The 144,179-nt window shown below is 31.7% G+C and overlaps 7 protein-coding genes and 1 long non-coding RNA gene across 12 annotated transcripts in view; 4 read left to right on the top strand and 4 right to left on the bottom strand.

Moving 5' to 3' along the window:
* LOC132747428 (uncharacterized) overlaps window positions 1–3,184 on the bottom strand; it is a 3,193-nt gene extending 9 nt beyond the window's left edge. Inside the window, exons 1-4 of the long non-coding RNA XR_009628126.1 lie at window positions 3,061–3,184; window positions 2,194–2,272; window positions 522–657; window positions 1–25 (exon numbers count right to left, since the gene is read on the bottom strand). The exon at window positions 1–25 is cut by the window's left edge and continues 9 nt beyond it. This is a non-coding gene — a long non-coding RNA (uncharacterized LOC132747428). The remainder of the gene's footprint in view (window positions 26–521; window positions 658–2,193; window positions 2,273–3,060) is intronic.
* Window positions 3,185–6,939: 3,755 nt separating this feature from the next.
* LOC132747429 (uncharacterized) lies at window positions 6,940–10,325 on the top strand. The gene is made up of 2 exons (XM_060736812.1): window positions 6,940–7,597; window positions 7,718–10,325. The coding sequence occupies exons 1-2, from the start codon at window positions 6,940–6,942 to the stop codon at window positions 9,793–9,795; spliced, it is 2,736 nt and encodes a 911-aa protein (XP_060592795.1). The 3' UTR covers window positions 9,796–10,325.
* Window positions 10,326–57,086: 46,761 nt separating this feature from the next.
* LOC132747417 (PR domain zinc finger protein 8-like) lies at window positions 57,087–60,340 on the bottom strand. The gene is made up of 4 exons (XM_060736795.1): window positions 60,205–60,340; window positions 59,429–59,544; window positions 58,794–58,897; window positions 57,087–58,371 (listed from the first exon to the last, which is right to left on the bottom strand). Exons 1-4 carry the CDS (start codon window positions 60,337–60,339, stop codon window positions 57,296–57,298), a joined length of 1,431 nt encoding a protein of 476 aa, XP_060592778.1. The 5' UTR covers window position 60,340; the 3' UTR covers window positions 57,087–57,295.
* A 17,259-nt stretch (window positions 60,341–77,599) lies between these two features.
* Window positions 77,600–88,106, top strand: LOC132747427 (uncharacterized). Its single transcript, XM_060736811.1, has 5 exons — window positions 77,600–78,051; window positions 79,292–79,362; window positions 80,915–80,969; window positions 85,419–85,839; window positions 86,439–88,106. Exons 1-5 carry the CDS (start codon window positions 77,698–77,700, stop codon window positions 86,474–86,476), a joined length of 939 nt encoding a protein of 312 aa, XP_060592794.1. The 5' UTR covers window positions 77,600–77,697; the 3' UTR covers window positions 86,477–88,106.
* Window positions 88,107–94,915: 6,809 nt separating this feature from the next.
* Window positions 94,916–109,743, top strand: LOC132747426 (coiled-coil domain-containing protein 186-like). 4 transcript variants are annotated; one of them, XM_060736807.1, is made up of 2 exons: window positions 94,916–95,146; window positions 105,532–109,743. In XM_060736807.1, exon 2 carries the CDS (start codon window positions 105,628–105,630, stop codon window positions 109,198–109,200), a length of 3,573 nt encoding a protein of 1,190 aa, XP_060592790.1. In that variant the 5' UTR covers window positions 94,916–95,146; window positions 105,532–105,627; the 3' UTR covers window positions 109,201–109,743. The 4 variants fall into 4 exon arrangements, with proteins under 4 accessions (XP_060592790.1, XP_060592791.1, XP_060592792.1 ...); XM_060736808.1 differs by lacking the exon at window positions 94,916–95,146 and adding an exon at window positions 97,594–97,805; XM_060736809.1 differs by lacking the exon at window positions 94,916–95,146 and adding an exon at window positions 102,951–102,999.
* A 2,423-nt stretch (window positions 109,744–112,166) lies between these two features.
* On the bottom strand, window positions 112,167–115,763 carry LOC132747424 (uncharacterized). The gene is made up of 2 exons (XM_060736805.1): window positions 115,549–115,763; window positions 112,167–114,852 (listed from the first exon to the last, which is right to left on the bottom strand). Exon 2 carries the CDS (start codon window positions 114,787–114,789, stop codon window positions 112,294–112,296), a length of 2,496 nt encoding a protein of 831 aa, XP_060592788.1. The 5' UTR covers window positions 114,790–114,852; window positions 115,549–115,763; the 3' UTR covers window positions 112,167–112,293.
* Window positions 115,764–123,561: 7,798 nt separating this feature from the next.
* Window positions 123,562–127,783, bottom strand: LOC132747423 (uncharacterized). Of its 2 annotated transcripts, none has more exons than XM_060736803.1 (2): window positions 127,624–127,783; window positions 123,562–127,304 (listed from the first exon to the last, which is right to left on the bottom strand). In XM_060736803.1, exon 2 carries the CDS (start codon window positions 126,690–126,692, stop codon window positions 124,734–124,736), a length of 1,959 nt encoding a protein of 652 aa, XP_060592786.1. In that variant the 5' UTR covers window positions 126,693–127,304; window positions 127,624–127,783; the 3' UTR covers window positions 123,562–124,733. The 2 variants fall into 2 exon arrangements, with proteins under 2 accessions (XP_060592786.1, XP_060592787.1); XM_060736804.1 differs by lacking the exon at window positions 127,624–127,783 and adding an exon at window positions 127,490–127,621.
* Window positions 127,784–129,325: 1,542 nt separating this feature from the next.
* Window positions 129,326–143,350, top strand: LOC132747422 (target of rapamycin complex subunit lst8-like). The gene is made up of 9 exons (XM_060736802.1): window positions 129,326–129,537; window positions 136,161–136,212; window positions 136,678–136,840; window positions 137,127–137,202; window positions 137,800–137,874; window positions 138,276–138,353; window positions 139,062–139,186; window positions 139,681–139,823; window positions 140,724–143,350. Exons 1-9 carry the CDS (start codon window positions 129,403–129,405, stop codon window positions 140,840–140,842), a joined length of 966 nt encoding a protein of 321 aa, XP_060592785.1. The 5' UTR covers window positions 129,326–129,402; the 3' UTR covers window positions 140,843–143,350.
* Window positions 143,351–144,179: the final 829 nt, after the last annotated feature.

Here is a 144,179-nt window from a genome sequence, read left to right as displayed (position 1 = left end):
CGTTCATGGCCTGTGCAGGGACAAACTGGAAGATAAAGATTTTATAAATTATGTAGTACAAAATGATATTGTATTTCTATATGAAACTTGGGCAAAAAAAGAAAGTGACTTGGAAATATCTGGTTTTAAATGTATTAACTTCTATAGAAAATTTCAAAATCGAAATGCCAAGCGATGTAGTGGTGGTGTTGTAATATATATAAAGAATGAATTAGTAAATGGTGTAAAAATTATTAAGTCACTACACGATACTGTTATATGGCTGAAACTTGACAAAACTTTCTTTGATTATGATGAAGATATTTATCTGGCAGGAGCTTATATTTGGGTTGAAAACTCGCCAGCCTATAATGTAATTAACTGTGACTTTTTTAATGAGTTGCAAACAGACATTACGCACTATCAGGAAATCGGGAAAGTACTGTTGTGCGGCGACTTGAATGCCAGGATAGGAAATAATAGGCATGATTATATTATTTATGATAACTATATTGACTATATTGATAATAATGATTATATACCTGATTTCCCCTTACCGAGGGCCTCTATGGATAAGAATACAAATGCACATGGTCTCAAACTCCTTGACCTTTGTAAATCCACGTCAATGAGAGTCGCTAACGGTCGTCTGCATTGTGATCAGTCTGGGTCATTCACCTATGCAAATATAGCAGGGTCAAGTGTCATTGATTACTTACTAGTGCATGAAAATGATTTCAATATTGTAAATAATTTCAAGGTAGAAAAATTTAATAAATGGTCGGATCACGCACCTCTATCATTTGATATATGTGGTAGTTTCATAAATAAAAGTAATGAAAATGAGCAAAGCACTGGTCGTACCAGATATTTTTGGAATGATTTGTTGAAAGATGCATTCAGAATAAATTTGATTTCTAAATAACCAGAATTGAATGATGTGGTATTAAACATTGATGCTTCTAGTAAAGAGTCTGTAAACGATGGGGTCAATTTGTTTACAAATATAATTAGAAATGTTGCTGACCCTCTATTCTCCAGGGAGACAAAAAATAGAGTTGAGTATGCATACGAAAATAAGAATAGGTTATGCAAGAAATCAGACTGGTTTGATGAGGACTGCTTCGCAGCTAAATCAACCTATCTATCAGCTTTGTCACAATTTAATAGCTATAAAACTGTAGAAAACAGAATAAATATGTGTAATTCCAAATCATTATATAAAACTCTGGTTAGGAAGAAAAAGCGAAAGTATGAGTTTAGCAAAATGAAGCAAATAGAAAACTTAAGACATAAAAAACCTAGAGACTTTTGGAAATTATTTGGTAACAAAAAATCAAAGAATGGTAATATTAAATTAGAAGACTTTTTTGAATATTTTTCAAAGCTAAACGATGATTTAGCCGGAACAACAGTACCTGAAGCAGAAAATTTTTGTGCCAATGATTTTTGTGATCCAAATGATGTTATATTTGAAGAGCTTGATAAGCCATTCACAATAGATGAAATCAAGACTGTAATTAAATCTTTGAAAAGAAATAAAGCATCAGGAATTGATTGTCTTCTCAATGAATACTTTATAGAGTCATTTGACATACTAAATGGGCACTTAACAGACCTTTTTAACGCAATTTTGTGTTCAGGTTATTTTCCAGAACAATGGTCTAAGGGTATAATTGTACCTTTACATAAGAAAAATGATATAAATGATGTAAATAACTACAGGGGCATCACGCTTGTTAGTTGTTTAGCTAAGATTTTCACTGGACTGCTTAATAATAGAATAAAAAGATGGGGTGAATGTAATAATGTTTTTAGTGATAACCAGTTTGGCTTTAGATCAGGCAGATCTACAGTAGATGCAATCTTTGTATTAAATGCTGTTGTGCAAAAAATTTTGAATGAGAAAGGCCGGTTATATTGTGCATTTATCGACTTGCAAAAGGCTTTTGATAGTGTTTATTTAAACGGTTTATGGCTTAAGCTATTTAAGCTTGGAATTAATGGCAAAATGTTGAATATTATTAGAAGTATGTATAATACAGTTAAATCATGTGTCCAATGTTGCAACTCTTATTCTGAGTTTTTTGAATGTGCAGTTGGTTTAAAACAGGGAGAAGTTATGTCCCCTTTATTATTTTCATTATTTATAGAAGACTTAGAGTTATTTTTGCAAGAAGATTACACTTGTGGCCTTACGATAGATGACATTACCTTCATTTTGATGCTTTTTGCTGATGATATGGTTATATTAGGTAGAACACCTTCAGAACTTCAAAAACACTTTGATATGCTGAAAATATATTGTGATAAATGGGGATTATCAGTAAACACTAGCAAAACTAAAGTAATGGTTTTTAGAAAACGTGGGAATACAAAGCAAAATGAAACATGGACCTATGCTGGCAATAGCTTAGAAGTTGTAAATGATTTCAATTACCTTGGTACAGTGTTTAATTATACTGGAAACTTTGCATCTAATCAAGAATACATAGCTGGGAAAGGACTCAAAGCCCTTAATATCTTAATGACTAAAATTAAAGCTTATAAAATAAGCCCACAGACTGTTGTGTCAACTCTTTGATGCTTTTGTAGGTTCAATTCTAAATTATGCTTGTGAAATCTGGGGTTTTTCTAAATTAAAAGAAATTGAACGAATACATTTAAAGTTCTGTAAACAACTACTTAATGTTAAAACTTCAACAAGTAACATGGCCATATATGGTGAATTAGGTAGATATCCTCTTTACATAAACAGATATACAAGAATGATAAAGTTTTGGTGTAAAATATTGACATCTGATAATATTATTATAAATACTCTGTATAAAGAATTATGTAAATCAGTAGATACTACAAATGTTAGGAACTGGGCAACAAATATTAGGTCCTTACTAAATGACTTTGGTTTTTCATATGTGTGGAATAATCATAATGCTGTGAATATGAATACTTTCCCAGACATTTTTAGGCAGAAAGTATATGATGTCTTTGCACAGACATGGTTCAATTCTGTAAATAATTCAGAAAAAACGTTATTTATATAAAAACTTTAAAACATGTATTGATTTTGAAATTTACCTGAATGTGTTGCCTAGCACACTTCGGAATTCACTGTCCAGATTAAGGTTATCATCCCACAAGCTACGCATAGAAACTGGTAGATATGCACAGAACCGAATAGAACGAAATCAGCGTTATTGTACTATCTGTAACGAAAGAGATATAGAGGATGAATACCATTTTGTTATCAAATGTAAAGCCTACATGCCTTTAAGACAGATGTATATAAAACCTTATTTCTATAGAAATCCTAGCGTGTATAAATTCAATGAGTTATTACAGTCAAAAAAGGTTGGTGTAATAAAAAAATTAGGTAAATTTGTTTATGAAGCGTTTAAGCTTAGAGAAACATTAAATTGACATGAAATATTTGTGAAATGTAAATGTATGATACCTGTTTTAAAAATAATTCAACATGCACAGGCCTGCATTGCTTTTGTATGTTTTTTTTTTTTCTACAGTACGGTAAAATTGTAATAATAGATAATTTATTAATGTTATAATACAGTAAACTAAATTTATGTCTAGATTTGGTATCTGTTCATGGTATTGTAAGATTTATGTTTTTTTGTTTTTTTTTCCTCTCTGTTTTTTCACTTATAAAAATGTATGATATATATGTTTTAGAATTATGTACAAAGATGTATATCATAGAGATGTATTATAAGTTATTTCATGCAGCGACATTGCTAACAAAACATAGTCACAACCTATGGGCTTTTTACATAACCTTGGAACAGTGTTTACATCATGTATATATAATGACGTCAGCGCTCGGTTAGCAATGGCGCCGCCTATGTGTCACAATGCAAACAAGACTTTTTCACCCTGATAATTTTCCATTTAATTGTATTAAAGTGCCTCTTATTTCATTTGCATCTTGTAAATTATTCATTGATCTACCGATATGTGCATTATCTTTTCAAAGAAATGCGGGTAAAAGTATTTTTGCTCCATTTTTTTTTACCCGATTGTCATTTTCACACCGTTTATTTACAGTTAGAAACGAGGCTGACCTTGACAGGTGCTCATAAAAACATTAATTTTAACTCCTTTTGAAGAGCTTCTTGTGAAAAACGTCATCAGTTCTTGTTATGACATGAATGGCGGGAAAAATGTCGCAAAAAAAATCGTAAGAACTGGTTTCATTTTGTTGTCGCCCGCAGCTGAATATTGCCAATGTTTGGTGATCATTATAGCAGTAAATATTATAGCGCGTGTCCCGGCGTATATTTTGCTTAATTATTTCATGTTTATAGAACAATATTCAATCAAAACCATCAAAATGGGTATTACCGCTAGTTGCCGCCAGCCGTTCAAATGGGGGCGGTGCTAAATTTCTATCGCCATTTTCCTCAAACTTCAGCTAGCCGGTGTCCGGGTAAAATTATCCACGTCGATTTACCCCACTTGATCTGTTTTCGGATAAATTCGAAACCGGACACTGGGCTCTCTTGTATGGTATTAATAATTAAAATAGTATATTAATTATTTGCATAACGATGAAACATGGTGTTGTGAACAATGATACTGTTATCAAATGATTAATTGAAACTGTTGAATGATAAACAGATTGTCTGAGAATGATTGAATCCTGAAGATGTCAATTAAATAACAAAATAAATTTATTTCATTGTACAACTTGTACAAAATTTATTTTGTAGTATCACTATTAAAGAAGAAGCTGAATTTAACAATACCACTGCCAACAACAACAACAGTAGTAGTGATCAGTCAGGCGTGGCAGTTGAGGCAGTTGACGTAGAAAAGAAAGATTGCGAAAAGAAATACAGATGTTCATGCAGAGGACCAGCGTTTCATGATTGGTGTCCAACCAGCCAGTGTTATATAGTGGTAAGTTGTAATTTATTTTGCAAAGTGCATCAATTGATGCTTTTGAAAATATTCAATTCATTGACACTGACAGCCAGTAGCATACACATATTTTTTTGCCATTGTGAATAATTTGATCCATTTGTAGGCTTCGGGAAAGAGCGCAAGATTTCACCATACCGACAAACAAAAGTCATTGTCAATGGAAAAATATGATATTGTTTTAACGAGAGCGAACAAAATTTTACAAGACATGACATGATGACTAAGATGTTTGAACACTAATGCAAATTATCAACGACATACAGTTAGATGTCATTTGAACTGGAACGGTATACATATATTTAATTTCAGACTCAATCAAGTTCGTCGAGTTCATCTTCAGAGGAGAATTCACAATCACAGGAGTTGAAGGAAGCCTTGGATTTGGAAGAGACTGAGTATGCCTCGGACATAGACCTGTTCGAGTCTCAGTCACACACAGACATAGTTGATGTATGTTAGCTTTAATATATTCTATTATTTTACTACTAGTTTTGATTTTTTTTAGTTTTTAAAGGGGGGAGGGGTATTTTGTCATAGAGAGAGAGTATCTGTTGTAGAACTAACTGAAGAATTGCCATCACATGTCTATGTCTGACATAATTCAAAGTTTAAAATGATCTATATAGGATCCCAGCACTTAAATTTGTGAAGCTTCTGCTTCTTTTAATTTTTAATAACTTTATTTTTAAATAGGTACTTCAGGTTTTTTATATTATATTATTTAGCACGGACCTTGTGGTGGCCGCTGCCCTGAGGCATTAGTGTTAAAGGCCGAAAATAACATTCTTAGAAGACAAATAGAAGAGCTGGAGCTCCAGTTAGAACAGTTACTTGATCAGGTAATTTTGAAGTACTTAATTTTGTTGCCTGATATTAAATATAGCTATCTTTATAACTTCCCTGTAGAAAGCTGCTTTTTAACCCTTAGCATGCATAGTCAGCTTTTTATTAGCTTTTCTGTTTTCGGAGAAAACTGGAAGTATTGTCATAAACTGCTTGTACAGTGTGTCCCGTTGTACCAAAACTTACCTAGGAAAATCCTATGTATTGTCACAGCCTGCTCGTCGTGCACCATGTGCCGTCTTCACAGCCGAGCATTGGCACCCACTACGCGGTGCTCTAATTGACCCTTAGCATGCATATAGTCAAGTGTAGTTATCTTCTAGCCCTATCTCAAAAGATTTTTTGATGTCCATATTAATGCACATGAATTTGTGCAATTGGCAAATTTGCAAATTGTATTTATATTTATCAGATTTATATATGATCTATATCATGTAGTATTCAAAGATTAAAAGCATTAAGTGCATTAAATATCTTTCATATGAGAATATGGGGCCAGAAGATGAATGTATATAACAGCATCACTAGTGATTTTTTTTCAATAACCTCACAGTAGTACTTTCTAACAATCCTCACTTTTTATATACATGTATATGGTAATAGTTATTAAAGTATCACTATGGCAAAATGGGCAAACTTACTATAAAATAACCTTACACTATCATTTATGAAAACAACACTCACAGCATTGTCAGTTAAAAGTGCCAATTACTTGTTCATTTATTAATTAGGAAACAATACAGATTTTTGTGAATATCCAGCATTGACAACTGTTTCGCGATGTGTTTGCTTGCCCATTTAGTCGTAGCGGTACTTGGGCCACCTGAAGTAGCTGCACTGGACATCAGATAATCATCATAAAATTCAAAGATAAAAATTTCAAACCATGAGTGCAAAGAAAAGTTGCATTATTCTGATATTATTTTTTAAATACTGGTAGCATACATCATGCAGATTAATAAACAAAGCACAGTACTTTATGCATTTTTAAAATAATTCATAAATTTAAAGTTAATTAAATAGTTCTGAAATGTATTGTGTTCCTGATCATGTGAAAAGTGAAGCTAGCCAGCAACTTTAGGGTGGCGGTCTTTAGAGTTCCTAGACCTGTAGCTTACTAACCTTTGTATATTCTTTAGCCTTCCTCATCACCCACTTTTAAAAGGCAACGCAGAGATGGCGACAAACAAGCAGCTAATAGATAAATGTAAATCATTGTCGTCAAAAGACATAGTTAGTTGGCTCAAGTCTGTTGACACATGTAATCTAAGTGTTAAATGTGCTGATAGTTCCTACAGAAGTATAATAAAAAGAACTGAAGTTAACTTCAGAAATCTGAAAAAATCTGAACATAAAAGTGAGGTTCATAGACGTGAATTAGAAAATTTTTTAAATGAAGATCTTAAATTCCCCAAACGTTCATCATTTGATAGAGTACAGAAGAAAGATCCAGTAGCATGTGACAACAGTTGTTCATACGCAAATGTGTCTTACAATTTAGCAAGCCAACTCCACCAAGCAAAAACTGAAAATGAACAACTAAAAAATGAATTAAGATTGTTGAGAAAGTGTAAAGTGTCAAAATCAACTGTAGAAAATATGAAATCTGAACTTAAAAACCAAAACCGACAAGTAAAAAGTTTAAAATTTAGATTAAACAACAAAAGCGCTGAACTAAAACGTGTTAGGTTAAGGCTTGCACGTAGCCAGAAAAAAAATGAGAAACTTAGTCAGACAGTTGTTGAGAAAGAAATGGAGAGCAATGAAATAAAGCAGGTCAATGAACAATTGAATGCTAGCTTTCAGGAGAATGAAGATGTAATCAGAGACTTACGTAATGATACAGACTATTTGCAAGAAATAATAAATAATAATGAATAAACATTGAATTTTTATGACAAAGACAAGGGTAAATATACTTATGAACTCAGAACCTGCATATATTCACTTTTAGCCTTAAATGTACCAGCTAGTATTATCAACCCAGTTATAAAGTGTGTTTTAAATTTGATTGATAAACAAGTAGACAAACTCCCTACACGTACTACAGTGTTGAATATGAATGTTGAACGTTTGATATTGTCACAAAAACAAATGAATGAAACTCTAATAGATCAACCCAACTTGACTCTGTATACAGATAAAACTACTAAATTTGGTACCAAGTATTCAGGGTATCATGTCTCGGACACAGATGGAAAAACATATGTATTAGGAATGCGTGAAATCGTCACAAAGTCAGCAGCAGACACTCTCTCAGCTTTTCAGCAGATCTTGGGGGATATTGAAGATCGGACAAAAGAAGCGAATCAAGCTGCAAAACGTGTTTTGGCCAACATAACAGCAACCATGAGTGATAGAGCTAGTACTGAAAAAAAGTTTAACAGTCTACTAGAGGAACTTCGTACGTCCATTCTTCCTGACTTGAATGAAAACTGGGATGAACTGTCACCGGCTGATCAGATTGCGGCAAGTAGTCTGCTGAATTTTTTCTGTGGTTTACATGGGTTAGTACACTTTGCTGACTGTGCAAATAAGAGTGCCGTCTCAGTGCAGAAAGGACTTCTTGAAGAGCAACTCATCTATGATAAGTCATTTCATAAACAAAATGAGTCTGGTGCCTCAAGACTTACAAGAACTGTTTGCAAAGCACTAGCACGTGGTGCTGATGAAAAAAATGGGAAATATAGTGAGTTTAACATTTATGTCAAAGACTTCCTTAAGGAAAATAACATGTGCTCATTGCCACTTACGCCTTTCAAGGGAAATAGGTTTAATATTCTCTTTGAGAGTTCAGCTGCAGTGTTCTTTCTACATGATAAAATCAAACTCTTCTTGGAGGACAATCAGTCGAACAATTTACTTAAGTCAGTTTTGTATGACTTGAATGTTGTAGAGTATCTAGCTGGCGTAAAGGCATTCGGACTCATCAGTAGGTTTGTGACAGGTCCACTTTGGTCTTTATTAGAAGATAGATCAGTGCATGTATTTGACATGAACGAACATTATGTTGAATTTGTTATCTTTTTATATGAAGCAGTTGATAATGTTGATGCATTCATGAAAGGTGAAACTGAGCTATTCAATGCTGTCCATAAAGATGCTATCTATGAGTCCCTCATTCAGGAATGGGAACATGACGATCATGTGGCTGTCTATCTAAACATAATGCTCCCAGCTATGGCAGAATGCGCGAAGAAAATGTATGCTGATCATCTACCAGGTGGAAAATGGGATGAAGTCACACCTGACATGAGACTTAAAGCAGCTTCAACGCAAAAGCACAACAAGTTCGCAGAGTCAGTGTTTGGTTACCTTGACAATTTGCTACGTAAGAAGCCTAATATAAGTGTTTTGGCCAGTGAAGCATACATTATGTTTACGGCTAATAAAACGGAACAGTGGATTGAAAGCAAGACAGAGGAAGAAAAACTAGTGCTTGTTAATGAAGCTATTAAGGAAAGTCAAACAGTAAAGGAAAACTTTACAAGACGAAAGGCTGAAATTCAACAAAAGCAAAAGGAAGGAATGGCAGAACGGGCAAGAATGGCTGCAGAGAAGGAAGCCCGTCGAGTTCAAAAATTGACAGATTACACAAGTGACATTATTAATTTTGGTCTATGGCAGTCTGAGGAAGAAGTGGACAGAGAACTTGGTGATATTAACAGCAAAACTGTGAAGATAAATGCCCTTAAGGCTCAGTTAAACTTCCGGAAAAACGTTCTTAAACAAAACCCCACCTCTGATGATATGAAAAATGTGTATCGATTCTCAAAAAATGAAAATCAAAGAAACCAAAAATTGAGTGTTGATGAACTGGCTGTGAATTTGAAAAAACTGGTTCAGCATGCTTTCACTATAGAGCCACAGAGGAATGATGAAGATGAACAGCGACGGGCATTGCTGGTTGGGAAGACTGTAAAACACAAGTTTATTGAAGATGGAGACGAAAAATGGTGGAAGGGTACAGTTATATCACAGGTATTCATAAATGATTGGATGTACTTTAGAAGCACACACAGTGACTGGTGACAACCATATCCAACTCTCAACACGTTTTTACTTTAAAAAATATAATAATAATCTGGTTAATTCCATCAGATGCATGTTTAACACCCTATTTCTTCCCCCCACACACTAATTATTTACTTTGGTAATGGTAATAGTTAACACTATATTAAAAAATTAGAGCAATTGCACCCATTTGCAGTGCTTAAAATTATGGTTAAATTTTTATTATTTTTTTTAACAAAAGTCTGGACAGACAGGTTGGATTACTTGCTATAATACTCAAACATTTAGAATTGACTTTATCAAAGGTACATCAAACCTGTGTATAAAGACCACTCAAGGCAATAGTCAGAAGCAGTCTATTTTGGTCATGATGTGTTTATTGATACAATTTAGTAGACACAAATAAAATTTGTCATTAAAATTGTGTTCGTTGTAGACAGGTGGTCTTTCTTCAAAGGTGGTCTTTAAGCACAGGTATTAACATATTTGACAAAGTGAAGTATTTATTACAGTATCAGTAATTTCTTTTTAATGTACTTATCTAATTTAGTGGCAAAATTCATGACATAACAATGAACTGTTTCAGGTCCCAGGATATCCTCAGTGGTATAATATCGTATATGAGGGGGACAGAGCAGTATACTCGTACCAACTCATGAAAGACTACGAACAGGGGGATCTGCAGCTTATTATTCATTGATTTTAAGGTGACTTAGGTTTCAATATTACTTTAGTTAAGTATCCTATCAAATTTTGCAGATTTAAGGCTATTTTATCGACGGGATTAATCACCGTTATGAATGGCCAGTTTTTGGCATCACGTGTTTTCGAATGAGTGATATTACAAAATGCCATAAAAATTTTATTAAAAGAGCAATTTTGATTAAATAAAAAGCATTAAACTGGATTTAAAGAGACCTTTCCAATGGTATATTACACTCTATACTTTTCTCAAAAGTAAAAAATGGCCTGACACTGTTAGTATATATAAACTTGTACATGTGTACTATACATCAGTTGAGAATTATCTAATATCATGTTATTACGGGCAAATGTCGCTGCATATATTTGTTTGGAACACCTGCTCTGTACATTTATGTAACATACTGTCATATTTTTAACTTACCTACTCAAATATATATCCAGTAATGCGGTCAAATATGTTGAAAAACATCTAAAATCTTTTTCCAGTCATGAAGCGTGGTCGCAAAAAGGCGTGACGGTTTATTATTTCCGGTCTCCATTTTTGGCATGGGGACGGTAATGATTGGTTGATATTAGTAAATAACAATGACGTCGATAAAGTTTATGAATGGGCAAATGAGTGTTTACTTTCGGTTTTCCTTATATGGTAATGTTTACTACGGAAATAGCTTACAGGTATTCTGACCCAATTACGGATATATTCACTGCAATTTTACACCTTCATGTATATATGTAATGGACCGAATGGACCACTCTCACTCGAATGCTTGAATTGACTTGTTCATTATTTAGCAGTTATGAACTTGATTATTTATATAATGATTTATGTACATTATGTTTGTGTATATGTATATGACGAGAAACTATGTAGTTTAAGTCAATAAAATGTTCTTCTTCTTCTTCTTCTTCTTCTATTCAGCACATTAGACATGATATCCGGTCACGGAGAAATTCCCCTTCACTCGAGGATCGCATCAACGGTATATAGTATTTCGTTTAGTTAAGCATATGTATGAAAGATAATTGACATTTCTTAATCTGTAATACATCATTTTGTTACTAAAGGCAATGATTTGGAAATGAAGTATAGCAACATAAATTGGCAAATGACCGAGAAAACAAAGCCAGGCGGAGCAGTTAATGTCATATGGTCGATGTATTTTCTCGATAGTTTTGACGTCTAGATAACTGTTCTAACTTTTGGGGATATTCTTTAAAGTTGTGAAGTAAAGTGAAATGAACCAAATAAGATATTTCTAAATAAAGTTTAAAGTCATCTAGTAATCATCTACACTATTGCAAAATATGTTATCAATTTCTTTACTTATTACATAATACCTTAAGCAAAACGAACAAACCTGTGTGTCTTTATGTTGGATAAATCATACCAAAATTGTTAGATACAGTGTGAATATATCATAACATGAACCCTAGTAACATTTATAACTGATAAAAGAGCAACTAAACAGATTGTTTTATACGGTCTATGTACATAATAAAGCATTTTCGGCAAAATCTACATTCTACTTTTTGAGTGAATAAAAAATAGTTAAGATTTTAGCTAATATCAAAATTTTATTGATTAAAAATATTATTATTTTGACATGACAACATTCATTAACATTAAACTGCCATGTACTAATCGATTTAGCAAATGAAATCAAATGCAATGGCTGTGCAAGAGTTAAATGAATTATTGCAAATTCCGGTAAATATTCCAGCTGTTAAAATGGCAATAACATTACAAAATATCGCAGACAAGGAACTCATACGGTTTCCATATTTAATTAATTTAACATTATTAAAAAGGTACTCAAGATGTGTGTTTTAATGTTTTGATCAGATGGCTGAAACAAAATAAAGTTCTCTTCTGTTTTGGTATACTTGACAATAAGTCGCTATATTATTCAACTTAAGAATAACGGTATAATTGTCTGCTAAACCTATTTCCAACACTTCTGTTTAAGGTAAGATAACTCGAAAACGACGTCTAAGACTATGCAAAGTTTAAATAAAATGTTGAGGTGTCATTCTGCTATTTGTTTATAAAAAATTCTTATTTTCTAACATTCGCCTTTAGACTTGAACGTTTAGTTTCTGCAAATTTAAATGTTATTACCCATTTAATATACAAATATTTTTTCTGTACAAACAAGAATATTTTCCGCATGTTTAAAACGATTCGTATGGTAAAAGGCATGAATGCATGTAATTAATTACAATTTTTATTAACAATAATTCAGACCGATTTTTTTATCAGACATTACCAGAAGAAGTCAAAATGTTCATGTTTCTAAATTCAAAATTTTCCCATTTTATGTACAACGTTAAATTTTGTTTTAACGGTGCTAGGGGCTTCACTTACTAATTCAGTTCACAAACAGGTTCAATCAAACTAAGCCTGCAACATTTTCAAATTTGCCGTTTTGGATGTTCTTTAAAGATTCCTTTTTTTCTGTACACTGTTTCAGTTTCAGTAAAGTTTCAGATTAATTTTTCAATTTTATGAATAAATAAATCTAATGATATTTTGTATATTCACATGCATTTTCTGCCTTTAATCCTTCGTACAGATCAAGATGACTCTAAATGAAGCTTACGTAATTAAATCAATATTCCCCAGACCTCACTAACCCTGTTGTCTTGTTTTAGTTCACTCAATGCAATGTCACGTTCAGAATAGATGATATATTTGCAAGCGAAATAGAAATCTTTCATTGCAGAGTTAACATATGCTGGGGTAATTGTCTTAAGTGGCATGACTCTATTGCCAAGATCAGACATTATATACTTCATGTTTACAACGTATTTTCAGAAGGAGTGGGAATCACTTAAGTGGTTGTTAATACGAGAGAAATGGAATTTAAATGTTTAAAACTAATTTTAATGATTGTATTTTTATAAACAGTAGTATGTAATTAGAAAACTAATGTTTTGAAACCAAGTGACAGACAAATTATTTTCTGAGCGTGAGGATATTCGACTTTAAATATTTATTTTCTGCAAAGAATTATTAGTGAAGATAAATTAAAGCACTGATATAGAAACAAGTCTCATATTATCATATATAAAAGTATAATTAGTGAATTTCTACACTAAGTGTTAGCATGGATTACATCAGTCACTTCTGATCATTTATTATAATATAATGAAGATTTATATCAAAATGTCATGTACTAATTAAATTACGCAGTCGTCATTCTGGTAAATTTTCAAGGCGTTACTGAGACATTATTGAATGATTGTGATATCTTAAGAACTTGAATATTGAGATGAAAACAGTTTTTCAAACAGTGCTGTCAATCCTTAGAGTTTGTAACTTTCCTTAGATTTGAATTTTAAGGATATACATTTTATTGCCTTAAGTTATTTCACAGGAACGATTATGCAATTTTATTTTCAAAGCAACATATGTGGTGACAAGTTCCTTTTCAGAACTATGACGGCTATCTTCGCTGATGTCAGTGATGAATGTCATAAAAAGTTATGCCTTACAGGAACAGAATCTGTCAAGTGTCGAGAAGTCTACCGTGGGAAGTGAATATGAAGTAATATGGATTATGATCGCATTAATTGCTGGATTTATAATACTGGGCATCGTTATTTACAAACGCTGTGTTTGCTTTTGCAGAGAATGATAAAAACTCATTTCAAACTTTATTTTCACTTTCATTTGCTTTCTGTTAATTTATGATGAAAGAATACTTAAATTTTATGTCATGTTATTTAACAACAATGTATATATTTTGACTAAACATGCAGACTTTTGAATACAAAGCGTTTTCTTTTGTTCCATTATTTCCATAAAGCGTGCGAGCAAATTTGTAAACAAATGAAATAATGACCTGTGGCTCTTTTTCATGTGGTAAAATCTACTCGTGTCATTTTGCAATCTTATGGTTGTTTAAAAGACGCATAAGAAAATGTAAACTGATGCCAATATAGTATATCTAGACATCATGACTCTGGGATTAAAGGTGGTGAATGTGAGTCTTGCACTTTTGAAATATTACAATAGTTTGACTGTTTACCTGTATAAAACTATGATTTTTGCGCGATGCACATATTTGCGTTGGATTTTCAACAAAGCACAGTTAATTGGGAGACTTTTACGAGTTCCAGTCCCTAATTAGCATGAACGTCACAATTGTAAACACCCGCTCGCAAGACAAATATCTCCTTAAGATTGGTATAACTAAAAAAGTTGAAAGAAGCGAAGCTTTTTTTAGCTTGTTACAAAATATTCCGAAATGAGTTCATGTTTGTTGTTGTTACTGTTGTTGTTGTTGTTGTTGTTGTTGTTGTTGTTGTTGTTATTTGGGGGGAGAGGGTGTTTATTCACTTCTTTATTATATTAGAATACCTTGAATATTTTCAGTAATTCAATCATCATATGAATAAGATATTATTCGACTGAAACATACCAGTGTTAAACAATTTTTATGTACGTATATATAACAAAGCACATACATCATCTAAATTTTCTTACTGAAATAATATATTTTCGCAAGCACTTTTCACGATTAGTATTCCGATCGTGCCATTGCAAAATTCCTGTGGATACACACTAGGCAGTATGAAAGCAGCTCCAAAGAAAATAATTCTAAGATTATAAAATAATCATAGAAACATCTTAATTGGAATAGAAGATGATAAGGTCGGATTTTAACGTCTATCTAAATGAATGAGATATAATGGGAGATAAAACGATCTCTGAAATTAAAGATAGATTGAACGATCTTTGATGTCAGAATACTTTAAGATAGTTGTTAAATATTAATATAGCATGCCAGAAGATGTATAACAAAGAATAGAGCACTTGTGGTTTTAAATATTTATCTTAAACTTTACCATAATATTAAGAAGAATATCATAAGCTATTATATTTTAATTAAAACCAATAATTACAAAATAACGATTGGCATCTGTTAATGTCTTATGTCTTTTAAAACGTACTAAAATCAAATGTTTCATAAAAATATAAGAACGTGCTTGTGTAAAGATTCTTTTTAAATTATAGCTTAACTTTTATTTACAATTAAGAAGACTTGCTGAAATTACAAAGATTATATATAACCATTATGGACTAACATTTATCCGAGCATTTAGTCTAGACATATTAATTATCTTAAAAAGCATTATTCGTGTTAATTCGTTTCTTTCATTATCTTTAATTACGAAGTTAAATGTCACATGTTGTTTATAAGGCCTCAAAATATAAAATATAATTATATGCTCTTGTGGCATTTTTTTTATATTTTTATTGTAGAAGCAAATAAATATAGGCGACACCTACACAACATATTTTTACAAACACCCATCATTAACTTGCATTTTACAATGTGTCCACTGTTCAACAAAAATGTAAACGTCTTTTTCATTATCACTGTCCAATGGCAGCAAATATTTACATTACCATTACTCAACTCTAATATCATCTTCGTCATTTTCTGATTTATTTACATATGTAAGAAATTAATAGGGGATACCGAGTTACCGAATGGAATAAACCTAATAAGTGAATGAACAGATTCATTATTATTATTTTTACTTTGCTTAATTAAGTTTTTTTGTATTTTTATTTCTGTTCTTTCTTTTGCTGTATTTATTTCTATTTCTATGCTATATCTGCTCATATCTCTATGATTTTACTCTCCTTTTTCAATCAATTTCTGTCATCATTTCTATGTTATTTCTGTTCTTATGTTTATGCTATTTCTGGTTTTATTTCTATGCTATTTATGTTTTGGGGGGATATTTCGCAAGTTGAGGTGTATTATTAGAGTAGCCAATAGAAATGTGTTAAATAAAAACCATCATAAAATATTTCTTTATATGTTGTTTAAAAGAATATACATGGAGTTTAAAATTCATAAAACAGATTGTTTATTTAAGTGAAAAGTAAGTGGCATGTTTTCATTGAAACACCGATGATATTTCAGCCAATCTATTTATTTCCTACAACTGTACATGAATTGGCTCAATCAAACCCAGTTTACAACGTTTTCAATTTTTCTGTTTTGGGCGTTCTGTAGTGCTTCCGTTTCCTGTCCGTTTTACATTACCACCTCAAGGAGCGCATGTTTTACATTTCATTTCAATCTTGCGTAAAAAACATTGAGACGTGTTTTCTTCTATTTTGATGAAATTAGCTTCTTCTACGGGTTCCGTGACATCACAATTACATTCATTCATTTACAGGAACATTACCATCGTTTCCACGGAAGTTATATTCTAAAAATAACTCGAAACTTGTGATGTTATTGTGTCATTTATATTTTATTACTAAATCATGAGAATTTTGATGCAGTAGTCTTACTTTATCACATTTCGACTCACACGCAAACTGAATGGTAAATATTAACGAGACAAAACATACAAAAATAGTAACATTATTTTAAATTTGAATCATAAAAAAATAAAATAAAAATATACGCAGTGTTATAAGTGAGATTGTTTGATACTCGAATAAGACATTTGAAATAATCATTTGCGATATGCAACTCTTTTTAATGACTGAAAAATTAGAATATGACGAAAAGACCGTTTGACAATGTCCCTGTTTCAAAATTATTTGATAATATTGACAATATAATGATTAGGAAATTTAACATGTTATATAAAGCAGAAAGACCCGTTTGAAAAATTAAAGCATGGTTGAAACAATAATTTTCTTTACAAATTTTATCAAGAAAACTTTTACTAAATGTTGTTTTTCAGCAAAATGTGATAATTGCCATGTTTCAAAAAATAACGCATCACGATATTGATATTAGAAACACGTGTTTTATGAAAATAATTGCGTATTTTCCATTATTGAAAATGCCTCATCCGATAGCTTACTGGTACTGTGAGGGTAAAATATTTTTAACGACTACTGGATTTCAACTAGATATTAAAACCAGATTTCAATAATACATAATACAAGAGAGACTGTCTGTTTGTTACCGCAGAGATCATAGAGTCTCGAACATGTTTTCCTCATATGACACTAGTTCTGGAAAGTCGGAATCGAGAGAAGATTAGTTTAAACATATTTTATTTCTCAGAATATATACATGTTACAATTTACAATATACAATATACAGAGAGCAATTCAAATATTCTTAAAAAACAGGATTAGAATGAAAGACAACATGTCTTATGAAATTCTTCTCCTAAGTTAGTAATTGACATATAATAGGCGCTTAAATGATTACATATTTTATAATCTGAGACGAATATAATATAAAAATTAAAAAAATCACGAGTTTAAATTAGAAAAAAAGAAAACACAGAATTTGATATGTATTTAAATGCTTTAAGAAACATAGTATATGTTTCATTGAATATATTTAGAATAAACATATATTTAGAATGAATATATTAATGGATCGAATTAACATTTATATTAATATAAACATACAAAGTAGAATAGTATTTGAAATGAACACAGAAAGGTGAAAAGGTAGTGAAGAATGATAAAGATAAATAATGAGGTATAAAGTATAGGAATATAATGATTAAGTGTTTGGGTGTTAAATGGAATTTTTTGTCTCTTGGATGTAAGTGTGTACGTGTGAAAAAATTATGTCATTAGTTTGGTCAGAAAGGTCTGGGTTGCCTTAAAGTAGAACATTTAAATCAATGTCAACATCATTCAAATTTAGAAGTCACTTTTGTCGAGCTGTGTAAAATTGTGTAGATTCGAAGAAAAAATGAAAGTTATTTTCTATTTGGCCGCAAAGACATAAAGGCGATGCAGTTATGTTTTTCAAAAACAAATGGTAGTTTAGAGAACTACACTTTGTTCGAAGTCTTACGAAAGACCGGTGGGGACATTTCAACTTCATGAATTCCTGATTTCAGCTTCATGAATTCTCGATTTCAACTTCAAGAATTCACGATTTCAACTTCACAAATAAACGATTTCAACTTCACGAATTCACGATTTCAACTTCAATTCATGAAGTTGAAATCGTGAATTCGTGAAGTTGAAATCGTGAATTCGTGAAAGTGAAATCATGATTTTACAAAGTTAAATTCATGAAGTTGAAATCGTGAATTCATGATGTTGAAATCGTGAATTCGTGAAGTTGAAATCGTGAATTCATGAAGTTGAAATCGTGAATTCGTGAAGATGGAATCGTGAATTCACGAAGTTGAATTCGTTAAGTTGAAATCGTGAATTCATGAAGTTGAAATCGTGAATTCGTGAAGTTGAAATCGTGAATTCGTGAAGTTGAAGTCGTGAATTCATGAAGCTGAATCGTGAATTCGTGAATTCCGTATTTTGAAAACGGGAATGCACGAAGTTTAAATTGTGAATTCATGAAGATAAAATCGTGAATTCATGAAGTTGAAATGGCCCTACCGGTCTTTCGTAAAGTCTTGTATGAAGAATTTGAAGTTTTCTTTCACCAGAAAAGTAATAGTTAGGCGTGTGTCGTATATTTTAGTTTATTAAATAAGTTTCAAAATTTTATCGTAATCGATATTCAATAATTAAATTGAGTGCTATTCTATATCATTTTGATGACGTTAATCTCATATTTATTCTTATCAGTTTGGATGAAGCCATGAGGGTAAGTCAGGATTTTTTATCTTTATTTTCAAGTGTAATATTATCCAATAAAATATGCTTAATTTCTATTTTGTAGGTTTTTACAAACTTGATTATACGAAACTATTACAGTGATCTCATTTTGACATATCCAGATATTTACGCGCGGCAATTTGATTGTATCGCAATATCTTAAAACGTCTGTCCCAAAACCATTATACCCTCTGATTAATTATTCCAAAATATGCTCTCATATTAACAATGACAACCATTTCTCTTAATCCATCTAAACTTACTAAAAAAGATACGTAGTATCAATACAGTAAAACATATGAAAAGTCAATATCCTTTTAAATCTTGAAATACCTCAATGTTGGGATCTAAGTGGTGTTTTGTTTGTTTCCTTTTTTTTTCTTTGTGTGTTTTATTTTGTTGTTATGGTTGTTTTTGTTGGCAATGTTTAATATATCACATTAACACTGCAAAGGTTATGCAAAACGTTACTAAGGAAAGTGTGCCAAAGTAAAACCACCTATCTTCCGTACTGCTTTCTGGATGGGTTTCTCACATGAAAAAATCAAATATACAAAGGTGGTTTAAGCCGGTGCTAGAGGACGTGCACGGTGACTGGTACTTTCCAGTACCGTCCATGAACAGCCTCAATAAAACCGAGCCTGCAACATTTTACAATTTTGCCGTGTTGGGCTTTCTTTAAGGATTCTGTTGTTCTCTATTCTACAAAGGGGGTTGACAGGTGATAAGAATAAAGCAGCTTCAATCTCACAATAACAAGGTCTTATAGAAAGTTTTTGTAGTATAGATTGTACAATAAACGTTCAATTGTATTAGTGGCGGCATTACTCAATTGTTAACACGTCAGACTAGTAATCTAACGATTGTTGGCCGCGTGGGTTCAAGGACAAGTTGTTGTTTCCTTGAGCAAGAAAATTTACACTCATTTCTTAGTAAAGGTTTGTTCCAAGAGATTAAGATTAAAGCTTTCAAAACATTCGAACTAAAACAAATTCGTTTAAACTTTCATTTTATTTGATTCAACAGCCATTTACACGGCTTCTTTATTCTGAGTAATAGGTATCTGGTATTATGACTATCATCATCATCGTTGTTGATATTGTTGTTGTTCATAAATATAGCTTTTTTAGACTTTCATTCGCATTGTTCATATTCTTTAATTGTGAAGTTCGTGTATATCATAGAATACATAGTTAAATGGTAATTGATTATAAGATATTTGACACTTAAGTACCAATGGATTTTTATGAATTTAGTACCGGTGGTTCTTAATAAGTTAATACAATTGTAAACAATCTTGAAAATGTTTCCTAAATTTTCTAATTAAAAAAGTTCCTTCTGAGAATAAAACAATGCCCTGTAGATACTATAAAATTACTTCAATTAATAGAAAAGAAACTGGTTATTTCATGTCGATAAGTACCTTCCATATTATATGTACAAAAAGACAGATGCGCGATGTCATAGACATTAAATACACCCTGTTTGTATTCACGACCATGAAACGAGACATTCCAACTTATACCATATACCCATGCTACTAGGAAACTTAAACTCATTAAAAATGCATTGATTAATCTCGCGAAATATATATCTTCTAAAATATTATAAACCTTCAGTATGATACAGTTTTCTTCCGCACTATTCAACAGAAAGGGTAATGACAGAAAATTCTTAATGGCACGAAATATTAAATATATCAAAAAGCCACCATGTGTATTAAACATTGTATTTAAAAAAATGAGTCTTTTTTATTTGACATTTTTTTATTTTGGAGAGATGCATACAGTTTTTATTCAAACTTGGACAATATTTGGATTTAGATGCCTTAGTAACCGTCCGAAATGATAAATCTTCAGTAATACGAGTGCTAAGCGGTTGTGAATTGGTCATTGATTCAACCCAAATCAAGTCTGAAACTCAAATAACATTTTTACCAGTGCCATTCGAAAACGGTATGCGACCTTTACTCTTGTTCGCTTCAGTGGATGATTGACTATTTTGGCTTTTTAATCAAAACCAATGGCAAAACCACAGGTAAGTGTAATTGTTGAAGATGCTCAAATATAAGTTTCCACTTTTCAGCTTGCGCTGAATTCATTAACATATTCAAAAAATCATTTTAATGCGCTTATTTGATTCGGCACAACCAATTATTAAATTTAGATATGGTGGGCCATTTACACCACTAGCAGCTAACGTTGACATTCGAGTAAGGAAATAATAGAATTTTCATTTCAGAAACATTTATGAAAAAATTATAAAAATACAATCATAAGTTAAACGGGGAATCAAAGCCAGCTCTGTTGTGTTAAATTATTCAATTGATGTAAATCGCATAATTAAAGACTACATCTCGACAGTTGATTGTTTAATATTTGTATATTGTAATATTTGGATATATACGTCAACATACATTTGTTCCGTCACTTTGCATTTTTAATATGTTTCTTTTATATTAATACACAAATCATAACTAATTATAAAATCAACAAAAAAAACTTACTTTATGAGCACATCTGCGAATGCTTCTAAATTCAAAATTCACCATTTTCGTGTCTGAATGTTGAATTCTGCTTAAGCCGGTGGTAGGGTGCGTGGACGTTAACTTGCACATTGTAGTACCGTCCATGAACAGACTCAATCAAACCAAGCCTGCAACATTTTCAATTTTGCCGTGTTGGGCTTTCTGTAGGGATTCTGTTTTTCTCTATTTTTTAACAGGTGGTATTGCGTCAAGCATAACACTCCTTAATGGATTGTAAAAAATACCAAAGAGAAAAGACCAAATTAATAATACATTTTTACATCTATTTGTTATATTCAATGCATAATTTTCCTGCTTAAAAACTACTTTCTGAAGGTAGCTGTCTATCGTTTCCTGTCTGGAAGAGAAAGCCCGCTGGAAGATAACCTTGCATTGTCAATACGAACATGTTAATCAAAAAAGTGATTATACAATGTGCATGTTGAAATGTATTTCATAATATTTCGAAGCTTAAAATTATTCTTGCATATTAGTATAGAAAGGAAATATCTCTTCTTTGAGAGCTTTAAATATAATGATGAATAAACTTTTCTTTCAACAATAGGACCCGTGAATATAATTTTTTGCTTAGAAAATGTCTTAAATATCAAGAAACCTATTATATTATTTTAATACCATCAGTATTTAAAGGATACAACTCTCTTCTAATTATGTTTAAGATGTGCCTGCATGCAACTGTGCACAATGGACAAAGAGGATAAAGTTGACCTGAACTTCAGAGGCCAATAATACATTTTCTGCTCAGCTTGCTTCGCTACATCTTAAAAATGTGATCTGAAACAAAACCTGGACAGACTAGACATACTTTTTCAATCATAAATAAGACAAAATAGTTACATAGGTAATCAAATATTACACGATGAAAATGAAATAAGAGAAGGCTCACTGCCATTAAGGTGCAACAGAAATTGCAGAACATCGTACAAAAGTTCATGCTACCAAAGGTTCCTGTCCAAAAGCAATGTAGACTCTAAAATAGGCACACAAATTGAAAGATCAGCTAGATCTAGTACTAGATATAGTTCAATTGAGGTTGATCGGACGTCGCAATGTTTTATTTGTAGAGACAAAATATCCGTGATTGATCAACCTACCCATGCTCTGCCTTTTGCCCTGGCCTGTTTTTGTTTGGGGTCCTCCTGGGCTCCTTGCCACTGGCTCTTGTTGCTGGATCGTGTGGGGTTGCATTTCCTTGTTTATCATATTTTTTAATAGTCAGAGGCTAGATAAGAACTGGTTTATTGTGGAATCAGCTATAGGCACTATTGATAATAGTATTTACACTAAGGTTCTAAAACATAGCTGAAGCAATTGGCGAATTATGTCTTAATAAAAATACTGTCTAGAGTAATAGAGAAAAATAGAGAAAAAGGATGGCTCACAAAGTCTTATGGAAATAAGACGAACAAGATCTGAGGACAAACCTAACTAATTTAAATACATGGCAGCAGCATTAAAATTAAAACAGGAATTTAAATGCTCTTTAATGAAACAAAGGAAGGATGGTAAACTTTTGAACTCAGGAATAGATTCAATACAATTGCCAAAAAAAAGGGGAATAAATATCAACAACGCAAAGGCAACGTTCACAGGATCTCGTTTGCTATGGTAAAAATTCTGTTGATGCAGCCATAAGGAGATATGATGAATTAGAGCATAGAAATATAGAAGATGAAACTGACAAACCCCCCCCCCCCACCCGGTCGCCCTTGTCCCTTTTATTCTCATATAGGGCCGTTTTAGTTTTTAAAATATATATTTCACACATTTTGATTTGGTACCTTCTGGGTGTCCAGCTGCGGTAGCTTTGAAACCGAAGATATATCAATCGCATCTGATTCTGATAATAAAAGTCTTGTTTTAACCATCAATTCCCAAAAAACACTTGACTCTCAGTTCGTTTGTAAAATGAGTTTGGTAGTCGGCATTTAGTTAAAGAAATGTCCAATCTTAGTCATAAAATTTATTACTCCGAACTTCGTATGTTCCTATCTTCGGCAGCTAAAAATATTATTCAAACTCAAAGCATTACTGTGTCTCATGGACCGTTGCCTAGATAATCAATGTCAGCCAATAGAAGCTTTGACACAGGTGTTTTTTTTTTCTGCGAGTTAACAGAGTTAACACATGTGGCTGAGAAGGTTTAACCGGCTAAGCTGTTCATTCAAAGTTATCCATAATTTTTTTTTTTTTTTTTTTTGAAATCTGATTAATAACATTTTTTTAGAGAAACTAGTTTCAAATGCAATTTTTCAAGAGTGCAATTTTTCAGACAATTGTACCAAACATTTATGTTTAAACAAAGTGTTTATTCAAGTAAAAGAATGTTTGACGATGAAACACGTTTTCAGAAGGCAGTTTGTACAACAAAAACGTAGCAAAAATGGTTACGTCATTCGATGCTAATTTATTAGACCAGTTTAATACAAGAAAAACACTACAAAGACTAATCAATGTTGCAACCTGCATCCAAGCTACAGAAGAAACGGAGAAAAGCATGTTAGATTACTTTGATTAATGTGCAAAACTCATGAACAAATTATTTCGGAGGATAAATTGTAAAACCCGATTGGACTGACCCAGATTCGAAAAGCTTCTATAGTCCAATGACAAGAAATAAGATCCTCATAAAGAAAAAGCCTAAGAAAAGAACTAAAACTTAACAGCGTTTAAAAACAATATCCATTGAAGTTACGTTTCAGCGACTACTAGCTGTCAACTTTTAAAACCAACGGGTATTTGCATATGAAAACACAACGGTTCCAACAAGTATGTTCTCTGAAGATGGGTCAATGCTCAAATGTAAAAGGTCCGATTTCATGAAGGTGCTTGGAAACCTGCTTCAAGACCAGACAACTGGTATTAGAAATGTAGACACGTTATTGTTATATGCAATGGTATATCTGTTTACCACTTATACAATATGTTAACTCAAGAGCAGCATAACATTATCTTATCAGATTCCTTTTTATCGGGATGTTATAAAACAAGTTCATTTTATGTAAAAGGAAAGAAAAGAAGGATTTAAATGCATACACATATCAAATTTTAAAAGACACGAGAGAAAAGTCTTTCTCGCATCATCGCAAAATCAGGATTGTGCATGCTTTGTTGCTGGTCTCTTCAACGGTAGCACTGAATGTACATCATAGAATGCCTTTCGATGTTCTAAGGCATTGAAGTCTGTATCTCCTTGATATTTGCCTCGTACTGAAAACAGTTTTGCTTTGCATTGTCTGCGATGTGTAGAAAGCTGTATATATGGCGAAATGCAACAATAGGCGTAGAGCATTTGCCACCGTCTTTGCAGTTTAGATACAAAAAAAAACTGAAGATGGAGTACAGGAACCTATTACCATGTCTCCGTCTGTTGCGGATCCAGAACTTCTAAATGATGTGGTTTGTTCCTGTAACATATGCTATGAATTGTTCTGCTCGTGTTTGAAAAATCAGAAAAATCTAAAAATTAGATAATCCCTTTAATGACTTATACATGTATACTATGTTTATGCTCAAATTTGAGTTTTATTGTTTGTCACTTGCTTATTAAAAGTTAAGATATTGTTTAATTGGGATAAAATTAATATTGTCAAAGTGTCAGCTCTGTTTACATGGTGTCGGATTCCTGGCACAATACGACATTGACCAAAGGGTTCCCGTCATGTCACAGTATAAAACGAGTACTACTAGTATGGCGAAATGAAATTTTCTTGTCGTTATGCTTTAATTTCAACAACTCGTCTACATAGCAATTTTTTGGGTTCTTTTTAAAGTATGCACTGCACAGCTGACCATTCCTGCGCAGCCTTTTTACGCGTGCGTAAAACCTCGCTTGTATCAATATATTTTAAATGAACCGGTATTTGTAGATACATGTACTGTTAAACAATTTTCTATGCAAAGCTTGATCATTCTCATGTATTCTTAACTTCAAAGAAGAATGTTCCCTTGACCGATTCACCACATTGATATTAGACACACGTGTGTCCTGAAAATATTTGCCGTATTTTCCAATTTTTCCAATTACGAGCATGTCTCATCTGAGACTTTTCATTTCTCTGCAGGCGTAATGAAATATCATTCCATATTTATAAATATCTTCCTTATTTTGTTAACATGGAGACAGATGCATACTATAATAGGCATTTATTTCACCTTCTCACCTCTTTCCATATTCATGAGATTATAGTAAGCGGCAGGCTATGTTAACAAATAGGACGTTATCTCATACAACTAATTACCTTCGCAATTTTTATCGCATTTGAAGATACTTTTGTATGATAACTTACATAGTTTTATTTATTTATTCATTTATTTATGTAAACAGAGTTCCCAGTTATGAGATTATGAAGTATTTATCATCTTAGTTTCCAAGGACGTTAATCGCTAAAACCTTTTCCGCAGTATACGACTTACATCGGCTTATGATACTTAATTCTTAATTTCATAATTTGAATGTTGAATTATGTTTAAGCCGATGCCAGAGAACGTGGATCAGGTAATATATAATCAATAATAATTAATCCATAATCTAGCTTGTAAACAGTTTTTGAAATCTCGGAGCCTCTATCATTTAAATATAACCTCTTCCCTACAACCACATGTTGGTATCAGATCGATTTATATATACAAATAATTATATTTCATTTTTCTGTGAAATAAACTTGTCTTGTATGTTAATGATGTATTTAACACAAACTGACAGCTTTTAGTTGATTTTGCTATTTATATATACAATTGTAATGTATTGCCTCATTAGTTTAATTTTGATTTGTAATTAATTTTACGAAGTATTTCAAAATATGCATTACCTAAACCTTTATCACGTTCATTGATTTGCTTGAAAGGGATTAGAGTGTATTCCTAATCGGTTCGAAACACCATCTTCTCTATTGCCTAAAATAGCTATTATTCATCTAACGTTGATTCAATTGAGTGGTATTGTTCGATTGCAGTTCGTGTAATTGAACAGGGCAAATCTAGACAAATGATCATAAATCTTCTCAAATAAATATGTGCAACGCTACAGTCCATACATAACTGCCAAGAAGCTCATTCTCTGGTCGAGATATATCACAATTAATGTCAAATATTAGTCTAAAATTAGATAAATTCCTAACGACAAAACGAGCTGTTGATGGTCGGGATCGTTCAATTAGTTATCCTAATAGAATTTCTCTTACGGGAACACTCAATTTACAAGAATCTCTATTACAGTGCCTGAAATAATGATAAAAAATGAATAAAGAAACTTTTATTATTTCAAGACAATTTATAGATATCCCGGACAAAGTCCGTCTTAGATATACAATTTATACGGTACCGATATTTGTTTTCTATTGTGCCTGAAGTAAACCTCTTGTCAGAAATAGCGAAACATATCTCACTTAAATGTTTATTAATTTATTAAAGTATCAACCAATGTGGACTATTAAGCTTGTGAATATGATGTGATATGTGCCAAAAGAAATAATATCACCATCTGAAAAGCCCGTTTCTGTTTAATATATAATTTATGAATAGCTGTTATACGACTTATAAAATCTGCCCCCGAATACGACACAAATCGACATTTCTTTTGCTTGTTCACTTTTTTTCCGTACTTGGGTCCCTTATATTCTAAAAGAACGCACGGGAAAGTTTACTTCATTCGTTAATATTCCTAACAAAAAGGCGCCAAAAGAAAAAGAGGAGTTTCGCAGAATAATGACAACAAATGAAAAACAAAAGTGACGTAATGTAATATGTTAGCATCTAAAGAAAATCTATTTAACATGTGAATGTACTTTGAGGATCTCTTTTTAGGAAAAACAATATACATATTTTGATATTTTACAAAAACAAACGACGTATAAACCAACAACTGGAGGAAGGCATTTTAACAATTTTTTGTAGAATAATTCATAAAATTATATGTTGTGTCTTTCATTCTAATCACCTGCCGTTATAAGAGGCGTGATCTAGATAATATATTTATCACGGCAGTCCGTGAATATAAAAAGACTGAGTTCCACCTAACACAGGCAGCATTTAATCTGAGAGCCTGACTATTCCGAAATTATATACTTAAAACAATTGGCGATGGATACATATGAATTGAAACATTACCATCTAAATAGATCATTATCGCTTTGATAGGTAGTAAGACAAATACAAAATGTATCTCCAATATTTAAATAGCGATTTCGATTCAATCGCCGGAACACGTCACTAACTAACTTTATTGTAAATTATTACAATAACGTCACTAACTAACTTTATTGTAAATTATTATGTAATGTTTAGTAAAATGTAAATATTTACGGTCCTGTTACATGTAATTGATGTAATAAATATCACTGTTACTGACAAAATCACTCCTTATTACTCTAAATACAAATAACTGCAGATTGGAAAACATACAGATTAGTGAAATGAAGCATCTGATACGCACTTAACGAACATATTTAGATTGAGGGCACAATAAGGCCAACCATATATATTTGATAATCGTAAAACTAGTATTTGGTGATTATTTATTATTCAAACATTAAATAAGTAGCTGATGGAATCAGTAATACAAATCTTAAAGAAGCTTCTCAAGAACTTTCTGTTCCCTTATATAACTTATATAACTACTCTCTCTAAAGTTCTTTGAAAGAAGCTAATGTAACTGTAATTTTCAAAAAAGTGATCCATCCTTACCTAGTAACTATCGTCCTATTTCACTTCTTAACACCATGGAGAAAGTATTTGGAAGACTTATATTCAAACATCTCTTTAACCATTTGCAGGAGAACAACTTTCTTACTTCAGTTCAATCAGGATTTATACCAGGCAATTCAACAGTCAACCAATTAGTGTATATTTATGATACTCTTTGCAAAACCCTTGATAACGGTCTAGAAGTACGAGTTTTTTTCTTTGACGTAAGAAAAACTTTCGAGGTTTGGCAAAAGGGTTTGCTTACTAAATTGAAACATGCTGAAAGGTATATACTTGGTTTCTCGAATATTTAAAATATAGACATCAATGTAATGTCCTTTCTAACTCTAAATCGTCTATTGGTTATCTTTCAGCTGGTTTTCCCAAAGGCTCAATTCTTGGTCCTCTTCACTTTCTCTCTGGAATAGTGTAAATTTATGAGAAAACAAAAATTTCGCCTAGATAGAAAATCACTTGAGACAATCTACACTTCTTTAATTCGTCCATTACTTGAATATGCTGATGTTATATGGGGAAATGCTACAAATTTTGAATAAGACGAACTTATCAAAATCCAAAACGAATGTGCTCGTATTGCTTCCGGATGTACAAGACTTGTTTCACTCGAAAATCTTTTGAATGAAAATAACTGGGAATCTCTCGAAAAAAGACGATATTTCATAGAATGATCTTTCTTTTTAAAATTAAAAACGGACTAGCTCCAGATTATCTTTTCTCAATTCTCCCAACAACAACTAATGATAGGTACAACCTAAGAAATATTGACAATATTCCGGAATTATATGCAAGAACTACACTTTATTTTACTCTTTTTTCCGACTGCAATAAGGAAATGAAATAATCTTCCACCCGATGTCCGTAACCTTCCAACTCTCACATCATCCAAGCAGAATTTTAAGAAAACCATACGGCACACGCCTAACTATTACTTTTCTGGTGAAAAAAAAACAACTTCAAATTCTTCATACAAGACTTCGAACAAAGTGTAGTTCTCTAAACTACCATTTGTTTTTGAAAAACATAACTGCATCGTCTTTATTCTGTATTTATCTATTTTATGTCTTTGCGGCCAAATAGAAAATAACTTTCATTTTTTCTTCGAATCTACACAATTTGACACAGCTCGAGAAAAGTGACTTCGAAATTTGAAATGTTGACGTTGATTTAAATGTTCTACTTTTAGGCAACCCAGACCTTTCTGACCAAACTAATGACATAATGTTTTCACACGTTCACAATTTTTTATTTAACAGCCTAACACTTAATCATTATATTCCTTTACTTTATAACTCATTAATTATCTTTCTCCTTCGTCACTACCTTTTCAACTTTCTGTGTTCTTTTCAAACTATTCTACTTGGTATGTCTATATTTACATAAATGTTTATTCGATCCAATAATATATTCATTCTAAATATATATTGATTCTAAATATACATTTCAAATTCTGTGTTTTCATTTTTTCTAATATAAACTCGTGATTTTTGGGTTTTTTATATTATATTCGTCTCGGATTATAAAATATGTAATCATTTAAGCACCTTTTATATGTCAATTACTCACTTAGGAGTAGAATTGCATAAGACATGTTGTCTTTCATTCTAATCCAGTTTTGTTTAAAAAATATTTTTAATTGCTCTCTGTATATGGTAAATTGTATCACGTATATATATTCTGAGAAATAAGATATGTTTAAACTAAATACGTAGTTATTAATGAAATATTCCTGAAAACTGTATGTCTTGGCCATATATTTTTTGTGTAAAAGGTCAAAGGTATTTGCAATGCCTATTTGCCAATAAATGAAATGAAATGATAATATTACTTCGTTTTTAAAATAAGAAATCGTCATTGATTGCTGGCGTTTTTGGGATAATAAACATTACGACTGACAGATTGCTGACAGAGGCGATGTAAACATTTAAATGGCTACTGGATTACTTTATGCTATTGATAGATTGACAAGGTTTGTCGAAACAAATGGCCTGATTCATGGAATTAAAACTGCTTTCCTTTTATAAAATAATATGTCCACTCTTGGTCATGTGGTAACAATGATTTTTCTCATAGAATATTTGAGAGAGAAAAAAACCCACAAAAGTTACATATCGCATTCATTGATTTCTCCTAATTTAGGCCTATTTGATAATTTACCACGGGCGCAACTTTTCCAAAAATTAGTCGACACTGAAAATTCCTTAAAAGTATTCACAATTTGCATAAAAGAGTGAATCTTGTATCCAGTTAAATAGCAATGTTTCTGCCATAATGTCGTGCATTTTTGGGGTCTAGCAAGAGAAAAAAAAGTGTCCCCACTTTAATTTGCCCTGTTTATAAATGACCTTTTTAGCTTATTTGATGTCAAAAAGCAACTCTGGAATTAAATTTGACTACACATCGGGTGATAACATAGAAACTCTAACGATCATAGCTCTTTTCTTCGCAGATGATGCCATTATTTTTGCGCGAAACCCTCAATATTTTCAGAAATGTTTAAATAATTTCTACCCATACTGTAAATAGTGGAAAGTCCAAGTAAATACAGACAAAACCAAAGTTATTGTTTTCGGTTCGAAAAAAACATGCGGTACTCGTAACTTGACATTCTACATACATAATCGTCTAATTGAGATAACAGAAAAATAGAAGTATTTTGGTGTTGTTTTAAGTCAGACTTGCAAATTAAACAAAGCTTGTGACCATGTCATAACACAGGCAAAAAGGTAATGCCCTTGTTATAAAATCGTATTTTTAAAATATACCCATACATTTTCTAGCGAAATATGGAGTATAGAAAATAACGATGACAGAGAAAAGGTTCATTTAGATTTTCATTTAGAAAAATTACAAATAGTAGGAAAAGTACCCTCACGTATATGTTTTATAGGAAACTGGGGCGTTTAACCCATTGCAAATTGATATTAGCACGATATTAAATATTTTTTACAAACAAATGATTCAGAGCGATCAGTCTTACAGATCTTACAGATGGCTTAATTTAGATTAAAACATGTTTTTGACGTCATCTTTTGTTGCTTCTGTACATAAATGTGCCTATTGTACTGGCAGATGACGAAGCTATCCAATATTTATCAAATAGGTTTCCAATATATTAATATTGGATACTTTTCTATCAATTATTTGAGAGGGAAAATGGACAGTTATAGAACATGTGTATATATCATTTCAAGTGGAAGAAATAATCGAACAATACATAACTCAACGACAATAATATGTTCTTTTTATTATCAAGATACAATAATTTGACTTATTTATAATATATACTGGAAAATAATCATTTTCTGAAAATATAATACACAAACTGAAACTTTGTTTGCCCTTAAACTTAAGATGAAGCGACATACTTCCAGATGTTAAATTGAGTTCTTGAAAATTACTATCTGGACTGAAATTTTCCGTCTTAGATTTTTTTGATTGGTCCGATTGTCCATGCAAGATACCGCTGACTTGCATCAACTGATCCTCACTTGTACGTTTATAACCGCGAACAGCATTTGAATGATGACCTTTTTTTCAGTAATAATCAGTTCGCCAATATCAGCTTTATAAAGTCGTGTTGCTGCTGTTGCTCTCAAAGAATGGTTGGTATAATGTCCATGGAAGGAAACTCGTTTGCACAGGTTACAAACTGTCTGTTGTAGCACGTGAACGCCAACGGGTGAATCGCAGTATCAACATATTGCCGTTGGCGCTTTAAGAGGTCGCAGGTATAAGGCATCTGTTTTACAATTTCTTGGACTGTAAGCAAACAAAACATACATTATGAATATATTACTAGAGGGAATGACATTTCTACTCGTTTCGACTAAATTACCCTAGTCATACAGTCAAAATACAGTGTAATTTCTGCAAAATTATCTACTAACAGACAGTCTTTAAAAGAAGTAGCATCATTAATTAATTACAATTCATGTAACTTGATAAAATGGTCATGAGAAAGGTAATTATGTATTTTAAAAAAATGCTGTTCCTTAGGAGGGTACGTTTTTGAGTTTTATCACAAAATGCTGGTAACTTATTTATAAATATTATAATTCTTTTTTTTTCTTTTCTTTTTTCATTTTTGTATTTCTTACGAAGTATTTTTTTGGATTTTTTTTTTCATTTTAGAACTTTATAAATTACAAAGTGACACTAAGTCCACTGCAAAAGCAAAGTGAGAAATTTGCATATATGTGAATTGGCAAAATAAAGACTACAATTAATTATAAGGTCCCTATTCAAATCCCCCACCCGCTACGCACAAGAAGATAATTTATATACATATTTTACATGTCCACATTCACATTATTTCATCGCGAAAATTAAGATAGATAAAACTCTTGTTATTTCATCTCATCCAGTGAGTAAAAGGCACAGTATGCCTCAGAAATCAATATATTCTTTTAATTCTTTAGAAATGACAGACATGTGTTTAATAGTAAATTTAGAGTTTAAACTATAATTATACAGATTGCGGCAAATGGCGGATGTCACTCCTTTTTAATAATGAAATAAAATATGACCAGTTCTAAAAGTAACAGATTGTGTTCAATTTATAATATATTTTTGAGGCCATATACTCGGATAATACTTAAAGATATTTAGATGTAGTAGAAACATATTTAAAAACCGTTACACGATCGAAAATATGCGCCGCAATCTGCGGTCCCGTTCTCGAGTTCCTATTTACTGAGGCATAATTGGCTTTAAGTCAGAATGCAATTATTTATACATGCTGAATAAAAAGCGTTTGAAAGACATATACAAAAAATAAGATAACTTACCGGAGAGAAATATATATTTTTCGTATACATTTGAATATTCACAGGGCATCTCTCGGGTTTGGCTATGTTTTCGTATGCTCGTGTGATTTTGGGCTATATCTTACGATGTTAAATCCCCCCTCTGTTTGTTTTGGATACACCCTCACGATATTCTAAATATCGGCGATTTTGTAAGTCCCGTTTGACTGTGATTTGTCCATTTTCACCAACTCTAAGTGCACGATGTTCCTGGCCTGCTCTTAAAGCAAAATACAAGCACAGCGCGTAAATTAACGTATCTTGAAGCATTTGTTGCGTTTCTGTTCCCAGATTCGTTTGTTCCACAGTTCATTCTCCTGATCTTCACTTATAATAGCAGCGCCTCTTTGTTGCATACCAAGCTCTTGTTTGGATAGCTGCTTCATTTTTGCATCAAGAATACGCCTTTATCCATCAAAAGCGGCATCATCTAGAAAGTTGATAAGTCTACCTTGCTGTCGAAGATCTTGTTGTCGCAATATAATCTCTAATGTGTTGGGCTTATATTCTTTTCCAGATATTGTCCTCACTTCTGCTATGAAGTACCCCAGTGTCTCGTTCAGCACTTCGCTACTCATATTTATGAGATTGTTGTTTGGCACAAAAGAGTCTGTGTTTTTATTTCTGTTCTTCTGCCATAAGTCAAGCATGTTAACTGCGCATTTTGATTTCTTTTCTGTCTTACTAGACAATCCAATTTTGACAAGGTTGTCTAAATCCCTTTGTTTCAGTGGCACTGAAAACCTTGATGGCTCATTTTGTTCGATGAGCTGAGTTGCTTTCAAAAGTTCCTCGTCCGAAATGTCTAAAAAAAATAGGTCGCTTTTCAAATCAAACGACGGCTGGGCTCTGTTCTTGCTTATTGTCAGCCGATTCTACCATGTCTAATACCTCACTTAAAATTAAATCCGATTCTATAGGGCTCAAACATCCGTTTTCTTTTGACTGTGTTATAAAATATTATCATCTGAATAGGACATTATTGCTGCTTATAACTTCTAATCGTTTTTCTTTCTTTCATTTTTTCTTTTTTAAATCCAGAACAACTTAATGATGTCAACTTTGTGTTACTTATGAATATTGTCACAACTATATATACAGTGTATTTCATGAAAGCATGATAAACATTTTTTTCTTACCTTTTTCATTTTCCCCCAAAAAGTAAAGGTTAACAATGGACGCATGATTTTTTACCCAACTTTTGCATGGAAATCATGTATTGATACAACTGTCCATTATTTAGACATTAGAAAACATGTTTTAAGTAAGAGAAACTCCTCAAACTGCCCATTATGTGAGAGAATAAACAAATCTCGCCGCTATGCGCCTCAATCTGTTCATTCTCTCACATAATGGACTGTTTTTGGAGTTTCTCGATAACATAAAATTGGTGTCACCTAATAATTTGTGAATCAAGAGGATATCACCATGAAAAACATTTACTTATTGGTAAAGCAAGTGATAGTAAATCAATTCATAACTGATTGGAATGTAACATTTCACGCCTCAAACAAAGGAAAACTATATAATGTGTATAAACAAGAACATAAGACAGAAGACTAAATAACAATATTACCGAGAAACTTGTACATACCGCTTCTGAAATTTCGGACATCTTATCACCGACTTCCAGTGAAATTCTAAGATACAACAACACTCCATACAACGAGCGTACAAGTGAAGAGTGCCGGACACTTGGAAATGAATTTCTCGCAATTATGTCCTGTAAACGTTTCACTGACGCACGGAAAAAAATATCCCAGAATTTTATTATAAACATCCGTATGTAATTAAGTATAATGAATTGTTAAATAGTACTGACTATGCTGCTTTGAAATTTTTAAGTATGTTTGTTTCATATATTTTTAAACACTCTTATCAAAATTAGATATCTCGCCAGATATACTTAATTTTGATTGGTCAACGCTACCGTCTAAATCCACACGTATATCTATGAAAACCCCTAGAGTGACATGATTACTACAAAATAAGCGTGCACAGCACATAAATAACCTAAAAGCGAGCAAATCGTGTCTTTATAAAATTATACATGTATATATAATTATTTGACATGTGACGTCACTTATCAATACTGTTTGGCTTTATTTCAATGTCTCAAAACTTTATACTATGGAACTGCTAGATAAAGTATTTTTACGCACTGGGAAATAGAATTGTTTATTCTCAATGGAACACATTTTAGTGCAGGCAAAAATGCTCAGTTTTCACACTGTCCCCTCATGAAGCTACTTAGTCAAACCATTAATACAATTAGATATGTTGTCCTTACCAACTGATGTTTTTGAATATAATTCTTTAATTTTCTAGTTAAATTGCTCAGATATTTTAGTTCTGTTTGTACAAAACATTTTACACTGCATTCAGATCTCAGTACATTTTCTAAAGAACAGATTGTTTGACATAAAAACTTACTGTGTCTAATATATTATATGATTAATGATGTGTTCAAATGATATTATGCTTTTTTTTTCATACATTTATAAATATTAATCAATTATTTATAAAAAATAATTGCCTACCGACTGAGTAGAGGTTCACTGACCGAAACACGATAAGTTCATTTAAAACACATACATCTTAAAGTATTCAATTTTTCAACATTAATAACCCTACAAGAAATTATTATGTTACTAGTATTGTTATGCAAGTTATGCTAACATTTCTATATGACGTTGCAAGGAAAACTAAGAACTAACATATGCAAGATAACCAGTTTTACTTCGGCCGAGTATCTTTTTTTTAAAATATTTCTTGTTTTAAATGCTGTTTTCACTGATTTTTTTTTTCAAACGAAATGAGTGTTTTATTGAAAAATGATATTTTTCTTTTGTTTAAAAACCTTAATTAAAATGGCATTTGCAATGAAAAAATATTCATGATCAGTATATTTGTACACAAAATGGGAATCTTTTTATTTAACTTCTCATAAAAATTAAACTGAATCCTTTAAAATATCACAAAAAATAAATACGGGATAAAAACTTATTTCATTAGGTTTATATTTTCCGGTTATCACCAAACATCTTGACAGGGAGTAATGTTGAAGTCAATATAAGAACTAGTTATCCCTTTGAGAACGATAAAGTTCATCTGCCATATAAATCTATCAATCATTTACAATTTGTAATTCTAAATATGTCATATTATCAAATAAACAGTTGGCCTTATTGTGCCCTCAATCTAAATATGTTCCTTCCCACCATATCAGATGCTTCAAATCACAAATCTGTATGTTTTTCTCGCGCTATTCCTGTACAAATATTTGTTTTTTGACTGACAAGGTTGTTAATATCAATATTTATGTTCTTCTATTAATAAACCTTCTAAAATATGATTGAACTTGGTAAATATTTACTTATTCATAAAAAGGATAAGAAATATTATAAGTATCGTGCAAAAAAATTGTACTTTTATTTCTTATTATTTATAATTTCTGTACGTTCTTTTTTACAAGGGATGATCCAGAATTACCCGTAATTTGTTTATAATTTTGATAAATTTCACATTTTTTTAATGAATTTAAACCTGCGCAAAAAATGATATTTAATCTATTTTATTGCAAAAAGTTATTCGTTTAATATCATCCAGATCCGTCGCAGGCCGCCTTAAATAACCATGGAAACACCACAGCAGCTCAGCTCAAAAACATGACATACGTTGAAATTTTATAACACACCAAAGTGCCTGATACAAAATCTTGTCTAAAATTTGCTCGTAGCTAATATACACAAAGAATGTAACATTTAAATTAAGTAACTTTATTCAACGATATAACAAAAATATTTTAAAAATGTAACATTCAAATTTAAAAAGTACAATAGAACAGTACGGACCTTTTACTTTAATTGTTTAAAAAGTGTGAATAAGGACATTTGGATAACAAGAAACAAGGACTGATTTCAAACAAACCACTGGTTCTATGTCTTGTATCAAAGGATGCTTCTATTGGACGTCAATTAATTAGAATGAAACAGAATCCCTAAAGAAAGCCCAACATAACAAAATTGAAAATGTTGCAGGCTCGGTTTAATTGGGCCTGTTCATGGACGGTACTGGAAAGTGCAAGTTACCGTCCACGCCCCCTAGCACCGGCTTAAGCAGAATTCAACATTTAACAAAAAAATGGTGAAATTTTGAATTTAGAAACATCCGCAGATGTGTTCATACGACGGTTATCATGGACCTTCAATGCGACACAGTAGTGCCATTCCATTAAAAGCGGCGTATGGTCCCCAAGTAAAAGAATGCTTTTGCCCTATACGAGAAAACAATGGGCGGAACTAAATAAAATGGAATTTTGAAAGGAGATCTGCGGTTATGAAGCCTGCATATCACAGATAAGTCGTCAAAAGACAAATTTAAAAAGCAGGCAACATATCCTAAGGGTGATTATACAGTATTCAAGTAGGAATGCTGGAACCACACAAGTTGAAAATGGCCAAATAGAAGAAACTAAAAGTACCACATAATATGTATACACAACAATAATGTCGTGCTGAACGATCAAAATATGTAATAAAGATATGTATGAATTTAAATTATGCATCATTCTTGCAAACTGAAACTACGTTATATTCAAAAAACATAAAACATCATTTATTGTTCATTATGTACACATTTGCTTTGATCGTCCGCTATTCTATTTATCATAAAATGTTCAGTTAAAATTGGTCAAAATATATTTATCTGTATCCGATGGTAGAAAGCAAACAAAAACTATGCATATATGTATGCTGTTTAAATTATTTAAAAAAATGAACTTTGATATACTTTAGTCAAAACAACAGAGTCAAGAACCAACTTGAATAGATAGAATACTGCTGAGTAATTGATTTTTAAAGATTCAGTATTGCTTAATATGGTTTAAGAACTTGAGCGTCTATGAAATTATGAAATTCATAACGCTTTGTTTTGTCAAGAACTTGAGCGTCTATGAAAACTTTTTAAAGCTAAAATTTTACAAAAACTGAAAGAATGTAAGATTGCGTAACACTAATAACTGAATCATTTATAAAATTTTGTTTTTTAATTTCATTTGATTTCTTTAAAAATGCTTGTGGCAATGTAACTTGATACTATGAATTTTAACAAAATAATTCCAAAATAAAGTTTTTCAATTAAATAGAACATAAGATGCAAAACAAATGTAACTTCTCTCTTTTCCTCGGTACGTGTACGTGGTTGAGAAGACACAGGGCATTGGCAGATGATTGAAGAACCAATGCTACGTATAAGACGGCAGGTTCGCATATTTTCTACAGCTCGGGGTTATATTTAAGGCGGCACGACTTAGCTTGCATTAAGTTAACTGCCGGTGTCCTGAACAAAGCCGAGGGGAGTGGCCCTACAAAGTAGGCTCTGAGTCGACGAGGATGGTGTGCTAGGGTGCGTGAGCCCCTAGCACGGTGAAGCGGCTTGAACTGCATTCCTTTTCTGGCGCAAACAGCCCTTTTCAGGGCTACCCTTTCATATTGTCTCAGGTTTACGTACATTTAGGTTCTCATTGACCGCCGTACAGTGACCTACTTTTGGCTCAAAATTCATATCTTTGGCTAATACTCCGTGGAAATTGCATGGAGGTAAATTAGCACCACTTTGTGCTTAAATTTAACTCTTTAAGGGCATGACTGGTGACATGTCTGGGGTCCGTACTCGACAGCGAAAGATGCATTTTTTTGCCTGAAAGGGCGGATGGACCCTCATTAAGCATAAACAAATGTATAATATATTTAGCTTATCTTATTAATTATAAAATGCTTTATTACCTGCATCATTGAACACAATTATTTTGAAACATTATTAGACCTAAAACTTGAAACTATAAATGCAGAAACAATTTTAAGCACTTTTTGTTCTCCTAAAACCGCGATATCTTCTCTCGTATCACACGCAATTGTTGAAAATAAAATCTGGCCTGGCAAATTTATATGTCTACCTGTAATAGCATAAAAAAAATTTATACTAAAGGAATCAAAGATATCAAATAAGTATGTAAATAAACGCAACGACGTAATTTTGCACTGTGTCTTTTTGGGTCATATATGCATTGAAAAAATATATATTTATTAAATTTTCATCATTTAATTCTCCAAAAACATAACAAAATATATGCACTTTCATTTTTATTAATACTTTGATGATAAAAATTCAGGCATGTCCGCATTTTTATTATATTTTTATTGATTTGTGCAAATACAGGTTATGATTTAAGACGTAGAAATAATGTTTTATTCAGTTAGGCATACGGTGTATATTGATCAAAATTGATATTTCCATAAATTCGGATTAATTATTTTTTTTACCCAGAAATTAAGCATTACAACAGATAATGGTTAGTTTCAAGAAAAACAAAACTAAACGCAGAAATTAGTATCTTAAGGAAAAAAGTTTCCTACAAAATTGGCTTTTCAATCGTTTTCAATTTAATCATTTGTTTTATTTGATAATGTTTGTTGCATGGGATTCATAACGCTTTGTTTTGTCAAATAGGTCTTGCTCTTTAGTCACAACCAAATTATTTATTTTTCTTTGTTTTGAGAACAATGATTAATAATCGGATATCTTTCCTTAGCGCAGGTCAACAAATTGACACCAGGTTGTCAAAAATATGTTTGATAATATCTCACAACGTCATATCTGTGTTTGAATATACTTCAGTATTATAGACATTGTAAACACGTCAGCCACTTTCTCCAAATCATATTCTGCGGCATTGTCTTAAAGTAATTTAATTGTGCGATATCTTAAGATACTTATTCTAGTTTTGATCAATCACACGTCAAAGAACTCACTTTATAAATTTAGTGGTTGTTTAAAAATGTTTCATTATGTACCAGACTTGTTTTATTTAGGATTGATTGAAAGTTTGTATAAGATGTTTGATTGATGAAGCTTGTAATACTGACCATTTAAACAGAGCCCCAAAACAAATCACGTTAAAAGGCACACTCGATATAATATTTCAATTCAAAAGTAATTCCTAATGATATTCACCAAATGCTATGAATAAGTTATTTCCTTCATTGTATTAAAATTGATATAGGGATTATATTATTTTATTTTTATAACATCGGCAATTTAAATCTTTCTATTAGAAATGCCCTTTCGCTACAATAGGTATATTGCAAGTGTACTGATAATTTGTCACTTTCATATATGGAACATTCACTTTCATATATGGAACATTCATATCTTTTTAAATATTTTGCTTATTATTTTTTTGACACACATGCTGAATAAAATAGATGTATCTCAGTTTAAGAAAAAAAATAAAAGAGCAAAACATCAACCAACATAATTACACGCTGCCCCCGACTACCCAGGCATCTTTACCCAAAGCCACACAACGCCAATAGAACAAAAGAGCTCACAAGGAACATTGAACACGAAAAGTTACAAACGGAGGAAGTAGAATACAGTGGTGAATTGTTTAAAAATGACAATAAGTCAAATCTTCTTTTGCTATTGGCATTGTAGATGCTGCATTTATTTTCATACATCGCTTTAATACATATATTGCAAATAATCAGAGTTAATGGTCACTAAAATGCCTAGTGCAACGGTTTTACTCTTTTTGCATTTATGAAAACTTAAAGTTAATTATTGAATTACAAGTAATTGTTTATACAATTATAGTCATTTTTCCTGTTTTGCACAAAAATATGCATTAAAAAAACTTCTTGATAGAGGTTTGGGAAATCGAATGTTAACATATGTGAAGTTTTTTTTCAATTTTTAAGAAAGTTTTCAAATTGCTCGTAGAATAACGAGTTTCTAATAGATATTTATGGTGCAAAAAGTTCATCAAAATGTATCGATATCATGGGTGAAGATTTTTTGATTTTGTTGTAGTGTTGTTGTTAAGTTTTTTAATTGTATTATTTGAGCTCTATCATTTATCAAGTATCAACGTATCTTCCTTACACCTAACTTTTGCACAAAATATATATCTTTAATAAACTTCAATACAGTTCAATCTTATTCATTTCTGAAACGCTTTGACAAAGCGAGAGATTTAGGCAATGGTGAATATTTGATTGATGTTTTGGAAATATGAACTATGACATTCTAGCAAACACAAAATTAGATCAGTGATTGCAGACATAATCTTTCGTTTAGTTAAGCATATGTATGAAAGATAATTGATGTTTCCATATTCTGTCATACATCATCTTGTTAGTTAGGCTAATGATTCGGAAATGACGTATTACAACGTTTATTGGTCAATTTTGAGGAAAAACAAAACTACAAGGAACGCGGTTTGTATCGTCTGATCAGTGTTTGTATTCGCATGAGACTATTTTCATTATTTCTATTGTATTGATAATATAATCTGTATAATGAAACTCATAACGCCTTTTTAAACCGTTAACTATATATAGATACTTACAAAGACCAGAAATAGGAATATGGCTTTATATGAACAAAAGCATTGTAATAGTTAAAATATTGTTATCAATGCTGTCGAGGGACATTTTAATATCAACATTTTAAAGCACTTTTTAATATCGAAATCAATTGCTTCTTTTACTAAATGTCACAAATTTTGATTTTTATAACGAACGAGGAAACAATTCATTCTAAACAACTGTTGAAACGTAACAACTTTAATAATCCCCACAACCGTTAACAATAACTTAACGAAAATGTGAACAGTTTATACATATACCAATTCAAACCATAATATTGTAAGTTAAACACTTAGAATTTTTTTATACCTTTTGAAGTTTTCTCCTTTATAAACTTTAAAAGTTCGTTACAACCTTTACAAAGCCTAATAAATTATCAGGAATGCTGTTAAATGCATTGTATTTAGACTAATTAGACCCTGGTCGACTGAAAAAAAGGAGATTTAAGCAATGAAAACAAATTTACATGTAAATTGCAGACTCGATTTGATTGTGTCTGTTTGTGAAGTAAAATGAATAAATGCAACATCCGTCACGACTCTTTAAGCGATATCCAACTTTTAACAAAAATGCGCTAGAATTAATGAGTCTAAAGAACCAGGAACACACAACATCGAAGTATAGATAGATAGATTTATTTCGGCAAAGGAAGCATATACATAGTTGACAATATAACATAGGATAAAATAATGAGCATTATTAAATACTATATCACATACGAGTAAAACTATGACATGCTCACCAAAACCAAGGATAACACAAAAAAGGGCAAAAAGCTCTTATTTTCATTGTGGTCCTTTGTATTGGCGGCATGACATAGAGAGGCAAACCTAAATATAATCATGTTTAAAAATACTAATAAATCATAAAAATGTATATCACAGTCAAATCTTGAGTTAATGATACTCTTGTTTACAGCTAGGATTTAAAACACATTACTAAAATTGTAATAAGATAAATAGCAGACAATTTAAAATCCTGAGCCGAAAAATATAAAAACATGTTTAAAAAAAAAAAATTAAATACTGTTCATAAGATGGCTTTTGATGGCAACCATAAAACTTTGTAACCTGTTGATTTCCGTTAACTTTACAGGTAAATTATTCCATAATTTAATACCAGAGAAAGCAAAGGATTTAGAACCCTGGCCTTTGACCTTAGGTAGACAATATCCACCCTTTTGACTAAGTCTTGTACTATAATTATGAATGGAATCTTGTGAAATAAAGTGTTCAGACATGTAATCCGGAGATAGGCCATTTTTTATCTTAAAAACATGACACAACATTATCTGTTCAACTCTTTTGTGGACCAGTAACCAGTTAAGGGACTTAAAGTGGGATGGGTCAATGTGGGCTCCGGAGTCCAAGTCAAGTACAAATCTCATTATTTTGTTTTGACAAGTTTGTAACATATATTTTAAAGACTGTGTCAAGCTATTTTACCAAGCAGAGCATGCGTAATCATAGTGACACTGAATAAGAGACATAACCAGAAGTTTCTTGGTATGCTGAATAAGAAACACTTTCTTGCGGTTAAGAAATTTTAACCGAGAGTTGGCCTTCTGAAGAACCGACTCGGCCATGGAGCAAAATGACAGATTTTGGTCTATAGTAATCCCAAGATACTTGATAGATGAAGTTGATTCAATGGATGTACCAGAACAGATTATATGCAGGTTAGATTGTGACTTAAGCTTTTGCCTGGACCCAAATAAAATTGACTCGGTTGCAATGACAACTTATTGTCCACTAACCATTGGCTGACCGATTCCATATCATCGGCCAACGCCTTTTCAACAACAGATAAACTTTTACCAGATTCGAGGATACCAGAATCATCAGCATATCAAAGCGATTTATTTTTGACCACAGCTGACATATCATTAACATAAATTAAAAAGAGAAGGGGTCCAAGGATTGAGCCCTGAGGAACACCACATGTTATTTGGAATTGGCAGAATAAGTACCAGAGACATCTACAAACTGCTGTCTATCTGATAAATATGATTTGAACCAATTTAGGACGTCAATTCTAAGACCTGATGCTTGCAGTTTCATTAAAAGAATGGAATGGTCGACTGTGTCAAACGCTTTCTGCAAATCCAGCAGAACCATACCAACAACATTACCTTTATCATTTTCATACCTGATAAAGTCTGTAAGGTGAATCAGACAAGTATCAGTAGAGAAGCCACTCCTGAAACCTGATTGAAATTTATACAGCAGATCTTTATCCTTAAAATAAGCTTCAACCTGGTCATAAACCACCTTTTCAAGGATTTTAGATACAACATTTAAAATGGACACAGGCCGGTAATTACCAACAGACAATTTGTCGTTCTTTTTATAGAGGGGAACAACTCTTGCAGATTTAAGATCATCAAGGACTTGACCTTTGATAAGGGATAAGTTTATGATATGAGCTAATGGACTAGCAATAACTGGAGATCCATCTCTGATTAAACGTGAAGGTATACCATCTAAGCCAGTAGCTTTTTTGACACCTAATGAAGTTAAGTATTTAAGAACTTTACTTTCAGAAACAATGGAAAAAGAAAAACTGTTTGCAAAAACACCCTTGTTTGCATAAAAAGTATTAACAAAATTCGTACCAAATTTATGCATACTTTCTGGCAACTTTTCAACAAGTTTACATGCAACTGTTGTATAAAATTTGTTAAATGATTCAGCAATAAGTTTCTTTTCAAAACACACATTATCATCAATATTTAAACAAATATTTGAACTGGTTGAAGATGAACCCTTCTTGGAAGGTAAACCAAGATTTTTAACAGTTTTCCATAAAGAGGTTGAGTCATTTTTGTTCTCATTCAGTGTATTAGTAAAATATTCCTTTTTTGCTTTGGCAACAAGATACTGAACTTTGTTCTTGAGAGTCTTAAATGAGTCATAATTATCACAGTTTCTATCACATTTATATTTATTAAAAGCTTTATCCCTTTCATTAATTACACTAAGAATATCTGAGTCAATCCATGGTTCTGTTCTCTGTTTAATTCTGGTCTGTTTCACAGGTGCTATATTGTCTATCACAGATAAAAATAACTGTTTAAATATATTCCAGGCATCATTTACATTATCACTTAGCAAAACAGTGATGTAAAGCAATTTCTTTGGTAAATGAATTGTTGATTTAATTGTCCATTAACATAAACGTAGTTAAAATCACTTTTTGTACATACTCAGTACCTTTCTAACAGACAATGCATTGTTTTTATTTACAGGAAATGACAGCTTCTCTATTTCTTAAAATGGCCAATAATTCAACTAACTTTGATCCCGTTATTGTCAATGTTAAACTGCAATGTCTGTAATTAAATAGAAACAATCTAAACAAATGATCTTGAATTCTCACAATAAATATGTGCAACGCTACAGTCCATACATAACTGCCAACAAGCTCATTCTCTGGTCGAGATATATCACAATTAATGTCAAATATTAGTCTAAAATTACATAAATTCCTAACGACAAAACGAGGTGTTGATGATAGGGATTGTTAAACTTGTTATTCTAATAGGATTTCTCTTACGGAAACATTTATCTCTTTTACAAAAAAAATGATATAATGATATAAAAAACATTTCGACTACGGTTAAAGATTATCCTGAATACTGTCGATGTAAAACAATGACTCTCTTTGATGCATTGTCTATTTTAGAAATAATTTCTAATTTTCTTTTACCTATTTCAGATAAACTATTCATTTTTGCACAGTTATATATATTGTATTATTTCACACTTTTTATTTTTTACTGTAACTAATAAGCTTCTAGCTCTTGCACCATGTGATCTGCCATAAATGTTGGATCCAATCTTATTAATAAAGCCACAGTTTCATTTTGCCAGTCCAGAACTTCCATATCAAATCACTTTAATCTCCATCTAGCCTCGTTTTCATTTTTCTGAGACCAAAAGTCCATATCAAATCACTATTGTACCCCGTCATTTTTATTTTCAGAGTCCATTAAAAATAACATCACATCCTTATTGTACTCCAAGTATCAAAATTATACGAATGTCAAGAAGTTAGTGGTGTGAATAAAGCCGTCATTATACATAATATTTGTACGCAGGTGCAAAACTTGTATTGGACAAGGCTCCTCCAATGAAAATTCAGTATTGCAACAATGTATAGTGACCTCATATTATCCTACCCATTTTTTAATTGGGTTAATTTCTTATTTCCATGCCTGAGTTTCTTATTTGGCTAATAAGGGTCATTCAAGCTTTTCCGGTGTCATTACATGATATGCAATAAGTCATTATTTCTAGCACCATAGTAATACAATAAAACGTCATTCATTTTCGATTTGGCGGTATATGCTCAATACATACTTAACTCTTTTAAACAAAAAAATAATGATGAAAAATAAAGCAAATTTTACAGCAAAGTATGTTCATGATTGCTAGATAACAATGTAAAAATAAATTGAAACAATACACATCCTTTATAGGATAAAACTCATTGACAGTTCTACAACGGCATTCATATGTACAGTTTATAATTGATAATATCACTTACTTTTGTAATAAATATCATTAAATATGATTAAATATATATCAAGTAGGCAACCTCTTTACATGTACAAGATCATTGTCCTTGTTAACTTAAAAATACAGAAAGAACTATTTTTTTTCAATTCGTATATGCATTGAGTTTTGATAGATATTTTTATCTGAATTATGAGAGTACATGTTTGAATATTTTACAGAAACGATCATTAAACATCATCTGGTGATTTTGATGCTACTTATAATGATAAGACGGTAATAGTGCTGGTGGTAAACGATTTCATCGACTTTGGTTCGATTGTCAATATTTACTGTCTCGCTACACGTAATTGATGTAACAAAGATCACTGATACTGACAAAAACCCTCCTTATCACTCTAAATACAAATAATTGCAGAGAAATGTTTTATTGGAAAACATACAGATTAGTGAAATGAAGCATCTGATACGCACTTAACGAACATATTTAGATTGAGGGCACAATAAGGCCAACCATATATTTGATAATATGACATATTTTAAATTACAAATAGTCCTTGATTGATGGCGTTTTAGGGATGATGAACATTACAACTGACAGACGGTTTACAAGAGTATGATGCATATTTGTACAGTCTCCTGACTTCAATCGTCTGAAAGAAATAGATAGAGTATATTCTGACTGAACTCTATAAGTATTTAGGGGAAAAAGAAGAACCAAATCAAAATGAATATAACTATTCTCCTTATTATATATGGTGAAACACAACAACTAATGACATTATTTGTACTGAACAACATGCAAAGTTAGCATAGGCAAAAGATCAGAAATTAAGGGACTTTTACTGTTTAACATGTTTGTTTTGTTCAAACTGGTGCCTCATATTAGTTTGATAGTTACTGTGAAAGAAACCAATTTTGAAAAGAATTATAATTAATCAATGGTAATTATCACCGATCTAAACTTATTAAGCGAAATATGATTTAAGCATTATTTAACGTAACACTCATATAACTTTGATATTTTAAAGCTGCATTACCCTAAATAGCCACCCGCTGATAAATAGAGAATAACATGCTTCTGTACTTTGATATATCATTTTTATCAGGCCATGCTGATAAATGCTGTATTGAGCGAGGCTTAACATGCTAGTCATTTATAACATATTAGAACTTTAAATGAATTTTACTGGGGTAAATTAATGAACTATAAAGAGTAATAATTAAAGTGTTGCTTGTGTGGTACATGTAATGCTTCAAGAAAATAAGAGGAAAAGACCAATATAAGAAACAGCTCTTATAATATCCAAAGACAGCATAATTTCTAAATTTACTATTTTATCCATGAAATGAACTTCATGTATCATAACATGCCTATTGTGTGTACTAATTCAAAGCATGTTAATAGTTTGGAACATTTTAGCTTTGCTTTCTTGAAATTAAGTATGAAATGTTCTTTTGGTGTATTCTTAGATCAAAACAAATTAACTTGGATCTCTTCTGCATTGCTTCAACAGGTCTTAATTTCAACAAAGAAATAAACATATTTTCATATTACAGGACGTATCATGGTAAAAAGTGAAACATTTACTGAATTTTTGTCAATATAATCTAGTACGCAAAATAAAAAAATCATTTGGTTTTGAAACAATTTAAAATGATAGTTTGTGAGTTCTAATTACAGTTTCCATTATGGCAGAATAAGGTATTAGAACAAAATCCTATAAACCCGGTGCATACATTTGAATACAGTATCTAAATTTTATATGTCTTTACGTTTCGCCGCCTCTCTCATATCTGAAGTTAGTTTAAACTGAATGAACCTATTATTCCTTTTCCTCGAAATTTCATTCAATTATTTGATGCAACATGATAGAAAAAAGACATCGTCAAACATTATTCTTCATTACCTATCACTATTATGTTATGTTAATATTGTTCCGATGTAGTCGTTTCAATTGAATTGGATAAAATCTAGACAAATGATCGGGAGATGGCACAAATCAATATGAAAAACAACACAGTCCATAAAGTTCTGCCAGCAACCTCATTTCCTGGTCGAGATATATCTCAATCAATGTCAAATATTAGCTTAAAATTGAATAACTGCTAGACAGAAAAACGAGAGGATGATGGGTTTATTTATAAATTAGTTACCCTAACTTTTATGTCTCCCTTTAACATTCTTATTCTTATGCACCTTCGTTTATACAAATAGTGTTACTGTAATATTGAAAAACAGAAATAACAACACATTGAAAAGAATATAACATTAAACATAATTCTTTTTTTATTTCCTTAGCTATATTAAAACTTATTGTTCATAAAATTATTGATCGTTTAATAAGAAAAGAAATAATATAAAAAGATAATGCTGATAAAGAACATCTACAGTATTAGTAACATGCGCACAATGTTTTCCTTGTATGAATATTCACTTTTATTTGCCACGGTCAAAGTATGATTCCTTATTCCAGATGAAATTATCTTAATTTTGAATTTCAATTTTTTATTATGTAACGCTATATTACTTTAAGAAGTCCATGAGTAAAGCACCTTTAAACATTGAAAATACGCAAGATTCGGTTGCGCGTATTCTTTTCTATATTTGCAAAAATATATGCTCTTTTTAGAGCACATCAAATGATTTGCATGGTATAAAACAAATGCTGTTATTCCATGAACAGATTCAGTCGACCTGAGCCTTCAACAACATTTTCATTGTTTGCTCCTTTAAGGTCTATGTGTATTCATTTTATCACAACACCAAAGGAATTAAATGTTAACAAGTTAGACTAATTATAAAATACAACATTACAGGTGACCTTATGTTAGTATTGTTCTGTCAGTGGTGCCTTTGTTTTCTGAACTGATGTATGATAATCTCAAAGGTCAACAAATTGACTCTTGGTTATCTTGATGTATGATAACATCTCACATTGTCCAATCTGTGTTTGAGTGTTAAAAACGGGAGAGAATTTCTTTTATTGTCATTCTTAGGCATTGTTTAAAGTAGTTTAATATTGCAATGTTTATTTTCATTTTTGATTAATTGTTTGTCAAAGAACACGCTTAATATCTAGATTATTAAAAGGTATAGTCTGTCTTAAAATTCTGTTGACTGTTTTCCACTTGAATATAAAACAAATAGTTGTTTAGAAACAATTATTATATCTTGCAGCAGGCACACACTTATTTTTAAACAAGAGTCGCTTTATAAAACAGCACGCAATAGACAACATATATTGATCAATATGTATCATAAGATGTTCTTCAAACTTCATTTTCATTTTGTTTTGTTGTTTTTGTATTTCAATTAATGAAACTTTTCACTACACTTCAACATTAGTATTCACATCCGCACCAAATAGTTCAAATACTCTTATCTTTCTGTCTTCTTGGTAAAGTGTTCAGATCAGAGATTTGTAATCATTTCACGAAATTATTTTTGCAGAATGATATTTTTTTCAAATTTCATAAAGTTTTTAGCTTATTTATTGTAACAAAACGAAACGTCATCATCTAATTCGAGTATAAATAAACCATATTTATGTTGCATCAATAAATTATAGCATTTCAGTATTCAGTCTTATGTTATTTAAAAGCTTTGTTTCATATATGAAGCAAAATCTACAAATTGAGAACAAACAAATGATTCTCCTTTTGTCACATCATCGCGGCAAATGTCAAGATGCTCACAACACAATAACAGATCAATCACTAGAGGCTCCAAAAAGATTTAAATGCGATTTTATCATTTAAAATCAGTTGAAAAGAGCACAAAGAGTGCACAATATGAATGCACTAACAAGTGTTTACAGTTCTTATCTAGTTTATAGCGCGACATCTTGTCTCATATCAGGCGCACATTTTAATTCTAAAAACTTCTTCTCAAATATGATGCACTTTTTTGCTGTGATCCGAGCAACTTGGATATTTTGTTCTGAGAATAAGAAAACCTTAAAAGATGAACATGCATGTTCAACCAGAAACATGTTAATACACACGTCTTCGCCAATCAAATTTATTAACCAGAGATATGAATGGATATTCTGCTCACCTGTATTCAGTAGAAATCAAACATTTACGTAATCCTTCCCATACTAGATACTCTTATACCAACAGTCAGTAACATTCATTAACCCGTTAACTACTGGCCCCGAACGTTTTCAGCCTTTGCCACTAGAACAAACAAGCCCAGCCTGTATAACTTTAACAATTTTAATATCTATATATTCCCAAATTTACGAGGGACGGTCAGAAAATATCCGGACTTTTCATGCTCTTCTCTTTCCACGTGCAGCTATATACACACATTATTTATTGGTGAAAACTACATTCATTCGCCAATAACGTGGTCAGTTTATTTTCAATGATAGTTGTGTATACACAGTATTTTGCCCTCTGATATATGATAGGTGTTTCGTCTATCATGGACTCTTTGTTAGAGGGACACGCTCTGTAATAAAGTTTCTGATTGTAGAAGGTGAAAAGCCCTGCCACATCTTTCAGAGGCTTAAAAAAAGATTTTCTGATAAATGTGTATCACGTTCAACCTTCTACAGCTGGGTTTCTCAGTTTCGTGAAGGCAGAACAAGTGTTTGTGACAGGCCTAGGACTGGGTGGCAAGCTGAGGCGGTGACCCAAACAATGGTAGCAAATGTTAAAGCTTTTGTCAACAAAAATCGTCGAGTAACTTTGGAGGAGGTAGCCAACAAGTTTAGCATCGGTAAGGCATCGGCACACAAGATTTTACACGAACACCTAGGCATGAGCAAGGTAAGTGCCAGGTGGGTGCCTAGACAGCTGTCCGCAGATCAAAAGGCAACCAGAGTAACCAATGCAAAAGAACATTTAAGTCGTTTTAATCGTGAAGGAGATAAGTTTTTGAACCGCATTATCACTGGAGATGAGATGTGGGTTCATTATTCCGAACCTGAGACAAAAGCTCAATCAAAGCAGTGGTAACGAGCTGGTTCCCCACCTCCTAAAAAGTTTAAGCTGTCTCCTTCGGCTGGCAAAGTCATGCTTGTTGCCTTTTGGGATTCACGAGGAATGATACTTACTCATTTCACGCCAAAAGGTCAAACTGTCACCGCCAAGTACTATTCTGAAGTAATTCTGAAAAATCTCAGAGAAAAGCTGAAGTAAATGCGTCCCAGGTTAGCACAGAAAAATGTCCTCCTTCTTCACGATACGCCCCCTCACATACCGCCGCAACTACAGTGGAGGTTATCAACTCTTACAAATGGCAATTGTTGTCTCACCCTCCTTATAGCCCAGACCTCGCCCCCTGTGACTTTTATTTGTTTCCAGAACTGAAAAAATTGCTTGCTAGAAAGAAACATTATACCAGGGCGGCTTTGATATCTGCTGTTACACAGTACCTAAAACATAGGTCTACGTCATGGTTCACAGCGGGAATACAAAAGCTCCCACGAAGATGGCAAAAGTGTACGGAATGCCGTTAGGGCCATCGCCTATGAATGTGTTGATCTAAAACGCGATAGTCGATAGAACGATGGTGAAAACGCGAAATCACGAAACTACGATGGTGAAAACGCGAAAGCACGATGATGAAAACGCGATAGTACGATGATGAAATCGCGACAGTACGATACTACGATGATGAAAACGCGATAATCTATCGTGTTTTCACCATCGTACTGTCGCGTTTTCACCATCGTAGTTTCGTGATTTCGCGTTTTCATCATCGTACTGTCGAGTATCGCGTTTCAGATTAAACCATTCATAGGCGATGGCCCTAACGGCATTCAGGAATGCCGTTAGGGCCATCGCCTATGAATGTGTTAATCTGAAACGCGATAGTCGATAGTACGATGGTGAAAACACGAAATCACGAAACTACGATGGTGAAAACGCGATAGTACGATGATGAAAACGCGATAGTACGATGATGAAATCACGACAGTACGATGGTGAAAACGCGATAGTACGATGATGAAAACACGACAGTACGATGGTGAAAACGCGATAGTACGATGGTGAAAACGCGATAGTACGATGGTGAAAACGCGATAGTACGATGATGAAAACACGACAGTACGATGATGAAAACGCGAAATCACGAAACTACGATGGTGAAAACGCGACAGTACGATGGTGAAAACACGATAGTTTATCGCGCTTTCATTATCGTAGTATCGTACTGTCGCGTTTTCATCATCGTACTTTCGCGTTTTCATCATCGTGCTTTCGCGTTTTCACCATCGTATTTTCGTGATTTCGCGTTTTCACCATCGTACTATCGACTATCGCGTTTCAGATCAACACATTCATAGGCAATGGCCCTAACGGCATTCCGTAAAAGTGCGAAGACGTAGGTGGAGAATATTTTATTTATTTTTTTAAATGTTGAATGTTTTTTCGAGAACGAGTCAAAAGTCCGGATATTTTCTGACTTCCCCTCGCGTATAATAGGCAGTCCAAATATTGAAGCTTGACAAGTCCATTAAAATCAGTTAAGGTATAATATAACTATCTTCCTCAAATAATAGTGTTCTCTCTAATTAAACAAAATGTAACTTGCCGATGTAATTTGTCAAAAATACCTTCAATTTATATGCTTGTAAATTTTAAAAGCGCATTTAAGATGTTTTGATTATGTTTAAATGTTGGCATGTATTAAATACCATCGTGGTTTATTAAAGTTGATAATATTAATTATTAACAATAGAATACGATTATGAAAGCGCCTGTATATTTCAAGAGAGTCTCATTTCTTTATTAAAAAATACAAAAAACACGCATATGTTAGCAAACTTGGCATATATACGTCTTTATTTCTAAAACGATGATCTATCAATATCAATCATAAATGTTGTAAAACCAATTTCAAATATGTCACGTATTCAAATCAAAATATGCCATATTGTGCCCTCAATCGAAATATGTTCATATTTCGATATATATATAAAAAAAATAGCTTCATGCTTCAATTAACACATGTATGTGTTACCCTATTGGAATCCCTTTTAAAAAAGCGTTATTTTGTTGTGTTTTTCTTCTTCTTGATAATCACTGTATTAATTTTGTGCCAAGTCAGTATGTTGAAAAAATAAACATGCACATGAATTTATAACAGAAACTACTAATATGTATTTCCAATGAAATTTGTAAGGAAAATGTGTATCATTTAATCGAAATTCCCAGCCAGATTGATTGTGTACTGTCTACCTCCAGAGAAGGCCTTTTATCCGTATAGATCACAATAGATTTGTAAAGACACAATATATTGGCTGTCAAAATTCGTCTATTTGTTTGATGACAGCGTATGTTCCGATACACTGCTTTAATCAAAATATTTCTAAATTGAATACCAAAGTACGATGGAGCGTATTAACTTTAATTTACAGAGTCGCTCATATCTGAAACGTGATTTGTGTTCTTTGATTTCTCTCTGACAGTTACTGATTGAACTAATGTTGTGGAACATGTCCTCTTCATTTATGGCTTAATTAGACGGCTTTTCGTGTCTTTAAATGAAGAGTGGCGGAAGAAATATGAGTTTGAGTAGCAATGTCAAAGTGAACAAATATAGACAGATTGTTGCGGTTTTTCGTTTTAGAGTTTTCGTCGGCGAATCCACAACAGACTGCTGGTGCTTGAATTATTAGAACAAACAGACTTTCTTAAAATGATAAATGTGGTAGTTAATGCAATCGATATGCATATTAAGCTATTATACTTTTTATATCACACAGTATGTTTTATTATTTTTTATACGAATGATATGAAAATAAGAATAATTGTACAATTTTAAATTTTCTGCTAAAGTTGTGCTCGTATAAGTGTGAAAGGGAGGTAAATGTTATTAAAGTATTTAGTTCATAAATGTAAATCTCTACGATGTTAAAGTGTTGGATGTTAAACTAACTAGTTACGGAGTAAAGTGTTTCCAAATGTATCATTTATAATATTTAATAAGTTGTATAATATTCATATATCCAAAGCATATTTTTTTATATTCATTAATTAAACACTTAAACTGCTACCTTTCTTGAATGAACTTCATTGCTTCAATTTTTGGAATTATTCATTATCATTTTTGGGGATATCAATTTGAAAATTTTTATCAAGTCAGTGAACGGTTTAGAGCCTGGTCAGACTGCAAGGGTGTGTAGGCTAGCATGACTATATACTGATGGCAAAGACACCTTAAGTGGGTTTATTTTGTTGTTGTTTTTTCGTCGTCGTTGTTGTTGTTGTTTGGGCGGTGTAACTTTTATTTTTTTACTTCTTTTTATTAATAGATCATAAAAGAAAATAATTCGTTCTTTAAATATTTTTAAAGTCGATGACATAATCATCTTAATACAGTATATCAATGAAACACCATGAATTATACACAATAATTAGCACAGACATTATACTAGTAACTTTCTTGATTTATTTTATTGTGATCATTGGTGAAGTGAGTTTAAATAAAAAGAATGGTATACTAACTGCTATCAAATAATTTATATTATATTTTAAATGCCTTTAAGCCTTTATCTTTCCAGGATTGAAGATTTACCACAAACAAGATGCTTTCCCTTATCTCTAGTATATATTCTATTTTTTCTCCAAATGATAAACACGGGTCCACAATAATGCGAATTATGATTCATTTTATATGCAAATTGGTAAACGGAATCAAACAAAATAAAACAATTAATCAATAAAGAACAAACGCTTAAAACAAAAAATTAGAAATAACTCACGGCTATATGAATTATTAAGATTTCTTAAGTTTAACCGAGCGTATGCATGAACATTTGAAAAATGAGAAACTAGCCACCCTGAAGAAAACCTCGCCTTTAATCAGAGGTATCCACTATGTTAGGGTCAAATTGTTTAATTAAGAAAACTAATGTGTTTCTTAGACGAGCTTTTGCACATATGCCGGGGACAATAAGGGTCAGACCTGTAAATCTTTTCCCGACACTTAAAGCGTGACGGGGGCATTGTTCTAGCGCGTAAAGCACGTGTATCAAATAATGAAAACTTTGATCGACAAGCGCTCAAGCCTAAAACATGTTTTTGGACCATCTGTTCATTTAGAGCTCAACACGACCATGAGACCACGAATTGAAGTTTTTGCCTTATTGAGAAATAATGGGACAGTAATTATGCTAAAACACACAACTAAAATACATTTTATTTTGATAACAATATGCTCATCGGCATTTTTGCTTGCTTGAGTGCAGTGTTTCTTTACTTCAAACACTAATTAGTGTTAAATATGACATTACGTCAGATATTATACTGTCAATTTAAGGTAATTATTCTTTAATAAATGGGAAAATATGTTCTGATAGAAGCTACATATTCCTTGGTTATTTGCATGGAAATATATGAAAAAATTCATGAAGATTAAATTATGTTTTTATCATTGAAATCTATATCTATGAATTTATTTATTTTATTGTATTTTAAAAATGCAAATGCGATGAAATAAGTATCATTTTATTTGAGAATGCCTCAGGAATAAAAGAACGAGTGGTCGCATTTTGTTTATATTGTTGTATACTTTTGGACATTTTGCATACTTTGCACAATCGTGTTTACTTTTGCACTATTTTGTATACTTTTGCACACTTTGTATGTTGTTGAAAGAAGTGTAAATATACACGCGAATATATTAGTCGTTAATACATCTTAAAATCATTAAAAATTAGAAACACATCTGTCTGTATGGTAATTCATATATTGTTTACCATTTAAATGAAATAAAATGAACAGCTTTTATGTTAAGAATTTTAGTTTTTATTTCTCTCCTACTACACACTCATATAATGAAAATAGTCTGACAAAAAGGAAAATATTCAGAAAGAAAACAAATTGAAAATGCACACTTGTCAAATAAGTAAATATCATTCACTACAGCTGCGCATTTCTATTATAGCAAATCATGTAACAAAAAATATATTAAAACCATAGTAACAATATTCCAATAGCAATTAATCAATGCTACATGTAATTTAGGTATTTCAATTAATAATTCTGTATCTTTACCGTATTTATCTTTACAAATGTTCTATCTTAACCGTGTTTATCTTTACTTTTCTTTTTTCTCTAAGTGTTTCAATTAACGTTTCTGAATCTTTACTGTATTTATCTTTACAAATGTTTCAATTGACAATTTCGTACCGTTACCATTTTATCTTTACAATTGTTTTAATACACAAATCTGTATGTTAACCATTCAATCTTTACAAATGTCTTTACAAATGTTTCAAGTAAAAATTCGATATTGTAACTGTGTTAAATTGATACTGTAAACAATTATGAGTATATCAATGTTATGTCGCAAATAAAAAATTGGACCTACAATGTTAAAATATTACTAGAAAAATACGGTTTAGCAGATGTACTTTGACACAGAGGTTGAAATTTGCTTTAAACAAACATGGCAAGCAGATAAACAACAATAATGTTTTAAACATTCTTTATATTCGTCTTAAAACTATCAAATCTAAATTTTAAAGGAGTAGTTCATGTGTATTTCACGTTTAAGAATTTCTTCACAAAATCATAGAATTTAAACAGGTCGATATTGTAGGAATTGAATAGAAAGACGGTAAAGATTAGTCCAATTATGTCAATGCTCTGAGATCGAAGATGAATATCATTTTATTCTTAAATGCAATGCTTAACAAAGTTTAAGAAGTCGATTGAATCAAACGTCATTTTTATATGTACAAATACATAGATACGTATGCCTAAGTCAAACAACAGATTAGTTCAAAATAATCTTAGCAAATTGATCTATTTAGCCGATAAAAAAGAAATGATATATTGAATTTATATCCTAGACTATAGACACTTTATTAATGAAATAGTAACTTCTATTCAATATCTTATTTTATACATGATATCAGAGCTGATTCTCTAGATTGTATCAATTTAAACATTTATTATTGTGTTATATTTGATATCAATCGTGAAAAAATATTTTCTATGAATTTAAATAGTTTCTATATATAAGTAGATACATGTAAAAGTATATTAAGTTAAATAAAATGGTCTTCTTCTTATTCTTTTTCTTTTTCTTTAATACAAACATAGAGGAATTTAAGGTAGCAAGATTTTTAAATGTTACTAAACTATTCCGTGTTAAGAGCTGGCTACTTTACAAACATCACAAATGACATTTTAAACACAATGAAACGCAAGTATTTCTTTACAAGTTTTATCAAAATTTGGCACAAAGTGAAATGTCATAATTATAGCTAGGTATGTGACGTCATATGACGTGTTAGATGATGACGTTCTTTAAAAGTTTCTTTGCAAACATTACATTGTAATTTGTCTTCCCTCTTTTTCTTTATTGGATCAAACTCTCGTTTATGGTGAGATCTCATATGATAAACGAGATCACTAGTCATCCTAAAAGTAGCATTACATTTTGCACACCAGTTTTGTGCCAGGGACAAAGGTTGTATTGGTCGCTGATTCATTGTAGGAGTTGCCGTCTGAAGAATTTTCTCTACCATTGGGTTGGCAGTTTGCATGAAAGGTAAGTGTGATTTTCTTAATTGTTCCATTAACATTTGTTTGCTAAACATATCTCCATTATGTAAGTCTCTGAGAGTCTCTCTATTCACGCTATTTATAGGTGTGACCATTTGTGGTTTATTAGCAACCGACACCTGTATCCGTTCTGAATACACACGTGGATCTAAATAAGACTGTGCTACTGATGAAACTGGTGCCATCCAGCCAGGACTCAACATTCCAATCCCAACAGGCAATCTGTTGGCCATTGAATGTGGTGGTATCATGCCTTTATTGTATAAATGCCTTGCAATCATTTCGTGTTCCTTCTGTAAGGTTATTTTCGTCTCATTTATTGTAAAAGGTTTATTCAAAAGCGACATTTCCTCATTAGGCGAACCATTTTCTCTAACAAAAGATTTTTCAACTTTCCGAAAAGCGCTGCCAATGTCTCTTGAGGAACTTTGTCTAATTGCACTACCTGATCCTGGAGAAGTATTTCTATCATTACTTGTTCCGGGCATTTGCTCATTGTTGTTTTCTTCCCTAGGTTCTACACATAGTTTCTTTCTTTGTGAGCTCACAAAGTCAGTTTCTAAACTTCTTTTTAATCCCTTGTGGTCGTCATGATTTGAATTTATTTCCATCTCAGATCCTGCTACAGACTTATTCCGGCTTATTGTTGGTGATAGCGAGGTGTTAGACTGACTTCCGGTGACCTTTGTGCACCGGAAACGTAAATGCGCCATAAGAGGAAATTTGTATCGGAACTTCTCATCACACTTGTCGCAGACGAGTTTTGTGTCATTTTCTGTAGAAAGAGGACAAAATATCATATAAATTAAACATTTTTTATTTGTTGCGAGAAATTTAAAAACAGCAACAACAGTTTGTTAAGTGATTGCGCGGGTGATTTCGCAACATATTATCATTATTTAGAGGTTGTCGATTTCTAGGAAATTTAAATCTGCCACTTTTCTATCTTATTTAATGATACATGTATTATGAATATGAGGAAAACAAGTTTTCTTATTTATCTTGTTAAAACATAATTTGTTTGTCATGTATTTTGAATAATATTAAAGATTTTTACAAATTGTTTTTTTATTTATGTTTATACATGTACCTTTTTTTAATGTCATAAAATGATATACCAAGTTAATAATTTTATAGATATTTATGTTGAATCTATACGTAATGTTTTATAAGGAACATGATAATAAAAATACAAACCCTCTCTTTGCACGATATGCGACAATGGAATATCTAGAATCTGGGCAAAGTCTTTGCTGTACCAAACCAAGAGCTCCTCTCCTGCTCGAATGATTCGGAGAGTTCTGAAATTATAACATTTTTAATGAAGGGTTTCAAAAGAGCAACAATACGTATTTGTATGTTTTAAAAAGCAAGAAAATGTGATTGCAAATGGTTTAAATTAGTTGACATTAGTTCATTACTAAATTATTGTATTTAATTCATGTTATTGTTTTAAACTAGATTTAACGCTTTTGGTTTATATAGGTATGTCTTCGTGAATAACACAAACATAGGGGAAGGTTAATTATTACATAGCTTAAACAAGTGATAAAATTACATATTGCTTATATAACATCAAATTAAAAAGCGTCAACAAGAAATATAATGTTGCAGTATTATTTTGTATGCTGAAATATTATATTATTATTATCATACACATCGAAGTAAATGTAACAATCTTTCAATGTTTATTTCTTAAAAAAGTGTATCTTTGTTAGAAACATTTCTTTTTAGGTGATTCCAATACGATATATTTCTAGTAGATCTTAGACAAAACTTTGATCAAATAAAGAATCATTTGATTTATGATAAATTATTATCGCTGGTATTACCTATAAAATATATTCCCGTCCTTCATATAGGCTTCCATATTCTGTTCATCAACTGTCCGTGCAGGGTGTACGTACGGCAGCCATGTATTCCCTAACACAGAATCATTTAAATTTATCTGAAATGCATGAAATATGTATATAATACACATGTATTTTGAATTTGTCTTTCACTTGACTTTATTCACTAAAACAACAAAATGAAAATGTACGAAACAATGATAATACACTCCTAGTTATATTCAATAAATATGTTTCTTTACCAAAAATAATAGTTCCTGGTATTTATAATAAGCCAATTTAAACTGTCTTTTCTCTTTCAAGCAAAAAATACTTGTACGTTACATTATGGCTTAAGACTAAGCTGCCTTACCATTATTAAATATATGATATTATTTCAATATTAAACTAGAAACTAGATTGATTTTTTCATGATGAATGTGATATTGTTATATGTGTCAGTTTAGATTCACTGTATGTACAAAAACAGAATAAAAAAGATACTCTTGCAATAATGTTGAATATATGCATTATATTTACATAAGTAAATAATCACTTTTTTAATACTTAAGATCTGAGTGATTGTTTTGGATGTTATATTATTTACTTTTTACGATTTTTCAACTCTATTGAAATGAAATAATGTATTTGGGAAATGAAATTATTGAACTTCTTATCTAAATGGTGTATTTAATCAATTTTCATTGCTTTGTATAAGATCTAAAGCAAAAATATTAATTCTTAATTTAAGCATAAGAAACGAATAAGATATTAAATACCTTTACACTTCCAGTATCATGCCTGTCGTCGGCTGTCAGGTATCCTATAAAATGAGATATTGGTATATGTCCGACGGCGGGGAACGGGCCGTAAATTCGACCATAATCTACGTCTGTCTCGGCAATCACCCCCATCTCATCCTGAAGTAAACAGGAAAAAAAAACACTTTTCATATGCACACTCAATACGTATTTCAAAAATATTAATACTATTTAGAACATATTACATTTTTTATCATATTTTTTGTATTCATTTGTTAATCAACTGAATAAAATGAAAGTTATTTTTTAAGTAATTCTTTTTTATGATGAGCTCGCGGAATTCGTAACAGAACAAGCTCTTGTAACATAAAAAGCAAGGCTACCAATTAAGCATGCATTGGTTAAAATCAGCAAAAGGACCGACCGCAGACACTCAAAACGGATCGCTTCCGCTTGCTTTGATATTAAAACACCAGTCCACTTAAAGTTGAATAGGGATAAGTTTCACTCCCCTTCTTTGAAAGAGCGGTGATGATGCCAATGGCTTAACAAGACTTTAAATGTTGGTTTTGACCATGAAACCAGAACAAATCCGAACAAAGCGTTAATGATGGGCTCACGTGACCCCTGCTGTCACATGATTAATGACCTGTAGATAATGATTGAAGATGCTTTAAGCATCTGCTGAAACGTGAACCTCCAATTAAAAACAACTTTACAATTACTAGTACTAGCCGTCCAGTTATAAAGCTAAATAGACATGTTCAACAAATATTATCGTTACTTTTTGTTATATCTTATTTCCTAATATTTTTGCAGCAAATAAACAATTTTAAATTGAAACAAAGTTTGGTTCCAATAAAAGTTAGAATGTTTTAAATTCACATTTACTATGATAAATAATGTATCACCAGGCATTAAGACTAAATTACAGTCACATTATGCTCACTTTTCGCTGTTAAGTTGATCTGAACTATAAATATTTCAAAATATTGGCTATTATAATAGTGATTGAAAAATAGTGAATGATAATGAAAAATGTTTATGATATATTGCAAAAACTACCTAAATCATCAAAAGACTTCTTTTTAAGATTTAACAATTACCGAAACATTCTGAATGATGATATTTTAAGAACTTTCCATTGGCCACATAGATTATTGATTTTTTTCTTAGTAAAGTATAAAAATGAACACAATTGCAAAATGTCAAGTTATTTCTATTTTACCTGTTCATTGACCACAGACACTTATATAGGCTTAATATCACTTTAAGTTGTAAATCATTTGATATTGTTTTTAATTTTACATTTGCCAACCACTTTTTAATAATTATGTAATTCATATAGCATAGCTACTTTAGCCAAAACGTATATTTTTTTATTGGGAAAACTTCACCTTCAGCCTTTGCCTAGCTTGTAACGAACATGTTTAGCCATTTCCACAAGTATAGACCTAGGCCAGCCTGCTCACCTGTGCCGACTGACCAGGCTCTATTTTGTTGGCTTGCTATATTTAAGTTTTCATCTACATATCCCCATAATAGATAATTCCAAAAAGTAAGTGGACACACTAACTACTACAACTACTATTACTAAACTAACAAGGTTAAAAGTTAAATGTATATCAACATTTTTTCTCATGTTTTCTCTTAATTATATTATCATTTCAACACAACGAATTTGTAATAGTTTAGAAATACTTAAAGTGTCCATCCCTTCTCCAACAGTCCCGAGGCCATGTGTTGATCAAACATTGAATAATCAGTATGGTCTTTAACTAAAGAAAATGAAAGTGTCGAGTTATATACCATTAAAGCATACGTATAATTAATTCGTCAACAATGTTCTTAAAGTATATAATTTACTGACCTTTCAACGATGTTATTTTCTCAAGAGAATGATAGTCAAAATAAACACAATCTTTCTTTAATGAATGGACGATAGGGATTCACACATCTAAATAAACTTTGATTTAATATCAAATGTAATGATTTACATAAAATGAATCGAAACATATTTGTATCCCACATGTAACAAATTAGGTCTATTCATCATAATCCCCTTAGGTGTAACACAAAATTACAGACCCGAACCGTAACTCGGGGGTTGGGTCATGACAGGTGTTATAGAAATTACAGGGCTAACATTGATACTGAACAAGTAACAAATGGATCAGTTACAAACCCCTTTTCGACGACAATATTGAAGAAAAATAATGAATAGATATAAGTTAAATATCCATCATCTAGTTTTAAAGAAAACAAAATGCTCAAATAATTATTGTTAAGAGCCCGATATCAAATTCTTTATATTTTCTGAAACACGTTTTTCTTGGGGTTTTTTTTTCATCTTTCAAAAAAAAATTAAAGTAAAAACGTATTATTCGTATAATAGTCTATATCAACATCATGCAAAAATTTTTTAAAAAGAAATATCATATAAAAACGATATAAATATTTCATTAAAATGTAATAAAATAAACCTCAATAAACAAATTGATATTTCCAAGGATATAGAACATACCAGCCAATTCATGAAAAGATGAAAGTGTTTCTCTGTTTTATTATAAGATAACAAAATGACTACAATTCGAATCTATTTTTATTTAATCACAATTATAATTACAATGGGTTTTTTTTAGAAAAGAATACATATATTTTCTACATATGTGGTAAATAATTAATTATTATACCATGATTCAACTTACCACTGTATTTAAAATCCTTTTTGTATCACAATTTTGGAAATCCTCTGAGGAATGTCTAAAATTTCAAGACGTTAATGTTTTAATCACAAAACAAATGAGAAATATGCGGGTATATTTTGTTTCTAAAGTTACAGAATTAAACGTTCAGGGAGTAAAACCAATATAATTAAAATATCAAAATTTGTTTCTTAAACAAATATAACATTACCCGCATAATCCCCCATTGAAACTAATATTTTCCGTCGGCTCGTTTTTATCTTTTAGGGAGATACAATCTAAGACCGTATTGTCTTTACCGTATACTGGTTTTAAGAGCATCTTGGATTTCTTCATCGGAAACTATTTCACCATAAGGAGGCATCCTTAACCAATCGTTTGTAATTTGTTGGCGATATGTTAACACGGATCGTCGTAGCTTCGTGCTTACTCCTCCCACTTGATTAAAAGAGCATTTAGTATTGGATGTGGGCAGATGAAAAGATACAGTAGCTTTTGATCCATCTATTACTAGGACAGCCGAGAATTTTGAGCTCGTACCATTTATGGTACCAATATATGCTGTCATATTTTTTTACTGAATTTTTGAGTTTGTGCTTATTCATTTTATTATAGTTTTAAGAAAATGAAATATTTTTTACGAAAAAAATATCTAAATTTCTTACACAAATCTTTGTAACGTTTTTCTTTTCCATAAAGAAAATAATTTTGCAACTCGGCATTATATATTTATTTCGAATAATTTTCTAATGAAATACAAATAAACCGCAAGTATTATATCATTTCTGTTTAGGAAAAAAAAATTAAGTTAAAAAGTGAAAAAAGGAACGTGTAGTAACATTTTTTTAATCCTTTTTGCAGTAAAAATCAAAAAAAGCAAATTATAACAATTGTCAAAATAGAATAAGGATCAGATTGTAATGGCGATACTAGAGTTTCGATGAATTTAGATCTTATATCAAACAAACAACTTTGCAAATTTGTACCATTAATTGCATCGTTTGTCATTGTTGATTTTTCTTTCATTTTTAACAACAGAATCTGTCAAAGTCGCAGCCCAGTTTAAGCTTCATTTCTTCTCAAAATTTAATCTTTTAAATCTCTTTAATAGGGATAACACTATTCTTGTTCAAATTTAAATCAAATTACCATGAACATTCAATTGAAATACCTTGTTTCCGAGATGATTTGAGTGTTCTTCATAACACGAACATTCTTACGAAGAGCCGAATTCGTTATTGCGGCTAAAGGACCAGAAACACTTTGAGCTCATCCGGGCATATGTGAAGCGCCAATACGAGGCTAATTTCTATTTTGTCTTCACATGTTTGAGAGACTGTTGGTGTTAAACTAGGGATCACGGAAGTGCCCTTTGGAGAAATTTACGTTTTCAGATCAATAAATGAAGCTTGTTAAGTTGTTTTTCGACCATCTGCCAATTCCAGTGTGAGACAGCATGGGGCAAGTTTCCGGCGGCATTTCAACACATCAATGCATTTCGTAAATGGATAGAAAAAAACCACAACCAATATGCTTCTGTTATCAGTTTTAATGTGTTATTATACTGAATTTAACCGGCAATATAAATGTTTGCAATTGTATATCTATACATATATTTCAATATGTTATACTAAGATTGTGTAAACCATTTTTTTGTCATTAACATATTACAAACAGTTAGACAAATGTTACCCAGATTGAGTACAAGTGTACATGTATATAGATAATAATTGAATTTGCTGTTGAAAATAGAAATCAAAAATAAATCATACATTTAATTACTATTAGTATTGACAGAAAATCTTTAGATATATGATGAAAAGCATATTAAGAAAAAAGAAAATTTGACGTGAATCTCAAAGTATTTTTTCTGTCGGTTGGTACTGCAACAATTACAACTTTGTCGTGTGGTACGACCTTTAATATTTCTTCTATCAACTACATGTATTACAATCGCATTCATTTACATTATGTCATTGCCTATTAGATGGATGTGTTCATTTTCATGTATTACATACCACGGTTACAAAACAGATGCGGTCGACCTCCCGATTCGATTACCTTTGAATTATAAATGGCCGTTTTTATTGTAATATTAATTACTATGGGCGATGTAATGAAACCATAGGACATTGTCCGATACCAGAATGTTGCGCTTAAACATTGCCATCAATAAATGATCTATTCCGGGAGATGGCGCTAATCGAGGCTTTATTAGAGGCTTTTATGAAGATGTATAGCAAATTTGTGTCAGACTGTGGCCTCTAGAACTTAAAAAGAAAAAGACACGTCTTCACATGAAAAAAGATCATACTCTTTAACAATGGTTCACATCAAATGTTTAAGGATATATGGCTGAGAAAATCTGTTACTTCGTGAACTTGGTTACATTTGTCACGGCTCTTCTCGTTTATAGAACGGTTAATTATAGTGAATAAAGCTTCATTTTTGTTTTATTCTACAAAATGTAGAAAGATAAAATATCATTTGAATCTGACTGAGCCATTTCTTGTATCATTGAAATACATTGTTTTTTGTGATACAAAAATATTATACAATAACGATGCAATAAGCACAAGCATCGCATGATCATTACAGAACTTATCTATATCCATAGGTGTTAAAAGAAAATAAATAGTTCTTCCATAAGGTAAACAGGAATTTAGGTCTGTCGCAAAGATTTTTAACGGTTCAAAATGACGGTTATCTCAGAAAGAACTCGCACGCACTCCTTTAAAAAATTTGAAACAATAACCATGAACCACTAGCATTTGTAACAGTTTCAAGTACTGAACATATGGACAGGCCCTGTATTAATCTCCCTCATTTTCATAATCAAATATGCTCATTTTGTTACAGACCCTATGGTATTAAGGGGCCGTTTAATCGCCTTTTGTCATCATACTGATAGCTAGAATATTTGAAATTGTTAATGAAAACTAAATTTAAAGCACCTTCTGTCGATCTAATTCGTCCTCATATCATATCGTATTTATTTTGATTGAACTGGCAGACTGAGGCCACTGTTGGTATAGAGAACTGGACAGTCACGGGGAGAAAAACAATAAGCCAAAATCTCCGTTAGAATGGTTTTAAATAATAAGCTTTGATACTTTAAACCTTAATTCATAATTATTAAGTTGCAAAATTTCCCACTTTGTTAAACAAATTCGCTCTCATTAAATAGTTAGTGAATTTTGACTATTTATTTGTTTATAACTATAGGGAAAAAAGCTGAAAATGTCTTTTGCCCAATTGTTTATATACATGTCAGCTCTGTTTGAAATTAAAGATGCGTGCAGATATAAAGCTTAAAAATATATCTCTCTTTTGATTTATGTGTTTTCGATCTCATTTTTTCAAAGGATGTAAATTTTATAATGATACCAACTTAACGCGATTGTGTTTGAATAAATTTGATTTTTCCTAGTAGATTATTCAGCAAAACATAATTTTAAAAAAAGTTGAAATAATGGAAAAAAGTTTCGGTAATATCTCGCATTATCTTGTATCTAAAAGTGCTTTATAATTACTGAAGTAAAATTGACTGCGGTTATCATTAATAAATGAAATAATCAAAACAGAAATTAATTTGTAAATAATTACATTATAACAACGCTGTACATCTGTCTGCAGTAAGAACAGATTGTTGCTAATTTTTAACCTGTCATGTGGCCTAGTTCGCGCCATTTCTGCACGTGACTTAATTGTTGTCATAACTGATAATTATACGGCATTTGCATTTTAATTACACATTAAGGGAAATATGTTAGGATATTGGGAAGTAATGAAAATGCCTTTTATATCAAATTAAGATATTACCAACGGTTTTCAGTTCCATTGATATAACAATACAACATGGTGCTGGTCGGCAATAAATAAACTGGAATTGTTATGTTAGCCGACAACGAATCAAAATTTAAATCTAGGAAAGTTTAAGTAGAACGAAATAGTGCCAGAACAGTGTACATGTAATCATTGAAGTTATTGGCTAAGGCAAATCGCATTGACCAATATATTCTATAATGTTCTTATATCTATTCATATCAAAGTCAGCTTATCTTGATTAAAACAAAAAAGCGAATGTACTGTCGTACAATTTGTAATTAGGCAGCTCTTTTTTATATTATTTTATAATCAATGCAACAAGTGAAAATAATACATTGTAAATATGTAATATATACTAATTATCAGCGTGTCATCTTAGATGAGAACAAGTGTTACGTGTGCTTGGTACAACTCTCATCATCAAATGTTTCTAAAGCTCCGAATATAACATTTATCCCGAAAATAGATTCAATAACGTCTTAACCAAATGTCTTATTCAAATCATGATGACCAATTTACTCAATGACGCTGACCATCACGCATGCCGCGGCTACTTTCATCCGAAAATAAACACCCCGTTAATGGCCAATTACTTAACAATAATACTTTAGTGGAAATGGGCGTGCACCAGTGTTCCTAAAATACCGTAGCGCCATAAAGGTGGTTATATTAATGTGATCAGATACGGTGCTTACAGGGTGGTGATTATTCTTTAATGACACAGTTAGTTATAAAACGAACATTTAACACATTGATGTTGGGACATAAAGAGTTGACATGTGATGCAATATTATTTGGTGATGTGTTACTCACCCGGTGGAATAAATGCTTACAAATGTTAGCACTTGAAACTGTCGAGACTTTCATCTCATCTGATCAACAAACATAATAACGTGCGTTTTTTTTAAATAAAACTTACTACTTTCTTGATAAATATATAAACCATATAAAAGACAAATTATTATTTAAAAAAGGAACAAACATAACATTTATATCTACTTATGTGCGAATTTATACAAAATGAAAATTGGTGTGTTTTATAACTTTTTAATATAATATACCGAAATTCCACAATTAAATGAATTCATTTGTAATTTACTATAACTAACGTCAAAGAGGTCAATTGGAAATTGAATTAATTATTCAATTTGTCCATTATAATAAAACAGAACAGGTTTTCGTAATACAGTATGTAAGAAGTTGATCGTCATCACGTATACATACATGTAGATCTACAACATATATTGAATACTGTCAGAATAAAAACATAAAAATTCAAAAGTTAACTATCACCAATCATTTAGATAATTCATGATTTTATTTCTGATATTTCCATGATTGATTCTTTAAAATGTTAATTTATTCACAGTATTTTTATACACGCCCGCTTAGTTCAGTGCAGAGTTTCGGATTTGTTGTCCAGGAGTCACTGGTTCAATCCTTGCGATGGCGAGGTGAATTTTACTCCGTTGCAATTGATCCTGAACATTTAATTAGAGGTCATTTCTATCTCACTGCTGATTCAAAAAAGTAGAAATTAGTAAATGCTGGTTAGTTATCGAGGAACGCCTGTAAGATCGACCAACCGCCGAGATTTGACCAAAAATGTTTAAATCGGCACATAAACAAACAAAGTATTATTATAGCATGTAGCGCTATTAAATAGTATAGTGTCTAAATAATCACGCTTTAGAATAAATGAAAATATACTCACAATACTTATATTGCAATATATTCATTGTAATATAGAAAATTTGATAATAGTATTTCGTTTCTAAAATACCGCTATAAACTTACATCATTTAGAAATATACCAAAACCTTGTATAGTAGCATTAGTTGAATACATCATATACAATAGCGGAATACAATAATTTAGTAACTTTCTAATTCTAAATGATCAAATAACATTCGGTCCCCAAGGAGATGATTAAACTCTGTCGTCCATCCACCGCGAGCTTTTTGACAGATTGTCCGTTCCTAACACGACCCATTGTCTCTCAGGCATGCACAAATACAAACAAACCAGCAGTATGTCAAATAAATAAATCAATCAATAGATCACAAATGACACTGAAAGCATTACAATTATGACGGGCCTATCATAATATCCACACAAATATGCAATTGAGAAAAAAGACTTTCCCGAGAGAAATTAATTAACCGAATAGAATAGGCATTCTCCGCCGAAAACAGACAAAATGGATGACTTTTCTTATGCGTATGGTTTTTGTGAAAACACATATTTCGCCGAATGTGGTCGTTGAGGGGAAGTGTTTCACGTTACAATAAAATGCTATCCGGCAAGCTGGCGCCGTACTGATACAAGAAATTGATAAGTATCTTAAATAATCACTAATCTGTCAAGAAAGATGAAATGAAAAATGCATGCGTAAGAAAATTGAAACAAAGTGAAATGCGGTTTTACAAAAACGAATTCAAGAAAGAGAAACTATAACGCCATGTTTTATCAGGATGACCCACAAAGCATTAGACAAATGATTCACTTGGTAATAAAATGAATTTATACAATTTATACAAAACAATGAAGTGATCTTTAACGAGCTTTTCAAAGTTTCAAATTGTTAGATAACATGTATCAATTTAAACCTTTTTAAACAGGAAGATATTGTTATGTGTTTTGGTAGAATCAGTGTAAGTATTTCTCTCTTTTCCAAAGATTATTAATTAATATAAGTTCTTCATTAAAGGTGTAAGAAACATCAGTCGATGAGACAAGATCAAACCATTATTTCTGGACGTCTCAAAACAAATGGTTAAAGCTAATTTTTATTCAAATAATTGTGATAAATCAATTTTCAAGTTTGTTTCTTACTTGACAAAACATCATTTCAAAATTTAAATAAGTCCGAGAAAATGTGCTTAATTATTTAAAGTATGTTGGACAATGGAGGCAAATAGAGCACGAAAATCTTTGAAAACCCCATTTTTAAATGTTTTTTAAACGCCATGCTTTATGATAGAGTTATGAATTATACATGTAAACTTCCTTTTTTATATTCAGAAAAACAGCACTTTTTAAAAGTAATGATTTTCCCAATTTAAAAATTTTTCGTTTTTTCCCCCAACAGTTTTTTGGGAATTTAAACCAATTTACTACGGCTGTTTTAATTTCGGGTTTAAAAGTTGGCGTGCGGAAAATTTCGGCAAAGCTTTATTTCCCCCCACGGAGACAGGGGGGGCACGCGAAAACATATTCTAAGAAATAACGAAACATATGGCTTTGAGAATAACACTTTAAAAAGGTTCGTCACAGAAAATTTCTTAAAAAAGAAATACTTTTTATGGATACTTTTTTCAGTTTAAACGTTATTGGCGGGGTTTTTTCAATTTTTATGACACGTGACTTTTATGATATTTTTTTGCTTGGTCAAAAACCCGTCTCCCTTTTCCCCGCTTTTTTTTTTTTCTACTTTGCCTAAATTAAGTTAGTTTTAGGGGAAATAAACTACCCGTAAAAGATTTAAAAAGGGCCACCATGATTTTTTGTTTCTAATCTTTTAAAAGCGGGCCTGCCCCCCAGCCGAGTTTCCCCAAAAAAAAATTTAAAAAAAAACTTTTGAACTTATAAAAGTTTTTTAAAAAATTTTTAAATTTTTATGTTTTTAAAACGACACTTTGCCCCAAAACAAAAAATAAAAAAACCCTTTTAAATATTTTCTTCTTTTAATTTTCTATCCCCTTCAACATATATGCCCCCCTTTTGGCTGGGGTCGCCTTTAATGATTAAGGCATAAGAATTGTCACCGTTTATCCCTGCGTGATTGTAAGAGGTGACTAACACTTGTAAATGGGATCGAAATTGAGTCTATGCATCTCTTAGCTCCAACAGGTGAGGTGGTATTGACCCCTTCTTTGTAACACCCGGGGTAAACGAAAGCATCATTCCTGTTGCAGTGCCATATAACCTATACTGTGTTGGTCCGCCGTAAATCCAAACAAACAAAGGGGATATGTTTTATTCTGCATGTTTGTACAGGCCATTTTTGCAGGTTGTAAATGTGAAGGCAAAGTTAAATAATTTCATTTTAACGTAATTTACTAATTAGAGTACTAAAAAATTACAACAAATTTGTAAGTGTCCTGCTTTAATGTATGGTTAATAGAAATGAAATCATTAAAACAGTTGCAGTATGCACAAGTATGTGTTATGATTTACAAAAGGTATTAAATGATACAAAAACAGCTTTATGACAATCAAACTATAATAAAAAGTCATTATGCATTATAAATGTATGGTTAAACCATTTTGCATATTAAACCGTTTAATATGCAAAAATATATGTTCTCCAATTTAACCACCGTTGTCTTGTTACTTAATCGAACACGGTGTTTTCTTAGCATATATATTAATATCCACAATTAAAGTATTTTCAGCGTAATTTGACATCACAGAAATTGATCTTTTTGGGGGAAAATGCAATATACATGTGTACTAAAAGGTAAAGCGAATGCCTCAAATGCTGTATAATTAATTATAAGACTGGTATTGATGATGAATATCATTCAATACATTCAAAACTTCAAAATAACATGTGTCATAATTTTCTCAAATTCATACACTCTGTTCCTTTGATTTGCATATAATTTTATATTAAATAATTCACACTTCAATTTTATATTCTTTCTTCAATAAATCTTCAGTTATTCTTATAAATACCAGAATCTTATATTTTGTTAATATCTAGGTCAGTTTGATTGAAATCTTTTCTTTTCTCTGTCAAATCTTCTGCAATCCTGAAATTGTCCAGATTCATTTAAAAGCAGACGGTACCGTGAATAGCGCCCGCGGGATGCATTAAGCCTCGTTCCCATCAGTTTACGGCAGACACTAACATCTTGAGTTGGTGTTAATTCTTTCTGTTGATCTACTGGAGTCATGTTAATTTCGACAACATAAAGATGCTCAGAAGTATTGTCGGTGTTAGCAAATTCATCAAAGCCAATAAAATGGCAAACATGATGATAGCAAGTTGGTAATTTGTCTGTTGTTTTTACGGGAAAAGTGACTGGTAAAGAACATTTTCCAGAGTTTGAAAACGAGATTATACTTTTATAAAATTATCTTCTCTCTCTTTGCCTTGCTTAATATCTAAAATCGTACTATTTTTCTACAAGATATATTGAACAAACATAAATTTCATAGAGCTATTGAAAAGATAAGTCTCTTCTGATGATTTTGCATTTTTGCATTTCACTTAATAACATTAAGTTTTCTTGTATTAGTTGGTTTACACTAGAACCATTATTGATATAATGAATATAAAAAAGAGTATACATTGACAAAAAGACTTAAAACATAAAACCATAACTTATATGAAATCATTATTAAAGATACAAATATATATCTACATCCATTTATCTAATTTTACCATGCACACACAAATTTTGAAATTTTACGACCGGATGGATTCTGTTAAAGTGATTAATTGACAAAAAACATCGAAATTTGTGTTTCAATGTATATTAGCATCTTTTTTACACCCCATTAACACCCTTTCCCAAAAAAAGAAATTAATTTTAAATTTTAAATTTTGGGGTTTTCGGAAACCCCTTTATCTTCCCCCTTTTGTGCCTACTTAAAATGACAAACAGTTTTTCATCCTTTAAAAGTAACAATCAAAAAAAATCGAAAAAATTTTAAAATTTTGGGAAACACCTTTCTCCCTACTCACCGGGGTTTTGAAACCCCTTTGGTATTGTTAGGCCCAGGTTTTGCCCTACAATGCAAATGTTAAACTAAAATCGTGTTTAAAGTCAAAATTATTTCGTTTGAAAACACTTCTACTAAATCATTTAAAATATGCCTGAACAAGATTGATCCTGAGATATTAGATTTTCATTTGTTGTCTCCTGTAACCCCTTAATAATTTAATGTAACGTAAATGGCACGTGAAAACACTGATAGCATTTTTCGCATAACACGGATTCTGTTTATCACACACATTGATTATTTTTGTTTCGGGTCTGGTCGAAATTTGTGCATTGAATTGATTTATAAAGTGAGTCATTTTTAAGTTTTCGAATTATTTTATAAAGAAGTAAGGAAGGTCGTAATTTTTTTTCTTTGCCAAGAGAATGTAATCATCTGGCAATATAAATGATAACATTCCTATGAAATAACCCATAGATCTAAATATTACCAAAATGACTCCTTTTACTTGTAACATTTTCAGGTTATTCTTATTTTCGAAATGGTTCCCCAGTTATGTACAAATGTGCAATGGTAGTTTTTAAAGTTTGTGTGTTTTTGCTCATATCAAAATTGATCCATGGCAAAATTATTGACTCTTGTAAAATATGGAAAATATGGTGAAGAGAATTATGTTATGTATCAAAATACAACAAGAGAACGCCCAACTGCACATTTCTTAGCTATCGACAATGACAGGGGGGCAGCAATAAAGACAATTAGAATATTGACATTGAATGTGCAATTTTATAATCAATTATGCTTCAATGTCGTTGAATTATCCCAGCACCAAATACCTTTATACATTCATGTATATTATAAATGACAAGAATAATGAACAGTTTTAAATAACTTAAATTTGTAAAGCAATGTCAAATGTCAAAAAGATATAATGTCTGTATCATTATTTTCCATGTTCATTTGAAATGGATTTGAATGCAACTTATTTCTATCTGGATTTTTTTCTGTGATGTTCTTCAAAGTAAATGCTAACAGCGATCTTGAAATATCTAAATCAACCAACACGAAAGAAAAAGAAAGAAAAAAAATGAAAGTTCCATTATTATGTAACGAATTAAATGTTTGTTCAAAAAGGCAGTGCTAATTTTAATTATAATTGTAACAAAATAGTTTTGAAAGGGACATCTCAGCTTCTATTTCATGTTCTCGGTCTTAAGCAATTCCTTTGGGCATCAAAACATGAGTTCGTGATACATCAGCGACAGGGAGGCTCAGTTTTGTCTCACTTATATAACGCTATTATTGCGTGCTATTCATGTCAACCATCCAACAAAATTGTAACAAGATGGTTCTTGGGACCACAATATGTCGCCTTCTTGGAAACTGTCTGCTTGCACGCAAAACATCGCCGTCAATTATTCATACAATTTCCACTTCAAAAATATTGTTAGACTTTAGTACGCGACGTTGTCACAGAAATGATGTTTAAATTGTGATGTAAGATGGTCTTGCGAGAATTACATTATAATTATTCAGCGGAAAAACAAAGACAATAAAATCACACGTTTTCGCGATATATCGTCTGCTCATATTTTCTTTTCATTTAGTCGCATTCGTTCGATTTGGAAATACACAATGGTAAAAGACTTCCGTATGTAAATCATTATTTACTGTTACCTCAACTTCACTGCAAAATCCCATCATTCTTCGTCCCCATGACAACCATTTTTGCAAATTATTCAATTTAACAATATTCTCGACGCAAACATTGTAACAGCGTGTGCTGTCTAAAGTAAATAGTCATAAATATCGTGAATTATTGCCGAAATCTTGTTTTATAGTTAATCACAGATGAAAACTGCCTCATATTCGCGGAGATATAAACGCCAATGGGCTCATAACTCGTGAAATCGGGAGATGTTTCGCGGTTGTATCTGTCACTGCCTATTGTTAGGAGTATAAAGTCCAGACGTCGAATAAAAAGGGGTTAAAATAGCAAACATTTCTCATCTTCTTTAATGTTCCTGTCTGTGAGTTTTGGACAATAAATATGAATAAACACAACCATGCAATCAGTCCCTTCTTCTTGAGAAGGATTGAAAAATCTATTTGCTAATTAAAATGAAAAGTCGTAAACAACCCTAAAGGGGATTTTTCCCCATTTGGATTGGCCCCGTTTTCCCAAACGCAGAAAAAGGTTTTTTTCCCAATGGGAATTTTGACAGCCCGGGAAAAAAAATGGGAAAATCCCTTTCCCTTTAATGTTGATAAGCGAGTTTTTTGAACTTTTTGTTTGTTTGGAAATTTCAAATTTAGGCCCGGGTTTTCCCGTTTTTGGGTTTATGCATAGTAAAATTGCGGAATTGCATAGCTGTCATTTTTGCTCTCTTTTCAAAGAGCTATTCCATCCAGATCAATCCGCATTGGTGGAGAAAAAATATGTACGGTCCAATTTCCAAAAAGGAAATCTAGTAAATCGAGTTTATCTAAAGTCATTTTTTTTCTTGAAAACTTTGATTAAAGATATTATTTGAAAGAAATATATAGCATAATATTCCCATAAAAGTAGATACTATTCTTCTAATCTACATTTGTATATAGTTTGGTAAATGGTTTTAATTTAAACAGTTAACTTTCTTAACATTGCACTTAAAATTATGTGAAGATTGTAACACAACTTCCATCTTCAAGTAACACGTCTCTAAGTTTATACGATTTTTTCCACACAAAAATTAAAAGTGTTTTAAATTGTTGCCAAATATTTACAAATCATAGGTAATCGGCGCGTTGATTGGTCACTACCCCCCGCACCCCCCTCCCCCCTCACCCCCACACCCAACTTACAGCCCTCCTACCTCTCAAAACCATGTAAAATACAGTATTTTTTCATTTGAAACATGTTTTTAATATTTGGTTTATGCTTTTAATTCAATAACCTTCATTTCCTACAAAAAATAAAAAATTGATACATATATATTTAGTAAAGGTATGCAACTCGCCGCTCAATTTTTCAGCACTCATCTTAATATGAACTCCATAACTTCAACATTTTTTCACCAATTTTCAATATTTTGGTACCAAATGGTAGGGGAATTGATTACTCTTAAAGGAATTAAAGTTGTCATTACAATCATTTCAAGTTATACAAGAAGATGTGTAATCTCGAAGTCACCATAAGTAGTAACTCGACAGTGATCTGACCGCTGGGTTTTCTTCAAAAATTACCCGACTAAACGGCAGTTTATTCGAAATGAATGCATATTTCATTGTATTGCGCATATAATATGATCAAATCATATTATTATTTGTAATAAATGTTCAATCAAAACAGCTTATAAAACTATAACAAACCTTTTTTCCGATATGCCAAATTCTCCAATCCAAAATGAAAGTACACATGTATAAACGGAAGCATTCGTATGGAGTATTTTCATTGGTCGTATGAAAACCTTAGACCAATGAAAATACTCCGTAAAAAAAATGAAGGGGAGAGCACTCTGTAGAACTCATTACTTGCATTATAATTTTTGGAATTTTTAACATATAGGAAAAAAGGTTTGTTATAGTTTTATAAGCTGTTTGATGAACAGTTATTACAAACTAATAATATGATTTGATCATATTTATATGCGCAATACAATGAAATATGCATTCATTTCGAATAAACTGCCGTTTAGTTCGGGTAATTTTGAAGAAAACCAGCGGTCAGATCACTGTCGAGTTACACTTATGGTGACTTCGAGATTAACATCTTCTTATAACTTGAAATGATTGTAATGACAACTTTAATTCCTTTAAGAGTAATCAATTCCCTACCATTTTGGTACCCAAAATATTGAAAATTGGTGAAAAAATGTTGAAAAGTTATGGAGTTCATATTAAGATGAGTGCTGAAATTGAGCGGCGAGTTGCATACCTTTACTAAATATATATGTATCAATTTTTTATTTTTTGTAGGAAATGAAGGTTATTGAATTAAAAGCATAAACCAAATATTAAAACATGTTTCAAATGAAATACTGTATTTTACATGGTTTTGAGAGGTAGGAGGGCTGTAGAGTGGGTGTGGGGGGGGAGGGGGGGTGCGGGGGGTAGTGACCAATCAACGCGCCGATTACCTATGATACAAATAAGGTAATCTATGATTGATCAATGCATTAATAATCTACATCAATTGCCGTGAATGTCTTAAAAAATGCTTACAAATACCGTATTTTTCGTAAGTAACGGGGTAGACATAAACTGATGAATACAGTTAATAAAATTATATAACCCGATGTATAATATCATATGTATTACTTGAATAATGAATTATGAATATTGATATATTTCTTAATGTTTTACACTTTTCTAAACTGTATCCACTCATTTGATAACGTGCGGTTTTAAATCATTATATAGGTGCTAGTGGGCGTTTTAGCGCGTGTAACCGTGTCCAGCGAAACAGTGTTCTGCTTTCTGTACCTTCAAAACTAAAAACCTACTGAAAGCATTCGAAAGATTTTTGTTTACGCTGGTTCACTGGTTTGTTCATTTCTACTTTTTACATCCATTCGAAAAAGGATTGTTGACACAGTTAAATGCTAATTAACCATGCATATTGCAGCGTGCTTTTTTTTATTATTTTATTTTACTTATTATTATTATTATTATTATTATTATTATTATTAGTATTATTATTATTATTATTATTATTATTATTATTATTATTATTAGTAGTAGTAGTAGTAGTATAGTAGTAGTATTATTATTTATTATTATTATTATTATTATTATTATTATTATTATTATTATTATTATTATTATTATTATTATTATTATTATTATTATTATTATTATTATTATTATTATTATTATCATCATTATCATTAACTGTCCATGAAGAATTTTAACTTTCTTTTTTATTTTGATTGCGTCACAGATTTTCAGGTTTTACAACCGAATGAATTTTCTGATCACTCGGGTATCTCGCTTAATATTCTAAGTAAACAGCCTGTCCAACCATTATACGACGATGAATCTAAAACAAAAAAAAATATTTATTTATTTATTTATTTAGCGCCCTCCAAAAAAATGGTAGGTCAATTGAATCAAAGGATATTCAATATATACGGTTATAGTACGGCCTTTGAATGTCCCAGGTACGGCGTTCTGACACACGGAGTTTAGACTCCGCACAGGTAAACTCAGGTAAATTACAGGTGCGCATGCGTTATGACTCAAAATACGGAAGTGGACACTCAAAATTGAAATTTGTCCACCATTTTTTCGTTAATTTTAGTTCCTTTAAATATGAGATGACAATATGAAGCCTAAAACTGGCAGACCGCGCAAAGAGCGCGAAATTGACAAGGATACAGTTGTCGCCTATCATGAGTTTCTTCAAGGACGTATACAGGGGGAACTAAACGGGGTTACGATCGGCCCCGGATATACGCTCAGTAGATTTGCATTTGGGTTTTTTGGTTTTGGTTTTATATGTATGATTGTGGGTATTCTTGTGATCACACTTCGCCATAGACATGTATACCTGGTGTCTTGGGATGACCAGTTCCTGGGTCCATTCTTTATCATCATGTTTTTACTTAGTTGTGCTGTAGCCACATTTTTGTTACTGATAGCCAAACGAAGGACCAATCAATACAGAAAAGACCTTGCTGTACGTATATGATTGTTCTCATATTTATATATTTACCTGTTCAAGCTGTTGTAGGAAAGGGTACCAAGGTAATACATACATGTAGTCTAAAGCCAGGCAAGCCGAAGCCTAGTCAAAATATATTGACGTGCCAAAGCTTGATTCTGACTCTGAGATATTTTCGTTCTGGGCAGGGTCTTTCAAATAGAATGGTCTTGAGACATACCAATTTTACGAAAAAAGCTGTCTCGGTGGGTTATCAACCGACCGTGATCTGGCATAGCACATCACCATTCAAAAATCAAATTTTAAGATAATGTTTTGTTAAATCAATCAAAAAATACTGAAAACTAACTCTGACTACATTATATTATCATTTTTTCTTTAAAAGTAACAATTTTATAGATTTGCAATGAAATTAAGCATTTTTCGTTCCCGGTGTCAAAGAAAAATCTACTGCTCATATTTGAAAATAGGTACATGCTTCATGAGCTTTTTTAAATTTATGCATTGTTCAATGACAAAATAAAAATTGATTTTACAGAGAATAGATGTTATTAAATGGTGTCATGTAAAAATATTATAATATTTCACGATGTTTTTTTGCAAATATTTGATTTTTACTTTGATGCATTTTCAAAATGGCGCCGTTTATCGGCAAATATTCTGGACAAGCAATCTATGTTTTTCAACAAATATGGCTTTAAAAACATTATTTTCTGAAATATTTATCCTTTTTTCACAAGTTTAAAGATTTTTAAATAACATCATGTCGTTAAAATTTTCATTTTTGTTCTTGTATTTAATATTCGCCCTTTTCTTGAACACTTACATAGTTTGCGTATAGCAAATTATATCGAGTTATACCGAGACAGGTTTAATTGCAGCGAGAAGGGTTTACAGAGCGTGTTTCCAGACCATTCTATTTGAAAGACCCTGTTCTGGGGCAGAATCTCGCTTTAAACTAACTTGGCTTAATGTTTGTTTTTTTATCCATAAATTCACCAGTGTCTTTGCTGTTTGGTGTTGACACTTGAAATTTCAGAATTTCACTGTTATCTTACTGTCTTTTATAATGACAATTTAAAATGTTATACTTCACTTATGTTCAATTGAAATGGCTTTATTATATTATAAGGTCTATATAGTAACATAGGTTTTTAGCATAGATATTTTGTCAAATAACCATTAAAATACTTGTTTACTTCAAAATTTATCTTTGTAAATTTTCTCATGATCATTGATGTACAAATAATTTCAGTTTCGACCAATCGGAGACTACGGTGTTGCTGTGGTCCACAAGAGCAAGCTCAATTATGATGATCAAAAGAAGTAAGTGAACAAAACAAGCAAAGGCGCAAGTACAGTTTTTTTTTTACTTTACTAAGAAATGATATCATGATCATTATTGATGTAAATAATAGGTATATCCATTTTGATTCTGGATCATTTCTCACCATAAATGATATTTTTCAAATGTAATGGTTAAAAATATGGAATTAGTAAATGATTAATGCTATTTTGTGAAAAAAATGGCCTACTGTTTAAGTATTTAATGATTGAAGAAGGAAAAATCATGTTATTCATGATGTCATATATCAGGTTATTCCATGGTTAACTGATCACAATTGAAACATATTAAATTGATTGTATTTTGAGCCAGTTCTAAAAAATATGATTAACATTGTCTTAATTATTTCTGATTTTATTCTTTGAAAACATTCAGTGATTTTTCTCACTTTATTGGGAAAAAGCATTAGCCTTTTGATTTTGGAAAGAATTTTCGCTAATATTGCTGTAGTGGGAAGTAAAAGCATTACAGGTGTAACTTTGGACTTTTGGGAAAACAGCATAATTTTAAAGAAAATTCCTATTGGGAAGAGGCCCTTTATAGGCCTCTGTTTATATAAGGTGTAAAATGACTGGCATTTAGTGAACATAGATTATAGATACATAGCAGAGAGGAAAATTGAATGATGTTCAATGGAACATTCCTGGTGACTGAAATACCGTATAAGTACTTTTTTTCTGCAGGAACTTTATTTCTGCGGTTCATAACGACACCACGATTTTAAAACCGCAGAAAATTAAGCCTTTCCCTATGTCTATGTTGGAATATATCAACTACCAGTATTGTATAATTACATTACCATGTACCGTTATCGGTTTTGTAGATAGGAAAAAATAAAATATTAGAAAAAAAGTTACTTTACTTGTTCTTTTTGTTTAAAAAAATATCATGTTTGTATGATTTTTCGCTCACCCGAAGTTTGTTTTTTTTTGTAAAATAAAACTATTATAGTTTGACGGGTGCAATAAACATACCGTTTTGTACTTGTACAATATCTTGTGTCTACGTGCGATTTTACCATTGTTTATTTTTCACACTTCATATTTATACACATGCAGTATAACATTAAATTGTTGTCATTGCACGTTGTTGATTTTTGTTTATAAACGTTTATATACCGATTCATGATGATTACGAAGAAACACATTAGATGTCGCCTGCATTTACCGGAAGTAAAATACATGTTACATCAACAAATCTTGAAATGTTCTCTGTTTGTATCGGTTAATTTTGTAAAAATATCTAAATTAAAACGCAGAAATAAAAAACATCAATGCGAGAATGATGACACTGCAGAAATAAGATACGCAGAAATTTAAAACAACTTATTTTAATAAAAGTCGCAGAATATTAAGCCCGCAGATATAAGTACTTATACGGTATTCTAATAAAGAATTTATACATTGATACATTGAGTCTGTTTGCTGTATGGTCATACATGTCAATGGTCAAAAGTTTACTCCAGGGTTTTTTAGAGAGTTTTCTTTGTCAGTAATGTCAACTCCTCTAACATCAAGATATTTATATTTGCAGGACAGAGTTAAAATCTGGAACTACACCACATAATGTCAGACATCCAGGCCGACCTGTAAGTATGAAAGAGTCAGTGATAAACTTAAGGCTTGCACAATATTTTAATATCTCTCTTCATCTGCTAATAACACAATTTAGCTAGAAGAAAATTAGAACATTGGCAGAGATAGTGATTTTTCTATGGCAGTAGTAGCACAGAAACCTGTAATCATCACGATAACGTCTTTACTATGTCTGTTTTGAATTTAAATGGTGAAATCTAATAACTTGAATTTTGTGTGAAGCAAACAAATTTACCAGAAACTGCATTTTTTGTTAAACTTGGTTAAAAGATGTTAAATGGCTTGATCCCACATTTTGAAATATTTGGAATATGTTTGATGATAAAGATGTTATAATACTACGATTTCTAGTATATATAATATCCATACAGTCTTTGCTGACCCTGGCTGTTGGAATGTATGACAATGGATAGTACTAAATTTAGAGCTGGACAAGACCGGCTAATTGACGATATATCAGATTTATTGTGCAAATCTTTGGTCTGTCTCCTCTTTAAATGCATGTTACTTACTCAATAAAGCTTGCATTATAGCAAAGAAATTTCTAAACAGATGTTCAAAAAAATCATTTTAACACAGACATTTTATACTGAAGTGAATTTTTAAATTAAAACACGTTTGAGTGTATTAAAGATTTAAGTGTGTTTCTAATACAGTGTTTGAATTAATTAAATTTTGATTTCCATGGTTACTAAATTTTAATCAAAAGAGACAGTTACTTAAAAGATAATTGTATTTTATCATATCTAAAAAAATTTATTATTATAATATTATATTACATTGTTACCAATACATTCACGTAATTGTCTTTATGTACCATATTCACAATAAAAATGCTTTAAATATTTCTTGTATTTGGTAAACCCTACTCAAATGCTAAGCGTAATTTTGCCTTTCCCTTATTGCATTTTCAATTTTTTGGTAGTTTGGTAGTTTTGCAGTGTAGGGTAGTAGGTCAGGTGTTTCTTATAGCAATAGTGGCAGGGGACTATGGTACACTATGTCTTAGTCTAAACTATCAGGGAGTCACACTATCTCTTAACTTTGAACAGAATCTTTTTGGAGTTTTTTTTTCAATGGTAAGGGTTTCAAAATTTAAAATTTGTTTCATGCAAGTCAAGTTCTAAAATCTATAAGTATAAATAAAATTGAAAAATCGGCCTGTAGTAAGTCTTATGTGTGACTCCCTCTATATAATGCATGTTTTATAGATAAATGCTTAGCTGCTGATGTCTTCATTTATAGGTACAACATGCATTAAGCTTGAATATCATTTTAGAAGAATCATTTACCTAATACATGAAAATAAATGTAAAAGAAAAATTATCGATTTATCCAATGCTTGAATCAAACTTGGGACATATTTGCCACACATAATTATAGAGTCAGGGTAATTGCAGGCTACCATTTTTACGTGATATGCCAGTGTCTTGTTTGAATCTTCAGAAATTGTAAAACAATTTTAAATTTCACAAGATAAAGGTATTTTATTTTAGGATGGGTATAATGTTCAATTAAAAACAAAAATTAATTAGAAAAATATTTCAAAGGCAGTGGTACTTGTTTCTTTAACAAATGTATTTATTTAGAAAATAGAGGAAATATTCAGTGGCATTGGGATAAAAAGGGAATTTATTCAAGAAGCAGATAATGCTCATGCTTTTAATTTAGAATGCTTTTATTTATAAATCTATATGCAGGAGTGGTGTCAGTTGGAGTCTCTTTTGATCTTTATTTCTGTTGGCCAAACCCAGTGGTTTGGTTTCTTGGTGTGGTTCTTTTTGGGGGTTTTCTTAGTTTTAACATTAACATACGGACATGTTTTTCAGAATCGTTCTGGTCTAAAGAAAATAAGGTTTTATGTTTTAATCAAAGCAAGCGCAATTTTGAAAAATGTTACCTCATTTCATGTAAGTTTCATTTGATAGTCTTCAGTCGATTAGTACCAGATTCATGAGTTTATAGTATCAGTATTGCTATGCATTTTTTTTGGATCATTCTTTCTGTACACATATAAACTGACACTATATGGAAAGGGTACTTTTGCATCTTATTAAATTACAACATTCAGTCTTGTTGAATTTTATTCACATGAAATAGGTGGAATGTTGAATTTGATATTTTCAAAAAGAGTTAAGTTTTATATTAAATTTGAATACTTGTTTTTGAACAGTAAAAATGGCATTGAACCTTATTTTGATTAAGTTCTGAAGCTCATTTTATCCTGACTTATATTCCAATCTAAACATTTCGCATGAATATGTTAGTAATCTTGTTATTTCTGTGTCATATATTCTCTAGTATTCTGCACTGTCAATAGCTTATCCCAGTCCCTGTTGTTTTCCTTTCATCTCATGTACACATCATTTACATTATAATATATCTATGTAATAACAGTACATAACCAAAGACAAAAAAATGTATGTTGTAATATCCTAGAACTATTTCAGACATCTCTTTACAAAATGATAATACTTAATTAAATATGCAATTAATATCCAGTTTCTGAATTGATAATTTACATATAATTATTGCAAGGCCTGTGTTGATATTTGCTTAGCAAAATTGTAGCTTTTGAGATGCAAATGAAATTTGTAAGTATATCTTTCAGAAAATCATGTAAGAGTGAAACTTTAATTTCATGTAAGACTGAAACTCTGATTTTATGGAAAAGTAAAACTCTGATTCTATAGAAAAGTGAAACTCTGATATTATGTAAGAGTGAAACTCTGATTTCATGTGTACCTGCTTAGCTCAATAGAGCGGGAATTTGATTTGTAATCCAGGGGATATTTGTTGCTCCCAGACAATAGATTTAGGTCATTGAGTCTGCTGACCATTGTGTGTAATTTTGTTGAATAAGTAGCTGATTTGTTGAGGAGAAATAGGTAATTACTGGTTAGTTATCCAGAAAGCTGGTTAGGTGGATTGAAAACTGAGATGTGACCAAATATTTGTTAAAAATTGGCCTTAAAAAATAACCATACAAACTGATTTCATGTTTTTCATCATTGTAGAAATGCTAGAGAATATCATGCAAGTTTGAGTACTCAGCCATAAGATTGATGACTATATCAACAACAGCAACAACAAATTAAATATTATATCTATACAATCATATAATATGTCTAAATCTTAGAAATTATTAGTTAAACAATCTTTGTTTTATTTAGCTTTCAGTATTTATGTTTTTGGTATCATTTGATATATGAATGTAAAAACATAAAATAAAAAAAATTGCTTATTCAGCATTCCACACAAACTGTTTTTAATTGATAGTATATTATAAGATTAAATTACTAACATTTTAAGACTTTACTTATGGTTGAGTAAAATACCCTAATTATGTTCTATGTTATGCTTGTTTTTACCTGTTGTAAAATTTGGTTGTATATATGCACCAATCAATTCTTTAACCACTTGGAATATGACAATTTCCCTTATTATGGTGTAGGCTTTACTATGTAGGACAATATGTTTTTGGCATGTATCATTTTTGTTGTTATGGCATGGCTTTCAAGTTTTGTGTTTTACTCACATATTTGTTTTAGATTTGCTCAATAATTGTTAATGCTTGTTTAATTAAGATGCATGTTAATGTTGAACCATCTTATTTTTTGGGAACCCTACTTCAGGTATTTTCTTTGGTTTATTTAATTTTGGTGAAGATGTAGATTATTAGATTTATTATTTGCCCATAAAGAGTATACAGAGTGTTGCAAGTAGTTAAACATAATAAACAAGATAGGCAAAAAGTAAGAAACGCACACTCTTAAGAGTGTCCAGTAGCCCACAAATAGTACTAATTATTTGTCATATTCATATGTCCTAGAAGTCTACATTGTCCTACAATGAAAGGGGTCCACTTATACTTTAACTCAATTTGAAGCAGAAGAAAATTATGCCTTAACTCTTCATACCATGTAAAAATGATGATAAAAATTCAGTACAAAAACAGTACATGAATTCTAAATAGTCCATTTGGCTGGCCATGAGACTTAAACACATAAGGCTTATTGCTTGCTTCCTGTACTCCCATGAGCACATGATTGACTTTAAAGTAGATGCTTTGTTGTATTTTATATTGTTACTTTAAGATGTAGTTTCCTACAGTAATTTGTGATATAAATAAAAATGCAAATTAAAAACCTGAAGTGGTTTCTGTAACATATTTTATTTGTTATAATACGTAACATGTTTAAGCATATAGTCATAACAAGTGGTTAAAGTTTTGAGAGTAGTGGTAGTGTAGAACTTTGTTTGCCTTACCAGGGAGAGAAGTCCAGGAGATTGAGTACAGGAAAGTTGAAATATTTGACCTTGACCCCCAGTACATCGTAACCATGGTTATCATACACAAACAAAGTAGTCCTGTATTCCCACCTCCAGACCTTCTATCCCTGAGTAAGATACTAATTGTTGAGTGTTTTTCATGTTTTCAGGGAGTAAATGACAAAGGTAACCGGGGTGATTATAGCAAGAATCGTGGCTATGATAACCGTGGTTACAATGACGACAATGGTCGTCGGACCTATGACGATGAAAAACGACGTGAACGTGACAGAGAAATGAGTAGGGACCAGAGGGATGGTCGTGGCCCAGGTGATAGACCCAGGGGTGATAGGCAAGGGGCGACCGGCCACCGAGAAGGGATGGAGATCGCCGTCCACCACCACCAAGGGAAGGAGAACGGGGCAGAAGACCTCCTGGTGATCCAAACCGTCCTAGACCTCCTCGAGGACCTGATGATGATCGTCGTAGGGCTGAGGCAAGAAGGAGGTATGAAGAAGATAAGAGAAGAAGATTTGAAGAAGACAGAAGGCGAGCTGAGCTCAGGAAACAGGCTGAAGCTGAAAGCTATGAGTATGATTTGGTTTCCTTTTTCTGTATGGTATTTTAACATAATGTTGAGATACTTTAGACTTCCTTGTCATTTGTGTATAGTGTAATCTTTTAGCAAATTAAAAAGAAATTCTGCAATGAAAATTATGTATTTGATATTCTTTTCATATTGGACATTATATAATTAACAACATCAGGTCATTTCAGTGTACAAGTCATTTTGTATAGTTAACAATATTACAAACTTGTTAAAGATAACTTGTTACATTAAGTACATGATACTTATATCAAAGGTAATGTAGATTTTATTTCTAAATATTTAAAAATTATTAGCCCTGTACATTTGTGTTATTATAACCACTATCCAGATTGTTCTATATTGTTTTATCAACATAAAAATAATTATTTACCACAGTATACATGTAAATGCTGCCATTATTTATGTAGATCTTTCTTTGTATGTCGTGTTGTCTGTCCATAGTCTGACAAATTATAGGAATATAGGGGCATCCATTTCCTGTAAGACTCATGTCTAGTATAGATAACATTGATGTACCATTTAGAAAACTTTGTTGAAATGGAATTCTATTTTGAAGACTTGATTTTATTAAAATTTCCAGTCGTATGGAGAGAACACCAAGTCAGGAGCGAGGTATAGATGTAGATGAGGGAACAAGAACATACCAGGTACAGACAACAGTCAAGTTGACACGGGAGACACAAGGAATGGATGAGTCCGACTTATAGATCTGTACTATATAAATATACATCATTGTGCTTCATACAATACCACAAAATACACATTCCTTTCATAGGACATTCCTGATGACAAACTTTGTAAATATGTAAACAGAATATCACATTATAGAAAAATCAAGGATATTTCCAGATAGAGACATCATCCATTTATAGGACATTATAGATTATACTTCCATGTGAACAGCATGTTATGTTTTAAGGAATAATTTCGGGAAAAGATTTTCGACTATAGAGTTTAGGAAAATAGTTTAAGTCTTGTATCACCTGATATGTAAGATGGTTTTAGTTTATATTGGAACTAAAATTCTTTAGGAATTTTAGGCTGAATAAAATTTATTAATAGATGGAAACAGTTGAATTAAAAGTAACAATGTCTTAAAATAAATACATGTAGTTGTTTGGGAAGTGATATCAATTGTAGAAGAAAATAATTTTTTTACAAACATTATTTACCTATTATTATATGTTTAAACAAAACTATATTCTGTGTTATACTTTTAAATTCTACATGTGTTCAATAAATTTGCAATGAAGTCTATTGGAAATAAATAAGTATAATCGTACTCTGGCTTAAAGTTATTATATAATTATGAAGAATGCATCAATTTTTTCCAATTAAATGTAAATTAAATAAGAATGCTAAAATTCTTTTTTATCTTGAAATCATAGCATTGTGATTATAATTACGGATACAGAATATTAACTTGTTCAATAATTTTATAAAAATGCTGATATTTGTTTTTAAATAGCATAATTTAATTTAATAATATTCTGTTATAGGTTTTTATAGGCTAAATACAAAAAAAGGAAATAGCTTAAACTACAGTTTGTAGAGTGGAAACTGGTTTTATATGGCATATTAGTTCTTTAATAGCCATCTTTTGTACATGTATATAATATGTCACATTTGTATTCAATAAGCAATCTGATTTTTGTATAATGTATTATATCCTTATAAATAGATCAATCATTTTTGTTTTATACTAAATTACATCATCATTTTGGTGAGACCAATTTCACATTGTATATAGATAAACCCATTATATTTTTATACAAATCATTTTTATATTAATCATTAATTGTATTGTCTTTTTATTATCACAATTATTTTTGACGCAGTAACATATTTTTTTATAACTTCATCATAGAGAGCATTACTGTTTATCAAAGAAAGGAAATTATAATTATAAATGAAACAATGAAAAGTTCATGAATGTGAAAAGAATTAAACTTTTTTTTTCAAGATCAATTGAATGATTAACAAAGAACTGAATTGTTCTAGAATTCATATCGTTGTGAAAAATGTTTATTTATAACATATTAAAGGGAGAAAACTGAAACTTTGATGTGAGTGTTTATCTTAAAAGAGTTATCAAACATTTTCTGTGTTAAAAATTATTTTGGACTATTAGTATTTCAAGATCTCTGAGTGAAAGAAAATGAACTGAATTTTTTTTTTAGAAAGCATATCAAGATAATACTGGTTATGAAAAATGTTTATATATAACATATTAAAGGGAGAAAACTGATATTTTGTTGTTAATGTTTATCTTACATAGTTATCCAACATTTTGCTGTGTTTGCACTAGCATTTGGGCTGTGTCAAAGAATTTCCAGGAAGTTTAAACCAGACATAGACATGGTGGAATATGTATATTTGATTGCACTAAAATTGCTGGAATAAAAATAGATACTCTGAACAATTTATAAGAATGAACATGTTATTGGAGGAATTATATATGTTGTATTTGAAAAGAAAGATGTCCTAAGACTTGAGTGTGCAAGTATGACCACGCAACCAGTGTAGACTAAGATCAGTCGTCATATCCCTGCTATCTTCTCATGGGCCAGCACTGTTCGCTATTCAGTCGGTACATGGTTTTAATTTTTACCGAAATATAATGAATGGCTTTATCCGGATTGAAAAAAATGAACAAGTCCATCTAAAGTGTTTGATGCTTAATTTTACTGTGACAATCTTGGACATTGGGTGTAATGGTGATTTGTCTCTCCCCCACTGATTCAGAAATCACTCAAATCACGTGGGATCAGTAGTCGGCCACTTGCGCGGAGAAATTGATAAACATTAGTTAGTCATCCAGGATATCCGGTTAGGTGAATCGACCACCGAGATATCACCAAAATAAATACAAGTTTGCTTCTTTAAAAAGAAGCATGCGAGAGGTCTTTTTGCTGCTGTGGAAGATTTGTTTAATTTGGAAATAAGACACAACGAATGGTTATAAATTACAATTATTTAACAAAATATAATTTATTATATAAATTGAATATATAGTAGTTTGATTACACTTCATATTTTAATGTTTTGAAAGATTATATGCTGGAGAAATGGATTTTTTTCCTTGACGCATTAGGGATACTTTTTATACAAAGGGAACTAAATTTAAAATAAATGATATGTATAATATTATTAAAAGTAGTATCAAAATAAAAGTTTCTTGTAAAATTCAATCAGCAAATTTTCGGTTTATGTTTTGATAAGTATATGAAACATTTCCTCTACGTTTTCCAAAACGGGCATAAAGTATGTTAATCAGATAATTTTAAGTCCAGGATTTACATAAAAATGGTTTATATCATTTGATTGGAATAAACAGAATATAAAGCTGCATGCATCCAACCACAATATTTTAAGAAAATTAAACGTGTGTCAAATTTGTGCCACTTGCGCAAAAAAATCCCCGTTGCGTTACTTAGTCATACCAGTTCAAAAGAACTTTGTACACGCGGTACACGGTTCACTCGGTCGTATAATAGTGCATGGTGTTAATGTAGCTATAATGTTCACTGTTACTATTTTATATTTTATCGTTACTGTTACTATTTATCGGAACAAGAAATAGTAAAACGCTATTAAGAAAACAATACTGTAATCGATTTATACAATTTAAAAGATTAAAACGGAATGAAACATCCACAACGTAAATAATATTTTCCGATTTTTCTTTGTACCGATCGATTCGTTCACTTCGATGTTCCGTAACGTACCGGAAAACGGTGTTTAGCTAGGTTTTCGAAAAGGTCAATTTTTCGTTTAAGTTAAGTCGTATTTTGAAACGGAGCATGCGCAAAACCAATTTTGTAGACTGCTCCTAATGGTTTTAAGCTGTAAATGACATTCATTTACTACAATCAGATACGCAAAAATGGATGCCGCCAGCAATCAGTCTGAACACTATGGATAGGTCTGATGACCTCTCCAATAAAAAGGGCAAAAACCAAACAAATCAGAATGATTGGAACTACATTAAAATGCTGTCTTGTTTTCGTGTAAGCTACTTTGACATATTCAGGCACTAGTATTCCTATAATGAACCTTAGATATATTAGGAATAAATTAGTTGAAGAAATTGGCATTGTGCTTCTTTAGAAGAAAGGTGGCTACAATCAGCTTCACAAAATCTGAACCACTCGTCCATTAACCCAACAAATTTGGTAGAAACGAGGGCATATTTTAACTAAATCAAACCATGATTTGCACGTGAAAGTACATGTATAATATACCGTTGAAATGATTATTGATTTTTCTAGCCAACAGTCTATTTTCGCACGATTTGCACGTGCAATAAAATTTTAGAAGGTCGTTTAAATACATGTTGTTTACTTGTTGTAAACATGGCTGAGTTGGAGGAGCAAAGAGCTTATTGCAAAATTTGTGAGTTATTGGGTAAATACGTACGCGTCAGAAATAAAAACGGATCTAGATTTAGCTTATGTCATATAGTACAATTGCCAGGTGTCAATATTGAAGGAAGGTAGAACTAATGTTAAGGATGATCCCCATCCCTGTGTAGCAAATTTCCGCTACCTCTGAAAAAGATAGCACTCTCAAAGCCGTAGTTGATGAAGATGCAAAATATACCGTAGAGGAGATAAGTGACATACTTGATGCGTCATATGTTTTTCCACCTTGAAAGAAAAGTTAAAGTTAATGAAAGTGTGAGCCTGTTGAATCCCGCATTTGCTAATTCTGACCAGAAAAGGGAGCGGATTGAAAAAGCATTGACCTTATTGACTAGGTTCAAAGATCGAGACCCTAGATGCCTGAGAGAAATTGTCAGAGGGGATGAAAGATGTCCTTATTTTTTAGCACGACAATAAACTCATTAACAAAATGTGGGTAGGTGAAAGCAGATACCGCCCAGTGGTTGCTCGACGTAACAGGAGCGTTAAAAGAGCTATGTACGCTCTATTTTTGACATTGATGGAATAGTGGCCCGTGTCGCTGTGCCTGAGAGGGATATTGTTACTGGAACATTTTGCCGTGACCGTGTTCCATGGTGTTCTAATTATTAAGGTTAATCACTACATAACCAAATGCCCTTGGTGCACAGAATCAAATTACTCCAAGGTATGACTTGTTTATAAAAATGCGCTGCAGTTGCCACTAATTAAACTATGCCCCTCGTATCATCTTTGTATAAGTTTTAATAGTACACTGATTAGGTCTTTTAACAAACTAGGGTACCATGGGCGTAATTAAGAAAAGCTGACTTATATTTTCACTTTTACATACCAGATTTGTACCAAAAGTTCTAAAGTCTGACACATTGTTTCGTTTCAAAGATCAGTGAATCAATTCTAGCATATTTTCAAATAAATCATTTATTTTCATTACAACCGTTCTTTGTTAACTGGGCTTATAAGCTTTTAGATGATATAAATGAAACTTTTGTGAAGGGATTGTAAAGTTTAATAGTAAGACTGTTCCTTTTGGGGCCTATTGGGCTTAGCGGAAAGGGGATTATAGGAATGGCCTCCGTCTGTCAGTCCGCTCGTCTGTCATTCTGTCTGTCCGTCTGTCCGTCCGTAACACTTTCGTGTCCGCTCCATAATTTTTAAACCGCTGAAATCTTTTTGAAATAACTTGGCACAAGTAATCACCATAATGAGACGATGTGCAGAGCACAGAAATTGGGTTGCTAGCCCCAAGGTCAAGGTCACACTTAAAGGTCAAATGTTAAAATTTCTTTATTTCATGATAAAAAGTCTACGTACATTTCGTGTCCGCTCCATAACTTTTTAACTGCTGAGATTTTTTTTAAAAATAACTTGGCACAAGTGATCACCATAATGAAACAATGTGCAGAGCGCAATAATTGGGTTGCTACCCCCAAGGTCATGGCCACACTTTAAAGTCAAATATTAAAAAGTCTTCATTTCATGTTAAAAGTCTACATTTCGTGACCGCTCCATAACTTTTTAACCGCTGGAAAATTTTTGAACTTGTTACAACTGATCACCATTATAAGACGACTTGCAAAGCGCAATAATTGGCTTGCTACCCAAAAGGTCAAGGTCACACTTTAAGGAATAATGTAAAAAAGTCTACATTTCGTGTCCGCTCCATAACTTTTTAACAATAATTTGGCACAAGTGATCACCATTATAAGAACATGTGCAGAGCGCAATAATTGGGTTGCCACCCCAAGGTCAAGGTCACACTTAAAGGTCAAATGTATAAAAAGCCTACATTTCGTGTCCCCTCCATAACTTTTAAACCTCTGTTGTTTTTTAATAGGTTGGCACAAGTGATCACCATTATAAGACAATGTGCAGAGCGCAATAATTGGGTTGCTATCCCTAAGGTCAAGGTCACATTAAAAGGTCAAGTGTTAAAAGGTATACAGTCCGAGTCTGTACATAACATTTAAACCGCTGCAATGTTTTTAAGATAACTTGGCAGAATTGATCACTAATATGACATCATTGTCAGAGCACAATAATCAAGTCACAACCCTGAAGTTCAGGGTCTTACTCAAATGTCCAATGTAAAAACATCTATTTTTCATGTCCGCTCTATAACTTATTGACAATTCAAAGGTTTTAAAATTACTTTGCACAAATGGTCACCGCCATGACACAATCTGCAGAGCTCAACATCCATGTTGCTACCCCAAGGTCAAGGTTGTATGCTCTACATAACTTTCTTTTACTTTATTAAAGATTTTAAATAATATGACACAAATAATTACTATCATGAGACTATGTGCTTATGATATGCATGGCATAACATCAAGGTCGTGCCTGGTAAAAGGTCTAGAAGTTCACATTCATATTCACTGCGGGAGTAGATTAAGCTGTCCTTCAGACTGCCTTGTTATTTGAAGATACAGCCGTTGTGTAGGCAACTTGTCGGCAACAAGCTTATATCATTGTTTTGCAAATTTTTATTAAGTTTTGACCACTGAAATTGATAGGGATTCTTGTAGCCGCATTTGTTCCTCACCACTAATTGGAATTCTCTAGAAACGACGAGACATTTTAAAATAATGGTCAACAAAGTTTAGGTGGCCATTCTTTTACAAGTTGCGTCTGGCATCCCTTAAAAAAAGATAAAAAAATAAAACGTTTTAATGAGATAGTCAATTTGATTGCTACAATATGATTTATTGCAACGGTGCGTTTTAATTTATACAGAATTTATTTTAGTTCGAGTCAGTGTAAGAAAGTTATAATCTTACAAACAAACTCTCGAATCCATTTCTAGTACAAAACATTACTGGGTTTTTACTGAAGGAAACAACATTTTTCCTCTGTCGGAGTTTGAACCCACGTGGATAGAGATACCTTGATTACTAGTAACGACAACCGTTTTAATGGCTTTCTGTGGGCACATTGGATATAGAAATAACAATCGAATATATTTTACAACAAATTTAGTAAAACACAAATAGCGATATAAAATTGAATGTTGTCAAGAGTTCAAAACATTTTCGTATTAATATTGGCATGTCACTCGCATAATCCTCTTGAAATGCAGATGTATTTGTCTCCACTATTATGCCGTGTATACTAATTTAGCTTTCCCATTAACATCCCATACATCACTTTCATCTTTCTACAATACAAGAACATAAAAAATAAAACTAATATGAGTCGTGTCATGACAAAACCAACATAATGGGTTTGCGACCAGCAAGGATCCAGACCAGCCTGCGCATCCGCGCAGTCTGATCAGGATCCATGCTGTTCGCTTACCAACTCTTTTACAAGGAGAGAAAATGATAGCGAATAGCATGGATCCTGATCAGACTGCGCGGATGCGCAGGCTGGTCTGGATCCATGCTGGTCGCAAACGCACTATGTTGCTTTTGTCGTGACGCGGCTATAAAACTTCTATTGGTACACTTTTTAAACAAATTCCATTGAATGATGATTATATGTATATTTAGAAGATATCCTCGCCGTTCAGTTTAAAAGAACAAGGTGTTTATTGAATGTGCCGGAGAACTTAATTTGCCCAATGGGCATAAACGATTTTTGCATATATATCACATAAATAATTATTTATAATCAATCCTAAAGGAAATTTGCTCTTAATGAATTTATGCTCACAATGAATTTATCATAACACAATAAATGTTCTGACAAAACTAATGGGCAATGGTTCATATCTAAGGTTGTTTATGTTATATATCAATGCCTATGTTAGCCTATTTTACATTTTACATTCGTCATGCATAAAATATTCGTACTGGTATTCAGTTGGCATCATTACTCTAGTTATAGTCATTGTAAAATGAAATATCTGGCACAAAAAAAACTAGTCATATGACAATTATTTTAATCCTTTAAAAGATGTAATTCCAAAAGAGTAGATAATCCTAATATTATTTCATATAAAGTTTTGCCTTTTTTCAACTTAGATTTTTATCCCTGGTTAACACTATCAAAATGTGTCTCCATTTCACATGGACTGGTAATCCTGAAATTTATTTATTTTTGCAAATTAATGCCCCGTTGTTTTTTTAGTTTTGTTTTGTTTGTTTGTTTTGTTGTTGTTTTTTTTGTTTGTTTTTTTCAAAGGTATATTTCTCAATAGTTTTATGTTTCCTTTTTCAAATAATCTAGTACTGAGAAAAGTGGAGCGTGCGGACAGGGCTTGGTTGAAGATGTTTTACATTTTTCTGCGATTTAAATTAGAGAAGACGTGGACGGATCGATATGGAAATTATTCTCGTGACGTCAAGTTAGCGACGTTAAATTTACTTAAACAAGTCGCGTTTATATATTTAACCATGGTAGTAATCTATTAAAACAAATACAACACAGTTCCATGACGGTGGACTTAATAATAATAATATTGATCGTTCTATAGTACTTTTTTGATCTCTGATTGAACCATAAAAAGTTTAGTTTTATGTGGTACGTTTAACGAACATTGGGTTAAGTCAAGTATGAAGAATTTTGTACAATTGTTGAAATGTAACCTGAACATAGAAGCGAATATGTCCTCAATAGAAATCAATATATATCTATTCCCTGTACTTTATCGAAAATGCTCTATTCATTAGTATCTGATTTACTTATTTGCAGATAGATATGTTATAAAATTCCTATTTAACATTACATTATATATACAGATAATGACATTGTATTCAATTTTACATACACAGCAGTGTAACCCGGATATTTCTCACCACAGTTTCAATCATAAAACTTGTTAAGTGTTAATAAAATAAAAGTCTTACTAAGCATGTGATAGCGGCAAAGATTTCATCAAATTCCTGTATAAATGGATACAAAATCATTCATTATGGAACAAGTAAGTTATTTCTACGATTTCATAAAAAAAAATAATCGAAGGAGGAAAAAATCATTCAGAATTTATCATAAACGGTATAAGAAACATGTTCAACACGATAATCCAACGGATTAAAAAAAGTCAGGATTTTTTTTTAATTATAAAACCTGTACCTTGGTAAGGGTTTCTTTTGTAATTCGCCTCGCCAGGTTAAAACTAATTTGTTTTAACAGTGACTTAAAAAGGAAAAGGTTGTGACTGAACAATAGGTCTAAAGTGTTTAATAGAATTTTTCAAAGAGGTTCGTCCATTTGAAACTATTGAAACCCGTAGATATTGTAAAATTCCAACTATATATTAAAGTTAAGATGAGAAAATTGCCTTGAAATTAAAAATTCTTAAATCAATTTAATTCAATGGTTATACATGTACACAACTGTAGCATACAAATCCTTTGGTTTGGATTGATGTCATGTACACTTAAGTAAGATGAAGTATTGTAACTTATTATTATTGTATGGCAGTGAAGTATGTGGTTTTAGCAAGTCTAAGGCAATCGAACGGTTACATTTAAAGTTTTGTAAACGTATACTTAAAGTACCTATTAATTTGAGCAATAATGCTGTATATGGTGACCTTGAGCGATATCCTTTGTATATTTTACGTTATTGTAAGATTATTAAATTTTGGTGTAAAATTGTTAATTCTGAAAATATCATTCTTAACAAATTGTATAATTTAGCAGTGCAAGATAGTTTAGAAGGTCATACGAATTGGATAAGTCGAGTAAAAAAAGATTCTAGACGATTATGGATTTTCTGATATATTTGTAAATAGTTATGATTGTTTATCTTTAAAACATTTCCAAGTTGCATTTAAAACTAGAATGATTGATTGTTTTAAACAAGAATGGTTTGGAGCAGTTAGCAGAAATGGTATCTTGGATGAATACACAAATTTTAAAAGATCCTTTACATATAAACAATATTTAGACATAGTACCCTTTAATTTAAGTTAAGATTTTTCATTACCAGGTTACGTATTTCTGCTCACTCTCTTCGCATTCATACCGGAAGATTCGGGGAAAACAGAATACCTAGACATGAACGAATTTGTTTAAACTGTAACTTACATGACATAGAAGATATTTACCACTTTGTATGTATATGTCATTGTTATCGAAATCTTAGAGTGAAGTATGTCAATGATAATATATATAAAAGACCATCTGTATTCAAATTTTATGAATTGTTAAACAGCAATGACAAAAAAGAACTATGTAATTTAGCAATGTACCTAAAAGAAGCTTTTAAACATAGAAATAATATAGATATGGTAGTACAATAATGTCACATGCAAATTGTACTTTATGGAGTTCGTTACACCATGTTTATTAACTATGATAAGTTGTATTGTAATATACTGTCACTCTCCTGTTATTTGTAGATCAGTTTATATGAACACAAAAATTGTATTGATTTGTAACGCTTTAATCATGTGCAGAATATTTAGTTGTTATAAATATATATGTGTTGAAGATGATGTACTATGTACAAGTCTGAATAAAGATATGTTCTGTTCTGTTCTGTAACTTTAATATTCCCCTGACCTTTATTTTCACAGAGTGAAATTATCAACATATCTTACAAGAGCTTGAGTTCATCTATAAGCCTTTTTATGTTAAACCACGTGATATCTTCCATTTTTGTACCTTTTTCTTTAAATTATTTAGATATAAGGTCAATTGTTAGATATGAGCTATGATCAATATTCTAAATACAGCATCTAGTTTTTTTTCTATTTTAAGGTGAATGAAATTTTATATTCATTATTCAATCTCATTATGGTTATAAGCATATGTATTATTTTTAATGCTGAATAAAATTCGTATTCGAATATAGCCTGTAATAAACGGGCTGTCAAAGTGTGATTAAAGTGAGAGATTTATTCATTAATTACAACGACATAAGAGCACAAAAATCTGAAAATATATACGCGGTATGATCAAAGAAAACAGTTTTACACTAGTAAGATCAGTTTTCAGTACGACAGAATCGATAAGAATAATAAAATAATTTGAACTCAGCAGATCTAGTAATTTGCACGTTTCACAAAGTAATTTATCAGCGTGATTTTCGCAATTCCACTCACATAAATGTCGTGAAACGAAGAATAAATTGCTGATAAAACGCGAAAAGTATTGCATAGGTTGAGCACGTTAATTGCTATATCACTGTGATTCAGTGATAATGATCAATGCTTCATTGTTTTACATACAACGACTGTCACTGGGCGACCCTAATCCATGATTGAACTTTTTGCTGCCCGCAAAACACTTGGCTCTGAGCTTAAAACTAATAAAAAATCGATGAAAACTTGTATATGTATGACAATAAAATCATGCGACTGTTGAACTACATTGTTTTATTACGAACTATCGATTTGTCTTGTGTGCGGTGTTACGGAATTTTGTTTGTTTTATTTTTAAATTAATACATGGCTTGTTAATGTATACATTATGTATACAATGTTTCATCGACTTTTGTCAATATTTCAAGTAGACAAACGTGACGGAGTAACCGTTAATTTCCTGATCCGTTAAAATTGAATTCACGTCAAAGTTGAAGCTTCAGTTTTTTATACATATATCTTTAGATTGGAATAACTAAATGTAACAATGGTAAGTTTTTTTATTAATAATAGGCAACAAAAAAAATCCAGTGGTAAAATTATTTATCTGTACAACGTAGGGTAATAGAAGGAAAAGAATTTTTAATACATACTGTAGGCTTATGCTAAAATAGGTACAAATTCTGTGTAACTGTTTATTAATCATAAATAAGTAAGTTGAAAGTATATTTGTTTTGTGGAGAATATACCAAGTTAATTAGGTGGAAAATAGGCAAGTGTTGCTATTCTTTATCTTTTTAAAAACCAAACTAAATATAAACTGTACATAGCGAACAGCTATTGTCATAAAACCTGTTAAAAATTCAGAATAGAAAATGAAATGTATTTTCTATTTAGACAGACAAAATCTTATTGATTTTTTAAATCATGCTTAATAGATATTTGAGCCGCGTCACGACAAAACCAACATAATGGGTTTGCGACCAGCATCCGCGCAGTCTGATCAGGATCCATGCTGTTCGCTATCAGTTTCTCTACTTGTAATATAGTTGGTAAGCGAACAGCATGGATCCTGGCTGGTCGCAAACGCATTTTGTTGGTTTTGTCGTGACGCGGCTCATTTATACATTGTTTTGTCAAGTATGGATTATCTTTAAAGTGCTAAGCGGATTAGTTTTGTAAGCTATAAATTTAAATGTATATAATATGACTGGGATTGTTTAATACATGTATACATTTTGCTGTACATTCTATATTTAGAAATACATATATAAACAGACATTTGAAGAATTACATTGAATGAAACTGAGAAAGATTAGGGTAATATGAAATACGATACTTGGAAGAAAACCAGTAAATATTTCCACGTGTCAATTAATAATAATAATAATAATAATAATAAAGACTTTATTTAACGAGAGAACTCATTTGAATAAACATATCAATCTTCCATGAGGCCCTCAACAAGGAACAATATAAATTTAACATATTCAAACTATTAAAATACATAAATGTAAAAACATACAGGAGATTATCAAATTGTATACATCAATGCGTGATAAAACCTCAAGTATAAGGTTTTAATTCAATTAATATAATTTGTCAATTATTATCATAACTTTGGAAACAGAGATAATATGATAATAATGATAAAACTGTGGTTTGCTAGACGATAACTATCGATATTTCATATGGTAAATTATATGACTTGACTTGACTTGACTTGGTAAATTATACCACATTATCCTGATATTTAATGTGGCCGAAAACGCATGTTTTTTATTGTTTAATATTGACATTAATGTTCCGTGAGAAGAAATAGGTTTGATATATTCTGGTAAGACAAATTCCCAGTTAAAGTTTACTATATTATGTTTGTATTTAAGTGCTGAAACGGAACGATTTCTCTGCCAAAATGTCAGTAACTTTCTAAAATAGTTTAAAGTAATTATAGCTGTTATTCTAGAACCGCATCTATTAAAGATATCAAGATTAAATGCGACGTGGCGTAAGTAATAAATAAAGAATATTTTTATTATCAGTTTGCATGTGAGATCGAAATATATGTCATAATTGAACACAATATGTATGTAATATTTTAACGAGTGGCGTATTAACGAATCAAAATATAAGACCAAGTGTTCACGTGGATCTAACGTACACAAGAGACATACTGTTTAGAAGTTTTAAATCACTTGTTTGACGTTATCAAATCATGGTCTCACATTGATCTTTTTTAAATGAATTCTGTAAATTATAACGCCATTTCGTAACATTTTAAAAATCATATAGGCATATATTCATGTGCTTCTCTTTATCAAGCACATTTTACTAACGACTGACAGAATGTCTTTACTAAAGACAAATTAATTTCTTCTCCGATCAGATATAAAGGCCTAGTCCGGCTACAGTGAAAATTATATTTTATAGATCTAATACTACTGTGAAATTATCAAAATGTAAATCACTATCTACTGAAAAGCATGTATTATGATAAGCCCATTTCTTAAATTAGACACAAAGTATCACTATCGTAACCTTTGACCTATCGATCTAAAATCAATAAGATTCATTAGCTGACAACGATAACTTGCGAATTAATTTGTGATAGATCGTTGAACATTGTATTCTAAATATATAAGATCAAAGGGACGAAAAGATGATCGTAAATTAAATCAGAAAGTAACTAAATGTGATTTATTTCTTGTGACCGTTATCGTTTCATATTTACAACGTAAAAGAAAATATTTCCGTTTCATTAGTAGTAGGAAAATATCTTTAATAACGTAGCAATCGTTTGTCTCTCTCTTCCCCTTGGTACGTGCACGTCGTAGAGAAGGCACAGACAAGGGCAGCGACAGAATATTTTGAGCTTGGCTGATTCATCACCACCACGTTGACTGCTTCAGATCCGAATGAGCGCTGTTGTTGTATATAGGTCCCCTAGTTACAGCCAACGCCCCCCCCCCCCCCCCCCCAACACACACATACACACACTAACATCGGCTTAAGCTGAACACAGAATGGTAAAAATTTGAATTTAGAAACATCCGACGATGTGTCCATACGGCGGTCATCATGGAACCTTCAATATGACACTTTTGTGCCATTCCATGAACAGCGGCGTATGGTAAGTAAAAGAAAAGATGTGCTCTAATCCAAAAAAAATATGGGCAGAACTGAACAAAATGTATTTTTGAAAGGGGTCAGATGTTATGAAGCCTGCAAGGTATGCAGTGACGACAAGGAAAGTGACGGCTTGAAAGCCAAATCAGCCTTTTTTAACGCTACCTCTTTTTAACTCACCTGAGCATGCTCAGGGTGAGCTTTTAGGATCGATGATTGTCCGTCGTCCGTCGTCCGTTCACATTTACCGTAGTTGTTAACACTCTAGCGGTCACATTTTTGCCTCAATCATCATCAAACTTGGTCAGGATGCTTATCTAGTTGATAGCTCGGATGAGTTCGAACATGGGTCATCTCGGATGAAAAAGTAGGTCACCGGAGCTAAAAATAGAAAAACCTTGTTAACACTCTAGCGGTCACATTTTTGCATCAATCATCATCAAACTTGGTCAAGATGCTTGTCTAGGTGATAGCTCGGATGAGTTCGAACATGGGTCATCTCGGATGAAAAAGTAGGTCACCGGAGCTAAAAATAGAAAAACCTTGTTAACACTCTAGCGGTCACATTTTTGCATCAATCATCATCAAACTTGGTCAAGATGCTTGTCTAGGTGATAGCTCGGATGAGTTCGAACATGGGTCATCTCGGATGAAAAAGTAGGTCACCGGAGCTAAAAATAGAAAAACCTTGTTAACACTCTAGCGGTCACATTTTTGCATCAGTCATCATCAAACTTGGTCAAGATGCTTGTCTAGGTGAAAGCTCGGATGAGTTCGAACATGGGTCATCTCGGATGAAAAACTAGGTCACAGGAGCTAAAAATAGAAAAACCTTGTTAACATTCTAGTGGTCACATTTTCGACTCAATTATCATCAAACTTGGTCAGGATGCTTGTCTAGGTAATTGCTTGGATGAGTTCGAAATCGCATGTGGAACTAGGTCACCGGAGCTAAAAATAGAAAAATCTTGTTAACACTCTAGTTGCTACTGTTTTGATCCAAGTATCCTGGAAATTGGTCTAAAAGTTTGTTTTGATGATTTCTAGGCCAAGTTTGAATATGTGTCACCTGGGTAAAAAAATAGGTCGCACTGCTCAAATATGGATAATCCTTGTAAACACTGTAGTGGTCACATTTTTGACTCACCTGTCATGAGACTTGGTCAGAATGCTTGTCTAGGTAATTGTTTGGATGAGTTTGATAAGTCAGGTGAGCGATCTAGGGCCATCATGGCCCTCTTGTTCATATTGTCTGAGGATACTGTACATATAGGTTCTCATTGGTCGCCGTACAGTGACCTTCTTTTGGCTCAAAATTACATCTTTGCCTAATACTCCGTGGAACTTGCATGGTGGTAAATTATCACCACTTTATGCTTCCAAATTAACCCTTTAATGGCATGACTGGTGACATGTCCGGGGCCTTCTTCGACAGCGAAAGCTGCCTTTTGTTCCTTAAGGGGCGGATTGATTCTCATTAAGCATAGATTGCTGATGATTTAAATGCGACTGTAAATGCTCATTAAAATTAGAATACATACATTTCCTAAAGAAAACAACATATGTCTCCATATCAGATGTTGACGAAAAATATAGTAGTAGGGTCAGCTTTTACATATGAAAGTGGCTGAATTAAATCGTCATATCTGAGTATAATTTGTAATCAGGATACTCGGTAATCGATCTACTCTACAGCTATGTAACTGATCAATACTATCTCTAAATCACCATTTAAAGTAACGCTTTTTCTACGCAAAATATTACTCCAGTTGCTACCCCTGGCATATTTTCGATCACTGTAAAAGAATTAATTGAATAAACAAACTGAGTGTAGGAAATTAACCTTCTTTAACTTATAACATAGCCTTGTAAAGAGCATCTAAATAAAGAGCAGCTTTAGAGAAGCTGAACTGTGCAAAAAAAAATAGTATGTGGCATGGAAATACACAGGCACTTATATAGAAGCAATTCCCGGAAGACGCTTTTTATCTTTGAAAATATCTCCACAGAATTGGAACGATTAAGAGTCTTAAGTTGCGACCTAAGATCAGATGATAAAATAAATACTAATATAAGCAAATAAATGTTTTAATTAGATTAGTTTATACGAATTTATTTTAGCTCGATTTATTAAAGCTTATTGAAACACTTTCGAAACTGTTCATGGAGCAGCCAACCAGTTCTAAGCAATGAGTGTAAAGTTTCTTGCTTACGGAAACAACGGCTTGAATGTGGGTTCATGTGAGTTTGAACCAGCATGACCAGCAATCCTTAGATTACTAGTCCGACGCGTTAACCACTCGGACATGCCGCCACTCAATGTCTAAATGTTATAATTAATAACCGGGGATGGTAAAACAACATCATTTATTTATTTATTTATTTATTTATTTATTTATTTATTTATTTATTTATTTATTTATTTATTTATTTATTTATTTATTTATAACCGTTATCTTAATCTTATGAACATTGGTATACCTTCACGATGCTTATCTAAATGCATATATAAGTTTTCTTTCATTCAATGCATTTCTTTATCATTCTACAATCATATACACAATCACATGCATACTCATGTTAATGCATTCATTTTGATCTCGAGGACTATTTATCAGGTTTGTAAATTCACTAAATGCTATCTAAACTTAAGTATACACGTTTATACTTTAAACTGCTTAATTTCACTTTTTATATTCTGAAGAGTATATTTGAAACCAATGTTATTATTGGCATAATGGATGTGTTTTTTGTATATTCCTGTTTAAAGTACGTAATTAATTGTATTAAATACTTCAAATTTCCGTTGCCTATAACTTGTCAATACTAAAGCTACGAGTTCGTCCTATTTCCATACAACCTATCAATACAATGTCATCTGGAGTTTTATTTCTTTATAAAGAACAGACCTTGTATTTGTCGATCGTCAATATCCAATATATTGGATGATTGAATGTGTTTTTCTTCAACAAAGTAAATGCTGTATTGTACGAGGTATAGCTAAAACTTGTCGGTACGTATCCGATCTGGATTAAATAAATGTTTGACAATATTTCATACGGGGATAATAACGATTTTCTTTAAGGAATTGGTTGATCCTATCTTAAGGACGGCAAATACTAACAAAATACACTTTTATCTGTATTCTGGCATTGCGTCAAGTTTAATTCGCTTAAAGAGAATCGTGTCAAATGTTGTTGACAACTGGAGGATTTTAGTAATAACTGGAAAATAAAGTGGAATTTGTTTTTAATTTAATAATAAAGTAAAAAAGGTAAGATATCGAGTTCGATTTACTCTTTGTGTTTATATTAATGTATATGTATAAATCAGGTTCAATTCAGTTTACCGGCTTTAACAATAGGGGATGTTTTTAAGTGTTTATTCGCACTTGAAAACGTCCAAGTTCTCTACTTCTGTTTGATTAACAGTTTTCTGTATACTTGTTTTTCGTCACCGAAAACTATGAAACTGGTTTCAACAGTAAATATGATGATAAATATTAGAGATTGCATTTCAAGAGAGCCATTGAAACCGATCATCAAACAAGTTGAAAATTCTTACGTTACTACGAATTTAAGATAATCAAAGTCACTTGATAGGACTATTCATAATACTTGGCTAATAAAAATGAAGGCCATATTGTCGTCTGCTTAAACACGCAAGTTTATTTGTCATCTTCTGAAATAATGTAGGGACACTTTGTCGTCTGCAAAATAAGAAATGTATTATATCTGTGACAGAGTGGAATTTATCGTCTGTTAGCAAGTTATAAGGTAGAGCTCTGTGACATTTAATCATTAATTTGCTTAACTTTAAAGTTATAAATCAATTTGCTCTTAATTTAATACAAAACTTAGGTTAAAAGCAGATTTATTATCGTAACGGTTTTATCATCAAGAAAAACTATATGATCGATAGTTAGTAAATCATTATAAGTATTTCTCTATACAAAGAGTATTTTATGTTATAAAACAAATCAATACCTAATTGGCTGTTATTAGAGAAATATGTTTACTCAACAGGCACTTGGTATTTGCAGGACAGGGTACATATTACTGAAATTATTGACTGAATTTTATAAATTTTCAGTGTGGTATGATTTTTATTACTATGTTGTATATGCTTTTTTTTCATATAAAATATACATGATATGTTTGCGGGTATGGTGAATGATCGATGGTCATTGCTCTAAAGAAATATTCGAATCCTGTTTTCAACGAACGAGCAATCTGACTTTAACTTTAGCGAAATAATTTTATCAACACATTTTTTATTGTACACATCGCCTTAATCTGACAATGAAGAATAAATATTGCGATCAAAGTATTATGTTTAATCTTGTAAACAGCATTTTAATACGTCATGATTAAGGATTAATGCGACATGACCAAAATAAATAACAAAGGAAATAGCAAAAAAACTTCTTAACTCTTTAGGCTAAAAGCTAAAACTGAAAAAAAAGATATTGCAAGATACGTGTGTACTTCTCTTTTTATATATATTTCTTGTATACCTTTTACACCTTTTCAGATATATTATCAACTTCTGGAATTAAAATCAAGCTTGCAGAATTTCAGTTATTCGTGTAAACTAAGATATTTGAGCAGTTTGTTTTACATGTTGACGTTCTTGGAACAATACAGAACAGTTGCCAGCCATAAAATCAGAGCACGACATTCACACTAATTTAGACATGTACGACAAACTGTCCATATATTCTGAATACAACGTACTAATCAGTGCTCGTACATCTAGAGAACGTATAATTTATTAATGAGAGTAATTTTTACAACTTTTAGAAAATGTATTGTGAAGAATATGTTGAACACCATACTGTCATTATTGATATTTAAAGAAATTCCAGACGGTTAATCCGCGTGTAAGATGAAAAGATAATGATGTTATGAGTATATATCCCCCTATCATATTGAAGTCATAGTGTCCTTTAAATATATATTTGACCACGAGTAGATCTATTTAAGGAATCTTTGAATATAGATATTCATCATGATATTAATGACAATATATAGTTTTTATTTTATTTACAAACTGTAAAATTGCGAGTTATTTAACATTTTCTTAGTTCTAGGATAAGGATTTTTAAAGTATGAAAGTGCGGATTTACACTGATCTTTTCTTCTTTTCAGATTGTCCAAATTCAAAAGGGATTTAAGTTAGATTCGCTTTGCCAACGTCAGAAATGGCGCCTCACGTGACGTCATATTACCTACTATCATTAGACTATGGAGAAAACAACGAAGAAGCATGTGGATAGGCAGGCGACATTTGACACCGATCCCCATCGTGCAAATTTAACACATGGGAAATTAAAGCTTCCTATAATAGAAGCACAGGAATTGGAGAAGAGAAAATCTGCATTAAAGGACCATAGAAATAGCCAAACTAAACAATTAGAGGACACAAATGTGAAAGAATCTGTAAATAATGTTAATAAGACCGGAGCAAGTGTAAAGGAAATAAAGACAACTACTGCTGCCGTTAAAGGTAACGAAATAGACAAAAGAGCCAATATTCTGTTGAATACTAACAAGAAGGCAGTGAATGGTGCTGATAAAGAAGTCAAAAGTTCAAAAGATCCATGGATAAAATCCCCAAGTGACTCAAATAAGACTCCTCGTAAACCCAATGGAGTGGTTAATAACGATAAAGGCGGTAAAGCACACGCGGAACAAAAAACAAATATAAGTGTTAAACCGAGTGATAGTAATAGTAAATCAGCAATTCTAAATAAAGTAAATGAAACAAAACTTGCAACTGGGAATTTGAAATCAGAAAATAGTCAGAAAACGAATAACAGTGATCAAAAACAGAAACCACAATCTAATGCAACTAAAAACGTAAAAGATTCTACGGTTGAAAGTAAATCAAAAGCTATAGAGAATCGATCAAGAAGCCCCGAAAAACAACCACCCAAAGCAGCTGTATTGAAAGATTTAAACAGCAAGAGAAGTAAAAGTCCTGAAAAGGGGCGAAACGTTAGTCCTTATAAAGAATCAAAACTAAATAATACAAACGAAAATTCTAAAAGCAAAACACAAACTTCTAAAACAGTGATAACTAAATCACCACCCGGAAAAACCCAAACCGTTGATGATAAAAAGCAAAATATATCTCCTAGAAAAGACAATGAGAATAAAAGTAAGATAGTTGAGAACAAAAGTCCTACCATTAAAACAGATAATCAAAAGCAAAAACATCAGGATAATACCAAAGAAAAAGTGAAAGATACAAAAAGTACGGCTATAAATGCAATTCCAACTAACAATCCTCCTGTTGAAACACATTTACTTAACGGTGATAATATAGCAAAGAAGAGTGTTAAGATAAGTCCAAGAACCAAACCGCAAACTGGAAAAAGTTCACCGTCAAGTGATCTTAATACAGATTACAATGAAAGTAAACAAATTTTAAATGAAGACACTAATTACTACCCGAAAAGAACAGTTGACGTCAGCCAAAATTCAAAAAATAAAATCAAAGGTGACACTCTGCATTTAAGTACTCCAATAAAAGAAAATAACTTGAGTGCACATGATAGTGAACAGCATAATGAAAGGAAGCCCGTAACTGTGACGACTGACAACCAAACAGTAGAAAAACTTACACATTCTCCTGACAAAGTGCAGAGTTCGGGAGTTTCAAATAAAAACGAAACGTATGTTTTATCTCCTTCACCAACCAAGTTTGATTCAAGATCAACAAGAAACAATAAAGTGTCTAGACCAGCTCGTCTAAGTCCATCGAATGAATCTGTTGAACCAATAAAATTAGAACACAGGCCGTCACCAGACAAAGTCGGTATGGATTTAGACCGTAAAGAATCGTATGCGCAAGTGTACGCAGAGCGCAATACTCTGCTAAATGCCGAATACACGTATAGAAAACGTATAAAACAGCTCGAAGAGGAAGCAAATGGTTTCCTTAAAGCAATCGACGACTTGACTACAGAAAACAAATATTTAAGAAATCGTGTTGATACTCTTGAGGACGAGCTGCGAAATAAAGGAAATTTCGACACAGTTGATAAAATTTCCGAATTGGAGAAAAATAAAATTGATTTAGAAAACAAAATTAAGCAATTAGAAAAATCTGCCAAATCAAACGATAAAACAGATGAATTGAGGGAACTAAAAGAGCAAATAGTGAAATTACAAAGTGAAAACCAGGCCATAAATGAGGAAAATATTAAACTTAAATCCGAAAATTACGAAAATACTAAGAAATTACATGCTTTAGAGGCAGAGAAAAAGTCTCTTGAAACCAGTGTATCAGATACTGAATCACAAAAACTTGACAAAATTCAAGATCTAAGTAAGGAACAAAAACAGATGAATAAGCAGTTAAATGATCTAAAGTCCAAAAATAAATCTTTAGAGAAAAAAGTAGATACATTAGAATACGAAAATAAAACACTGTCCGAAACGTTGAATCAAAAGAAGACAGAATTAAATGAAATTCTTGGCGTGATGAAAGATGAAAATAAGTTTGAAAATGAAATCAAGGACTTGAAAAGTGAAGTATTGAAGCTTAATAAGGAGAAGAAAGAGTCTGAAGCGATTAATACTAAAGAAAAACGTGTTCTTAGTGAAAAACTAAAGGATTCCAAATCTTCTTTAGAGACAAAAAGTAAATTTGTTGACGAACTAAAGATAAAGCTTGATCAGGTTGAATCTGAAAATAAGAGAATGAAGTCAGAGCTCGATCCAATGAAAAAGTTGGTTGAGTCTCAAAAAAAGGAAATTGCAAGATTGAAAGAAGAAAATGAAAGACTTAAAAAAGAACTTAAAGAGAATAAAGACATGTACAGCAGGCTCGGAAACGAAACTGAAAGTGCATCAAAAGAGCTAAAAGAGGCCAAAGAACAACTTGAATTGTTCAATAAAGATTTACAGAAGATAGTTAACGATAAAGAAAGTCAAATAAGCAAACTAATAAATCAGCTGGACACTATGAGACAAGAGAAAGAGAATGAGAAACAGGTAGCGAAAGAAGAAAAAGAACGCCTTGCATCTGAAATTGATAAAGTTGAATCGTACCAGGAAACTACAAAACGGCTAGAAATTGATTTGAAAAAATTACACGACAAGGTTGATGAGTCGAAGTTGAAAGAAAAACAATTATCAATGCAGTTAGAGGATAAAACATTTGAGGTATCTAATTTAGAGCAACAAGTATTTGAAATGAATATGAAAATGGAAAATCATTCGAAAAGAATGGCCGAACTGGACCGCGAAAAGCGCGATATGGAAAAGGAAAAACGAGAGTGGGAAGTGAAAAAAGACAAACTTAATGATATTGAAGCAAGCAATAAACGGCTTCTTGAGGAGAACAAAAGACTGAGAAATCAGATAGAAATGTCGAGCTATTCGTCGACGTATCGGACTACTGGAACAGAAGAGAAACCACTCGTTGAGGCGTGGGTTAATGACAAAATACACGCTCAGACAATAAATCATGCAATATATGTCACGAAAGAAAAGGAAAAGGATCATAGGAGAAAGAAAGTGCATCTAGCCCAGCCAGCCATCAGTAAAAAGAGAACACCATTCAGCAAGTCCAGCCCTGCGAAAGTGTCGAGGCAACACAAACAAGATGATCACAGATCATCTCACCCTAGTACACACAGGAGCCTAGAAGACTTGAGAAAGGTAGCCGATATAAAAAGTCCGGATTCTGAACATAGTTTACCTGAACTGAAACAAGATGCTCGGCTAACTGTCGGTTACGGTAGCTTCGGTGGATATAGAGAAATTCATAAAGATAGAATAAGGGCTGCACAAAAAAGGGTTTATTAGAATTTAGATGATTTTAGCTGAATATTTAGATTGTTTTGAGTTGCTCAAAAATGATGTCATTCAAAACGAATTTTATTGGGAGTCTCCATTTCAAATATATTACTCTTTTGAAAAATAATGCAAAAGTGCTTATGTCCGTAAACGTTTTGGCCACAAGAAACTACTGTTCATTTCATGTAGTTGCCTTGGTCATCTGGTCTCAAACATTTTCTTAATTCATTTCAAGTATCATGTGGTTAGCACTTTCGTTTATATCTATATATATAAGCTCTTTTCTACAATCTTAAATATCTGAAACTGTTAAATTCGTCCTGATTAAATTACATTAATTGTATTTTAGAGATGATACCGTCTGCTGTACTGTGTACAGATATAACATTTTGCATCATATTTAAAATAATGTAATTATACATTGATACGCTATTGTATTACATGTATGTAAATATTCTTTTGTTCAGGGCTATTTATTTATCGCTTGTACATGTTATTTATGCTTTCATGTTTTAACATGCATCTCACTTTGATTAAATACCTGTAAAATTACTTCTTTTTATTCTGAGATTATATACCTCCAGCATATAATACCACCACTCCATCCTACCGACCACCCTACGTTCTCGACCACATATATTCCTACTAAAATTGAGCGTTATATCATAATGGTGTAACATTGCGTTTCTTGTATCCATTTGTCGATTCAGCACGCCAATATTATATTAATCTATTTTTTCTCTCCATTTGAAGGACCAGACCTGTTTTCTGTCGAAACTACATTTTCTGTCCAAACTACATTTTAGTTACCGAAATTGTTCTTTAGGCAGCATTGATACTGCAAGGCTTTACTGATATCGTAGCATTATAAATATCTATTAATCCAGACAAAATATATACCTTAAAATAAAAAATTAAAAACTTTATTTTAAATAGAATGAATTCAGTAATAAGCTTATCATATTCAAAACAAACATCATATTCTAATATATATGTAAACGTTTCCTTTTTACAATTTGTATGAGGATGCACATCACACGTACATTTAAACCAATTCTTCACCCGGATGCATGTATTCTTTTATTTTATCATGCCGATTTCAAAATTTGAGGAAATGCGAAAAATAATCGGATAGGTGAATTTTTATTGGTAGAGATCAAGTTACAACAAAATAATCTACTATGTGGTCAACATTTATTAAAAACAAGTCATTTAAGAAACTTGTATTATTCAGTATCCAGAGTTTCGAAAACTATGAAATTTAGTTATAAATCAAATGCATCGGATAGACGTTTTTGTTGTTGTTGTTGTTGTTGTTTTTTCTTCTAAAATAATCTTCCACATTTTTAATTAAGTTTTGTCTTAAATTGCTAGATTACGTGAGTGATGGCCAAATTTTACACGCAAGTAAAGGTAATTATTAAGTATACGAGTATTCTAATAGAACATCTGAGAGTGTAAGGGAAGGGAAGTAACCGCTGTTAGCTGCTTGCAATTACTCCCCGAGTTTTACCCCTTTATAATTGTTAAAACTCCAACATTAGTTATATATACCTTCTATATAATGAATATAATGATCATGCCGAGCAAATGTTTACAAGTTTGTTGTACATCTTTGCAAAAGGTTGAAAGCGCCCTCATGTACAGAGGAAAACACGACACATGGCCGGTGTGTTTTTGATACACCTATTTTGGAATTTGTAGATGCTTAAAACAGGTGCTGAAAATGCGACAGAAAAATGAAGCCTTTACATTTCACATTTTCGTGGGACCGATGAGTGACCTCTGCTCTTGACTTAAGTTGTATACAAGGTCACTTGTGCGCATTCAGAATGATCAAAAATGTTATTGGATTGGACGTTACTAGCATACTTAATGCATAATTTAATAGGTGAACCAATATGCAGCATGCAATGAAAATACAACTGCGTCGTATCATATTTTATTTTCAACTGCGTCGTTTCATTTCGTACAAAATATTACTTTCTTGGAAAATAAACATCTCTCGTAATGAAATTTTAGTAAATGATGCAAAATTATATTTTTAAGTTTATGGTTAACTCTGAAATGAGTATAAAATTGATTTGAAGAAAAACGATAGATAACGATATATGAACTGCGACGTATCCACAAAATTTCATAACAATTATATATAATTATATTATATTACTACGCATTTGAACTCAAACCGTGCATTATTCTACAACAATGCACTCAGAATTGATATCTATTTCCTAAATAAATTTTGAACGATTAAAAAAGGGAGGCGAGAAATGAGCCTATGATAATTATGAAATACATCAGGTGCGTGCGCACGTGCATGCGTGTGTGTGCGTGTGACTGGAAAAAATTTGTCATAAACATAAGTGAAGTAGTACTTGAGAACATGAGTAGTTGTCGAGTAACAGCTGTAGAAGGCAAATGGGGCAAATGGCAGTTCAAAGAGGAAATCATAATTCATTTTTAAATTATCAAGTGCTTGTTTTGAAACATATGTCTTATTTTTTCCATTTGGTAACCTTAATGTAGCTTCTAATGACACCGAAACAATTTAGTTTCGAAAGCTGTTTCTTTGTTGATTATTTATTCTTATCTCTACTCTCACAACTAATCTAGAATAGTTATTATTCAAGAGCAAATTCACAATAGAGCACTTTATTACATGTATATGTAGGTTACAAGTCCAATTCAAATCGATTGAAGTTGTCCGTTTACAAGTGATGAAAAGAATAAATCATATCCGGTGATTATGAATCTGATAAAAAGGACGGAAGCCCCTATTAAACAAAACACTTAAATGCAAACATATATATTCGATTATACAATGATTCATTTTTTAATGTTTGATAAGATGCACAATATTCAATATAAAACGCTATCTTAATTTTAAAGCTAGGTTTACTGAAATGAATGCACAATAAAACGGTATTCCCAATATTTTGAATAAATGCAGGTTAATAAAATAAGCCCTACAATACATATTTAGCCATTTTAATTTATTATAAAATATTATTTCAATACAATTTTATGTTAAGCACAAAATAAAAGCATGCATAATTAAAAAATAATCCACCGCAAGTGAGAAAGTTTTATTCACTTGGACTATTCTGTATCAGAATCCCGAGTATCTGCAACGCAAGCCATGGAAGAATCTTGTCCAGATGTTCTCAAATTATAGTGATATTCATCCTCAGAGTCTTGTTCACGTCTTTCAATGTTTCTTACGTAATATGTTATCGTTTTGAAGACTCTTTGCTTCATTTCTTCTCTTGCTCTAAGCCTATATTTTTGCAAACACATCGTTTTTATAATTTTAGGCAATGCACATACAAACAAAACAGTGAACACGTGCGTCACGATGGATAAGTCTTTGAATTTGTCAAATGCAACAAGTAACTTCACCGATACTACAAGAACAGATATCACTAATGACAATTTTAATATTGTAATAAATAATTGATTTCTCCTGGGTAAATTTGTATTTATGATCAAATAGAAAAGATCAATCTTAATGCCATATTTAGTTCGTATGCCTTTGATTGCTATTTGATCTATTTCAGCATTATCAATATGTTTATTTTGAAACTTTTCACAAAATTCTAAACTCATTTTTAAAAGGTCTTTGTAACTCTCGCTGAAAGCATTGATACTCTCTGTTACATAAAACAAAGTCATGAACGCTAGAACAAGGTAACCGTAAGAAAGGTGTGGATATGCAAAGATGCCACTATATGTTAGCATGGCAATTTTAGACAAAAACCAAAATCCATCAAAGAAAGTGATACAATACGTATACCATGAAATGAAAAATAAGAAAATCATTGGCATAAAAAGTAAACGTTGAAGGCATTTCATAATCAAACCCCTATGCTGAAAACAATTATTGTAGTGAATGCAAAAAGACTTCAATAAAATGAAAAAACAGTTGACTACAGGAAAAAGATAATATAGAACAGCTAGAAGTAGCTCAGCCAAACAAAACACCATGTAAAACGGCAAAATAATGGCACAATGAAGAACGGCGACGTACATGCTTTGCCAACAATTGTATACTTTCAAAAATATCTTATTTCCCCACCTTATACGAAATAACTTTATGGACTGTGTCCAAAACTGAAAATTTATTAACATAAAAATCTGGGCTAAAAAGAGATGATGAATTTTTCTGCATCCCTTATGACGCCTGATGTTTAATCCGGATAAATGTTCCTTTAGCTTTAGCGGCATCCTCATCAAAAATAGAAACTGCTTTACGTGTCCAACCATTCCAGCTGCTACGAAATTCTCTAAATTTGAAGGAAAAACAATCAGTAGACATCCAAATAAAAAACAGATAGAAGTAGCAACAATTGGACCCCCAAAAGCATATATAAAATATTTTCTTGCTTCGTGTGCCCCAGCTAAAAGTGTACTAAATCCAAGAAGAGCACCTTTTTGCACAGCAGATACTATAAAATCGTAAGCATATATATAATCCAGTAAAACCCGGGTCGCAGCTAAACACATGGGGAGAATGATAATCCAAATTCTGAGGGCACGTGAACCTTTTGTGCCTTGCAGAATCAAGCCATAGAAAGGTGAGACTAAAGTTGAAAATACTGATATTGGATTTGATTTCAGAGATAGATAATCTGATCTTTTTAACCTATCGGTATTAATGTGTCCGGAATTTGACTCAAATGTTTCAGTAGCTGAATTCATTGATAAAGAAATGCTTCTTTCTTTCTTCAATGTTTTTGATAATTTCTTTATTTTCATTCCGAGTTTTGTCAATAGCAATGGGTAGAAGCCGAAACAAATATTCCCTGCTATAATAGGTAGTATCCACCAAAGGGTCCCATAATGATAACTCTCCTGATGACATTGAATTGTTCGTATCTTTTTTACATAATCAAAATGAAATTTGCAACATTCATATTCAATTGTTTGAATTGTACATATAGAATTCATACACAAATTATATAGAAAACTTGAGTGTGTCCAAGTACGTTTATAGTAACACCACAGGCTAGAATTATACATCTCTTGTTTTGAAGCTATTTCTGATGTCATGTCGCCCAATGCATGTCCGATTTGATTATCTGTATCTTCATTGCCTATTATAAGATTCTTACAATCACCAGATTTTTCTATATCAACAGTCAATCTTTCTTTCATTGTATGTGCCCAAAGTAATCCAAATGATAGATAACCAAAATCTTCTGGTATGTAAAGATATTGATGTGCCCCCTTTTCTCCTCTGTATGTCCAGATCCAGTCCGTTTTTGAAATAACATTTCGTGAAGCATTAACACTAAAGTTTACAAAGTTTAGTTTTAAATAAACGAAATTATACCGATTTTTTAAAATATTATAAGTGAATTCAATTTTAGATACGTTTTTCACCTTAAAATTGCAGCTTTCATTTTTCAAATTAAAGTTTACATCATAAAATTGTCCATTTGTGCCATATGAAATGTTATGCTTATTGTCTGTGGCATTTGCAGCAGAATCACTGGTGGTGATTGCTTTGATCATCGAATGTGGAAATGATAACACTTTATTACTAAAGTTTAGTAAGAAAATACAGGCCAGAAACTGTGTCTGAAACATGTTCATTTTTCCTGTAGATATATTTCTCCCACCTGATGAATTTCTTTAACAAGATCTAAGTATTTTTGCCTGTAATAAGTAAAAGCAAAATAATAACTTAAAGGTTTACTATCTAAGAACTCTTTCTAGTTCTTTGTTTTGTTGTTTGTTTGTTTGTGTTTGTTTGTTTGTTTGTTTGTTTGTTTGTTTACAATTGCTAAAAATAATAAACTTATAAAGTAATTGCTATTAAATATTTTAATCTTTAAATCATCATCATCCAAATGAAACATAAAATACATATACTTATTATATATCTAATAAATCTAACCAATCGACATTCTGCATTTGTACCTCGTGGCCGTCCAATATATTCCCGTATTGGATCCAAAAAATACATTATTTTAATATTGGACTGTTGAGTACATCTGCACTAAACGATGCTTGTCTGGCTTCCGGTGTGGGTGATGATATTGGAGTAGGTTTTGTTGAGGTTAATGATGATGATGATGATATTTCAAATTTAACGAAAGATATATAATAAACATTTATTATACATTTTATTGTACACTACGGAATATATTTGGACTCGTGCACAGCTTAAAAAGTCATATTGGACTCACTTATCGGCTAGTCCAATATGACATTTCAAGCTGTGTACTCGTCCAAATTCTCGCACTGTATTGTACTAGTAAATGTATAATAACCTATAAATATTGATAAAATCATTGTTCAATTATCTTTTTTAAATAACTAAAGACATAAGCGTAATAAAAGTTATTTTACCTGTGTTTGATAATTTCCTAAATATTATTATTTATACAGTTGAAAACGGAATATTAAACAATGTCAATATAGAACATGATTAAATGATTAAATACTTTAACATGTCCGTCCATAAACAATGTGAAGTGAAAATTCTCGCAAGTCAAATTTTCGCTTTCGTACTAAAGTGAACAGGAAATTAATTCTTTTTTCAAAGTGGACATTATGTTGTTTACTTTCGGTATATGAATAATATAACGAAATGAGATGATTGTTATGTATATAAAAACAATTAAAATCTAGACATCGTGTATAACTAGCATGGTTTATTCCATGTCAATGGTTAACAGCTACAAATGTACACGAATAATAAATATGGTACTCAGAAATTATAACATTGGGTAACTTCAAAACCTGTAAATATGCACCTGTAATCAACAGAAATGTATATGAAGACAGGGTCTTTTAAATAGAATGCATGCAAAGTTTCTCAGCTTTCGCTCTCTCCAATTCCCATACTTTTCATTTTGATTGTGCAAAATAATCTAACTCAATTAAGTCAAATCGGGCTAAAAATCGCAGTAAAAATATTTATTTTCAATTTGATTTTGATCTTAGATTTGATATGTCTTGAAGTTGGCAGCCCAGATGCCTAAACATTTAAAGTTGTTAAGAACTTTTGTAGTCGACATAAAACAAATTGCAACAGAAAATGTTTGCCAGCTGTAGAAAGCATATGGAATAAAATGAATCTTATCAAAAGTAGCAAAATTTAAGTTGCGCAACATAGAAAAAACCGAGTTTTTATCGCGGTATTTTTGTGAATTTTCGAACAAAGCGTCTCCAATACCCAGAAGAACGGCTGTATAATGGCGACAACAACACTAAAATAAGTGTTTACACTGGTGCCTCATATTTCCGTGGTACCCATAATTCCAAGGTATAAGGCATTAACAATCTCAAGTGCCTCCTAGATTTCATGCACCTGCCAGGAGTTTTAGTTTTACTTTTTTAATGTATTTTTATCGAAATTTTACATATACGACTGAGTAATCTTATTATTTTATTCAGATAAAGAACAAATTAAATTATTTCACCATTTTATTTTTAGTTTTCATACCGTCTTTGTTAAACAACCATTGAGCACAAGGCTAAGTATAGATGTACTAAAAAAATAAAAATTACTATTGGTTTTGCTTTTGAAACTGTTGAAATGTAATTGCCTTGGAAATATGAGAACACAACTTTACTCACTAGGCAGCAGATATACCTGTTGTGTACATTGTGTACATTATTGCTTACATATGCATACATTAAATGGAATACTGTATGATGTAGTTGATATGTCTTTGCTACAATATTCAACGTATTTTCCCGAATTTATCTAAATTGTGTTGTCTGCGTTGTTATGACAGACAGACAGACAGACAGACATACAATTTAATTGACGTAAACAGTACTGTACAGTACAGTTTTTTGTCATTCATTTTACATTTACATTTTATATATATATATATATATATATATATATATATATATATATATATATATATATATATATATATATATATATATATATATATATATATATATATATATATATATATATATATATATATATATATATATATATATATATATATATATATATATATATATACAAACATATATTTGTCAAGTGAAGTGATCAAATTAAATTCAAACAATAAGAACATTTTTATTACAAAAATAAATACAGATATTTATCAGCAAGTACCACGGAAATATGAGGCACCGGTATACAAATCAAATGTGAGTAAAGTACACTGTAAAGTGGTTTGGTATAGATATATTTCCCTAAAATATTACAGACCATAATAAGAATTATTTATGTTAGGTCCTAAAGTTTATTATTTGTATTTGTTGAAAAATATTAGATCTACTTTTTTCGCAAGTTCTTGTAGGGTATATCCACGAAATGTCGGCGGTAACTCGGTCAAATACGGTTAACATTGTCTCGGTTTAATTAAATATAATTATATGCCCGCGGCGTGTGCCATAAACACGTGTGCATATGTCACTCATCGCGTGATATTTTGCCAAATATAGAAGTGCATAAAATAGAATATGCACAGATAAAACAAACATCGTCATTTCCTTTTCCGTTGTACAAAGTTGAAATCGTGAATTCATGAAGTTGTAATGTCCCCACCAGTCTTTCGTAAAATATATCACATAATGAAATAATGTTAGCAATTGAAAACGAAATAAACGCGCTTAGATATTGTTCAGGGTGTAAAATGTTTTTGTTATTCAGAGGTTAGCTTTAGTTAAGTAATCACATTGTTTCTGTAAAGGCAAAAACTTCTGAAATTGAGTTTTTTTTCCTGTTTATAAATCTTTTAAATAACAAAACATGTCTTAAAAACTTTTCTTTTTTTATATTGATAAAATACTTATACATCTATATCGCTGTATTTGCGCAAATTTGAAAAGTGCATTATAAGATTAATTTACTGTAAATTAATCTTAAAATGCACTTTTCAAATTTGCGCTCGCGCTATTGTATGTAGATCTATTAAGATTTATTTTAACTTATGGATCAACGCTGCATGTTTATCCTAAACTCATACACATCGCCAATCATGGACCATAACTAGAAATCACAGTTGTTTATTAATAAATTCTTCATTAACCCATTACTTCATGAGCATTTTGTGAAAAATGGCTGTTTTCATTGAAAAGTCTCCCGTTACAAGTTAAAATTGCTATAATACTATAAAAACTGCTTCAATACTAATCCAACTTGGCACAAATGTTGACTGGACCATTGCCCTTGCAACAACATGCTCAGGCTTAAATTTTCTGTTACCATGGCAACGAGGGGACATCTCAAAATTGCCAAAAATCACTATTTTGCGTTGATTTTTTCCATCAAAAATGATTTCAAAGTGCTGCAACTTCTCAATGGATTGAGATAGAGTCAAATGCTTTTCAACGTTGGTTACACGTTACCTTATGTCAATCTGGGGTCATTTTAGCCTCTCACAAGTCCAAAATTTTCTTGGCGATAAGGGGGACTGCTGCCCCCTTCAAACCCCCCAAACAGAAGGGGGCACATCCCCTTTCTGGCAACCACCTGATGTATCTTTTTGTTGGGGGCCGCGCCGAAAAAGTGGTCACTTTTTTTAACAACATTTCTCAAACAAAAACAAGTGTTGGGGGTCCAAAATTAGGCATTTTTCACCATTTGAGACAACAAGAAAGGGGGGGGGTGAAAAAGGCGTTAAAAGGCGTGTTTATCGCGTAATTGGTTAACAGAAAATGATTGTTTTGTAGAATTTTTTATTTTTTTCATTAATACTATTATTTTATAGAGACTTTGATACAAGATTTTGATATAACTATGTCCCTGTCATTTTACCAACTCCTTGATATCTGTAATCTTGTAGCTACATATATATTATATAATGGTTAGAAATTTAAAGTCCTTTAGATAATAATTGTACAAACTCATCATTAACAATGCATGTTGAAGATAGATATTGGATCAAAATTTATTACTTTTAAATGGGTTGATATGACTTAATTGGTAAATAAAAATTTTTAACTTGAAATTATTAAATAAAACACTCATTCATTTGAAATGGGTTTGAGAACTTCTGATTCAAGAGTACATGTATTTCATTTTGTATCATATATGGAATGTCTTGTTTAATAAAATGCCCTAGTTAAGTAGCTGTGAATGCTATAGGCCAAACAAAATTTATTGTTTGTTGTTCATTGTTTGAAGGTCATTAAGAGACCAAGTCAACAATTTCATTTCAAAAACGTTTTGGAGGTTTAGCCCTTTGTATGTTAAAGGTCATTAAGAGACCAAGTCTACATTAATTTAACCTGGGTTACATTCCAGAAAAGTTGTGAAGGTTTAAAGCAGTATGCCTCCATATTCATGGTATTTTTCATGAAAATTCTAAAAATGTTTTTAAAGGTAAAATATTGTTATGTGAACGAAGAAAATAATTACCACATTGCAAACAGTACTTACAATCGACTGAAATTACAATAAAGCGGTCAAAATATGCATACAAAACCCTTACTGTGTTAGTAACGCAGTAGAAATATGGTGCAAAATTACTGCAAAATCATTCATTAATCACATAACATGTAAATTATAATGTTTATCTTAGACCTGTTTACTTTCCTTAAATTCTGAATACATTTTTCTCCAGTTTGATTTCCTTGAAATTTTTTCACCCGTCTGGAGGCATGCCTCTTTAAGTATTTATTAAGTGGTAGTCCACTACATACAGCCAGGAAGCCTGCCTGTGTAACACTAAATTTTGACTCCGTTGAAAAATTGATGCCTTCCCATTATTTAATGACTACCCACCATAAAAATTCCCAACTAGTGATCAAAATAATAATGCTAAACATGCCTATATATGGTCATATACATGAACAGTAATATTTCTGTATTCCTGTCAGATTTTAAGTGATAACTATTTATTCATTTTAATCAAGAGGACCAGGAGCTAATTACAATTTGGCAATAACTGATAATGGACAGCTATATGGTACTTAAGAAATGAATAATACAGCCGTTCAACATTTCTGTACTGATCAGGGGGAGTAACCGCTGCGAGATGTGTTTTGTATTGGCAACGGTTACTACCCGTGAATACAGAAACGTGATAGTAGCAGAATTGTGAATGATTTGAAAACAAGTTAAAGTGCACAACTTGGATAACCTTCAGCAAACCTGAATTGGGTCATACTGAGATAATGTAATACCTTCGGAAGATATTTATCACTGGGTATACAGTACATCATTTTATTTCTGTATTATCAACTAAAATTTAACTATCCGTTATAAAATGACCCTAATTTGATCAAAATTTAACGAATGATTATTTATCAACGACTTTTTGATCAAAATTTAATGTTGAATAGTAGGCAAGGCCAATTCTCAACGTCGAAAAATGGCCAAGCTTCAGTTCTCAACATTGAAAAATGACCTTTTAACGGGGTCAAAATTTATTACTTGTGTCGCACCGGAACATCCAGGATCTATACTGTTGTTTGCACATTTTTGTATTTTGATCGTGATTGAAATGCCTTAAACTTCTAAGTAATGGACTGTTCTAAATTCAAAGCAGGGCACGCTCATTACAAATAAGGCATTTCAATTAAGTAATACTTCCAAATTCATGCATGACAGAAATGTGTTAGTATATTCCCTTTAACGCGAAAGGCACATGCACGAAGCCAATTTTACACGGTAAAACGTTGGAGAATCCACCGTCAGATTATGGAAAACGTTGGAGAATCCACCGTCAGATTATGGAAAACGTTGGAGAATCCACCGTCAGATTATGGAAACGATGTTTTTTTACTGTTTATAAATTTTATAATGTTTTTTTCCTTAGATATAGCTTTATATACCCTTTTAAGGTATTGAATATAAACAGGGAAAACTGACATACATCAGAGTATCAGCTTTAACTGGCAAATAACACGATTTGATTAGGGAAAACCCTGTTATGTACGGAATGACGTTAGGGCCATCGCCTATGAATGGTTTGATCTCAAACGCGATACTCGACAGTACGATGACGAAAACGCGAATTCTCGAAACTACGATGGTGAAAACGCGACAGTACGATGATGAAAACACGATAGTACGATAACGAAAAACGCGATAATACGACAGTACGATGATGATAATACGATAAGCTATCGTGTTTTCATCATCGTACTTTCGTGTTTCACCATCGTAATTTCACGTTTTCATCATCGTACTGTCGTCTTTTCATCATCGTATTATCGCGTTTTCACCATTGTGCTATCGCGTTTTCATCATCGTACTGTCGTGTTTTCATCATCGTACTATCGCGTTTTCACCATCGTACTGTCGTGTTTTTATCATTGAACTGTCGTGTTTTCATCATCGTACTGTCGCGTTTTCATCATCGTACTGTCGTGTTTTCATCATCGTATCATCGCCTTCCGGTGTACATATACATGCTCAGAAGAGAAATTCTTCATGTACAGCAGTATGGACGAGTTTATACAAACTCATTTTTTGAGAAAGGCTATGCCTACAAGGAAATACTTGTGTTATTGAAATCGGGTATGGGGTTAGATATAAGGTGAGCTAGTTTATTTCAGATAATTTGCGATAGTACGATGATGAAAACGCGATAGTACGATTATGAAAACGCGATAGTACGATGATGAAAACACGATAGTACGATGATGAAAACACGGCAGTACGATGATGAAAACGCGATAGTACGATGATGAAAACACGACAGTACGATGATGATCAAAACGCGATAGTACGATGATGAAAACACGACAATACGATGATGAAAATGCGACAGTACGATGATGAAAACGCGATAGTACGATAATAAAAATGCGACAGTACGATGATGAAAACGCGATAATACGATGATGAAAACGCGATAGTACGAGGATGAAGAAAAGACAGTACGATGATGAAAACGCGATAGTACGATGGTGAAAACACGACAGTACGATGATGAAAACGCGATAGTACGATGATGAAAACGCATTTGTACGATGGTTAAAACACGACAGTACGATACTACGATGACGAAAACGCGAAATCACGAAACTACGATGGTGAAAACGCGACAGTACGATGGTGAAAACACGATAGTTTATCGCGTTTTCATCCTCGTAGTATCGTACTGTCGCGTTTTCATCATCGTATTATCGCGTTTTCATCATCGTACTTTCGCGTTTTCACCATCGTAGTTTCGTGATTTCGCGTTTTCACCATCGTACTATCGACTATCGCGTTTCAGATCAATTCATTCATAGGCGATGGCCCTAACGGCATTCCGTAGTTATGAGCACGACATTTCCTGTCCCAGATTTAGCCGACCGAGGTATGATGGACACCATTCTGCTTATATAGCGGCATCTACCAACAAGGTGTTGTTTTGTTTCATACAATGATACTTGTGTAAATGAAATAAGTGGATATTTCCTTGGTGTGGAGTTTTTTCCGGCAGGGTCTTCATATATACATTTGGGAATCATATCTGACCATTTTTAAGCATCAAATTAGCTGTGTGTGAAGCAAATGGTAAGTTACGGAAGTATAAATTTGGGTATTTGACCTGGGCAACTAAATCCATGAACTATGGTAACAAAATATACAAAAGCGAGGTACGGTACGGCTGCGGACTCGAGAATTCGCTCTGACAAACATATTTATCAAATCGAAAGAAGTCATCCTCTCTGTCTGAAAAGTTTACAGAAATTATCAATATACAAAAATTCTTCCAATGACTGCTCTGTCATGTACACGCTTAAATCGACCATCAAAAGGGGGTCACCTAGCTTACATACTTAAGCTATATATGACTTCTTTATTAGACTGCAATGACAAGAGCTTAATTGCACGTTGCATTGTCAAGTACACATCTACAAAATTTAAAGTAATCATGTCCAAAAATTGGTGTCAAAATTGGTCCCGCTCGTGGGGGGGGGGGTCACCTAAATTTTATGGACATGAATAGGAAAATATCTTAAAAGACCTCTACTAAGAACTTACAATGCCAAGAACTTAGATATGTAGCATCATCTTGTGGTATTCTACAAAAATTATATGAATATACCACGGGTCAAAATTGTGTGTTCAAAAATTTTGTAAATGTGCTATTAACAATTTTTAATAGAACATATTTAATTTCGCTGAAAAAAAACCTGGCCTACCATTTATCTCTCAAAACAGAATCAAGTGAAAATAACATTAAATGCCTTCTAAAGAAACGTATTGACCGATAAATAGATTCAAAATATTGAGTACAGTATAGTGGAAGAAATGAAAACTTGTTCCACATACACGCTTGCCTAATGCGCTTCCAGGTTAAAATGCATGTTGTTGTTTTTTGTTTTTTTTGTTGTTTTTTGTTTTTGTTACTCATGACATGACTTAATAATGGTACTCTTGCTGACGACATTTTTTATAAAGGTGGGAATGATGTCATAGGACAGTTTAAATTAATTATTGTATATTTGTATACACTTTATTTTTGGGAAATACAGTCTTATCTACATCCATGTCAACTTTATAAAGCAAAGTGTAAACTACATATGTAGAAACATGTACTTTTATTGCCTCAAATATTTAAGGAGTTAAACAAATTCAAGTACAAGTATTATGTATATACAATCAAGCACATTAACAGAAAAAGTGATCCTAATTATGAATATAGACATCCCCAGTTAAATGTATATACAAATGTACACGTTATAACGGTCAATGTTGGGATTTGTTGACTCATTATCATCCAAAAACACGTGCTTCCGTATTGTTTCCGAGATGATTATTTGTAGTCGGCGAGGTGTTCCGAATCGTACTTGAATATTAGATTTGTCTATAATTTGTAAAACGGAAAATTGTAACCACTTTTTAGTCTGTAGCAACCAGTCATCCAGCACAATGTTCTATTAGTAGTCAGTAATTCATATACTAGAACATAACTTATCTAAACGCATTGCACTTTAAACATAATATATTAAAAAAATGAACAAAAAAATGAAATGAAATAAAAATGAACAATTGACACTAGCAACACAGTTCATTAACACATTGCAAATTAAAAATGGTGATAATTCAATATTATATCATATTATTCGTATATATCACAGAATATAATGGATTACTTGCGTATTGATACAGATATTGTTTATCATTTAACTCATTTTTTAAACGAGTATTGACTGAGAGATATATTTCTACCGTTCTTAAGTTGTAACTGCGTGTTTAATGACAGCACAATCATATCATTAAAATGAATATACTGTGTATAAAAGACAACAACAACAAAATAACATATGGTGTGTTTGTGTCTCCTGAACATTTGATTAAGTGTGAATGGTAAGTTAGTATCTTGCATTTTCAAAAGTAAAGCTCACGTGCAGGTCCATCTGGATTGTTCTAGTCATTTATCTATTCATTTGCTTCGATTAAACATATTTTTATATCATATCCTTATAATATTGAACAACCATACTGACTTTTTATTTCACATTAAAATAATTAAATATTTTTGAAGTATGTGAACACAGATTTAAGGACTCGTGTCAATGTTATGATTCAATGCGGCAAAATTAATCACAAGAATATTAAACTGCATTAATACAATTAATGATCATGCAATACAAAGTAAACCTTAAACCGGTAATTATATGACACAATATTCACCGTCTATATTGTCTATAACGGTGTCATGCTCTCGCGATCTTAGATAGTCAATGATATCTTCATCAGAATCACTATCTTCTGCCTCTTTACTTCTTTTTCTTACGTAATCAGAGACCGTGCGCAATATACCTTGGCGCAACTTCCTCTTGCGTGCATGGTTTCTATAGTTATCCACGCACATCATTCTTAGAATTTTCGGTAATGCGCAAATGAATAAAACTGTGAACACGTGTGAAACAAGTGAAAGGTCTTGAAATTTGTTGAAGGTAATCAATAATTCTACTGATATTGTCAGTATTGTAACAACAGATGTGAATTTCAAAACGGTTATCAATGCTTGATTTCTCCTCGGTAAATGCGTGTCCACGACCATATAGAAAAGTTCCCTTTTTATACCGTATTTATTTCGGATATCATAACACACATTGCTATCTACGTCCGAATCATCGTGATGCCTTGATTGATAGCGTTCGCATACTTCTATACAGAGTTTAAAAAGTTGTCGATAGTTTTCACCGAACGTATTTAAGCTTTCTGTTAAGTAGTAAATGGCCATGAATACAAGAATCAGGTATCCGTAAGATATCCTAGGGTAAGCTATGATGCCACTGTACGTAAACATAAGAATCTTTGATAGAAACCACATTCCATCAAAGAAAAGAAGGCAATACATATACCAAGATATGATAAATAAAACAACCAAAGGTAAAAACAATACATAACGAAGGCATTTCACGAAAGGCTCTCTGTCGTTAAAGAATTTGAAATAATGGATCAGAAATGCTTTCAGCAAAGAAACTGAGCAGTTTACAACCGGAAGTAGGAAGTATAAGACTGAAAAGCATAGTTCTAAAGTGCTAAATACAATATACAAGGGAAGAATAGGAGCGCTTGCTACTGAAGCAATAAAACTACTCTTGAATTTCCGGGTCATTGCTGGAAACACAAACTGCTTCCATCTGATGTAAAACAAATTAAAAGAATATTTCCAAAAGCCACAGTGCAACAGCATAAATATCTGAGCGAGAAAAAGTTTGTGTATTTTGTGATAGCCTTGAGTTTGTTGGATTGATAGGCCTGACCACTTTTCCTTTAACATTAGTGGTATTTTACACAAAAACAGTTCCATTCCCCGCGTTTCATGGAATCCTGCATTTAGAAACTTTTCAAGATCTCTAGGAAACACAATCAGAATACATCCAAAAACAATATAGATGCTTAGCGCAGTGACTGGACCATTGAATATATATAAGAACCGTTCTCTTGCCACACTTGGACCAGCAATTATGGAACTAAAGCCTACAAGAGCTCCTTTCTTTACTGCATCTGCCACAAGATCTTTAGCATAAATGTAATCAACTGTAACACGTATTGTTGAAAGTGACATTGGAAGAATGATAATCCATAGCCGAAGAAGGCGAGAAACAATGGGGCCACTTAGGTCAAACCCGTGCAAAGGATAGCAAATAGTTGAGAGGAAAGTTATAGGATTTGAATTTTTAGTTGATATATACTGATATTTGACATTGCCTTTGCATTGCGTTTCATTGGAACACTCGTCGCTTTCTGCAAATGTTGTCATGCTTCGCACGTGTAATGCGTTTTTGTTCTTTTTTATTCCATTTGATATTTTCTTTACTTTCATGCCCATTTTTGTCAACAATAGGGGACAAAATGCAAAACAAGTTTCCCCTATGATAATCGGTAGCATCCACCATAGTGCTCCGAACTCATAGTGCTCTTTTCCACATTGAATCTTCCGATCCCTTGTTATGAAATCAATATAATATTTGCAGCAACGGTATTCAAATGTTTGAAATGTGCAGACTGAATTCTCGCAACCATAATAAATGTACCATTCACGTAACCAGACACGTGTGTTATAACACCAGTAACTAGAGTTATAATTATCGTTCATTTTAGCAATATTTGAAGTCATTTCCCCAAATGCATTGCCGATCAGGCTGTCTGTTCTATTTCTTCCAATTCTAAGTTCGCCGCATTCACCGGTCTTATTTATGTAAATTGGTATACTTTTCCGGCGGGTATAAGACCACAGTAATCCAAATGAAAGATAACCGAAATCACCTGGAAGGTAGAGATATTGATGTGCACCATTTTCACCTTTGTATGTCCAAATCCAATCATCCTTGGTGATCACTTCGTTTGTTTCATTAATATCAAAATTTATAAAATTCAACTTGAGATGAACAAAGTTATATCTGTGTTTCAGAATCTCGTGTGTAAACAACTTTTCAGACCGATCTTGAATTATCAACTTACAGTTATTAGTTTCTTCTCCATAATCTTCTTTTTGAAAAGTGGAATGCTCTGCTGCATACGGGATATCCTTTACAGGTACTTCGTTCCTATCTGTGGCCTTTAATAATTGTCTTTTAAGATTGTATAAGCCCCGAGCACTTATAAAGCATTGTTACGAGAATAAGAACTAGATATATATGAATATTATATCCCATTATAGATATGTTACTGGAAATCCTGGTTCGCTGTGTGAAATGTTAAATATCGTTTTGACTTCAACAATGTCTATCTGAAAATATATGAAGAAAATACAATTTTAAAACAAAAAAAGCGCCATACTTCCTTTAAATGTGCACGTTATCTGTAGCCCCCTCCCCCCAATACCCTGGTCTGCATAAACAGACTGTATAAACTGGCTCTCCGCCACAAATGCCCCGGTCGTTGCGGACTACTGTGCATTTGACTGGTACATACCTATAATATGTAACAATATTCAGTTATCCTTTACAAGCGCGCACAATATATTGTGAATATTAGATGATAATTCCATTACAACAAATTTGATAATCAGACAAAGTCCCTAGTCTCGTTTTTTTTTTAATTCTTACACAAAATCTTCCTTTATCCTCCTTTTATACCATTCCATATATGCTATACCGTCAAAATAATTCGTTTTCCTAAAATATTATATTACTAAAGAGGAATTTAAATTTCTGCTCTTCAAAAATCCCCACTGAAACTGAGTAATGTGTTTGCAATAAAAACGTTTGTTACAAATTTATCTTCCTGCTTCCGTATTCGTTGCGTTATTCTTCAACTGGGTCATATTCTGCCGGTTTTACAAAAAGAATATAATTACCGTTTTAATGTAGAGCGTATATAAGTGTTAAATGAATAACATGACTACAATTCATGAAAATAACCACCGATTTCTGACGCATCGTGCGTGCACAGACCATGCAAAAATACCAGAGACGAAATTTTATTCGCGTCATATTATAATGTTTCATCCTTGTAAGGTTATTTAAAAATGTACTTGAAGTTAAAGGTTACCTGAAATAATGAAAGGGGGTCGAACATATACAGGTACGATACTTTCTTTAAGCGATGTGAAAAGGTAAGATACGGAGTAATGGCGAACTTTAGCATGTGCTGTAACTGATTTTGCGTCGGTAAAAAAAAAGTCATAAGATCGGAGCCAATGTTAGTTGCTTTTTACATGCAATTTATGTAAATACTCATTATTGAGTTGGATACCAAATACTTTTGTGCAAAGATATTTATTGCAAATATTATTGTGTACGATGGGTTTTGGTACGATATGATAACTGTACGCTACAAAAGGTTCGATAATTTTGACAGTGCTAATAACTACTTAAAACTACATTGTATATTACATTAATAATCTTCTTTAATTGACTTAGGATCTTGCAGAAAAGTTTTCAGTGTTCTTACTGTTTCTTCTTGTGGCTGACGTCATTTACCTTGCTAATATTTGTAAATATTTACATGATTTTTTCACCTTTATTTCAATAATTATCTTCATTATTTACCTTGTAAATTCCCCTTTTCCATTTAAAATGGAGAAAATGACTTCAAATTCTATGCAGTTTACCGAAGTGAAAAAGTTTTTACTAAAATATTTCAGAATCCATGAACTTGATGTCAGAGCACAAGGTTAAAAAGAAGAAGAAATGAGTTCTAAGGCAGTTTAGAAAAAGTAAACCTTAATGGGGTGCGGTGCAATGCGTTATCTAGAATGCGTTACAAGGTTGAAGAAAAACAGACATTGTCTTTGTTAGTGTTAGGATAAACCGAGGGCGAGGTTTTTAGTACATCAAAATAAAGAATTTGATGGTTTTTGATAATTTAATTTTGATTTAGACAAACATCTCAAACAATAGTGAAATAATTATAAAGCCTCTTGTTTGTGTTATGATTTTTTTTTTATATTTTTTATATAAAATTATTATAAAATCTTGATATATATTGTTTTCTCTCTCATTGTCTGGCTCACTTTTGGAATGTCCTGGTGAAAATGCCCTTTAATTGCCGCTAAATATCATACACCATTTTTCACATACATACGTGCTTAATTGAGACTTTCCTCTGGCAAGACTTTCAAAATAAAAGAATATATTTCATACTAAGGTATTTGTTAAATAGTGCGTGTCACACACATTCCACAATCTTTAGCACCCATATTAGATCCTATATGTCTTGTTCCTCCGCCATCATGCATTCCACCTTGGTAAAAAAGTATCGTACCTCTACCCTGCCTACAATACGGAACAATACGGCAAGTAACAGATTATATACATTTTCAAATGCAACCGGAAGCAGGCCTTGTAGGATAGATTAGATTGAAAGACAGCGTTTCCCTTGCAATGCCTACAATGAGTACAGGGGGTGACAGTACATGCGACCCAGTTATTCTTGCAACTGCAGGATATGATCACACAATTCGCTTTTGGCAAGCTCATAGCGGTATTTGCTATCGAACCGTTCAACATCCAGATTCTGTATCCTTCTGCCAAGTTCTGGGTTTATAAATTTCTCAAAATCAAATTGGCTAGATTTTAGAATCTGTCCGCAGCTACTTTTAACATTATGATTTTACCCAATATTATTTTTCAGTATTTATGTTTCTGTACAAAACCACTGACATTTTTTCTAGGGTTACTGTCATCGGTTATAAAAAAATTGGATTTTGCTGAGGACATGCAGATTCTAAAATAGTCCAACTAATTGTACTGCGTGACGGAGCACCCTATTTAATCATATCTAGCCACCAAATGTGAAATTTACGCTCACATTTATATGGATGACTCCGTCACTGATGGTTCTGACAGAGTGTATTATTTAAATTCGTCCAGGGCTGTCCTAGAGTCATCACTCTTACTAAGTATGTCTGATAGTTTCAGCAAATGTTCTTTCAGAAGAAAACAGTTGGATTATATTTTCAAATTTTTTGAACATCAAAGTATATTTAATCTAATCATGGTTGATTGACTTGCATAAATAGCTTTGATTTTGTTAATCCCACTGTGTGAGACTCCTGGAAAATGTTAATTTAATAAAGAAATTGTTAGTTGATAAAATCAGAATGATCAGAAATGATAATTTATATTATCCTAATGTCCAGGTATATTTTTTGTGCATACACTTGAATGCAAACAGATAACTTGAATGCATTAAGTTGAAAATCTATGGGTATAGGGACATAGAATTCTGCATCCTGTAAAACCCTGACATAAGCATTCTTATTGCCATTTCTTGGGTATGACTTAATACCAAATATGAGTGATATCCGCGGATATCACTATAAATACCGAATATGACCTATATTTTACAAAGTAATAATTTTTTTATAAATTTTTCTTGATACTATGTTTTATAATAATAAAATGAATTTACATGCAAAATTGCGTTAAATTTGGTCCATAAATAAAAAAGTTATAAGTTATATTCGAATTACGTTCTATAAAAGTCATGTCCGTGGCGGACAGGAGATACCGAATATGACTTATTTTTTATGAATTGATTAATTTTTTTATGATTATTTCTCGATACGATGTTTTATAATAATATAATTATTTTACATGCAAAATATCGTTAAATTTGGTCCATAAATAAAAAAGTTATAAGTTATATTCGTTGCGTTTTCTATAACAGTCATATCCGTGAAGGACAGAAGATACCGAATATGACCTATATTTTACAAAGTAATTATTTTTTATATTTTTTTTTCTTAATAAGATGTATTAAAATAATAAAATAAATTTACATTCAAAATTTCGTTAAATTTGGTCCATAAATAAAAAAGTTATAAGTTATATTCATTGCGTTTTCTATAAAAGGCATATCCGTTGCGGACAGAAGATACTGAATACGCCTTATTTTTTATAAATTGATTATTTTATTATTTATTTTTCTTGATACGATGTTTAATAATAATAAAATGATTTTACATGCAAAATATCGTTAAATTTGGCCAATAAATAAAAAAGTTATAAGTTATATTCGAATTACGTTCTATAAAAGTCATAACCGTTGCGGACAGAAGGTACCGAATACGACTTATTTTTTATAAATTGAATTTTTTTTCTCGATACTATGGTTAATAATAATATGATGTTTTTACATGCAAAATATCGTTAAATTTGGCCAATAAATAAAAAAGTTATAAGTTATATTCGAATTACGTTCTATAAAAGTCATATCCGTTGCGGACAGAATATACCGAATACGACTTATTTTTTATAAATTGATTATTTTATTATTTATTTTTCTCGATACTATGGTTAATAATAATATTATGTTTTTACATGCAAAATTTCGTTAAATTTGGTCAATAAATAAAAAAGTTATAAGTTATATTTATTGCGTTTTCTATAAAAGGCATGTCCGTTGCGGACAGAAGATACCGAATATGACTTACATTTTATAAATTGATTGTTTTATTATTTATTTTTCTCGATATGATGGTTTATAATAATAAAATGTTAAATGCAAAATATCATTAATTTTTGTCAATAAATAAAAAAGTGTTATGTTATATTCGTTGCGTTTTCTATGAAAGGCATATCTGTTGCGGACAGAAGATACCGAATATGACTTATATTTTATAAATTGATTGTTTTATTATTTATTTTTCTCAATATGATGGTTTATAATAATAAAATGTTAATGCAAAATATCGTTAATTTTTGTCAATAAATAAAAAAGTTATATGTTATATTCGTTGCGTTTTCTATGAAAGGCATTTCGTTGCGGACAGATACATATATATATTTTACAAAGTAATATTTTTTTTATAACTTTTTCTTGATACGATGTTTTATAATAATAAAGTGAATTTACATGCAAAATTTCGTCCATAAATAAAAAAGTTATAAGTTATATTCGTTGCGGTTTCTATAACAGTCATATCCGTGAAGGACAGGAGATACCGAATATGACATATGTTTTTTAAAGTTTCTGATTTTACTTAGAACTGCTAACAGAATAAAATTACATGCCAAAAAATGGTTCAATTTGATACATAAATAAAAAAAATTAAATGTCATATCCGTTGCATGTTCTAAATGAAGTCATATCCGTAGCGGAAAGAAGAAACCGAATATGACTTTGTAAGTTACATATATTAATTGCACGCTCTGTATAGAAGTCATATCCGTGGTGGACTGAAGATAGCGAATATGACTTTTATTCTATAAATTGATTTTTGTTTTATGATGTTTTCTTGATACGATGTTATATGATGATACAATGATTTTACACGTAAAATAATTTTTATGCCACCGCACCATCTGCGATGCGGTGGCATATAGCGATTCATCTGTGTGTGTGTTTGTTTGTGTGTGTGTGTGTTATATAGATTATATAGTGAACTTAAAAAATCTTCTTGTGAAAAACAATTTGTCCAATTTCAACCAAACTTGGCAGGATTGATCCTTGGGTGAAGGGCTTCCAAAGTTGTTCAAAGAATTTCATTCCATGCAGAAATCTGGTTGCCATGGTAACCAAAAGGAATTATAAGAATAAATTAAAAAAATCTTCTTGTAAAGACCCAAAAGGCCTAGAGCTTAGATATTTTGCATAAGGCATTGTCTGGTAGACCTCTACCAAGATTGTTCAAATTATAACCCTGGGGTCAAAATCGGCCCCGCCCCGGGGGTCATTGATTTTCACTATATGTACATATAGTAAAAACTTAAAATAACTTGTTGTAAAGACCCAAAAGGCCTAAAGCTAAGATACTTTGCATAATGCATTGTCTGATAGACCATTACCAAGATTGTTCAAATTATAGCCCTGGGGTCAAAATCGGCCCCGCCCCGGGGGTCATTGATTTTCACTTTATGTACATAAAGTAAAAACTTAAAATACCTTCTTGTAAAGACCCAAAAGGCCTAGAGCTTAGATATTTTGCATAAGGCATTGTCTGGTAGACCTCTATTCAGATTGTTCAAATTATAGCCCTGGGGTCAAAATCGGCCCTGCCCCGGGGGTCATTGGTTTTCCTTATATGTATATAGTAAAAACTTTATAGTAAAAAAATTCTTCTAGCAATTGACAAATGCTAGAGGTTAGATATTTTGCATGAAACATTGTGAAGTGAACTTCAACAAGATTGTTCAAATTATAGCCCTGGGGTCAAAATCGGCCCTGCCCCGGGGGTCATTGTTTTTCCTTATATGTATATAGTAAAAACTTTATAGTAAAAAAATTTCTTCTAGCAATTGACAAATGCTAGAGGTTAGATATTTTGCATGAAACATTGTGAAGTGAACTTCTAGCAAGATTGTTCAAACTATAGCCCTGGGGTCAAAATTGCCCCTGCCCCGGGGCAGTAATTTTCTCATTATGTTCACATAGTAAAAACAGAAAATAAAACAAATCTTTTCTGAATGGGAGAAAGCTACAGCTTAGATATTTGACTTGAAATGTTGTTTGGTGGACCTGTATCAAGATTGTTTTGAATTAAACCCTTGGGGTCAAAATTTTGCCTTGCCCAAGGGGACAGTGACCTACTTTCTTGTCCTTTGATGTACAGCAATGAAATTTTGACCATTAGCACAGTTTTAGTTGTAAAATTGAACTTTGATGTCAGGTGACCTAGATTTTGATGATGTGACCTACTTTCTTGTCCTTTTATGTACAGCTTTAAAATTTGAACCATGTGTACAGATTAAGATGTTAAGTGAACTTTGTTTTCAGCTGACCTAGATTTGGACAAAGTGTCTTACTGTGTTGTCCTTTGATGTAGTCATGAAATTTAGGCTGTGTGAAATATGACCATCAAATTCACTAGACTCAAGTGAATTGATATATTCCTACTCTGATCTTTTATTGAGTTAACAACAGATTTAACCACTAGTCTGATAATAAGAATTAGATAGGTCAGGGATCTATGCATTATGACAATCTTCAAAATTGTATAGAAACAAAAAAAAATCTGTTTCTACACTACTATTTAGTGTTGTATTAATGCGGTGGCATAGCATTTTTCTCAAATGCAATCTTGTTTTATTTATTGACAAAAATTAACAATATTTTGCATTTAACATTTTATTATTATAAACCATTGTATCGAGAAAAATAAATAATAAAATAATCAATTTATTAAATATAAGTCATATTCGGTATCTTCTGTCCGCAACATATATGCTTTCATAGAAAACGCAACGAATATAACATATAACTTTTTTATTTATTGACAAAAATTAACGATATTTTGCATTTAACATTTTATTATTATAAACCATTGTATCGAGAAAAATAAATAATAAAATTATCAATTTATTAAATATAAGTCATATTCGGTATCTTCTGTCCGCAACAGATATGCTTTCATAGAAAACGCAACGAATATAACATAACTTTTTTATTTATTGACAAAAATTAATGATATTTTGCATTTAACATTTTATTATTATAAACCATCATATCTTGAAAAATAAATAATAAAATAATCAATTTATAAAATTTAAGTCATATTCGGTATCTTCTGTCCGCAACGGATATGACTTTGATAGAAAACGCAACAAGTATAACTTATAACTTTTTCACTTATTGACCAAATTTAACGAAATTTTGCATGTAAAAACATCATATTATTATTAACTATAGTATCGAGAGAGAAAAAAAATCAATTCATAAAAAAATAAGTCGTATTCGGTATCTTCTGTCCGCAACGGTTATGACTTTTATAGAACGTAATTCGAATATAACTTATAACTTTTTTATTTATTGGCCAAATTTCACGATATTTTGCATGTAAAAATCATTTTATTATTATTAAACATCGTATCAAGAAAAATAAATAATAAAATAATCAATTGATAAAAAATAAGTCGTATTCAGTATCTTTTGTCCGCAACGGATATGCCTTTTATAGAAAACGCAACGAATATAACTTATAACTTTTTTATTTATTGACCAAATTTAACGATATTTTGCATGTAAAATCATTTTATTATTTTTAAACATCGTATCAAGAAAAATAAATAATAAAATAATCAATTTATAAAATTAAGTCGTATTCGGTATCTTCTGTCCGCAACGGATATGCCTTTTATATAGAAAACGCAATGAATATAACTTATAACTTTTTTATTTATGGACCAAATTTTACGATATTTTGCATGTAAAAACATAATATTATTATTAACCATAGTATCGAGAAAAATAATAATAAAATAATCAATTTATAAAAAATAAGTCGTATTCGGTATCTTCTGTCCGCAACGGATATGACTTTTATAGAACGTAATTCGAATATAACTTATAACTTTTTTATTTATTGGCCAAATTTAACGATATTTTGCATGTAAAATCATTTTATTATTATTAAACATCGTATCAAGAAAAATAAATAATAAAATAATCAATTTATAAAAAATAAGTCGTATTCGGTATCTTCTGTCCGCAACGGATATGCCTTTTATAGAAAACGCAATGAATATAACTTATAACTTTTTTATTTATGGACCAAATTTAACGAAATTTTGCATGTAAATTTATTTTATTATTTTAATACATCGTATTAAGAAAAAAAAATATAAAAAATAATTACTTTGTAAAATATAGGTCATATTCGGTATCTTCTGTCCTTCACGGATATGACTGTTATAGAAAACGCAACGAATATAACTTATAACTTTTTTATTTATGGACCAAATTTAACGATATTTTGCATGTAAAATAATTATATTATTATCAAACATCGTATGGAGAAATAATCATAAAAAAATTAATCAATTCATAAAAAATAAGTCATATTCGGTATCTCCTGTCCGCCACGGACATGACTTTTATAGAACGTAATTCGAATATAACTTATAACTTTTTTATTTATGGACCAAATTTAACGCAATTTTGCATGTAAATTCATTTTATTATTATAAAACATAGTATCAAGAAAAATTTATAAAAAAATAATTACTTTGTAAAATATAGGTCATATTCGGTATTTATAGTGATATCCGCGGATATCACTCATATTTGGTATTAAGACATACCGCCATTTCTTTTCAATGTTCAATAAGTAGCAATATGATTAATCTCTCTATGGTGAAAAATAAGGATGATCAATGAATTGAAATTTAAACTTGATTAAAGTTTCCTTAATGAATCCAAGCAAGTAAATGCTCTTGAAATCACTCCTGACAAACAGCTTATAGCAGCGGCAGGTATGTTAATTTATTATCATTTTATATTATGTTAACAATACTGTCATTATAGTTTATACTGTCAATGTCCTAAGCACTGCTAATACCCATTTTTAATTCTCCTGTCTAGAGTGTCATGTGCTAGCCTTGATTTTGTTAATATGTTTGTCAAGAAAGTTAAAATTTTATCCTGAACATTTGCTCAGACAAATGTATGTAGGATAAAAGACTTACAGATTTAAAATTTTTACAAAATTTATGTACACAAGATCTGGTTTATGTTCGGATGATTTAACATTTGAAAGTGATCAAACAATCATAAGTTGAGAAAAAAGGATAATGTATATCAAATATTCAATTTTATCAATTTATTTTTTCTTTTTAAATTTTTTGTAGAGCCATTGTTTGTGATATATACTGTAAGGTTGAGGGTACTGTTTGATGAGGAGATGATTTAAAGATTTGTTATTTTGCCATATATTCTAGGATACCAGCATATACGAATGTATGACCTGAACTCAAACAATCCAAAGCCTGTAGTAAATTATGATGGAATTAGTAAAAATGTTACAGCCGTAGGTTTTCATGAGGAAGGAAAATGGATGTACACAGGTGGGGAAGATAATTCTGCAAGGATATGGGATTTGAGGTAAGTTTAACAACAAGATTCATGTACCTGGTTAGTTCATAATATAATTTTAAGATGAAGTTTTTCTTTAAAAAAAAGTTGTCATCTGTGGCTGTCAATGTTTGTTATCAACAATTTCATTAAACAACATCTCTGATTAACCAAACTACACAGGAATGATCCTTGATCCCGATGAAGCCGAATTATATTTATTTTGATATAATATTTGGTGACAGACTCAAGATAGCGCAATGAAGTTCAATGACTTTGTTTAGCAATTCTGAAATGGTGGTCTTCTGTTTTACAGGTCACGAAATTTACAATGCCAGAGGATTTTCCAAGTCAATGCTGCTGTGAATTGCATATGTTTACATCCAAATCAGGTAAAGAAGTTCTTCTTTCTTCATCTTATTCACATTTATTTGATAACTAGTGTTGTGATTTGATTGCTTAGACAAATGACTTTGTTAATGGAATGCTTGAGTCATAACTGGGTAAATATATTACACAAATTCAGGGTGAAAGCTGCACACCATCTTATTACATTTACAGGGATCAAAAAAAAAGATCACTAGTACTGCATTTTGTGATAAACTTCGCCGATGCAATAGACCACTGGAATTCTCATAAATAGTTTGTTTACTTTACTTTTAAGAATGGAAGACCAGAAAAAAAAGCTTGTGTTTAAGGTTATGTATAAATCATGCATTGAGTTTATAGAGCATTGTCTGCCACATTCCAGTGACACCCGTATCAAATTACAATGCAATCAGAGCTTTATAAAGTGCTTTAGGTTATGTATAAATTGTGCACTTTATAAATCTTTTATCACTCTTTGTTCACTTTCAAGAACTTGTATTTGAACAATTTTCTAAAATAAAAATGAAAATTTTCATGTACCTGTAGGAAGGGCAGTCTTCAAGCGAACATACGCTATGTCTTTTACTATTGATACAACTAAACCTAATTTTTGTTTACAGGGAGAATTATTTATTGGTGATCAGAGTGGATCAATACATGTGTGGGATCTGAAAACTGACAAAAATGAGCAAATGGTAAAACTTACGTTATAACTACTGGTATTTTGTTCACCATCTTTAGAGCAAAATTATTTTTGCTAAGTATAAGTTTTAGCTTAAATCTGCATGGTTTGTATGTTATTCTATAGTTAATATTAAAAAAAAAATGTTAGTGTTATGTTGATCATTTTCTGTTTCATCATTTGAGATATTTGTATATTTTTGACTGACTTTTTTGGTTAAGATCGATAGATCACAGAAAATGATGTAAAGTTTAACAGAAGAAGAAAAGAAAAGCCAGTTTAATCATTGAATCATGAAATTTAACTTACCTTTATGTTTTTTAATGCAGTTGATTTATACAATTGAACTACTTACCATTTACCTATTACTAACGAATATATGTGGCATATTGTATGAACAATTCTATTCTACAGATACCAGAAACAGATGCCTCCATTCAATCTATTAGCATAGATCCAATGGGAACAATGATGGCGGCAGTAACAAATAAAGTAAGGATATTTTTGAGCCATAATTTAGCAGTTTTTACCTTTAGACAAGTTGAATTCTTCGTTAAAAAGTTATGATCACATTTTTGCAAATACCCTAGTTCCTTTTGTGCTAGTTCTAAAGTTTAATAGTTATTTGTTCTTTGTAATAATATATTTAATGGATAGAAGTGTGTGTTTCTGATAAAATTTTCTATTTTATTAGCTCACTGAGCACATGATCCCTATTGAAGTACAGTACAAAAAATTCATAAATCATTAATTTTACTCCATTGAACAAGATGGTCTAAAGAGCTAGAAATGAAAACTGTTAATGACAGCTGAATGGCAGATTTTCATGGAACAGGATTAAAGAATGTTTTTTGGGTGGTACTTATTAAAAACCTGCTGAGACAGTTCCAGGTAGCTGTACATGATGACAGACTTAAAATAGCTTTAAATGACATCTCCTAAATAGTTGTACATGTTTTAATGAATCTTAATACATGTAGGAATGATAGGAATGATCCTTTGGTGGTACTGTAAAAAAATAACTAAAGATAAGATTTGATTTGCTGAATCAGAATGAGATGGCTTGTTATGCTTATAATAGTTATAAGCTTGAAACAAGTTAACCCTTGTCTAAATGTAACTTTATTTTTGGCTGGTTTCTTAGATAAAGTTATCATAAAACAATAGTAAAGTGTAAAAATTACAATGCTTATCTTACAGGGAAAGTGCCATATATGGAGATTGACTGGAGGTAGAAGAGATGAACCAACACAGCTACATCCAAAGTCTGATATTACAGTTAGCTCTAGATATGCCCTTAAATGCCTCTTTAGTCCTGATTCTACGTAAGAGATATTTGTTTTTTTGCCTGTATTATTGTTTTCTTTGGATGATGATGGAAACATCTTTAACATCTTTTTTTTCACCTACTTTTATTCATTAAAAAAAAAAGATGTTAATGTGTGGCATCTGTGGCTAAGTGATTTAGGCTGTTGACTTAAAACCACATGCCCGTAACTACTGTGGGTTTGAATCTCGTCATGGACTTTGGATTCCTCTGTTAGCTTACGGAACATTGGTTGATCTATTCAGATGCCTATTTGTGCCTGAAATAATGCAAGAAGTGGCACCTACCTAAGATCTTCCTCCACCAGTAAAGATGGAAAGATACACTATGACCTTTACAGTGTTGGTGTGACATAAAACCAAACCGAACAAAACAACAACCAAAGCAATTGAAAAGTGAAAATTAAGTTTTGCTGCACATTGTCCTGTAACATTCTTCATGTGTAAACATATTTGAGAGAATCATACAAGTACTAACATTCGATTTTTATAGGTTATTAGCAACAACATTAGCAGATAATTCCGCCAAAATCTGGAAAACAGCTGACCTTACATTGCATACAGAACTTAAAGAAAATTCTCAGAGATGGGTATGGGATTGTGCATTTAGTGGAGACTCGCAGTATATTATCACAGGTAAACAATAATGTTATATTTAATTAAGGTGAAAAAGGCATATTAGTTAAAGTTAAATGAATTTATTCTTGATTCTTCTTCCTGATCTAATTGGTGCTATTTAGTCATATGAGGAAATGATGGCTATGATCTGAGATAAACTTATTCGGGTGCATACAATTATAATTTTAGAATACATAACGCACAAAGGGGCACCTGAGGTCTTCCTTCACCAGTAAAGCTGGAAAATTGCCATATGACCTATACTGTGTTGGTGCGACATAAAAAAAATATCATAAAATATAAAATCATCATTAAATAAACCTCACTCCTGTGTTATATGTTTGATCCACTTGATTCATTATCTATTAAATACAATCATGAGTATTAACCATGTCATTTGAAGATTGTGGGACAGATGTCTAAACATGAAAGCCTGTGCTACTTTTAACATTATAGTACTACCTCAAAATGGATAAATTCTTTTTGATTGTTCTTCAGTACTTTCAATGTCTGAAAATATTTGGAAGCATCTAAGTATTCATATTGGCTACATCTTAGTTTGATAAGACCCTAATCATAATTGGTTTCAATAATGACTTTTAGCATATTGAATCCTTTTATGTGAAGTTGATACCAAGATATATTATTGAAAGTCAATGGATATTTATATACATATATACTAAAATGCCTGTGTGTCTGCCCAAAGAAGTATGTTATGGAACATTTCTGGGGTCTTTCTTAAGAAGTTTTAATAGAAGCAAACTATCACAAGACTTGTTAAACATTGGTGTGATTTAAGAAGCCAGCCAAAAAATAGAAATTTGACCAACTTGTCTTGTACATTTTACATTATAATGGTTTCTTTTTTCATGAAAATTATTTAAAGCTCAATACAATGTATTTGTTTGGTTTTGACAGCATCTTCAGATAACATGGCGAGGTTATGGAGTGTGGATACTGGAGAGGTGAAGAAGGAATACAGTGGTCATCAGAAGGCTGTGGTCTGTTTGGCGTTCAGAGACGAGTCTATACAGTGAACACAAGTAAACTGTTTCATACGGTTATGATGCAATATTACTTAAAACAATGTCAAGATCAGTTCAAATAGTTTGAACTGCTGCATGCTCGTTTATGTACTTTGAGTATTTATTATATAGATGTAAGTTTAGACATCACTAAAATTGAGGAAATCAGAATTAAATGGATTACCGTATTGGATATTTTGAAGGAATTATGCTTAAATTTGTTATTTGAGCGATGAATTGAATCAAGTCATTTTAACCAGTATTACAATTTCTCATATAGTGATAAATAGGAGACATTCATACCTGGGATTTACTGTGATAGTGATAAAAGTGAGTTCTTACACAGGAGAGATAGCAAAGTTGTTAAGTATTACTGATATATTTGAAGTTACTTCACAAACTAATTGTGAACAGTTATAAGACGTAAGCCAAGCTATATCACTAGTGTGTGTGCTTGTATATAATACAAGGGCGATGATAGTAAATTAAGAATACAATGACATGTTAAAAATCACTTTGTTCATTATAAACAGTTGTTTGTTACAAAGGTGCAAGATAATATACATCATATTGTAGTAAGAGATGAATAGTCTACTCATCTTTTCTGGTTTATGAGAAAATGATTTTATTTATGTATAAAAGTGTATATCAATTGGAAAAAAAAATCCATACTGTCTATGGGATTATCAAAAATATATTTCACTCACATTATAACTTAAAATACTGGATTCTTCCTTATAGTGACAGTAGTACTGATGATTAATTTCTTATTCTTTTTGTTGATTTTCTCACAGTCTTTTTAAATTGTTAATTATTAAGTTTTTTTTATATGGCAAGATACAAGTCGTTATAATAACTAAGTTATTGAAGAGGTATAAATTCCAAATGAATATAGTTAATCTTTGAATCAAATCCTCTGATAATGTAATTCTGACTTTACCCTTTCTCCTATCTCAGAGTCAGCATTGTCATTATCAGTAACACATTGGTAAGATTTAACTTACACTTGACATCTCTTTAAATGCTGGAGGTATTTAGGGAATTTCGTGGGTTATCTACCCAATTTGATAGTAAAGGTGACTCTGTTTTTGAAAATGTCCAACAGGCTGATACATTTGGATTATTACACCATACAGTAGATACATCCAAGATAGTTACATCCAGTGTTGTTTACAATTGGTAAATGAATGTGTTAAATCATGCCTAAAAACAATTGTTATGGTGCCAAGAGAGATCAATTTCTTAGATTAGAAAATTGTAAATGTTTAGCTGCTTGTCATTAAATGGGAAAACTCAACCATAAAATGGGAAAACTCTACAGTAAAATGGGAAAACTCTATGTTTTTTATCATGGAATTAAAAAGTCTTCTTAAAAACCACGTGTCCATTTTCAACCAAATTTGCCAGGACAGTTTCTTGGGTGAAGGGCTTCCAAAGTTGTTTCAATAATAGGAATAATAAGAAGAAACTTGCTTACGCTCTCAATTAGAGTATGGGCTATAGTCCTAGTATTTTATGGAAAAATATAATAAAAAAGTCTGAATTACATACACACCTCCATGATAAAACAGATGAGATGGTTATTCACGTCTATTAAAATCCTCTGATGGTGGTACCGGTAGACAAAATTTGCTGACATTTCTCACTATATGCCACTTAATGAAGGCAATTAATGACCAATAAGTGGATTTTTTGATGTTCTTTGGTATGGTGTTCTCAAGCCGTTCACATTATCTCACCATCTTTCAGGCTGTCAAAATGATTAGAACGTTCCAAATTTTCAGTTTTTATGACCTTATCACAAGACTTTTGTTCAGAAAGTATAAGTCAAAACAGCAATGGTATATCTATTACTTATCTTACATACTTTCCATGAAACAATGTCTAGTGGACCTCTACCAAGATTTTTCAAATTTATCACCTGAACATCCAAATTGGACATTGTATGACAAGTTTTCTGTGTAAAGATGTTCTGTTTGAAAAAATCTCTAGAGCATTACCTGTTATATAATTAGGATAGGAAGATATAATATCCCAGAAATTAACTATGTCCGTTTAGCTATCACTTTCTTCCTTGTCTGAGGATGTTGAGCTTGCTGAGGTTGACGTTTCTTCTTCATCGTTGGATTAAAAACATCAATACATTTTATTTAATAAACATACCATGTCTTGTAATTTGTCATTAAATTTTAAATATGATTGTATTGTACTGATTTGTATCGTTTCTTTCTTCTTTGTGTGGAAATGTTAAGTGGTTTCAAATGGGCATGTTATTTTGGATTCTTGACTAAATTTTATGTTGAAGTTCCCTTGCTTCTTTAGGGATGGAATTGTTCCAGTTTGTTCTAGGAAAACGGCATTTCAGAAATTTATTTAACGTAAGTTAGAGAAAATATCAATTGCAACCTCAATGTATACATATGTGTATTACTCAATGTCAATGCATTCCTTCTCCTCGCTGCAGCTTTGTGATTTCTTCCAAATTGTAGCCTTTGATGTAAATTTATTATAAGCTATAACTGTTCTTACAGTATAATCCACTAAATGGATTTTATGGATGATCCTACAGTGGTCCTTTACAAAGTTATATAAATGGTTCCAGTCTGATGCATAGGTAGGTCACATGAGCTAAAAATAGACTTTAAATTATGAGATCTTTAAAAATCTTCTTCACTTGTTAGTCCATAATTTTACTAGATATTCCAGGGCTCATCCGGAAGGGCGATTCAGGCGAAAACTTCGCCGTGTATATTCCAATTTCGCTCTTCCGATTGATCAAAGAGAAGTTCAACATCGCCGATAAAATCTTAATTCCCAAATAGTAATTACTTAGCGATGTAAAGAGCAGAGATTGTATCCGCCCATATGACGACCGCTAATTATCATTATCCAATCAGAGCGTCGCTTTATACTACCCTTCTACCTGTAAGCGAAGCGATAGACCGCCTACTCTAAACAGTAAATAATGAGAGCATCGGCCCGAAACGGTATAATTGTGTTGTGTTTAATACGGGATTTGGCGATAATTATACATTGTTTTTCCCCGATTATCTAAACACGTGCAATCTTCCCTAATTGATACACACGATGCACTTCGATGGTGGGTTTTTAACCCGAGTAAAGGCGATGTGCAATGGATTTTTCACGGCTATCACAAAACTGATAGTCAATTAAAAATAATCAATTTCGACCGGATTAAAAACTTAATCATAGTTTTGAATGATTTCAGTCTGTTAACATCAAATTTTTACTGTAAAATTGTTATGTCGCTCACGTTATGGCTACAGGGCGAAATGCCCAAACCTAGCAGTAAAAGAAAGTTACTGATTCTGATACACCTACGCGAAAA

This window comes from Ruditapes philippinarum, unplaced genomic scaffold, assembly GCF_026571515.1.
Source record: "Ruditapes philippinarum isolate M1 unplaced genomic scaffold, ASM2657151v2 ctg514_1_1_1_1, whole genome shotgun sequence".
Taxonomy (NCBI): domain Eukaryota; kingdom Metazoa; phylum Mollusca; class Bivalvia; order Venerida; family Veneridae; genus Ruditapes; species Ruditapes philippinarum.
This window is presented reverse-complemented; position numbering and strand designations above follow the sequence as displayed.

Coding starts and splice junctions, on each gene's coding strand:
- LOC132747429 (XM_060736812.1), top strand. CDS start 6,940: ATGGCGACAAACAAGCAGCTAATAGATAAATGTAAATCATTGTCGTCA. Junction 7,598..7,717: donor AGATGTAATCAGAGACTTAC/GTAATGATACAG, acceptor ATTCACTTTTAG/CCTTAAATGTACCAGCTAGT.
- LOC132747417 (XM_060736795.1), bottom strand. CDS start 60,339: ATGGGGGTGATTGCCGAGACAGACGTAGATTATGGTCGAATTTACGGC. Junction 59,545..60,204: donor ATGATACTGGAAGTGTAAAG/GTATTTAATATC, acceptor CATGCATTTCAG/ATAAATTTAAATGATTCTGT. Junction 58,372..58,793: donor GCATATCGTGCAAAGAGAGG/GTTTGTATTTTT, acceptor CTCTTTCTACAG/AAAATGACACAAAACTCGTC.
- LOC132747427 (XM_060736811.1), top strand. CDS start 77,698: ATGAAGCCTAAAACTGGCAGACCGCGCAAAGAGCGCGAAATTGACAAG. Junction 79,363..80,914: donor AATTATGATGATCAAAAGAA/GTAAGTGAACAA, acceptor TTATATTTGCAG/GACAGAGTTAAAATCTGGAA. Junction 80,970..85,418: donor TCAGACATCCAGGCCGACCT/GTAAGTATGAAA, acceptor TCATGTTTTCAG/GGAGTAAATGACAAAGGTAA.
- LOC132747426 (XM_060736807.1), top strand. CDS start 105,628: ATGGAGAAAACAACGAAGAAGCATGTGGATAGGCAGGCGACATTTGAC.
- LOC132747424 (XM_060736805.1), bottom strand. CDS start 114,789: ATGAACATGTTTCAGACACAGTTTCTGGCCTGTATTTTCTTACTAAAC.
- LOC132747423 (XM_060736803.1), bottom strand. CDS start 126,692: ATGACTTCAAATATTGCTAAAATGAACGATAATTATAACTCTAGTTAC.
- LOC132747422 (XM_060736802.1), top strand. CDS start 129,403: ATGCCTACAATGAGTACAGGGGGTGACAGTACATGCGACCCAGTTATT. Junction 129,538..136,160: donor CCGTTCAACATCCAGATTCT/GTATCCTTCTGC, acceptor AATGAATCCAAG/CAAGTAAATGCTCTTGAAAT. Junction 137,203..137,799: donor TATGTTTACATCCAAATCAG/GTAAAGAAGTTC, acceptor TTTTGTTTACAG/GGAGAATTATTTATTGGTGA.